The 111471-nt window shown below is 42.1% G+C and overlaps 2 protein-coding genes across 3 annotated transcripts; one reads left to right on the top strand and one right to left on the bottom strand.

The window, feature by feature from the left end:
• The first annotated feature begins 416 nt into the window (after positions 1 to 416).
• Positions 417 to 70398, top strand: PPIL2 (peptidylprolyl isomerase like 2). Of its 2 annotated transcripts, XM_057414851.1 has the most exons (20): positions 417 to 480; positions 572 to 621; positions 1419 to 1464; positions 2376 to 2438; positions 2600 to 2651; positions 16260 to 16311; positions 18519 to 18610; positions 20366 to 20455; positions 28810 to 28885; positions 30274 to 30434; positions 31947 to 32022; positions 33217 to 33323; positions 45804 to 45893; positions 47223 to 47256; positions 55846 to 55963; positions 58605 to 58661; positions 67267 to 67339; positions 67502 to 67564; positions 68032 to 68171; positions 69782 to 70398. In XM_057414851.1, the coding sequence occupies exons 1-20, from the start codon at positions 449 to 451 to the stop codon at positions 69873 to 69875; spliced, it is 1566 nt and encodes a 521-aa protein (XP_057270834.1). In that variant the 5' UTR covers positions 417 to 448; the 3' UTR covers positions 69876 to 70398. The 2 variants fall into 2 exon arrangements, with proteins under 2 accessions (XP_057270834.1, XP_057270835.1); XM_057414852.1 differs by lacking the exons at positions 417 to 480; positions 572 to 621; positions 1419 to 1464; positions 2376 to 2438; positions 2600 to 2651 and adding an exon at positions 12449 to 12505.
• Positions 70399 to 93633: 23235 nt separating this feature from the next.
• Positions 93634 to 109167, bottom strand: LOC130602217 (protein yippee-like 1). The gene is made up of 4 exons (XM_057414854.1): positions 108543 to 109167; positions 97400 to 97443; positions 95886 to 95994; positions 93634 to 94969 (listed from the first exon to the last, which is right to left on the bottom strand). Exons 1-4 carry the CDS (start codon positions 108657 to 108659, stop codon positions 94880 to 94882), a joined length of 360 nt encoding a protein of 119 aa, XP_057270837.1. The 5' UTR covers positions 108660 to 109167; the 3' UTR covers positions 93634 to 94879.
• Positions 109168 to 111471: the final 2304 nt, after the last annotated feature.

Genomic DNA, 111471 nt, shown 5'->3' with positions numbered 1-111471 from the left:
GGTTTATTTTATTTATTAATGGTGTGGATGGGGAAATGGGGAAGGCCACGGGGGGGATCAGCCACTCTCACTACTACTCACTCGCCAAAACTCCCACAGGGCTTTCCCGGCGTCCCTCCCTGGCCCCGGTGAGGGGGAACCCAACGGGCGCTGCCTGTCCTGGGGCACCGGCTCTCCCTCAGGCCGGCAAACGGCCGCACACGCGTTTACGGGGTGCTGCAGCCTCCTGCCTGGGGCCCCGCTCCCTCAGAGCTCCCGCGCTTCCCGCCCCTTCTGGCCGGCCCGGCCCGGCCCGGAACGTCGCTCACCGCCCGTGTTTCCGCGGCGCGGCCTTTCGCCGCCGCACCGACACCGGAAGGGCGCAGCAGCCGCAGCCGTCCGGGCGCAGAGGGGTCTCTGTGGGGAGTGGGCAGTTGCGTCCGCAGGGGCCCCGCGCTGAGCCGCCGCCATGGGGAAGCGGCAGCACCAGAAGGATAAGATGTGAGTGGGGATGGCCTCGGCAGGGCGGGGGGAAGTCCTGGGGCCTCCGGCGTCGTGCGGGTGTCCGTGACTGACCGCGCTGTCTCGGCAGGTACATCACATGCGCGGAGTACACGCAGTTCTACGGCGGCAAGAAAGCAGGTAAAGGCGAGAGGGAGGTGTGGGGGCTGAGGTGACCTCCTCGAGCAGAGCGCAGCGTCCCGGGGTGCGGCGGGGCTGCCCTGGCCCGGCCTTTGCGCCGCTGGGCACCTGAATTTGTGGAGCTCGTCAGCGGGAAAACCGGCAGCAATTCGCGTTATCGCCCGGATGAGCTGTCCCGGCCTTCACCGAGTTCTATGCCCGCTGCTAGAGCAGAGCTTGAGTGTTAACTATCAAACGCAAGCCGGGTGCTGCCAGTCTGACAGAGCTCTGCTCTGATGTGTTGCTATTTGTGTAACTTTACTTGAGAAGTGGCCTTGCGCTCTGCAGGAGAAATCTGGTTTTAGTTACAGTTTTGTAAGGTTTATAGAATCATAGAATGGTTTGGGTTGGAAGGAGCCTTAAAGCGCACCCATTGCCAACCCCCTTCCACAGGCAGGGACACCTTCCACTAGACCAGGTTGCTCAAAGCTCTGTCCAAGTATTATTAATAATGTAAATTTAGTGTATCTGTCCTTGTTATCAGCGAATTGCTACCATACATGTAGCAAAATGTAAATTTCAAGTGTTTATTTTTTACTTTAGAATCACAGTATCAGAGAATGGTTTGGGTTGGAAAGGACCTTAAGATCATCCAGTTCCAACCCCTTGCCATGGGCAGGGACACTTCACACAAGACCATGTTGCCCAAAGCTCTGTCCAGCCTGGCCTTGAACACTGCCAGGGATGGAGCATTTACTATATATTTATTACAATTCTGTTGTGTTGTTTTGTTTTTGTGTTTTTTTTCTCATCAACAGACCTTCCACGAACTAATTTTAGACGTTTGTCATTTGATCACTGCAGGTAAGACAACAAATATACATTACCATTATTAAATGATACTTGTATTTATCAGGCTGGTGACATTGAACTATCACTGAAGACGTGTTCTTCTGAGGTAGTTACTTTCATTGGCTTGTGCTTGCTATGATAGTAATACAGCAAGAAAAAATTTGGTAAGAGCTAAACCAGTGTCTGTACTTTCCATGATTGGTGTCTGCAGAGATTGGAGCTGATGGCTAAAGAATACGGAAGTGATAAAATAATTCAGAACAATTATTAGGTACATTTCAGTCTTTCAAATTTGTGTAACTGTAGCTTGAGTCTCCCTCTCATTTCTCAGAATATGCTCTGTTAGTCGCTTGTCTTTCTGAAGCAGTGATTAGGTAGATTGAAGCAATATTTATGTTAATTTTTTGTGTTTAGAGTTTACTGCTTTAAGTGCTGGAGTGAAAGAGGGAAGTTAGTAGAGGTGGGTTTGAAATCCTCTTGTAAATTGAATAGTTCATCTGCAAACTACTGCTGCTTGGGTAAAAGCTGGCTGCTTTATGGAAGCATCCTTAACAGAGAGTACTGAATATGAACGCTAGTTACTCCCTGGTCCTTTTCAGTGCAAAGACAGCGAGTGTTTCTGCTTGAGCCATCTTTTTTTGCTGGTGGGGCCCAATGTGTCAGCTGGGGAGTATTGCAGCGTCCCGTGGCTCTATGGCTGTGAATGCTGGCTGCTCCACATTACTAAACTGCACCAGTTCCCTTCATGGGTTTGTTGTTAACATGATTTATGTAGAATCAGGTACTGGGTATTGGCAGTCACTCAGTATTTTTATTAGGGTAGGCCTTACTTAAATGTGCAAGTGAATCAGCAAAATGTAGTTTGCTTCTGTCATGATGTCCAGCTGGTTTTGCTAAAAAGAATGTGTACTTTTCTTTCCTAGTTTGTCTCTTCAGCCATTTGAATACCCTGTTTGCACACCAGATGGGACAGTCTTTGACATACTGTAAGTTACTGTCTGTACTTAGCTTTATTTTTGTGTTGCTGAGGTGGTTACAGCTATGCGGTCGTCATTTGGTTTTAGCAAGTTGGCAAAAGTAATCATGCCTATCAACAGAGTTTTCTGCTTGTGCTTGTCACTTAGTATTTTATCCCTTCTCTTTTCAGGAGCATTGTTCCTTGGATAAAGAAGTACGGAACCAATCCAATCACAGGAGAAGTAAGTAACAATGGGTGTATTCACATGATGTCTTTGCTTTCCTTGTGCTCTGTTTCCTGTTTAACATGTCCCTTATGCTCTGTTTCCTATTTAACATGTGGAAGAAACAAAATGCCTTAACGAAAGCAAAAGAAGTTGAACAGGAGTGCTGTTTTGAATCATGGTATCTGTGAGATCGACTTTGCAGAAGTTAATGTAGAGATTTACTAGGGACCTCTTTTTAGCTGGGGAAAGAAAGGGCTTCTGGATTTGCAACCTGATAGCCTCTCCCTGTCATCCTGCTAATGATCTTTGTAGTAGAAAATAATCAGATCATGTGTGTGGAAGAAGGAGGTTTGTAAATAGTATACTATGTGCAGTTCATTTATATAAACTCCCAGAGTATCTTGCCTTTCTTATGGCTGTGGCATAGGTAAAATCTGTATAGATGGAAATAGCTTTCATGTTACTACTAGCGATGCCCAGTCAGCCCAGCTGATCACTGATGGAAAAGACTTTGTCCTGCTGCCTCATATAAGCACTGTTCTAGTCTGTACAGGGCAAGGGGCTGGCAAGCTCACTCCTCCATCTTGGACTAAACTTGCAGTGATGTTTTCTAAACAGAAGAATATTTGACTTCATGCAGATTAAGGAGATTAATAGATGATATTATGAATGGTCAGATTAAGCTACAAAATCTTTTGAATTATGTTGACAGTATGTTTCAGAAAGCCTCTGACCTGCCTCTGTTGTGATAGTTCACTGTGAGACTGGGATTTCATAATATGGTCAGCACCCTAGTGGTTTTTCTCCCTTCTTTTTCTGCATAAATGGTAGTTTTGAAGGGGTACTTTTCTGTAGTAACGTGAAACTATAAAGCACCAGATAAATATGAAGTACTGGAAATATTTCCTTGTTGGAATTAATTTTTTTCTACTGTGTTAAAAGATTGAGTGCATTGTTTGTGAGGGCATAGAGGGAAATTTTAAACGGAAATTGTTGCTTGAGCTACTGAAACTTGCCTTTTCCTTTATTAAGTGCAGTTACTTTCCCGAGCAGTAGGTGGCAGCCATTGCACAGGGTTGTTGGTTTGTTTGCAGACAGCTTTGTGGAATGAGATTACCTCTGAAACATCTTGTGTTTGATTAAAGATTTTCCCAGCAGACAGATTCGAGGAGAAGCTAAATACAGATGCAGCGTTCCAAACTCTAAACGTGAACAGGCTGTCTGAGACTCGGTCTCTTCAGTTACAGCAAGCTGCAGGTGTGTTTATGTGATAGAGAGATGATTGAAGGTCTTTCTTCACACATGAAGAGGCCAGTGTGTTGTTGAGAAGGAATGGATTTACAGCTGTTTGTTTGTTTTCACCAGCTTCTAACCACCTTTCTGCCTTGTGCATTGGTTGGGAGTTTTGGGATTTTGCCAGATCAGTTTTTTTCACTCGGAGCAGCTCCATGACACCTGTTCTCATTTCAGAATGTGAACCGTGATGTGGTTTAAAATTACTTCGGGTAAATGCTAGGCAAGTGTAATGTGCCTAGTGGTCTTGTGTAATTAGAGAAAGGGAGGTTGTGCATAATATAGTTGGTGAACCAAAAGCACTCAAATGAAGTTGGACTTTGGAATGTTAGTTTACCCAGACTTGTGCTTCTGTAGCTGATCTACAGTGCATCTCCAGCTCCCCTCAACATGAGCCCCCTTTCCTCTGTATTGCTCTGTCTGGGGAGTCCTTTCTTCTCTTTTGTTCAGTGGTGGACTTGAACCCTACAGCTCTCTCCTCCACAGGACAAAGGTGTTCCAGACCACTTGGAAGAAAAACTGTATGCTTGCTATCCAGAGCCCTACTGAATCCATCCCTGTGGAGTTATAAGTTGAAGACTGGGGTTGAATGAAGTGTTGTAATTTAGCCTTTTATTTCCCAGAGGCCTAGCTCTGGTTTTTGAAAGGGGAGGATGGTGTTTAGCAAGAAGGGGATGGAGGTGCTGGTATGAGGCGGGGTAGGTAGCAGAGGAAATCAGAGAGGAGCTTGTGCATCTCCAGGCTGTACTGCCCTCTATTTCATGTGTCATTGTGTGTGTACCTTCTGTTACTTGTACAGCTTGTTCATTTTGGAAACCAGGAAATACTTTCTGTAATGAGTTGGTGACTTGCAGAAACTCAAGATTCTGGGTTTGTTTTAAAAGCAATTGAGCCAGATTAGCTTCAGTGCCATGTTTTGTATGGTGATTTGTGAAGTTACTTTGCACAGATTGCTCATTTGTCATTGGTGATGAGGGTTTGCAGAATTTCCTCCGTATTTTTGCTCTCAAGTTAAAAATGAAATCGTTTGTGGCTTGTGCTTCTGTTGCTACAGTTTGCTACAGGCCAAATGTTTCTGAGAAGTCAGGAGGCTATTTGGAAAGTGGTGTTAATGGTGCACTCTTGGTACTCACTAATCCTGCCTAGCTGTCTTATTTCTGAAGTGGACCCCTCAGTGGAGCATTGGAGAGCCTTGCAATCATAAATATATTTACCTTCACAGTGCTCCCAGGGGGTAGGATTGTGCTAATCTTTCATTAATTGTATGTTTGTGAACTGATCTACATGTGACTTCTCTGATGCTACTGAATCCTAAGCTATTGGACCAGTCTTCCTTTCTAAAGACATTTAGCAGTGCCAAGATTAGTTATTCTTTGATATGTTTAAAATATTTTTTTTTCCTTTGCTTTCCTTCTCTATACTTCCTCTTCATTCATGCTTTATTTTTTCTTGCTTTTCTGAACATTCTCCTGAGGTGCAGTATGGACATCACTATCCATATCCATTTAGAAGAAACAAATCACCATTGACCTTTGTCTAGAGTTTTCCATGAGCTATTCCAGAAAACAACTTTAAATTAATTACCTTCCCCTCCCCATCCTTTTTAAGAATGCTTTGGGGTGAAAAATACTTCTGTTACTAGACCAGTAATTTTGGAAGAAACACACATCTTTCACAGCTGAACTACAGCCTGTCAGATGGCATTGGCTCACTTACTTTTATTGTCAGCTTTGTCAGGACACTGCTGTAGCTTATGTTTATGCTAAAATTGCATAAAATAAAGAAGAAAGGCATAGTTAGTTCATTCCTTTTTACTAAGAACAGCACTTTGGCTTCTTGGGCTTGCAGATAATTGTGAGCTTGCCAGAATGTTTCATGTAGCAGTGATATGACAGCCCTGACCAGCATGCCCACACAAGTCAGCCAGCTGGACTCTGAAGTACCTGTTTCCAAGCAGTGAGATTGGTCAGAGTGCGTCTGGTTTGTTGAAATCTGAAATATGAACAGATGATAGATCAGCATGCCTTTTGACAGGAATTTCAAGGAAATTGTGCTTTGTTGCATGGATATGTTGTATGTGGGCTGAGCTATTTTTGCATTGTAATGTGTCTGATGTAAATACCTATTTTTCCACTCTGGTTCAGTGACATTCTACTGCATGTGGGCAGGCCAGATTATTGTGGTTGTACTTCAGCCCCATTCAAGGCTCTTGGCCAAATATCTCTCTTCCCCTGTCTCAGAAGTAGCTATGGTCTTTGTCCCCAGTTCCCCCTTTTCTGTGGGAATTCAATTCTTTCAGACAGTTGAAACTCAGTTCATTTCTGGTGTTTGCTTCTAAGGCTTTGGTCCAAAGTCAATTTAGTGACTGTTTCAAGTGCATCTACTTTTAAATTCTCATAGCAGGGTCACCTATGTGAATTCTTTCTGCACTGCTGACAGCAAACTAAAATCCATGTGTCTGCTGATCCTGCATAACCCAGAGAGGCAATCCCCCCGATAAGGGCCACGTGCAGCTAAGCAGTAGTTGCGTATGTATAGCTTGAAGGGCAAACAGGATTCAGTTGAGTTAATTTAGTTTGGGCTTGATGTATGCCCAAGAGTCAGGTTAGGAGACCTGAAGATGCTGTGTGGTGGATGTATGAGACTAGGAGTCACGTTCCTGGACTGAAAGAGGCAGTGCACAATTGGTGTCATGCCCTGTCTCGTACAAGGTTAAGATCCAGAACTACAGGCCAGAGAGAGTTTCTTATTAAGTGTCATAAGGCACTGACATGGAAAATGAGGACTGACTTTGGAATCAGAAGGCTGAAAATTTCTGACTTTTCCCAGCAGAACATCTGCCCTCTTAGAAGAGACAGCTGTAGCCACAGTCTTGCTTTGTAACAAGACAGACATTTGCTATTGTTCTCCCATACTCTTAAATAAAAATGACTTGGGGTGAGATTATGACTAATATGATCAACTAATTGTGGCAGTACAGGTGCCTCATGCAGTAAGCCTGTCTGATCCATGCTTTGGAAGCACCCAGAGATGCACATCTTGTACCTGCAATGCCTGGCAGCAGTGACAGAGCCTTAGTAGACACCTCCTCCCTCCAGCTTTGCTCACATAGCAATGTGAGCAGTGCCCTTTTATTTGAATCATTTGTTTGAAATAAGATTGGTAGGGTGCTTCTTGCCTGAATGATTACAGGCACTTCCAGAACCAACAATTTCTTACCCTCAAAAGAAAAAACATGCAACCAAGTCTTGTTATTTCAAAACTTTGGAAAGTAATTCTCAAATACATTCCTTAACTATATTTATTAGCTAATTCCTCTTCCAGATGCTGGTGGCTGTTATTCCTTCATTTTATTGTGAAATCATAGTTTCTTTTCAGTTTGATTAACTAGTTTTCAGCCCGTCTCATAGAAAACAGTTGCTGGTCTTGTGGTGAGAGACCCTTGCTAGCCAGGTTAATGGAGAGGATATGGAGAAGGTTACTTTTTTACCACTGGATTTATTAATCCCACTTTAAAAATGAGCAAACAATTTTACAGCACTTACGTTTACATGCACTAAAAAAGCCTTTGGCTGTCTAAATAAGGGAAATCCTGCCTGAAAAGGATGCAGAAATTGGAGCAAAGGTGAAACTTCCTTAAACATAAAAGTGTTTTTACTCTGTATGTATTTTGAAAGCACAGATACAGAAACAGAAAGCACTGATAAATGGTTCTTCACTCAAAAAGTGAACATAATGGGAAAGAGGGCTTAGGTATTTTTTTTCTTCTTTTGCAATATTCTGAATAAAGAAACTACAGCATGTCAGAAGTATGGAAAAATTACTGTAGGAACAGGTGTTAAAGTACAGGTTAGGTTCCAGCCAAGGATTTATAGCTCACTACAAATTGCTCTCCACCTCTATCAAATAATTGTCATAAGGCCCATAAGTTTCATGAATAGATTCCTGTAAGTGGGTTGCATGAGCTTCACACTCTGCTGAGTCAGAGGTGCCAAGATGAAAATCACAAACAAAACTCATCCAGTGCTGACTTGAGTGGAACAGGTCTCTGGCCTGAACAGGGAAGAGGACAGGTTTAAGTTTCATGTGGCCAGTATTAGCTAAATCAGAAGTAACTACGGGTTTTAACTCAGTTCATATGGTCTGTGAGATAATTTACTGCAGATTGCTCCTTTAATCGTGTTATTCCAGGTGTGTTTCTAGATAATGAGCAACAAATAATGGATGTCATCAGACAGGGATCTGTGGTTTGAAGGTGACTTCTTTCATGCAGTAGCTGCTGTTGGAATACATCGTAAGGAAAATGTAATAGCTGTAGATAATGTTCAATGTGAAGCATTTTCAGAGTGCTTGTCTGGACCTTTTTGCAACATGATGGTAATGTTACCTTAGGATTTTGATGGTCTTCTAAAGATGTCATGCTGTGGCAGGAGTCAAGTTTTCCTTGTAACTTGAGTTTCCTTCACTCTTGCTGTTTCCAAAGAGATTGTTCTGACTCTGAGCATTTTCATTCATTGTCTAGATACGCAATGCCTTATGTTATGTATGTTGAGAGGAAAATGCTGTGCTTCCCTCCATAGGTAGGCTGTCTCCACATCAGTTTTCCACACCTAGATTGATGGGATTATCTAATCAAGAACAAAATAGTTTGACCAACTGAGATATGTAGGAAAATTCAGGAGTGAGGCATATCCCTCTTTCATTGTTTTTTTTACCTCAGCATCAGAATACAGTACCTGAAATCCAGGCAGTGTGCTACATTGTCGACTGGAGAAATGGGTGATAATTTAGATGGATCTGTAACTTCAGGTCTCATTTGGTTGTAGCATTAACTGATGTATAAATGAGAATTTTAATTCTTCTCTAGAGAAGGCTTTTCACAAACGTGTCAGAGGTTGGCACATCTTCAGCTTTGAAATTCAAAGTATATTTCCTAATTTGTCTGATGCAACTCAAGTCAACCCTTTGGATATTGCATAGTTTTAAATGTCAATTGCTCCCCTTTTTTCTGTTTTGTTAAACTTACCATATTTTTTTTCTTGTGCATTTGAAGTGAAGGGAGGTTATTTCTTGTTTATTTGTAAAGAGACGTTTAAGTGGGGGGTGGAAATACAGTTTTGTTCTGGGTGAGTAATAGCTTATTACAGAGCAGAGAACAAAGCTTACAGAAATAAAACCAAGGGAAGCTTTGTTGTTGAAAAATGATTCAGACAAATCCAGCTTAGTTGGTTTTCGTGTGTTGCAAAAAGCAGGGTGCAATGATCAGGAACAGAAAACTGAAAGACTCACTGAGGTGTTCAGCTGTCTCGCAGTCTGCTCTGCATACTGCGTGCTCTGTCTTGAACCAGTGTTTGCTTCCTTCCTGCTATGACTGCCGAGAGGTTCTTCCGATGATTTTCATCTGATAGATATCTTCTGTAAATTTTGGGTTTGACCAGCTTAGTCTCGTTTGTGTTTGTGCCAGAATTGTGCTTGTATCTGCTAGTGTTTACAGCTGTGTGTTTGGTACAGAGGAGTTTAATGCTTTCTTGACGTTTTCTTGCTGAGACTTGTATTTTCCTGTCAGATGTTCTTCTTGCCTTTAAGTTCTCTATACCCTAAATGGTCACAGTTGTCCTTCTCCACATCTGTTTAATTTTAATTTGTCTTGTTTGAACAGAGTCAATCATATGTAGTAAATGCTGGTTGAGTTCCTGGTACAGTGATGGGAATATTTTCTAATCTCTTCCTGACAGACTTTGGTATACTTTAATATACTGCACATGATAATGTGAGACAGAAAACAGTTTCAGTGTCTGTGTTGAGACATGAAGGCTGCTTTCAGAATATAGTAATTTGTTGCATTTTCTCTTGATAGCTTGGGTCTTTTCAGAAGTAGGTACTTATAAAGAAGAATTAGCCAGGATGAACAGTGGTTCTTCCTTTTCTCTTTTTCTTTGTTTCCAGTTGAAGGTTGCTACCTGTGTTCCTGTGGCATGTAGCAGTCTTTCAGGCATGGGTGCTTACAGCCATCATTATTAAGCATCTCTCTCCAGGTGCATTTTTGTCTGGGGGCAGCTGCTGAAATGTCTAGAATCCACTTTGAACGAGATGAACTTTTCAATATGCAGCAACTGAACCATGTTGTCTTACCTCATTTGCCTCAGAAATTACTAGACATTTAGTCAACAGTCTAAATGAGTTAATATTTGACTAGTGACCATAAATTTTCAAGGCCCCTGGATAGAAACATGTGAGGACATGATTCATGCCCAAAGGAATGACCAGAAAGTTGTGTGTCATAACTGGAAAGAGTCATAAAACAGAAAGGGTCATGGGGATGGAGGTCCTGGTGAGGCTAATGACTTGGAAGATGACTTCTTTTTTTGTTGGGTTTTCTGAAACTTTCCCACTCTCCTTTGTTACTGATGAACAGATGGATAGACTCCCAAAGTTGTATCTGTATGTTTTACAGTAGTACACTCAGGACCACTAGGAGTTAGCCTTTATCTGTGCTAAAAGGGGGATTTGTTTTTCAGTTCCCTCTATTTTTGGGAAGCAGAGTGAGGACGAGATTTGCTTCTACTTACTGTTCAGGTGCTTTAGCAAAAGGAGATGTTTAAAGCCCTCCAGTGTCATGAGTCACTGGCCAAGCTGCTGTGCCTGCTTTGAACCTTGATGACAGGGGTTGTCTTGGTGATGGGCAATGTTTTATCCAGTAAGGCCGCTCTGGACGCAAGCAGATAAATATGTCTAGCATTATTCCTAATGAGTTATTTCCCTTACAGCAAGAAAGTATTTACATCTAGGTTTTACAGACCGAACAGATGGTCTCTTTTTTTTCCTTTTCTGTGTTTTGGTGGAAGTGTGCACATTGGATGAGGTTTTGTGATTGTGACACTTAAAAAACTAGCAGCTGTGAAATGCTCTAACCTTAAATGAGATCCAGCATGAGGTTTCCCACTGATCCTTACTTGCCTGTTTTTCACTAGAATTGGAGACCAGCTTTTTGATGCTTCTACAAAGCTTTATTTTCCATGAATAATATTGTATTTGGCTGTGGGTCTCTGGATTGATAGACTTCTGACTGCATTAAGGCTGCAGGTTTAATCTTGCACATGAAACTACACATCTTTTTTCTCATGGTAATTTCTGTTAATTTGCTCTTTGATAGAGCAACATTATTGCTAGTATCTGTGAGCCATGTGTGTTATCAAGCATATCTTTATGATTCTCTGGACAAGGCTTTGGTGACCATATGGTGTCAGTTTAATTAAAATTTAAATATGGAAATACAGTGGTCTGGAAGTGGGTAATGAAGGATCTTTTGTGTCCGTTTCCATACCAGTTCAGTAATAGATGAAAGCTGCAGCTGAACAGCAGCTTCATCCAAGAATGTGAATTGAGGACATCATTTTAGCATTTGGTAGGCAGTTGTCCACTTGAGAAATATCTGGCATTTTTTGCTGTTGAACTGAATGTAGAAATGATACCTTGAATCATGAGGTTATTTTGGCCTCATGGATGCTGACCCCAGGTTTTTCATCAAGTATTAAACATGAGGCTGGCTTATTTTGTTAAAACTCCACTGCTGTTTCCAGTCACATTCGCATAATGTGTGGGCTTGCTGAGGATTTCCAGTGCCTTTTATCATCATTAAATCCATTTACAAAATCTGGAATAAGTAACGTTATACATGGAGTTATTCTAATACTATTCATTCAGCTCTTATCCCCATATTTCTTGAAGGCTTTATAGCAGAGAAAATTGTCAGAGGGCTTCTTAAAACATTAAGTTGTGCAAGGAGTAACAGGTTTCACTTTTAAAGGAGCCAAAGAATTTAATACAAAATTAGTTTGCTGCTCTTAAGTTAAATTTAGTACTTGGTAAGCAACATTGTGTTTTAATATTAATATTTGGTTTGGATTTCTTTTCTATTTGAAGTAACTCTGTGTTGCTTGTTCTGGTGAGTGAGAACCTACCAAATGGCCAAGCCAGCACTGGATGATTTGGTCCTCGTGTTGTCAGCCAGTTCAGAGATGGCACATTATTTTTCCCTCATGATAGCTTCGCTGGGTTATTGTGTGTTTCTGCCAGAGGCCATTCAGGACGGTGTCTGATCCCCAAGTGTTGAACATGTTAACACTGACTCAATTACAGTCGATAGAGTGGGAAAGTCTGCATTTACTAAATACAACTCTTGCCACACGTTACCAGCTCTACCCATGTGCGGACAGAATCAAATGAGCCCCTTTTTGATTGCTTTTCAGGCTGCTGCATATCCAACAGGGTCAGAGCTTCATTAACAAGAAGAATGTGCAGCCACAGACCAAAGAAATTCAAAGAGTGTAACTAATTGATGTGTGGGGATTGTAGGTCATATCTTCATGAGGCACACAGTGATGATGCAGAATGATTTAATTCGGAACAACCGGCATGCTTCACCCACGAGCTGCCACAGTGCCCCACTAACCTACACGCTGCAGTAACCTCTACTTTGGGTATCAATACAGGATGCTGCCCTTTGGGATCCCGCAGGAGCTGTCAGCTGACAGATGAGAGCACAAGGCTGTGGGGCTTCGTGCTGCTGCGAGAAAGTAGGTCATGGCCAAAAGTAGCCTTGGCTGCCTTTGTGGAAGTGTGCCTGTGAGAGAGGAGTCAGCTGAGAAAAGAGCTTGCATGGGTTTTGCGTTTGTTTTTTTAGCCCTTCCTTGCTGTGGAGCAGCTGGCACTACGTGCTGTGAAATGCGTCTGCTTTCCAGTATTCTTGCATAAAATATTTTTAGAAGTGAATATGCAGCTCTTATTTCTGCTTAAGGGAAGTGGCAGATGCTTGTGGCCTTTCGATTTCGTTAAGAATTTAGAATTTTAATTAGAGCAAATGTTTTTAATAAACATCTTTTTTGCCCTTGCTTTCTTCACAGGAGATTGCCTTAAACTGGATGGTAGGTGTGTGTTGGGGAAACACAGGTTGGAAATGGTTTTTGAACTTGAGCTGTGTATGCAGTATTTGAGCTCTCATGCTTTATTAATAATAGGACAGACATGAAAACAACTACTTCAACTCATCTTAGGACTCATTTGCTCCTGCTGTCTCCTCCTGTGAAGACCAGTGCCTTTTTGTGGCATAATGGTCATTTCCATGGCAACAAACTGTGTGATGGTGCTGGAAAGCTTTGACTTTTAATGGAGAATAAATAAAAGCAGATTCACCCACACACAAAATAACCCTATTTTCATGTGAAATTAATAACTTGAGAGGGGAAAAAAAAGATAGAGGTTTTCTATATCATATTCTTTCATAGTTTCCTGTGTAATCTGTATGTCTTTTAAAACTGGACCTATTGGAAGTCGCAGCATGCAGGTTGGACTTCCTTCTTTGTCACTGCTCCATGTGCAGTTGCCTGACCACGCATCCTGGTCTCAGGCACAGCTGCCTTTGTAGGCCATAGCAATCCTCTGTAGCAGATCATCACCTGGTTTTGCTGTTCTGGTTCTCCAAAGATTTCCCTTGACAAAACACTAAGTCCCCCTTTTGTCTTGCTGTGCATCAAGACTTGTCAATCAATTTCTCAAAATATTCTTGAGGTGTTGCCCTAATTATGTTTCCCCTGATATTTTCTTATATACAACTTGTTCTGTTTCCATCTCTTTTCATAAATACATTGCGCAAACAACTTCCTTTCTCAGTAGTTGGAAATTCCATCATGATTTGGTATGGGAGTGCTTGGGCACAAAGCTGTTGCCAGCTGAGCCAAAATGCAGAGCTGCTCCAAAGGGCATGAACTGAGACACCAAAGTCACTTCTTGTATACAGACTTGATAGGAGGCCAGTCTGCGGCAATAAAAGTTTATGATGCTCATATACAGCACTTCTTTAAGGATGAAAACTCTACTGAAGACTCCAAGCTCTGTGTGTATTTCAACTCCTATATGAAAATCACTATTTCTTTATTTACTGTTGATACATAAGACTGTATAAATGCTGGTCTTATTTTGGAGCAGATGCCAGCACAAGCAGCTGATGCACCAGGAGTAACTGATGCTGAAAACTAACCTTCTTCCATATTATGGAAAGATGTGACCTGAAACACCATACCATTTCCCTGGGTACAGAGTGCGAGTCTGAGGACTTGGCAGCACTTCTAACAGTACGTCATATGTTGACAGATGAAAGAATGTACTACAGCTTTTGCTGTCTTTAAAGTCTGTACAGCAGTTTAGTCTGTCTTTTCCACTAAATTTCTGTCAAGGTATAAATCTGAATCTTCGATCATGCTAAACTATTTCTTAGGGAACTGCTTCCATTTTTGTTTAAAGATGATTGCTTACATGTTTTGGGGATAAGTCAAGTCTGCCAGGAAGATAATTTAAAGGCCTTCCTTCAAATTATCAATGTTGCCAGTGGTTTTATTTCTAAAGAAGCTTTTTCTGGAACAGAATTTTTGGGCTGTTGCACAACATGCGCACAGATGGAAGCTGCTTTGTGTTAATAGTTGTTTAGGTTGAATAGATCTGTCCAGAATCATATGTTCATTTTGGCAACTCTGCTGTTTCTCTACTACTACCATGACAATTTTGTTCCTTTAGGAAGATAAATAAATGAATAAAGCTCTGCGTTCACATAAGTCATTGCTGAAGCTGCTGTTGCATTTGCTGTCTTTGTACCCCAGCAGTGTGCAGATGTTGGGGTTTGGGGATTGCTTTTTGAGAATCCACTAAAGGAAAAACAGCAGCCCTGATCTTCCATCGCCTAATTAAATATAACCTAAACTGGCCTCTTTTTTTCCCTTCCCATCTTATTCCTATTAGCCCTCATTGCTGCTCCTGCTAATAAATTAGAGAGATGGTTACCTCTGTGGCCACGAATGAGCCTGCCAGATGGCTGAAAACAGTTTGAGAACTGTGTTCCTATAAATGACTGTGTCCAGCTGTCATAACCTGTACTCTCTGATCCAAGAGTATGAGTTTTGATTGGGCAGAAAGAGCCCACTGACTTAGTTTCACATGATTTTGTTATCACTTTTTGTTGTAATGATTGAACTGGCAGTGTCGGCACCGTGGCTGCCAGATCTCCGCTCGTAGCTGTTTATAAAGAGCTGTCTGGGTTATAAAAACCTCCCTGATCTGTTCAGGTGAATGTTTTGAGAAGAGAACCAGTTGTTTCTTTTAAAAGGCCTGTGCTGTGTGTGTTTTTAACAATCAATTTGGCAGTGAAACTGTCCCTGACAGCTGATACAGTCAAAGCATTTGTTGGGGTTTGTTTATGTATCTGAGATCCTGACTCAGCCTTGCGGCTTTCTGGGCTGGATTTTGTCTCTGGGTGCCCCAGTCAAGTGCTATCTGACCATCCTGGTGGGCTGTGCTGGCGGGGTGACATGGTACGCCCTGTCATGCCAGCGAGGTGCCAAAATCCCACACTTACCCTATGAAAGGACTGGCATACGTGGGCTTCCCTGTCATGTTACTGAAGGCTAACCATTGGTTTGGGTGTGCTTGCAGCTTTAATGTCTTGGGGAAGGCTTTGGGGAGGGAACAGCTTGATCATCCAAAAGTGTCTGCCAGCCTGATAGCTCTTCCCTCCCTGTGTCAGCCCTTCCAGCGTTAGGGCACCAGGAGGATGCCATAGACATTCTGAGAAAGCCTGAGAGAGCAGGAGTTAGCTTAGTTTGCAGCATTCTCTCTGGAGTAGGAGAACATTACTCCAACCTCAGCTGCCATCTCAGTTCCTTCTTCTGTGGAATTGCTACCTGGGGATTAAGTGGCCAAAGACCCTTCCTGAGACTCCCTTCATGACCCCAAGCACCTTTCCAGAGAATTTGTGCCTCCATTTCTTTTCATTATTGCTATTTATTCCATGGGCTCTGCTACACTTCTACAGAAGTAAAGGAAAAATTACAGTCATTTCAGAAAAGATAGTGAGATTGATTACCAGAATGGTTTGCTGGTTTTATGACTTTTATCAGAGGTCCCTTCTGAATTGTCACTTCTCAGCAGCAGCAGTGATCTTTCCCTGTTAGCTTTTCATGTGAACTTCCTTTCAGTTTGTGCTAAGACAGCTGTGTGACATCTTGAGCTGGTTCACTCTGTTAGCACTGTACTGTGTCAAACTACAACACTGTAAATAAATGTATCCCAGCTCTCAGGCTCAGTGAGCCTTGTTTTTGTGGGCTGCCTGTGCCTTAAACTCCCAGGGTTCTGATGCTTCAGACAACTTGCAATATCTTATTAATAAATTATCTATCATTAAAATCCTAACACTGATGTTACAGTTTCCTTTTATTTCCATGGCTAGATTTGGTTGTGATTAATTTTTTTAGTGCTGCCTTTTTTTTTTTCCTTTCTTTTTAGAAACTAGATGCCAAATCACTGATAAAGCTGAATTTTGCTAAAAACAGTGAAGGTAAGTGCAGGCATGTTCTGTGGGTTTTTCTTTTTGTTTGCTTGTTTGTTTTTCTCTTCTCAATGAGCACTTCAATAAATCCTGGACTGTCTTACTCATGGTAAAGTTACCTATTTGTGTTCTCTGTCAAGTTCTCATTTGTTTTTTTTTGTAGTAAAGTGGCTGTTTCTTGTGAGTGACATAATTACCTTGAAAGCTCCATTTCTGTTTTTCCTTACATTGGGGAGCTGTAAAGTGTTCAGCATTTTCACCTTACTGTAGCTGCTACTGCAGTAAAGTACTGTTCACTTTAAGGAAAAGTTTCAGAAAAGTCTAAATTTCTATAATATGTTATTTTTTTTCTGCCCTACCTATGGTAATATTTGCTGTTCGCTTGCTTTTGAGCAACTTTTTGTTTATAAAAAGAATTAGACTTAAATGAACATGTGGGATTTTATGAATTGTAGCACAAAAGACAGCAACCTTGAGTTTTATTTCTGCATGGTTAAAGATACAGAATCTGCCATCTGAGAGAGGATGCTAGGAATAAAAGAGTGGAGGTGAGTTAATCTTTTACAAGGCAGATAATGATTTCCTTGAAATGAGAGTTGCAATGTCTTGGTGAGCATAAAATTCTGGAGTGTCTGTCTCCTTATCTTACCAAAGGACTACAGGGTCTTTTCTCTAGCTGATGGTTTTCTTCTGTGTTTTGTATTCCATCTGTCTCAAGGGAAGGGTGTTAAAAAATTGTTGATAGTCACTGTGCCCAAAGTCTTTGAAAGATACTGTGATACTGTGCTGCCCTTAAAGAAGTCCGGTTCCTATGGAGTGGAATGATGCCAGCCACACGGTTTCAGGAGCTGTGTCATTAATTGATCAAGGGAAGATGCAACAAAACAGGAAGAGTAGAATGTTGCATTTCTGTCCATTGTTAATTTTTTCTTTAAATCTTAACATGCAGAATGGTTGCGACATCTGTAGGATCATCTCTGCTCACACCTGTGTAATAAAAAAGGTCTTCAGATATTGCAGTTTCTTCCATTTAATGAACCCCTCCTTAGTTGAGCATCTTCTGTCCAGAACAAGTGTGTGCCTTCAGCAGCTCTGCTTTTGCTAGAACTGAAAGCATGGTGATTTGCTCTCTTTCATGCAGCTGGGGTGAGGCCTTGCATTTTACCAACATGTTTCTGTATCCACCAGTTGGGCCATACCCCGATGCCACTTCCAAAAATCCCTTCCTTAACTTCCTCTTGGATTTCAGCCCCTTGTGTCAATGGTTTTCCTTCAGCTCTGATGACATTAACAGAAACAGTCTTCAGCTTTTACTTACATCCGTGTGCTGGAGGTCGGAGTGCCTCCTCTTGCTGATCAGTTAATGGTAAATACTCTGTAGGTGCTCGCCTCTCCTGTCTGCAGGTGCTCTGAGCAGCCTCTATTCTGGTCTCCCTGCTGGTTTTGATTTTCAGATGGTAATTAAGAAAAAAAGAACCAAATAGACCCAGCATATTGCAAAAGTCTCACCCAAACCCCTGGGTCTAGCAAACTGATCAAGTATTAATAACCTTCTTCTAATTGCTTTCTGCTGAGATGATCCAGACATTTTTCTTTTTCCTCGTACATAGCCTTCCATCAGTTTGCTTGTTGTTGACGTGCTTAATATTTATGCTGACCCTCCTGGGAAAATTCACAGCTTGATTAGAGCAGAAGCTGGGCTCCTTATTGAATAACGTGTTCAGATTTAATGGCATTCTGCTTGCCACATTTGAATACAAAATACTCTCCTCTCCTAAAAGCACAACAGCTGCTGCGAACCTTTTTGTAGGATAGAAGCTAAACTTTTATTCCTGGAAACAACACTGAAAAGAGAGCACTGGGCTCGTTACAAGATACTGGCTATCAGTAGAGCTTTGATTACAACAATAACTATTATATTGCGGTACTTCATAGATATCAAGCCAGTTGGACAAAGTTCTGTGTTGGGAGAATTGAAGGCGGTAGAGTTCAAAACTGCATTTTTATTGCTTGCTTTATAATTCCCTTAATGTTACTTTTTCTATTTAGCATCGAAAAATCAAAGCATGGTTAAAACACCATTGAATGCATACTGAAGTTACACTTTCTATTAAAAGTGGATGTAAATACCCCTCACAGAAATAGCAGAAATTGGCTATTTCAAAACAGCTGCAGGGACTTGATGTAAAATTTAGACTTTTTTTCCCCTCCTTCAGGTAAATATCACTGTCCTGTGCTGTTTACTGTATTCACCAATAACTCTCATATTGTGGCCATCAAGACAACTGGAAATGTGTTTGCCTACGAGGTAGGTTCCCTGTTGCATTTCATTATTAACATTTTAGACTTGATGCATTTCATTCAAGATTACAAAATGCTTTAAAAAGATGGGTAAGTTTCATTCTTGTTTTACAGCTAGGGAGGTGAAAGTGCAAGATGAGCTGACTTCACAAATTGTTGTCCAGCTTTTGCCTTCAATATATGAAGAAGCCTACAGTACGATTTAAAAGACATTTTTAAACCCTTTTCCTAAGTTAATCTGCATGCATGGAATTCTTAGACCAAAATGAGTAGCTTTTATATGCTCCTCAGTTGAATTAATAGACAAATTTTCTGCTGTCTTCTTTCTGATATAGCATCATCACCAAAACAAATTGCCTCATTTCTGTCCATATCAGTGAATAAAAACCAGTATTTTAACTGGAGCTGAGGAAAGTGCCGAGAGAATGCCTTAATGGACACTTCAACTGCATTTTTATTTGTGTTTTGTGAACACTTACGCAAACCCAGGTAGAATTCTAATTGTGACTTGCTTGCATAAGCCTTACTGTAAAAGCAAGATTTAGTTCTTTTCAGTAGCAAATAAATGCTTCAGTTAATGGATACATATCCAGTGTTGAAAGACATCTGAACACTGAAACATCTGCTTTTTGAAATCTGTTGATGAGAAATTCCAGTAGGACTTTCAGGTACTGAGAGAGGAGCAAGCTGAAACCATTGCAATCAAGGAAAATACTGGACTCATCATGGTTTTGAAAATGTGCTCTGCTTGTAGTTGAACTGTCTTTGTTCCAGCTGTGAGAGCAGTCAAGATTAGGTTAAAATAGAAAGTAATTTCTGTTCCTTCTGGGAGCATGATGCTTTGATTGCTGTGGTTAAAAGGCAAAAATGAGTTTAAGAGAAGTCTTTGTTAAATGCTTGTTGATATTGTAAAATTATTGTTCAGTTTGGTACGATTTATAATACCAGGCTTCCTAAACAACCTGTGCCAAGAGAGTCTGTTTCTCATGTAGTGTAGCATTTATCGGTTTGTTATAAGCATAGAATTAATTTATAGACTTTTGGAGAAACTAGAAAAATATTATCACTTTCATCTGAGGAGAACAGAGGACATTTGGGTGAATAACATTCAGGCTTTTTGCAGGCAGACAGTCACAGTCATCTCACTGTATGATGTATTTGTTCATAACAACAAAGCATTTATTCCACTTGGATTGTCACTATGAAATAACATGCCTCTGCTTTGTTGAGCATCATTTAATTTTCTCAGGTGAACAGAAGCATTGCTGCAGGCTGGATGCAGCAGTAAGGGTGGACAGAGTGTGAGGGACTACTGCTGGCCTGGCACATGCGTGTCTCCCCAAGGGGGGCTGACAGAGGAGGAGATACAGAGCCCTTGTTAGAGCTGCCTGTCTTGTGCCGTCTGTAAACACTTAGAAAACTGCAAGCAAGACTTCTTTTATTTTGGCAGTACTATTGTGATGAATTTGGTTACAATGATACTCATAACTATGGAATGTTAAAAGCTGCAAAGTTCTTTTTGAAAAGAAGTAAAACCCAAAGAACAAACCACATGGAACTGTTAAGTTTTGTAGGGGTGAAAAACAAAAGCTTCTCATCTCTTAAAAACACCCAGTGAAAATATTGCAGCCGCCAGTTGAAAATGAAGGGTTAAATTGTATTCTTTATTATTTTTACTTTAAGGTTTTATCACCTATTCACTTGTAATATTTATGCATTAGAATCCAATTTTTAATATCTGTGTCTTTTGCATGGCTGTTAGGCAGTTGAGCAGCTGAACATAAAACCAAAGAGCTACAAGGATCTTTTGACAGATGAGCCCTTCACTAGGCAAGACATTGTGACACTTCAGGTAAACTTTTCTCTCTGTTACATGTCTTACTCTACAGCTTTTCTGCAGAGGATGGAATGTTGCTATGTCCACTGTTACACAGGAATCTAAAGTAATGGAACTGGTAAACATCATCTCTGTGTGTAACTTGGAGATGGTAGAATGGAAACAACTGTATTTTCTTTATTATTCAGATGAGCCATGAAGATGCCATATAACTTAGAGCTTGACAAATCAGTACAGTGACTGTTGTGTACCTTGTACATGGTGTTCAAACTGTAAATTGTAAAAACTTGACAGCTAGCAGTGTCTTGTCTATGCTATCCAAACATGTTTGAGAATGTAAAGTATATAAACTTTTAGGAAGTTCACGTCAAATTAGGACTGGAACTGATTGTCCATCTTACTCTTTTGAAGATGTCTGAAGGAGTCAAAGCTTCAGAATAGTATTTTTTTTATAGAATGTTTCTCTAAATGTAGAGTAAAATCAGCAGCAAAGCAAAGGATTTTCTTAAAAGTGCTTGCTTAGAATGGTTTTCTTCTGAATAGACACTAATGTTGGTCTTTTAATGATTTATCAGAATTAAAACCTAAATTAAAAATGCATTGTAAATTCAAGAGTGTAAAAGATATTTATTTACACATGAATTTTAATACCAAAATATCAAAAACCTTTGCTTAAAAGGAGGCATTTTTAAGCTTGCATGATTTAAAAATAGAGGAAAAAAGATGCAAGGATCATTATTACTGGAGTCATGAGTTAGTACACATCTCATGAACAGCTCATTGCCACTAACCAAGACTAATTCAGTCTAATTTGAATAGAAAAATATTTTCCATTTATGTCTAAATTTAAATAAAATGTCTCCCTCCTTCCCTACTCCCCAGTGCTAAACAGCATGTTTATAAATATTTTTCCTTTATCCCCTTGGGCTTGTGGCTGTTCAAGCTCATGCAACAAAATAAAATGTTTTTAATCCAATGGAAACAGAAATCATCACTTTTTCAGATTGAAAGCTCCAAACAGAATGTTATTTGAATGTAACAGCATGGTTGCTGATGGATTTGGAACAGTAAAAAAAAACCATGAGTGTCTAAAAATGTTTCTGTGCATCAGTATGGAAACCCAAATTATTTTGAATAAATAATTGAAATGTGCTGTCATTTAAAAATACTTTGGTATGTTTTGTAGGTTTGGAGTTTAATGTATGTGTAAAGAGTGTGCTGCTGTTACACACCCAGCTTTGCTTTTTTCATAAAAGCAAACAGATGCTGTAGTCTCTTAAATCTCAGAATGCAATAGCTGGTAATTTACACATACCCAATCTGGATTTTTATCAGTGTTTTTCATCTTCATTCTGTTCTTGATGTGTTGGGTTTCTATCTTGTTTGGAGGAGTATGTCCATTAATAGAAATCAGTAGGTAACGATGGTTGTCCAGTTACTGGTACCGTCATCCTGCCAGCTACATCGAGGTCACAGCCCTACATTACCTGTACCTCTCTTACTTCCTTTTAGGATGGTGTTTGTAATGTGTGAGTAGATTTGTTCTTCTTAAGTAAACAGCTTATTCTGGATTGGTGTTAGCTTCTGTAGTGTACAATCTTGTGGTATACTCTTCTCAAATAGGTTTAGAAATAGCAGAGATATCCCCATCTTGGCATTGGCCTAGAAGAGATTTAGAACGTTGGAATGCTGTTAACCAGCTAAAATTTGACCCTTTACCCAATTAGTTTGTAAATATTTCTTTCAAAGAAGGACTTTCAACAAACAGGCTAAAATGGCTTTGGGGTGTTGTTTGAGAAGTAAAAGCCATTTAATTCACTGCGTAACACCCGCTGCAAACTTGCAGGTATACTTTGATTTTCCCTATTCAAATGCTGTCCTACCCCGACTTGCTTTGTTGAAGCCGGAATGCAGCCTAAAGTGGTAGGACTAGGCTGGGTATTAAAATTGCTTATGTATATGTGGTATAGGAATCTGTTGTTATTTTCTCATGCTATTTTCTTCCTGCAAATTGTTGAAAGACAGACCAGTGTCTCCTCTACAAGATGTGTTGTTGTCAACACTGTAGGCAGCGTGGTGGCTTTACACTGCCAAGCTCTACCACCTGTGGCTTTGTTTCTTAGCCAGAGTTCATGACTGCAATCTGTTGTGTTCCAATTTGTGGCTCTAGAGTTCTACCCTAAATCCTGCTCCTCTTAAAAACCTTTCAGTGCTGTGTTGAAATTTATCACTTTGGTTTTTTTTCCCATTCTTGCGTGTAAATTGAGTACTGTGGTATCTGAGAAAGCTGGAATTGATAGTGAGTTGGTAACAGTGACCCTGCTGTTTGGCAAAAAGGTAGATATAAATGAAGTTGCTGTAAAAAACATTTTTTGCTTTGCAGATAACAGCTAAAAGGACTGTCTGTAATAGCTGTGTTTATCAATAGAAAATAGCATTTCTAGAGGCTGTCATAGGAAGCAGATGGGCTACCTGTGTTTGGTAGTGAAATACCTGATAAATGGAAAATTTGAATAATGTATGTTTACAGATTATTTGTATGATCATTGTTTTCCTTATTGATACATAATGGGCAGTCCCACAGCTGCTAGGGATGTTCTTTTACTGGAATAGCAATTGACCTCAAACTTGACCTCTCTCCTAATGTATATAATTAAAATCAAACAAAAAAAAAAAATCTCTCTTTCCAGATGAGAGAGAACTGCATGAAATTCTTTGTCCTGTCCTTGGTGCTAAACATCGCTCACACATAGACCATAATCCATCCCTGTTATCTTTCTGGTGAGCATCATCTCAGTGGGTTCCTTTGATTTTGGTGATAGTTATTGTGTCCTATTACTAATAAGTTTACTTGTTAAGAAGGACAAATTATTTTGGATTTGGAACTAAAGTGAAATCACAACTTTGGTTGTTAGTAACACTATCTTAGATCTATGATGTACTTCTCTTTTTAGAGGAATCATGGATTCCTTTACAAAATGCTTCCTGCACTTAGGTACACAGAATTTGCTTTTTTCCCTGTTGAAATGCAAATGTCCTGGGGAAGAGCATGGCAGTTTTACATCAACATATGGTGATATTATCCAGCCCCTCAGGGCAGGAGGTAAAGAATATCCTGCTGTGCAAGATACATTACTGAAACTGGAATGCAGTTATTCAGGGAAAAAAATACCATGGATTCTGGTTTAATATCTTGCTGATAAAAGCAGAAATATACGTGACATTATTCCATATGAAACCCTTCTTGGACACCAGCAGTTTTAGTATGACTGTTTTTTTTTAGCCTTGTACCCTCAAATTCAAATTCTCTTTTCACAGCTGTCTGATAGTCCACAAACTCAAGTCAAGCTTTCCATCTTCCACATAATAAGGTTGCATTAGACTACATTTCAGAACTAGGTGATTTTTTTTTTCTGTCCTGTGTTTTACAGATTTTCAGCTAGTTTTCAATCTAAATGTTCAACCTAATTTGAAGTTATCTTCCAAGTAAATTTTGGGGGTTTGTAACTCAGTGTAAGCTCTCAAGGTCTACTGTCACCATTTAATCTTTGTGATTAATCTTTGTGACTCTGGTCAATAGTATAGTAGAAATTATTATTAGTGACCATGTAAATTCTCTGTGTGTTTCAGTTGTATATGTTCCAAATTATTCATGTGTAATGATGTAGAACTTATTAGCAAGCACATAAATAATCTGGATTCCCTCATATAAGAGTGGGTAGGCTGAAGAAAGCACCTGCCGCAGCTCAAGATGCACAGAGAGGAGCAGGGTCAGACAGTGCTTTTCTGGACATGGTGGTGGGCTCTGACAGTGCTGTAGACTTCTTTCCAATTGCAAGCATGAGAAGATCCCGAGGAGGGCAAAGTGAGAATGCTGCAGTACCCTGCTTTCATATCCCATTTGGTAGGAATTGTTCAGAGGAGCTAAGAACAATTGTCCCTTTAGCCCCCCTGTCAACTCCTCATCTTCCACTGTGTCTCTTTTCAAATAGAAACCACAGTGCTCAAATTTGTGAAGATACAGCAGAAATTATTCTTGCTCTGGAAACTCTTTAGAAGCCATTGCTGGGCTATCTGCCGGCAGGGGAGGGGAAATAGTGTGGTTTTGCACAACGGCAGCGCTTGCAGGTAAAGCAGAGGCAGACGTGGTCTGTTCCTCTTCACCAGAAGAACTGTAATAAATCCCCCCAACCCTTGTGCCAGTGGTAAGAGGCACAGGCTCCTGATGGCAGCCTGCTGGGAGCCTTCCCTGATAGACGCATCTTAACAAATGCATCTGCTTTGCACCACAGGAGTGGAGGGGGATTCCTGGGAGAAATAGGCACACACACAAAAAGTCTGGGTAGAATGCAAACAGATTTACTGCCATTAAAGGGGAAAAAAATAGTGTTACATGCTTCCTTATGTTAATTTTATTGTTTCTGTATAACCTAATCAGCCATGGACAAGACATAGGTCCCAACAAGCTGTTAAACACCACTGGCATTTGTGGCAGGAAGCATAATTAATGAACTAAGGAGGTAGCTGAGCTGCGCACTGTTAATTGGTATCTTAGTCCACAGCTATTGCTCCTTTGCTCTTTGCATGATAGGTCAGAGCAGGTTTCCTCTCAGCTGTGGGCAAGGGCTCTTTGAGGGCAAATCCTGCCCCAGTGCATGTGCAGAGTGACTGATAAAGAAGGGACACTCTGGGACATGGTGTCCTGGGTTTAGCAGTAGCAGTCAACGCTATGACACATGGTCAGCACATGAGGGTAACAGTCCTGAAGATAATTAGGGGTGCAGCAGGGCTGACCAAATGCTCAGAGAGGAATCAGACCGCAAAAAATTTACATGGTTTAAAATTATAAACTGTCAAAAAACAGTTTTAACCTGTTTTTTTGGGGGAAGTGTATATGGTGTTTAAGATTAAGGGAGCTTTAAGTGTTTCCTGAAGTAGGTGAAACCAGAAAATTATAGGGAAAAAAAACAAGTGGAATAAAACTTGAGATTAATTGTTTTCAGAGCTCAGCTTTCAGGAGACCATCAGGTATGAGATTTTTTAATAGTCGTGATTGTTAGCAACACTTTGAAGCATGTGTCTGTACTTGTGATTTGCTAAACTAAAGTTTCTGGTTTGTAATCTTAATAAGAAAAACCCTGAGGTTGCTACCCATGGCAATTTGAATACATGTTTTCAAACATCCTAAGATGAACAAAAGTAGGCCAATTTACTCTTCATGGTTCATCTTCGTTTCTGGTTTCTGTGCACTTACACACAATTTATTTCTTTAGGCCTTTAGGCTCCAGGCCTTAATCCTAACAGGATTAGGAACATCCCTGTGAGTCCAGCCTTTTTCTGACCAGGAGAAGCCTTCATTAGAGACCAAGGCTTTGACAGCGTGGGTACGTCTGTCTGCCCATCCCTGCGGTGTCTTGGTCACACTGTCTGATTCTGTGCCTGGCATCTGTTGAGGATGCAATGAGAGGAACTTGGCAGACTCATTATTAGTGTTTAGACAGTTTTCTTCCTGAAGTGATGTGTCTAATGACCATCTGTAAGTGTAAAATTTAAAATGCACCTCTGAAAAAATGTGTATCTTGTGTTTTAGGACTCAGTAACAACAGTAAGCAAATAGTTTGTGTCTCCCATAGCACAGGTTGGCCTGGTCAGATTGTTTCTGTGCTTGGAGTGGTAGAAGCACATGGTGTCTTGTGATTAATTTAGTATCACACTTAGTATGTGTTCTTGTCTAATTCTAATCAAACTTTTAGTATATCATGATGCTGTATTTTAGGTGGAGGAAACAGTATGTCAGCCACTTGTCCTAGGTGTCCTGTGTAAGATGATGCTCAAATTTCAATTTGAGGAACCATTTTTGAGGGAAACTGGCTCTGGAGTAGCACATGGGTTGTCTGCTTTCTCAGTGCATGGTGAGAGGCCTGCTTTGTAGAATCGGGACCGCAAGGGAAAACACTGTACATCAAACCTCTATTGATGTTTCCATTTGAGCTGATGGCTCACCTCAGTGTGATGAAGGACCTTGTGTGGAGGACTTCGTCTCAGTCCTGGGGTTTGGGGTTGTCTCAGGTCTCTCAGGAAGCAGGCGGATGGCTGTGGTCTGCAAGGAGAGGGAGCTGCCCCATGGCCTCTGCTGTCCTTCATACCATGATGGATGCATTGCCTATGTGGCGATTTGGAGAGCCCTGAGAAATCACTTGCAAGGAAAAAGACTGTAAATATTTTTCCTGGAGCTGCTCAGTGCCTGCAATTAGGCTGTTTAAAGCAGGTAAACGTTTGATTGAACTGTGGCTGTGAAACAGCTCGAACTAACCTGATTCATGGTACCCTGCACACAAACCACTTGGTTTCATAAGGTACCGGCAGTTGTGATGTCCTTTTTTTTCTTATTAAACAATCAATAAATCAGAGGAATATAATGAAGGTATTTTCTGGTTCATTTTTACTGCTGTCTTCTGCCCTCCCTATGTCCATGAAAAGTCAATTTCAGGAGACAGTCTTGCCCTTCAGCTTTGCTGTGAATGGCAGATACGTAAATCCATTTGTTGCTATTAATATTAATGCACAGATAATGTTTTTTTCCTTTCCTGGAAAGGGCAGGCAGTCTGACTTCCTTCAGTTTTTGAGGTGGTACTGTTATGTGCAAGGCAGTGATTTTTGTGTGGGCAAGCTGCAGCTCATGATTACTGAAGGGTATTTGAAAGGAGGGCTCCCAAAGGGCTCAGTGTCTTCTGGAAGCATGCTGAGCCCTTTCTCCAGACTTCCTCCATGCATCTTGTTGACTGTCAAAGAACAAGGCTGAGATTATCTCGATTCACGCATACATAACTATACATTTGAGGTAATAATAAATACACCTGAGCACTGGTGTTGGAGGATATAAAAATGATTAAGAAACAGGTCCAAATTTCCTATTCCTTAGTAGTTTTAGCTAAAGATTATCCATTTCTAATGCAAGATGTTAAAGATAAAATATCTGGGGGGTTTTGGACGTCCATGTCTTGATGAAGATCTACTGGAGGGGTATAGTGGGACAAGAAACAATAGAAAATGATTGTATAGTGGTTAGAAAAGGAGAAAACAAAAAGACAGGGGGTCATCATTAAGGCTAAGAATTACACAGCTTGATTTCATAAATGTGTTTGGGTTTACTACCAGCAGTAAACCAAAAAATGCACTCTCTGGTGGAAGCATACAATTTCAGGGATGAATAAAAGGCATAATTAGCTCATTTAATAAGTGATGGAGCTACCAGCTCTGCTTGTATTAGTCATTACTGTTATCAGAGATGGAATTGTCAGGACTTCTTACCAACAGTGGTGATCTGAAAAGCTTTGTTAAATCTATTTGGCATAATACTGTTCATGTCAGTGTCACAGGTTTTCACATAATATATTGCGTTATTTTTTCCTGAAATTGGAACTATTGTATATTATTAAGATATTATTAAGATATTTTGGTATTTTAGATTTGGAATTGTTTTCTGTAAGGTAAAATTTCCAGAAATGATTGAGTGTCTTGAGCTGATGTTTTGACCTTTCTGTGCTGCAGAGGAGGTTGAGGAGAAAAGCTTGAAGTCATTGTAAGAAGAGGATTAAGGACTGTTTAATAATAGTGTAATGTAACCTAGTTTACCAGTGGGCAGTCCTTGTCTCACTCTCTCTAACAAAAGGTCAAAGTTATGTAGAAAGATGCCTAGAGATAAAGACCCACAGTTAATGGACTGTGTGTTTTTGCTGTCTTCCTTGAGAGGTCACTCAATAATACCACTTTTTGTTGCTTTTTAAAATTACTGATTTTTCTTTTTAAATGTAATTTTGTAAGCACAGTTTTTACTAGTAAAAAAAAAAACCAATCAGAACAGTTCTGACTGCAAAGACTTGCTCTAAGATTTATTTGCATTTTGAGATGCATTACAAAAATTCAGAGAGCATGTGCACATCAGGCACACTGTTACAAATAGGAGATAGCTGATGGGAATTTGCACAGATCTTACACCAAACCACAGAATGAAGGAAAGAATCAGGGGATTGCAGCTCCTTGTTCTTTCTTCCCACTAGGATAGGGTGGACGCAGCTTCGTTCTGTTAGTAATTTCAGTAGGCAAAATACGTGTAATACTGTGTATGGGACTAAATTCCAGATCCCTAAGGAACCTTCTGTGAATGGGCTCATGGCTGATGTCAGTTGGGGTTGATTGCTTTATATTTTTTTCATCTTTCTGCGGTTTGGAGAGTGTGGAAGTTATTGTCTCTCTCCTTATTTGTTTGTTATTTATTATGGTGGTTTCTGCCCTTCAGACTAGTCTGTTTTGTGGAATAGGTGCCTACCAAGATGTCTCATATTTGTTTTTTTAATTACTATTTTCAGGATCCAACAAACCTGGATAAGTTCAATGTCTCGAACTTCTTTCATGTTAAGAACAACATAAAAGTAATAGATCCAGGTAAGGATTAATTGAAGTAAGGCTAGCTGAGCCAAATATGCAAATTCTAAAGAAGACATTATGGAATTGACAGTTTCCTGGACGGACATCCCTCAGTGGCTAGTGGTAACTTTGAAAGCTTCTTGGAAACGTGAATAACTTGTCAAAACTGTCCCTTTCACATCAAAAGGTGTTAACAGATTTTGAAGCAAAGACATGATTCTTTGAGAAATCATTAGCTGTCTCTATTGAGTGCTGTGCAAACATGGAAAGTTTTCCATATCCTTAAAGAGTAGGTAGATGAGAGACAAGTGAGGGGGGGGGAATAATTTGCCAAAAGGTCCATTAGCCTTGTACTAGAACCAAGACAAGAAAACCTGCATCTTCTCATACTGTCTGCTAGGCTCTTTATTGAGTGTATCAACAATCTATTTCCCATCCTTCTTCCTGGAGAACAGTGGGCATCTTCCAAGCTGAAGATCAAAACAGATTTTTTTAAAAAGTCCCTGTATTATGTTATTAATAAAAATATAAAATACTTTTTCTTTCTAGATATCTAAGAAATTTGCTTCTCAGTTCTTTTGTGACTTTTTGATAGCTAAATGCTTAGTAATATTTTCTGATATTAAACTGCTGAAGGAAAAAAAATCTCTTCTTTGCCCTTGTGGTTTAGAATTGTTTGTGATGAGGCCTAATTGCTGATTCTAAGCATGGTGTATTTTTCTGGGTCTATTATGCCCATCTTTGGGTTCTTCTAAAACTACTAGTTCTGCAAGCAAGTATCTCTCTTTCCATTTACCTGCTAAAAATAAGTGGGTATTATCTCAGAGGTGGAATATCTGATATACAGCAAATAGCGGGCACAGAAAGAGAGAGAACAAGTGAAACTTGTAAAAATAAAAAAGATTAAAATAATCAAATTCTCCAGGCCAGTCAGCGGCCTCCTCCTCCTCCTGTATCATGGTAAAGATCTAGTCTTGGAATTTTCACATTACAGGCCTGGCCGTTCAGTGAGGAGACAGAAGACAGAAGTTTATATTGTACCCAATTACATCTTGTCTTTATTGTGCTATAAAAATTTTACAAGACTTGTGTGAACTTAGATAATTTCTGGTGGTTTCAAAGAAATTCTGGCAGTAGTTTATTAGAAGTCTTTGGGTTTTTTTCTTGTATTTCATCATACTGGCATTTATTGTGCTGTATTTCAAGTGGTACTGTCATTAGTGTTACACATTGCTGTTTGTTACTGGTACTGCAGGAATAAATGTAGTTACTAGGTCTTTTTATTTAAAAAAATGTAGAAATAATATCAGGAAGATTTTTGTGTAGCTACATACATAATAAACTGAAGGAGAACAGCGTAGAATTTTTCTTTCAACTCTGAATTATTTGACTTTTGTCTTACATAGATGAAGAAAAAGCCAAATTAGATCCATCTTACTATTTGAAAAATACAAATACAGAGACCCGAGAGACTTTATTGGAGCTTTATAAAGAATTCAAAGGTGATGATATTCTAGCAGCTACTATGAAGGCTCCTGAAAAGAAGAAAGTGGATAAGCTGAATGCAGTAAGTAGATTTCATTTGTAGTTTAGCACCGATTGACTTCTTCAGGAATGATAATATGTTTTTCAGCTTAAAGGCCGTATTGCTGTATAAACGAACACTACCCCTGCTTTCTGTTACATGGAAATTTGTCACAGATAAGAATATGAGAATCATATTTGAATTCCTTAGAAATACATTGTATGCGTCAATGCATTTCTCTTTGTTAAATCATTATAAATGATTTTAGAAATGAAGCACACTAAGAAGGAAGAATTTTTATGATGTGGGTATGATGTATATGTTGGCAGAACCTTTTTTCCCAGGTTGTAATCTCTTGCTTTGAATTTGTTTAGCATTGGTTCCTCCAATTATTGGCAGAGAGAACACACCTTAAGGGCAGTGCAAGTGAATTATTTCTGGTGCGGGCAAATACATCAGTCATCCACAGCTGCTTCTCCTTTTATTTCCACTGGAATGCAGGATTTTTCGTGGACTGTTTTAAAGGATGTTCTTCCAGGTGCATGTTGCTGTGTGTTCATGGTTGTCAAGAGAAGCAACTCATCTGCATCTAGATTTCCTACATCAAAGGCTGTTTGAAATTGGCAAGACAGAATATTCTTCTTTAATAATTTTGGGATGCATGTGTATTTGTGCTTTGATTGCACTTACACAGAAATGAATGGCAATGCAGCTTACACTTTTTAATAACGGGGTTTAGTGACAGATATGCAAGTGTATGTGACCAAGGAGTAGGATCACATTTGCTCCATTTTCAGGGCATTATAGCATTATGGGAAAACAAAAGATGTAGGGAGGAAGAAAAGAGGTGAGAAAACAATGAGCTCTACACATGTTGGAGAGTCAGATTGTCAGCTAATGATGTGGATGGGCATAACTAAAAACTTGCATAGGATGCGGTATAACCTTATGGATAGAGCATTAGCCTGACCTGTATTCTTTACCAGCATTGCCCCAGAGCCACTAAACTTACCTGTGGGTTTATTAGATTTTTCTAATTTACTACAAAATCCATGTGTGACATTCACATTTCCTTTCTGCAGGAGAGCTACAAAGCTCAAAATAGTTATTGGGAACAATGGGATAGTGCCTCTGCACGCAGAAGGGCCATGTGTGGGAGAGGGGATGGTTTGCTTTCCTCTGCAGAATCTCTGTGGTTCACTGGGTTTTCCTTCCACTTACTCAGCAACATTGGAGAATTTTACAGATGTCTTGCCAGCAGTACTCCTTTCATATCTCCACCTGTGGACATACAAATACATTCTCATAATAGAATAAGCAATAAGCCCCTTCAGCTCAGTGCATGGAAAGCCTTAACTAGTTTCATCAGAACAAATGTTACAGGCAACAGATGGAGAATTATCGTTTCATTGTTCATTTGCTTCTTTCTGTAGGAACTAGAGCGGAAAGTCTGCCTTCAGAAGAGTAACATTTGTGTGTTTCTAGTGCTTATATAGTATCTTTAATAGATAAGTTTTATGATCTGATGTCTTTTGTGTTTACCTCTGCAAACAGGCTCACTATTCCACTGGAGCAGTAAGTGCTTCCTTCACCTCCACTGCGATGGTGCCTGAAACTACACACGAAGCAGGTACCAGAACTACCTAGATACAAGCTGCTTATTTACTTCCAATTTTAAAGTGTACTCCCTAGCACACATACAGTTATGAGGACTGAAGGAATGCATTGATAATTGGTCAGTGCTGATGCTGTGGAAATGTATTCCCTGAGCAGATATATCTTTACTTTCCACTGAGCTCATTCTGAAAATAATGGAGCAATTATGAATTAGCTTCAGCTTTGAATGGCAGTTACTTACGTTGAACTGAAATTAATGAGGTCTTTTCTATGCCTGGGAACCACTTCAGCAAGTTAGGAATGAAGTGTAGTCTCTCCTTAAATAGCACACAAAATCTTGCCCATCTATTTGGCATAACCTGGTATTGGTTAGAATGACAGCAAATTTTGTGGTAATAACATCTGATTCATTGCATTTCAAAGTTACACAAAAATGCATTTTAGTACAGTAAAGTTTTTTGTTCGTTCTCCAGCGTAAACACAAATGTGTAGAATGTAATAATTTGAATATTGATTAAATAGCTGAGTGTCTGGTATTCCCAGCTGAAGAGAAAGGTCTGGCTTTTGACACTAAAATTCAGAAGTATGTAACACACTTGGGCAAAGACTGAGTACCCTGCTCAAGCTACATTCACCAAGTTCAGTTCCTTTACATGGTGGATTACAGTGATCTGCAGGTGACTTTTGAGTGTTGAAAACATCTGACTAACTGGCCATTTGGACCAAATGGAAGTGGAAATATCCTAGATTGATCCTTTGGTTTGACTTTCCAGTAATGTTTTCCATAACAGCTTCATTTGTTCTCAGAACTGGGTAGGTCCTCAAATGTCAGCAATTTGTGGTTGACAGATGACTACCTGCTTGGCTTCCAAGTTTGACAAGAAACAATTTGGTTTCAAAGTAACGTTGGTGGTTGGTAGACATTACTTGAAAATTATAGTTTGTAATATTGAATGGTTCTGTTACTTTAAAATATAGATTATACTGTTGGCTCTTGAGGAGTTAGTGGTTTTCTGTAATGGAAAGTGTTTTGCACAGAGATTAATGTGAGGTTATCGTAGATGAATTGCAGAGTACATTCCCTGAAGACCCAGTACCCCCGGGGAAGAGGTCAGACAGTAGAGTCTAGCAAGCTGTTTTCTGATGATTTCTAAAGATCAATGAGTAAGCTTCCAGAGAGCTAATTATTGTCTTTGTTTTGATACAGCTGCTATTGATGAAGATGTTGTGAGATACACATACGTGAAGAAGAAGGGCTATGTGCGACTTCACACTAATAAGGGAGACCTAAACTTGGAGCTGCACTGTGATATGGTACTGTGCGCCTGTAAAATGAATCTCTTTAGATAACAGAGTAGGAGCTGGCAATGGAAATGTCAAAAGAAAGGAATAGTTTGTAGCTGTAATAGATACAGATAAATAACTAGGTTTCAGTTGGCTTATAATATAAGTTGCAAATGTATATATATATATTATTTTATATATTATCCTTCTGTATGTGTAAATGTTCTCTGTGAGTAATCTGATACATTTTAGTGGACTGCTTACAGCATGTCAAAGTACATGTTTAGATCTTCAAAGCTCTAATGGTGATCCAAACAGTGACAAGGAAGGTAGAGATAAAAAAGAAGGAAGAGCACAGGGAAGAGAGAATAACCCAAGGTTACACAGCAGGTTACTTGCCAGAACCAGGAAAAGAACCTCAGAAGAAGGAAGAGCACAGGGAAGAGAGAATAACCCAAGGTTACACAGCAGGTTACTTGCCAGAACCAGGAAAAGAACCTCAGTGAAACTGAGAGCAGTCTGTCAGCTGGAGTACTTGTAGTTAAGAACTCAAGAAATGGTTAATTTGCTTCTAAATCTTGAGCTCAAAGAACAAACCTGTATGAAAACCTTAGAGTATGTTTTTTATTTCCTGCTGTTTCAGTTTTTGAGGTTCAAGTTCTCAAATATCTTCCCTTTGCCATTAAGAGGTAGACATTTATTTTAAAAAACAACAGACTACAGCTTTTTATTGTCAGTACAGTCTGATTCTGGAGGAAATCTATGGCTCTTAAAATAATAAATATGGCAAGACGTAGGATAGACAGATGAGTTGTGGCGACACTGATGTCTCTGACGTCACTGCTTGGTCGTGTGCTTGCTTATTTATTTGTGTAACCACAGCTATAAAAGGAAGAAAGTTTTCAGTGTGAAAAGCTCAAACCTTCCGTTGTTTACTGAGATTTTTATTATAGGCCTGAAGGTAGAAGTTTTAGGAAGTTGAAGGATATGAATAGGGATTTAAATGGTAAAACTTCTGCTTGTTCTGACCCTCACAGAATTTAAGGGCAGCGGTGCTGGCTGGGAGCTGGGGTGCCTGGTGTGAAATCCTGAGATGCACTGGGAGAATGCATCCTTTTTTGCCTGGAGGGGGTGGGGGGAAAGGAGTAAACAGGACAAGGCTACTAGCTTTCCTTTCTCTTCCTTTCTGTCACATGAGTAAGAGGCAAGATCTGTGTGCGCATTTCGACCTGATCTGTGGAAACAATATGAGAATCTCCACAGCAGCCTGTCATGCTAGTAATTCTGTCGATCCCTGTCATCCCTACAGGTGTTTTCCATGATCTTAAATAGTAACACTATATAATAAGGCAAAAAGCAGAGGATGTTAGTACAGCAATATTTGGGGGAAGCAGCAGAATGAGCAGATTGCATTGAATCATTTGTTATGCCATATGTTCTCAAACTGGCTCCCAGTTAATGCAGGCTGACTGCAGCTATTCTTATCAGCATGGGGGTTTTGGGCCACATGTGTAATCAGTGTCACTCAGTCCTGAGGACCCAGTCTCAACTGCCCCTTATAAACTTCCTGTATGATGTCCGTTATGTTTCCTTTTTTCCAGATGAATTCCTATTCACCTCCCTTTCACACACACTGCTTCCTCATGCACACACTGGAAGTGTGCACTGTTTTACACAGCCAGACCTGCATGAGCACTAGCCTTTAGCCATCTGTTCATTTCTTTGTGTCGATTAAATCTATGTGAATTAAACAGACCTCTGGCACTGCAGAGAAGAAAAGATATATATTTAGAATAAGTAGGAAAAACTCGCTGCTTTAAGGAGGTTTTCACAACATCCACTTTAGGTCATCATCCTAGGTCTATTAAATCACTTCTTCCGGGAGGCGCCTGTTTTTCTCCCTTTACTATATAAGGAGTTTGTGCTTCTAACTTTGGTTTTCCTGAATCACACTGAGGTTAGGCACATAAGGTAGCTCAGTGCAGACAGAGAAAATATCTTACAAACACGTAACATACATATAGGTCACAGATCAGCACAGTGGATCTATTGAGATTGCAAAGCCAAGCATAGAAAATGGGGAAATGCCAAAATCAAACTTTTCTAGACACATCCAGTTCACCCTGCTTGTGAATATGCATGCTAATAGTCTTAATTAATCATACACTGATTTTTTTTGTTAGCTCTTCTGTCTTATTCAGTGCACAAGCTGAACCAGTTTTGGGAGCTATTTAGAACTGTGTGGTGAAATGGTTTATACATAGGATTTGGTTTTCTTGAAAAAGTGTAAAATGTGGGTCCTTGAATGCAGTCAGGAGGAATTGGACTATATCATATGGCTCACCCAAATTAATGTTGCACAGGCACAACAAGCATTTGATACCTGATTTTTCAGCCTTTGTGATTTTTCACGTAGTTAGCATGGGTAGTACCTTCACTTTTCAGAAAGAAATGGAGAAACAAATTTCAGCCCAAAGCACTGTAGTGATACACATTTAGATCACCAGCAGATTTGGGACCTGTGGATTCAACACATGGATCAGTGCTACTTAAGTGAAGGAGAGAGCCAATAGCATTATTAGGTTGTCATTGCTGTTTGAATTCAGACAAAATACATGTGATTTGGGGAATTCATGCATAGGCTGTCTCAAGCAGTGCAACTGCAGGAGCAAGTATATGATATGTAAGCTGTATTACAGCAGTTCTTAGCTTCCCTTTTTAAAGACTGAACGCTGCCTGCCTGGTTGTTGTCTTGACCTGACCACAGGCTCCTGTTTCTAATTGCTGAGTGATATCCTGTGCTCTGCTTGTTATGGAAGCTGTGGTTGTATTTGTACAGTACTTGCAAATACATGATTGTCATATGCATTAGGAAGATTGAGGATGAAGTTGCTATATAAATGTGATGAATGCCTGTGGACTTGTAACATTCAAATTACATTTTAAAATAGTCTTACAGGTTAGATTTCAGTATACACTTTGAATGGAAGTCTTCTTGCTGAGGACATAACAGCAAGTGACATACTTGCTGTCTTAGAGTGTATGTCTACTGAGTTTTCAATTGTATTGTCATGCCTATGGGCCGTATTTAAGCAAAGTGTTCTTGCTGTTGTCCTCTCAGCAGTCTTCACTGCTTCTGAAGTCTGCCCTGTGTCTCTGTCTTCAGCACCTGACTTGAGCCTCTCCCTCCACAACTCTTCTGACTCCTGTTCTTTCCTTCCCCTGTTTTTTGTGAGCTATCTCGCAGTATGGATTGTTTGGAGTTCGGTCCATATGGACGCGTGGAAAGTTTTGTTTAAAAATAAATCTAGGGATCTTCATATACTTTATGGTGCCAATCAATAAGATTGATAGTGATGAGATTCTTCCTAGCACCAAAAACCTAATCAAAAAGTGTTTTGTATTGATCCAGGGGAGGAAATCAGTGCTGCAGTATGATTGAAGTCATCAGTTACTTGGTGACAGGATTCAGAAGGAGAGCATGAAATAGGGTGAGAATCCAGATATTTTCTGTGCTTGAAATCACTTGTTCAGAGCATCAGAAAACTTCACTTAGGTTGCAGAAAGATGATGTGTGGTTTAAATCATTGACCTGAAAAAAGGCAATAAAAAGACTTTGGAAGATAAGCTGGATGTTTTTCCACCCTTTTGAATTTGTGCCTCAAATGAGCAAAGGTACACTACTGTTCTCTCTTTGCATCATAGCAGTGTGCCTAGTGCTCTTTGCTGCCGTTTGTTTTTCTCCCTATCTTCTTACTCAGATACAGTATGTTCGTCCTGATGGGGACTAATCAGATGGCCATTTGTTAAGGATGTTTTCCAGGAAGCTGAGTTCAGCTGGGCATAAGCAACATTTGTTGTATACGCTAATTGGAAACAAACTTACAAAAATTCTACTTGCCAGAAGTAGTGTTGGCAAGTACAGGAGATTTAACAGCATCCAACAAGTGTTACTCTTTTAGCTCTAGTCTTATGCATCGCCTAACAAGTAAATTATGAAGGAATAACTGATGAAAGGCAGTTAATGTCACTGGATTTCTTGCATTTTATTTACTGTGATTTTTCTAGTCTTCTCAAGTTACTTTAACCAGGATGTTGCTGGGAGTAGTTGTCTATATCTTCTGTGTGTCTTCTGCCATATTGATCGCTATAGCAATGCAATTGTACCTTGTAGATGGTGGAGCAGCCTCCTAAGGCAGGGTGGAGACTTTACCCTGTGCAAAATGTCAGATTGACTTGGATGTGGAAGTAGAAAAGCAGTGTGGTGTAATGGATGGAGTGGAGAACTAGGAGCTGGTAACCCCTGAATTCTGTGCCTTTGCCACAGGTTTGGCTTTTGTAATTTGGTTATGGATTTTCTTTAAATCAGTGGCATCTCAGTTTCTGTTTCACAATGAGCAATAGATACAGGCATAATTTTGAATTCCCAGCCATGTGTCATGGATGCCTGACTGCTGGAGCCTAGGGTGCCTGTTGGAATCAGCAGCCCTGCAGGAAAATAGAGTAGTAGACTCCTGGTCTCTGCACTTGTGAAAGGGAATAAAACTTCCTGCCTTTGCCTCTAGGCTGCTCTGAGGCTTTTTTTAGTGCTTGTATGTTTTTTGTTTGATCCTGCCATGGAAATACATATATATATAAATATATATAAATAAATATACCAGCTCCAGAAGACCCTGTCAAAATGATGAACAGGTGGTTTGGTCACCCTTTTCTCCTTTGTGAGTTCTCTTCGTCCAAGTGGTAGGGATCTGGTGGTTAAACACATGCCAATAGTGGTAATTAAATACTAATCTGTAACTGCCACAGCAGGTTTTGTCAATTTGCCTGTCTCTCTCAGGTTTAATACTTTAAGGTTTATGGGCAAGCTGGCATAACAAAGAAGAATGCGAGATGGATTTCAAAGCTCCATCCAGCACTCCACAAATGCTTTTTGAGGTTTTAGGACCTGGCAAACTTTGCTTAATGATGATATCTTAGCATAACTATCTGAAGAAGCCATTATTTTACTAACACTGCTGTTTTAATCTTTGAGGCCCTCTGACCTGTTAAATATGCCTGTGATCTATAAATGTGTAGTCCAGCCCCTCTTCTTTGAAATCATCTCTCCTTTTGTGTGAGGGACTGTTCTGAAGATCAGAAGCCTGTAAACTTCTTATCCATTTCCAGTGGGAAAGAAGTGATTTGCTGAAAAATTCCTTTGACCTCCTGGCATGACAAGGTTCCTCGGTCTCCCTGAATCTCTTCTTTAGGATTTAAACGTTCATTCTGCTCACTTTCTGTCAGCGTCATTGTGGCACTGTCTGGCAGATACCTCGCTGGTGTTTTACCAGTGTGTGTTCACTCAGTAATACGGTTGTGGGGATGAAATACAGTGGTCTTGGCATGGTTGTAAACGGGTTGTTTCGTATTTTTTTTCATTGAAATAGGTCATTGTAGACAGAGCTGCAACTTCCAACTTTGAAAGTTCTCATCAACAGAAACTAAAACCAGCCTAACAAAATTGCCCTTTTCCAGTAGGGGAACAGCTGGATAAAAATGTTTGTTAGAGAGGATGTTGTTATTTCTCAGTGTGTTTTTTAATTCATAGTGCTACAATGGTAGACAGACCTATTGCTCTTTGTGGTTGGGAATAGAATGGTTCTGCACAGCCGTATTGATTAACAGGTCACTTCTAGGTTGTTCTTAAGTGACTAGAAGATAATACTTTAAATATTTTTAACTTTGGGGGCAGCTAAGCACCACCCAGCCACTTGCTCACTCCCCCCTGGTGGGATGGGGGAGAGAATTGGAAGAGCAGAAATGAGAAGACTCATGAGCTGAATAAGGCAAAAGCTGTTGGAAGTGCTTTGCAGTGTTTTGCAGCAGCAGAGGGGCAGTGGGAATCCCTGATGTCCCCCAGTGCCTGTGCCTGGATAGGACATTCAACATGGGGTTGAGGAAGGTGCTCGGCCGCATCCCTGTGAACTCATCCCTGCACCGTTGGGCTTGCTACCCTTTGCATGATGTCCTGGCAGCCTTTGGTGTTGGATAATCAGTGAGAAGGTGTTTTGTGCATTTGAACCTTTCTACCACCCCAGCCCCCCTGATAAGCTGGATTGGGAGAGAATCAATTGTTCCTGGATTGTGTTGCTTGGTTTTTGACGTTTGATGGTGCAGGCATCCCGTACCAGCTGTGTCTGCCACTTAGTGATCCCGGACCCGAGGATGAGGCGGGTGGTTTGGAGTTACACAGCTGCTGCTCTTCATCTTTCTCTGACATGTTTCTTGTTTGTACTTTGGCTCCTCTGATGAGAGCAGGGTGACCTTGGGAGGCTGACAATTACCAGAGCTTCACTGTCTAGCGTGGTAGCAGTTACAGGTTGCACCTTCTAAAAAGGTGGAATTTATGTGCAGTCAGTTGCAGACTGACGAAATGCCAGGGACCCGCAGTGGGACCTGTGAGACTCCAACTTTTACAGCTATTGGAGGCTGTTCAAGCAATTTAAGTTGCATCCTCATTTAGACTGTACCTACAAGTGCTGTGTCGTGCTTGCCATCCCTGTTCTCATCAGCACCCAGCCCTGCACCACACTGTCTGACAGGCTCCTCAACCCTTATGTGACTGACAAATTTGAGGCTGGGGAGAGGATTGTTTTCATTTCTAACACTGCAGTAAATAAAAGTTAGAGGAAAAGTGGTGACTTTGGCTAGGAATGATGACTTTGCCTCTGGAGAGCTAGTAGTTAACACTGACAAATTAGATGAGTGAATTAGATGCCTTGTTTAACTTGAGTAGCGCTCAGCTAAACTGATTGATTGTACTTTCAGAAAAGTGAAAAATAAAACTGGAGTGTGTCATTTTTTTGTTGGCATCTTGTCGAAGCTGAGCATCTTGCTTAGACTTTGAAAAAGTTTTTGGTACCATCATTAATGTCAGTACTGTGGAAGAAATGTCTTTGAAAAGTGAAATTCTGCTGGAATCTTTGCTAAATAGCTAATTAAAGTATAGTGGGTTTCTGTATAATAAGATTGCCGTAATTCTGCTCTTTGTACTAAGCAAACTTTGAGGCTTTGCGGTAGCAAAACAGGCAAACGTTACCATCAAGTCAGCAGTCTATTACCTGAGGCACAGTTTGCTTGTTCTGGTTCTTTTTAATATCGGTTAGAGTCTGGCCAACTGCTTTACCCCCCAGTGCCCTGATGCTTTCATCTCTCCCAGTGCTCACTCACAGGAACTGTGCTCTTCTGGTTGTAGATTGTAAATTGACCTGAACGTGTTTGCTCACTGCATGACCAGATTGAGAATGGTGTCCCTTACATGAACTATGTCTTGTTTGAACTGAACTACCATAGGCAGCTGTTGTTTGCAACCATAACCTGTCACCAGCTCAACCTCTCTCTCACATTGGGGAACTGTTAGCAGGGAAGTGGAGCTGGCAGGGGGTGATGTTCGGGTCTATAGTAAACACTTCTCCTGCAGGAAATGTCATGGGCTTCCTGCAGTGAAACTCTCCCTGTGCTTTTGCAGTGGGCTTTGTGGATTTTCTTGTCCCTCTTGCTCTGAAACAAATGGAGCGTGCTCCTAGGCCATTGGTGCAGAGTGAAATAGAGTCACTTAAATTGCCTTCCAGTCCAGTATTATGCATTGAAACACACAGGATACACTTATATGTCAAATTTCTTTCCATGACTTAGTGAAGGAAACAGACATTTGCACCTGGTAGATGATGATTCCAGAAACTGTTCCATTACAATAGTCTCTGAGTAAGCACTAAGTAAAGCCAAGCTTCTGTTAGGGTGAGTTCTTTCCTGTGGGATGGATAGGCTATGAGGATTGCAGATTGAAAGGGATAAGTTTAAACCTTATCAAATCACCTCTTTATGTTCTCAAGCATTAGAAGACTTGCTAGAATGAACAATTACAGGAGTGAAAATGCTCTATGTAAAAAAGAAAAAAGTACATAAATGGACTAAAGCAAAACAAAATCCCCCTTGCATTTTAAAGGAGAGCTGTGTTAAAAAAACTGCAGGCTTCGTTTGAAGCTTTAGAAATTTCCATCACTAGTTCATGCCTCTTAGTAGCAGGATTCTGGCATTTGTGTGATAAGATGAAGGCTGTGTAATGTAATTTTAATTTGTGAGGAATGAGCTTTTCATTATTTCAGATTATTTCTGCTTTGAAACATGGGGTTAATGAGCGTATATCAAGGCTCTGTAGTTTAGTGCAGCTACTACAGTTCATCCAATTTAGAGAGACAAAAAGAAATAAAAGGGAAGTGGAATTAGCACAGGGAAATTATACAGATGTGCGAATGACAGCTTCTGAATGCTTAGTGTGAAATTTCTCTTCAAGGTTCATGCACAACCTCAAGGGATAGAGCATTTTGAAATGATTAGCTCTTCACATAGTAAACCCTTCTTCCTTGCAGTCATGGCAACGAGTCAGAACTTCTTCTTTTCCCATCTCCTGTACCTTGGCAACAGGAGTGCTGCAGGTTTTTAATCTATTTCTGGTTGGCTCTTCAACTGCCCAATACAAATTCTGAGTTAAGGTAACTTTTACAAATATAATGACCTATTTTAACACGAGAAAGGAGAGCTGCAAACAGAAATCTTGTGACCTGGCTTGGTTAGTCTTACCCCTCAGTTCTGGGGATGCAGCAGGAGAGATGAATTTTGCCTGTTTTGGAGCCACATTTGATGGCAAAAAGGAAACTAAAATTGGCACAGTTAATGTGGAAGTTCCACTTGAATGTGGAACAAGATAAAATCTACATATCTCCTACAATTTTACAGTATGGAGTCAGGGATTTTTTTCTGTCTTGCTTTAGTTTTCTGAATTGTATTTTCCTTTCTTGAATGTTTTCCCAGTACCTGTGCAGCAGTCTCTCGACATCTGCAATTAGTCTGGGCCTGATAATTGGTGGAGTGCTGGTGTTTCCATGTAAAATTGTGTACTGAGTGTGTTACCTGAATGGAGACTTAAATATAATTAGAAAACCGTTGGGCTGTTGCCCCATTAAATGTACATTTCTGTGAGCCAAGCAAAGCATTTGTGTCATCTTCTGAGATAAGTGTTCTTCTGGATTCCTCTCAAACCATTTATTAAAATGTTATCACTTGTCTTGGGTGTGAATTTTCAGCAGCTGAAAGACAGTTCTCTGGCATCTACAAACAGGGAGCAGAGTTGGAGCAGAAGACTCATTTCTGGTATAAATAAGGGTTCTTTTTCTTCTTCTTGCTGTTTGTCATTTGGAGAGGTAAATATCTTTAAGTTGAAGGATGTCATACAGAGACACAGTGTTTGTTAACTTACACAGTCCCAACTTGATCAGAGAAAAGAAGGGTTTCTCAGGGCTGTCCTTCCACACTCTTTGGAGAGAAAAGCCTTCCATAACTCTTTAATTTGACTTCCTAGGATGATCACTGCATCCTTATGAGAAGATACTGCAGTGGATTTAAAAAATAACCCCTTTTCTGTCAGTGGCTTTCAGATCAACAGGTTAACAAATTAAGGTGTCATTATTCCCTTGATTTCCTTACATATATGTTTAAACCATAGTCATCAGATTAAAATAATTTAGATGATTTCCTGCTTATTGTAAAAGGAGTGAAGAGGGAAAAGTCAGCTGCTGCTGTTGTGGTCAATTTGAATAAAAACCAGCCAGGAGTGAAAAGGCAGCCTGGAGCCCATTGTCAATAATAAGGCAACAAGAAACCAGTGTTGCCTCCTGCACTTCTGCATTTCCAGGTGCCTTCACCATCCCTTTCTCCTTCAGAAATGGTGTGAGGCAAATGGTGTGGAGTCTGCTTTCTGAAGAAGTAGACAGTTTTGCATTCCAAAACTGCAAGTCTGACATCTTCTACAAGATCTTACACTTAAATAACAGGTTTGTTTATGTATGTTTCTCATCAGTCTTTGTAGTTGGAACAAAGACTTCAAAGACTGGCCTTGTTTGTATGGTCAGTGCAGAACGTAGCTTCATTACAGTGGTTCTACGCCTTCCCTATAAACCTCAAAGTTTTTTATCCTGCTTTGGGCAGTATACTGCTTTAAAAAGTCCCTGAAATACGCTTGGCAGTGTGAGACAAGTGGCAAGGACATTAACTTCTTTGAATAAATCAGATAATCTGAGCCAGATATTCTAGATCAACTGCATGACTGAAACTGGGGTTTGTTACTGATTGAATCAAACCTTTTCATTTGTGTCTACTAAAAGCACCATGAAAGGTAATGGTAATGTTGCTAAGGAACTGTTTACCTGCCAAACGTATCTGTATGATGCATGAGGTGACCATGGGAACCAATTTGGTGGCAATTATTTAAAGAAAACCTTATAGTGAAATGCTTATTGCATGTATGCTAAATATTTCTGCAGTTACATTTGAAAAGCTTGTCTGGGGGAAAAGGCATAATAATGCATTCAGAGAGAAGGGTGAGCATAGATCCTGCATAAAAAATACATTACCAGAGTCAGGTTTTTTGATGTATATTTTACAAATCCTTGTTTTGAAAATAAATAGGAAATCTGTATTGGGTTGTCAACTTTGTGCCAGATTGGAGTGTGTGTGTGTGTATTTCCAGGGGACTCGGTCTTTTGCCTGACTTCATTTTGCTTAATTAATTACAGGTTGCTGTATCCCCCCAGAGAACTTATTAACTGTGTCTTTCTCTCCAAGGAGTTCTTGGTTCTCATGAGATAAAGTGCCTCTGGCTAAAAGCTGCTGATTCCATTTCTGATTCATAAAGAAATTTTTTAAGCTTATTTTTATCCTTACTGACACATTCCATGAGTGATAACTAATAGCACTAGGTTAGGATCAAGGCTGTTATGATACTGTCTTATAAAGGAAGCATATGCTGCACAAATGATTCTTCAGGGGTTGAATTTTACTTGGAAGGTTATGTACAAAGATTATTTTCAAGCATATATGGCAGATTCCAGGAAAAAAATTCAAATTTGATGTGAACATTGAAACTATGGGAAAACCTCCTATTGTTTGAAAGAACTTTTGTGGAGTATGTTTACTTACAAGTTGCTTTTAGGATGCTACCGAAATACATTTCCCACTAGTATTCTACCATAAATCCATTATGCTACCATTACCATTTTAAAGCAGTAATTAAGTATATAGGAAATCTGACATAATAGCTGGTGTAAGATTGTTTATTTTTCCAGTTATGGCCTAGCTGACAACTGCCATCTGTGTCTGTAGAGCAAATAAGAAGGAATCATTATAAAGAATTTATAGTGGCAGGTAGTTTGTTTGGATAATAAGAGACATCTCAGTGTAAATAAAAGAGGGCTGAGAATGACTGTGTTTCGCATGAGAAAATTGAAGGTCTTTAGGGTTCTGGGTGAACACTTACATGGCTCTGCTTTTAAAAGGATTGAGATTATTTCATCCTTAAATGACTGTAATTGGGCTTGCTGTTTATTTTTGCTTCTAAGACACTACAGGTTGCATGGCTCAGACTCACTCCGTCTCTCTGCAGCCCTCAGACCAAGAATGATGTCATACCAGTGCAGAGTGAATCGGTGTCTTACAGAAGGAGGCTTCTTGTGCATGCTCATTTACAGACACTGCGACTCATGCCGATGCTTTACTTGCAAGCACATACCACAATAAGGATATTTTCAAGGCCTGTGACAACTCAGATTAGTTAGAAGTATTGTTTTGCAAAACAAATGTATTTATGCACGTAATTCACACTGGAGCTGGAAAACGTGTCCAAGTGTAGAAAACAGGCTTTTTCCATACTTGCATTTGTACATCTGAAGGTATTTTAGAATCGCAGAGAAGAGAATCCAGACAATTACAGTGGAAGGATTAGTAGGTAGACAGTTAAGTTTTTCAAAAGGCACTGTTTGAATGCCATGGCCCATAAATTCAAATAAATAGCTTTAATTTGTACTGTAAAACCAAATCAGAAGTTGTCAATATATTTAGCACCTCTGCTAAACAAGTTGTCTTTTTTATTTTTCCTATGGTCCAGTGGCTTCTGGGATCAGTCCCATTTTCAGTTTCAGGTGATAAAGAGGACCAAATGCTTCTTCTCTCCCAGGTAGCTTCACTGTGTTCACTTTGAAGTAATGGAGCAGACAAGTCAGGTTCTTTCTTACTCTGGGAAATTTAACATTTTTCAGTGCTGTAAGCCCCCCTTTGGAACAGGATTGTGATACACTGCTGGAACTGAGTTACTTGAAAGTCTCTGAGCTTACCTGCTTTTACCATCACTATGTCCACTGGGAGCTCATGTTATCTGAGCTAGTGTTCAGTGCTGCTTTGTGCTAGTTGGAAGGTCTGGGTTTAATTTATTTAACACAGTGCATGTCTCTCCTTTATACTGTATACTGTATGCTTTAAAAGAACATATATTTTATTTTTTTTCTGTAGACAGACTCATTCCTCTTCAAGTCCTGTGTGGCTGTTTCTTCGTAAGGCACAAATTAGAAGCGATTCTTGTAGACAGTGTAATGACCCATTTGATTGCTAAAGGCTTAATTCAGACTTCTGTTTGTCTTTCAGACACCCCGGACCTGTGAAAACTTTATCAAATTGTGCAAGAAGAACTATTATGATGGAACAGTTTTTCACAGATCAATTCGTAATTTTGTGGTGAGTATTGAACAGATCCTGTGTAATGTACAGTATGTGATGCCCTCCGCTATTTATTTAGTTTAATTCATTTTTAGTTTCTTCCATGCATGACTGTTTGCAATAGATATATGTTAAATATACCATCAGAATTAGGATTGTCCTAACTTACTAGATTTTTACTTACTAATCTTACTAACAACTGTCTCTGACTAATATTGTCACTTGGAGCATCACTGCATTTAGTAGTGCTTTGCTGGCATTCCAGACAAAGCCTTTGAGAGTCATTGCTTTGGCAAAGCTCTTGTTATCTTCCCCAAGCTGTGGGTGGGTGGTTAATGAACAGAAGGGGGGAGAGAGAGAGAGAGGGAGGGAAATGCTAATTTGGATAAGTAATACTGTGGCCTGTTGAAATCCCATTCAGGTGAAACTTTAGAAAGCAGCTGAATGTCTGATTCAGGTTGTGGTACTAGGATACTGTCAGATTATCCTTTGCTGAGTGTGCTCCAGGACAGGGTGCCCAGGCTTTCTTTGTGAAGGAGTGAAAGAGCACCTAGTGAACCAGAAAGTTGACTTTGGTATTTAAAGATCTTTACTTACATAGGTGCAGTCCAGGCAGCTTAAGATATTGTAGCTGTCCATCTAACTTTCTTTCAGAAGAATTAACAACCTGATCCTGAAGGCAGAGCACACCTTTGGCAGCACTGTATATCTCAGTTCATAGTTAAACTTGCAATTAAAACTGTGCTTGTATGACTGTGAAACTAGTCATGTCACACTGCCTCTACTGGGAGAGAATACAGACTATTATTTCTGTAGATCCTGCATGTATATACAGTGATTAATTTTGTTGCTGCAAGATTGGTTTCACATGAGGATTTTCCCTACTGCAGATAGTGAGGGGGATACAGGGAAGTACAGATTCAGATGCAGAAAATATTCCATATTCTTTCATTTCTTGCCTTTGCATCACAGGGAGGATTGGTAATAAAATATAAAGCCTTTTCAGTTCCAAAAGCAATACATCATCAGTTAAAAAGCAGGTTATGACTCAGCACGTAATAGAAAGGATGATCTGGTTAACCCATTTGAGGCTGTTTATTTTCCCTATTTAGCCACAAGAGACTTATTATTTTTATAAAATTGTCATTTTGCTCTTGGATAAGTAATGTAGGAGATGACAGCCAGCTGATAAAAGAGGCTCCAAACAAGTAGTAGTGGTTTCCTTATTGCTAACTTGTCAACAATATAGAAGGAAGAAAATCCAACAGAATTGGCTCTTAAGGCTTATATGCAATGTCTTTCACACAAATATATATGTAAGCTATTGATTTAATTTTAATTCTGCAGATCCAAGGAGGTGATCCGACTGGAACAGGAACAGGTAAGGTTGAGTTTGAATCAAGTAAGCTGTTTTCACTTCATGAGCTGTGTTGTTACTTTTATTTCCAAACACCTAAAATTCTCTAAATGATGATATGTGGTACATTGTATTGCTGCTTTAAAGCGGGGGGTTTGTTGGTATGTTTTTACGACCATTTTAACTATGCTTAAAATTTCATCTCGTGTATTCTCAGCCTAAAACTCGGACACTCTTCCACACAGAATTCTTGCTTGGTCTTTACTTCCTTTTTTCTTCCTGAAAATAAATAAATGAAAATTACAATGACTTTACAGCTGGCCTTCCAGGGCAAAGAACAAAGGAGGAAAACATTCATGAAAAGTCGCTTTCAAATTCAGTGTTAATGAAATACTTGAGACCTGCATCGCTATTGGTGAGCGGCCAGATACCATCTGTTCTCCCAGCTAGTTGCCTTGTACAGCCCAAGCTGCTCTTTTTCTAACTTTTAGGGATCACTGTTAGTAAATTCTTCTGCCTGTTCTTTCTGTTTTAGTTGGAGATCTTCATAGCAGGCACATCAGAAATGAGACAAAGCATTGCCCACCAAAATAGTTAGGTCACATAATATCTCTAGTTGCTGCTATAGATTTGCTCATTTTCCACTTGCACCGTTTATCTACCCACTTGTAGATGTCACCAGCCTCCACAGCTCCTTCCCTGGTCCTGTAGGGTTCTGTTAATTTTTATTCTGGTTCATACATGTGTCACTTGCATATGCAAGCACTGTATTGTTCTTCTGTGTGCTCACATGTCATACAAAAAAAGATGTCTTTGTAGTTGTTAAATGCTTTAGCTCTATGTACTTTGTAAATAATGTTGGTTGTGAGTTGTCCAGCAACTTTTCTTCTGTTGCATGTGATACTCAACAGTTGCATACTCTAAGATTTGAGATTAGTTAAAGGTTCTTGTGTTGATGGCAAAAGCCCATGAACAAGATTTGTTACCTTATATACTTGGGCTGTCAAAAGAAATGTGATTTGACTTGGTTATAAGGAAAGTTTTGGTTCAAATCCCAAAAGACATAATTAGTAACATCTTTAAAATGAGAAATTAAACAGGTGTCAGGAGATGGAAGAAATTTAATGGGTTGACTCAAACACCTTTACCCTCATAGGGTGGGATTCAGCTCCTTCTGTGGAATGAAAATTAACTTGCTGGTGTCATTCTTGCCTCTGTGCAAATGGTAGAGGTATTCTAAGACAGCACAATTAATAGTTGGCAGAGGACTGGCATTGAAGATCAAGGCTCAGCTCTACTGGCAAAGCAAATAGGAAGCAAAATGCAACTAAGCCCATAGGAGAAAAAAGCCTCCTATATATATTCTTTTATTTATAAAAGGAGTCTAATGACCTCTAGTCTTTTCTATCTTGTTTTCCTTCCTGTCATTCTTAATTAAATACGAGTATACTGCAGGCAAGATGGCTTGCAAACATCTGTCAAGACTATTAAAGTTCTAATAAAATGGGCAGTGTACATTCAAATAGCTACAAGTGTTGCAGATTTTTAGAGGCTGTTTGCAGTTATTGTAGAGTCCAAGTGATGCAACTGTCTGGTTTCTATTTTTTTAATACATCTTGAGTTTTAGATATCCTTGATCACTTATTGAATATGATAATATCACAAGAAAAAGTAAATGGATGGTCAACTCTCGAGGCACATGCCGTAAGAAGGTGGTCAGACCTGAGGTGCCTGTCTGGTTTTGTGTTCTGCCTGTAGCAGCATAGCCAGAGGAAGGTACAGCTCAGCAGCAGTTTAAGAGCATGGCAAATGCAGTCATGCTCTCCTAGATTCCCATGGTGTAAAAATGTCATTTACTGGTTTGTGCATTATTAATGTGATCACATGTGTGCATTTGGGAAAGCTTTGGAGTAAAGCACTTGGATTCAGTGCTTTGTACTTTTTTATACCTGGGTCTTGTGTGTTACTTGCAGTATAAGTTCCCTTTTTTATTTCATTTGGCAGCTGCAAGGAATTTCTGTATTTCTTTCTTCTTACTGCTTCTTAACGGTAAAAAAAAAAAAATGCATCTTTGAAAGCTAAAAAGTCCATAACATTTAATGGTCTTTAGAGGTTTACTTGGGGAGTAAATAACTGGACTTCATTAATACCAGAGAAGCAAATGAGAGTAGAACAGGGTTTTCTTTCCAGATAATTCCGTTGGCAATAGGGAAGACTGCTTGGAGGTTACTTATTAAACATCAGTATTTTAAACTGCCAGAATTGTTTCTGTTAGAGCCTTTTTTACAAAAGGCTCTAACAGAAAAAAAGAACATCCTTTGTTTTCTCTTCCCCATAGAACCTTCTACTTTAACTGAAATCTTCTAGGTAAGAGGCTTGGGAAGTTTCTTTGTTTAAAACTGAAAAACACCTTTTCCAAACTGGTATGTGGAAGGTGTGTTGAGCCTTCAAATACATCTTTGATTTGCTTTATTTATTTAATTACTCTTCATCAGCTCAGGAACTAGAACTGACTTGCTTAAGAATCTTCCCACCATTTGGTTTCTGTCATCTGACATTCATCCCTGTTCATCAACAGCGCAGGGTTTATGGTTACAACACCCAAATGCTTTGATGATCACCCACTCCATTGCTAACTAAGCCCAGGACTGTTCAGCTTCTGGGTGGATTTGGGCGCATTGAGTACAACCTGACGTATGGTTACATGTCACACATACATAGACTGCAACTGTTCTCTGGGCTCACCTAGATTAAGAGTGCTTGTGTTTTGGAAACCATGCACAGATGTAAGATGCCACACGGGCTGTCAGTGCCTGCCCCTTTCCATGGCTGCTCCGACTGAACAGTCCTGTCTGAAAGCAGCACTGATACTTACTTCTGTTTGTTATTCAGCACCCTGGTGTGTCCTTTTTGAGTCTCTTAGATTGTCGTAAAAGTAACTGTGACCCAGAAGACCTGTGAAGGACAATCGATTGCTGGTACTCAGCAGGAGGAGGGTGGAAATTAGCATTATGGCATCTAGAAGTCGAGATGCCACACGGGGAATAGAGTGAGAAATAGAGTTCTGCCTTTGCTTAGCTTAGCTTAGTTTAGTTTAGTTTAGCTTAGCTTAGCTTAGCTTAGCTTAGCTTAGCTTAGCTTAGCTGGCAGACCTGTGTTGCCAAAGCAGTCAGTTATATACTCCTGTAATGTGGACACTGATTTAGAGGACCAAACTAATTTTCTACAGACTTCAACTTAGTGTTTCATAGGTCTACTGGGAGAAATTTTATATTGCTGCAGCAGCTTATTTCTTTTCTAACAAAATAACCACCCATAGAGGCAGTATTCAGAGCAATAAGCTGAGTCATGGTCATTCTTTGTAATGATTAATTATTTGAAAATGAATTTTAGATTTGTGATGTATCTCTTTTCCTGCTGTTCATAACAACTAAGTGGTTGAACACCGTGAGTAATTCCATCTAACTCATGCTAGTGCAAGTGGAGCAGCTGCTCTGTATTTCAGTATTTCAAATAACAGAAGAAAATTTGCATGTAGGAAAAATAGGTTTAATATCCTAACCCTTTTGTATTACAGTTTCAAAGCAGCACAGCCCATTTTTCAGCTACTCTTACTCACAACCTGATGGAAGGTCTCATGAACCAGCCTGTGTGTGTGCCTCTGTCCATTTATGAATCCAGGAGGGCATAAAAGAAGCATATAATAGCTGTAAAAGTCCAAGATAAAATACCAGTAGTAGCTGGCAACAAGCAGAGCTCCTCTGAACTGTTAATAGCAAAGGACTGTGAACAAACTTGGTCAGTTCTGCAATAAGATTTCCTAACAAGGCAAGTTCCTAAAATGTAACCAGTTTTAGAGCCCTTTTTCTTGCATAACTGAAGCTCAGCAAAAGGACAAGGGCAAGACCTTTTTATTTAGCAATATACTCCTTTTAGATTGCGGCCCCCCTGAAAATCCAGTCTCTGATAAGTGGGGTTAAAAGTACTGTGTCCTCTTATCTGAAAGGAGAGAAGCAGTTACTGGCTGAGCTAAGGCTTTCATATTTGCAAAATGATTCAAGAATCCTACTTGGAAAGCTCTGAAGAAGTGTCAGATGTTATTATGTACCTCGTTGTTCCAAATGACAAGAAGAAAATTACAGAAAGTAAGCCATCATTTTTGTGAATCAGAGCCCTCCCACTTCTTTACCACTGCTTAGCAATTTCTATGCCAGAAAAAGAAAGGATTTATTTAAAATCACAACTGTCATGAATGATGATTCCCAGCCCACACCTGGCTTTTGGAATGCTACATTTCTGAAGCTTTAGGTGCATCTCTCAGCTCTTGCAAGAAAGTTGTACAATTTCTGTAATTTTACCCAAAAAATTTTCTTTCTGGAAAAAAAATGCCTTTAGTAAGAACAAAGGCTAGCAAAGAGTAAGAGGGTTCAGTTCAAAGGACAATTTGAAAATGTGCAGGTTTTCTCTGTCGTCACTAATGTTCTTATTGCTTCAAATGTCAGTTTAGATGTATTCACCTTTCCACTATCAGCACAGGATGCAGATACAAGACTGAATAACTAGCAGTGCTTCAGTTACAACCTAAATGTGTCTTGCTACTCTGGATAGCCATGGAAATGATGAATGCAGTCTTAATTTTTCCTATGAGCTGTGTGGTCTGTTTGGTTTCATCTCTGTGTAACAATTAGGTAAACATCTCTTTAACCTAAGAGAACTTTTCTCTGTTATTAAAAATGTGGGGAAGTGGCTCCCAGCTGCCTTCAGCTTTCAGTCCTGGGTATCCGGGTTAGCATGTGGTTTTTATTTTACAGAACTGTGCAAAAACTCTTTCTGGCTCTTGAAGGCTTTGACATTGTGCAGGTTAAATGCTGCTAGAAGGCCAGTATATTTCCTTGGCCAGTCCCAAGTTTCCAGCCTTGTACCAACAGGAGAACCCCATGTGCAGGGTTGTAAATGCTGCTCCATTTCCCAGTCCCAGCACCAGCTCAGCCAGTGGCATGACTGCTGCCATGTGAACTCCTCTGATTTTTAGCACAGAAGTCCCCAGAATTTTTTTCTGGTGCTTTTTGTAATAGGATCTCAGAAACATTTGCAAGTCCAGTAGGCACACAGCTCCTCTTTGACAGAAGATAATCTTATCAGGGAGTAAGCTGAGAGGAAGGTGAAGTGACAGGCAGTGCTGCCCGCTGTGAATCTAACACCCAGAGTCAATTCTTGTTTTCCATGGGCTGTTCTTGTAGGCTAGTACTTCAGTGTTGGGGTGAGGTTTTTACATCATCATGACTCCATATATAGTCAGCAGTATTTGTGTGCTCTCTGAGGAGGATTTGGGGAATATAAGGAGGAGCATCCTCTCTTTATGGCATATGCCAGGAGCGTAACATGAGAGGGCTAGAGCTAGACAGTGTGACGGTCCCACCTCCTCTGCCTGTCTGCATCCGTTCTGCTTTCAGAAAATGAGGAAGATGGCACAGCCACACCTCCCAGCCATGTTGAGAATAAACACAGTAAAATCTGCTGGATACTTCAAAATGCCACATAATGATTAGAGAGTTATTTTCCCAAGTTTACATTGAGCTCAGTCGAGAGTAAAAAGTAAGAATCTAAAATCCCTGTTCCAGACCCCCCTGGCTGAGCATTAGGCGCAGTGCTGCCATGGCAGTAGACTAATGAGGGATTTGTACTTAATCTTCAGAGAGAAAGTGAATCTGGGTTTCAATAATTAAAAAAATACATACATTTAACACACCATCTTCTGGCTTGCTCTGTCTGGCCCTACTTCAAGCAGATACAGCCTGGAACAGTTCCAGAGGTTAGCAGGAGTTTGACAAACAGCATCTTCAGGCTATTTTCCATTTAATGAGAATGCTTAATACAGTGTTGGGTTTTTTTTGTTTCAAAAAAGAGAAGAAACCCCAATCTGTTCCTGTCCTGCTGACTGCAGCATCACCACTGCCCCTTGCCAGTCCGTGCTGCCAGGCCTCCACAGACACTTCAGCTATGTCCTTTATAGGACGTCTGCCCTTTTAGGCAAATGCTGCACAGGCCATTCCCTGTTCGTGCTGCAGCTCCCAGGCAGACAGAATTAGCCTTGGAAACAGCTGTATGGCAGGCAGAGGGGGAAGCAGGGGCTGGATTTCATGCTGTAACTATCTTCTAAAATACTAGCACTTATTTCCAGAGAACTGGAATGAACCAAAGTTATGACATTAATTCTGACCTGCAGTGAAATGAAATCATATAAAAAGAAATATTCCAAAACTTAAAGATCATGGCTCATTCCTCCTGTCTGCAAGCTCTTGGGTCTGGTTGCTTATTGTGCCAGAAAGGAAGATTCTTTCTGTCATTCACAGTTTTTCTCTTTCCTTTTGAATTATTTTTTCTGAGCAGTGAAGGCTTCAGGGCTCATTCTACTCTCCTTCAGCAGCTTGACAATCACTGTAATTCCAGCATCAGCTGGAAACATATGAAGGGTGTAACGGACTCAAGGGTTTGGCCACTTGCTGCCTTGTACCATCTCAATGGGCTGTGTTCATGCTTGCTTATCATCTGAAAATTTCAGACAGCAAAAACTGCTCTAGGTTAGAACTTAGAGCAAGTGCATCTGCTTTACAAATGATTAGGGAGCTCCTTCAAGAGATCCTTTGGAGCAAAAATATGGTTTTTCTCCAAGGGAAGTCCAAATGAAGTTGGTTACTCAGGTGCAGAGCCCCAGCTGAAATGCAGGCCCTGAAGCAATGGCCCTGCAGCAGCGTGGTGGTGTGGGCAGGGAGTGAGAAGGTGAAAACTGTAAAAGGCAAAGAGGGAAAGAGAAACAGTGCACAGGGCATGGTGCTGTTGGTGGGCACTGGGTCTGCAGGCTTTGCAGGTGTGTTTCTGGTTTCAGGCAGCACCTGTTGGCATGGAGCCTCCCTATATTCCAAGTGTAGTTTGTTTATTTACTAACATACAGGAACTTTGTTCTTCTGAATAAGGCAGGTAACTACAGCACTGCACAGGTAAGCTCTCTTAGCAAAAAGCAACACGCAGGGAGATTCATTAGCAAAGCAAATTACTGGCTTCTTCTAGTAAGACTTTTTTTAGTAGATTGAGCACTTGGCTAGAATAGCTGAGGTTTGGATCCATCTTCAAGACAGTAGAACTGGCTGCAGCTGCACCATATCCCTTTCACCCACTACTGGAAGAGATTGGCATATGAGATCAAGCTGATGTAATTTAGCTGATCTTAAAATATTCAATAGCCAGAGACTGCTGAAGTAATCACTCCTCCAATACTCCTGATTACAGAAAATCCCTGCAGGGATTGTCCCCTTTTGCTGCCTCTTGACAAATTGCAGAGGAGGCAACACTCAACTCTATTAATAGGTCTCTTGAACAGGATTAATTGGGTTTTAAATGGGTGGGTTTCTTCCAAAATTTCTCACTTGCTTAGTTCCCCTTGCAAGTACAGCCATCCACCTTTGTCTTACCATCTGAAACTCTCATTTCATGCACTTGTGTGATTTTCCTCATGAGGTTTTCAGCAGGAGCCTGTTTCATTCTTCAGGTTTATTTGCTACTTGCCTGTGCAGCCACATCACTAGATTGCTTTTCTGTATTACATGTGCAAATAACCGTTGAGCGCTACTGATCCCTTACTGGCCTTCTGCTTTGCAAGTGATACACTTACTGTAGAGGATTCTTGAGCCAGTTCTGCAGATGGACCAGTCTTGCAGCCTGTTTGGATGGTTTTGTTTGGTTTATTTTTAATACTATCCTAAGGTGAAATATTTTTTCATGGTTTGTCAAACAAGATTATGGATTAGACTGTAAAACTATGTGACTCATCTCACCCTTCTTTTTTCTCATCAAGAATGATCCTAGAGGAAAGTGCAAATGAAAATGCCAGGTCTGTCATAAATAATGTAAAAATTACAGCCAGGAGGAGAGGTCTCCCAGACCCTCTTTCTATGCAGACATGGAAGAGAAATCAATTTTGGAGGGCTGGGTCTATGGCTTGTGCAAAGTTTTATCATCCTTTTGACTTTATTGCCTTTAAATGCTTTCAGCATCCATATATCTAGTCCAAATATCTCATTTTTACCTTTTATTTTGGAGGAATGTAAATTATCATTCTTCACTCACACAACTATATTTGGACTTATAGTTCCTATTCTTAGTTGATTCTATCAATGTATTTAATCTCTGTAATACTTTCTTTCCAGAAGCAGTGCTATATCCAGAGTGCAGTTAAACTAGTAATTCTTTGCTCAGTGTTCTTTCAGGAAGCCACTTTTTAAAGAAATAATGTCTTAAAAAAGAGAAACAATAGTGTGCCAGCAGTAAAAAATTAAATACTTGGCAGTTTTTCAGCACACAATATATAATGCTGTTGATAAGCAGTCAGGTCTGTTGCAGTTGATAGTGTGGAAGAAGAGAATTGTGTTGCCAGTTAAAAACATCGGATTTCAAGGGCATGCTCAAATACTAGCCTAGTGATAGGGATGAAGAAAGAATGTATCATACATGGGATTCCAAGTACCACAAACGTTAAATTTAATGTCTGTTCCTGTTACAATATGTAGTGGAAAACTAATGAGAACAAACATTTCTTCTGTCATTTTTTTTGTTAAGGAGGAGAATCTTACTGGGGAAAACCTTTCAAAGATGAATTTAAGCCCAACTTGTCCCACACGGGGCGTGGTGTTCTTAGTATGGCAAATTCAGGACCCAACACGAACAAATCACAGTTGTAAGTAGTCACTTGCTTGTTGTGTTTTATTGTTTCCCTCTAGACATTGTGTCTTACTCTGTTAAGAAAACAAATGACATTTTACAAGCTACTCTTTAAAGTTCAGTCAAGTGAAATATTTTGTCGAGTGCTGCATATTGAAGTCACAGTAGCTGGAGCTGCTGGTACCCAATGTAAGAGCAAAGAGAAGCACAGCAGGAAGACCTGCATCATTAATTTGTCTTTTCTGATGTTATCATTTGAAGGTTTTGTTCATTTTTGTCAGTGTCCCCCCAGTGTTGTCCCTGTAAGATCATTGCACCTCTTCACTCTGTTTAAATTTAGCCCCATACTGAGCTTCCTGAAAGCTTAATGAAATGAAACATATACTCTATGGAAATGTTGCTTCTTTTTACTCACATGATTTTAAACAAATGGGGAACGTTCTGCACTGCTGAACTGTGTAGAACCCAGACATGGCAGTGTGCAGAATCTGGGATTAAGAATGAAGTGTTTTTCAATGTACAAAAGCAGAATGAGGACTATAGTGAGGGGGAAATGAATGAAGCAGGAAGAACAACAAATGAAATTTCAAGATACTGAAGCAGTCATAGCCTTCTTTAAGCATAACATTAATACAGGTGTTTGCCTGAAGTCTTTTGAAAATGTTCTGTGTCACTTTGAGCCAAATATTTATTGGTTGCTCTCTAAGTACTGCAATACAAAAGAAATTATACTTTTGTTGTGAGCCCCAGGAAAGACAGTGTATGTGCGCGTACAGTACCGTGTGTTGGGACTAGGGAGGAAGGAAGGGAGGGGGTTCTTGGTGTTGGTCTTTATGATGCTAAGAATTATTATGGCTTGTAAACTATGCAGTAGTGTGGTTAGCTTTAATTAACTGCAAGTGCTTGTCTCAGGGCCTTTAATAGGCTTACTCACATACTTAAGGCTAAGCAAATGTTGGGCAGCATGCAGGATTGAGTTGCTGTGGAGCTTATTTTGGATTTGAATGTTATTGCCAGAACTCAGGTGCTAAATTAGGGGAGAGTGGAGGCTTCTTTTTTTTTCAAAGGGGGATTCTAGAAACAGAAGTTAAAGAGACAGTTCATGAGCGATGTGCCATACTGAGTCACATCATCTGCTCCTGTAAATGTAATCATATGTTTCCCTAAAATTTGCAAAGAAATATGAAATTCCTTTATATGTGAAGTCCTTGAGAGGCTCCAGCTGCCCATATTTATAAAGCTTCCTAGGCCATGTTTAGACACTTCTGGCAACTGGTGTGCACTTAGGAACTGGGTGAATAGCTTTCACAGTAGGTGATGGGCAACTGCAGTGCAGAGTGAGCCAGGTCCCCTGTGTAGGGTGGTGCTCAAATAAGGTTCAGGAATTCTCCTCCAGGATCATCCTGAGTTATGTTAATTCCATTGTCCTTAATTTTATTTGACTGTAGTGAGGGATGAGAAGCATTCTCTCTATTTGCTACCACTCAGATGTTTTTTATTACAACACTACATAACGGATCACTTAATAATCTTTAAGTACTGCCTATCTGGGGATAAAGTGGTGCAAAGAACCCATGCAAAAGGCTCAGTTGTAATGTTTGCCCTGCGTAGGAGTTGGCATTCTGCATAGCATCTCAAAGCTTTCCTAGGGCAAGGTATGTCTAAATAGATTTTCTGGCAGATTGCAGCCCCTCCTATTTGCAATCCTATAACTTCCTGAGGCAGTTGCTTATATGGAAAAGTGCTTTTGGAATGCTTATATATTTTTAGCTGTCTCTAATGTAGTGAAACAGATGGAGACAGGGAGGAGAGCCAGCACTGCATGTCCAGCCAAGATGGGCCATCATAGTCTGCAGACCACAGTGTGGAAACCTCTGTCTCATATGCTTGTAGTCCATGTCTTCCAAAGAAGCATTAAGCTTTAGAGAAAAGTTTTAGAGTCAAAGTTGCTTTGGATTGGGTATTTTAGTTCCCACATTTTAAGTGTAAAAATACAAACCCCAAAATTAAAAGTCCAATGAATTAAAAATGATTAAAAATCCAAGTTTCACAGGTTTTCATTATTTTTGACTCTTGGAAATATTCTTCTGCTGTGTTTGTGTCCAAAGCACACACAAATTTGCAGTGATCAAAGAAGTGGATCACCGACGGGCCAATGTAATGGAAGAGAAATGCAAAAAGTAAATATCCTGAAAGATAAAAGTTTACACTGGCAGGGACTCTTGTGTTATACAACTGTATTCACTGGATAGAAGCTTCCAATCACGCACAAGAAATGTACTTCTCAAGCAGGATGCACGTCTCCTTGTCCTGCATGAGCTTCCCAGGACCTGTCTGGCCAAGAAGGCAAATGCTCAGCTTAATTTTGGAGCTTGTGCAAGTCACCATGCCTGGAGTACTGTTTAGAGATGTTAGTAAGGTGTAAAAATGAGAAGTCAAAACTCCAGAATCCAAGACAATACCCACAAAACAGAGAAGTCAAAGGATGTTTGGCCAGCGGGCCTCCTGTCAAGGAGTCAGAAGGGGAGAGGGGCTTGTCTTGTCTCAGAGAGCTTTTGCATATGGAAAAGAACATTTTCATGTTTTTAAGCATTACTGGCTGTTGTTGAGTGTCAATGTGATAATATGCTAACAGTTATGTCTTTCATTCCTTCCAGCTTCATCACATTCCGCTCTTGTGTGTATCTGGACAAGAAACATACAGTTTTTGGAAGGTAAGTGAAGGGTATTATGAGCAGCAGTATAGCAGACACGCGCTCATGTATGTCTGAAACCTTAAGAAAAGAATCTAGTGACCCTTGCAACTGAACTGAAGCATACTCATATCTCACAATCCAGTTCTGCTGGTCATGAGTAGATGGCCAACATTGCATCAGTGCCAGTCATTAGACTGCCTTTTTTCCTCCTTCTATCACTGTAAGTTGCCTTACTTCCCTTCTGTGGGTGGCCCTCAAGGGAGTCACGAACAAAGTAATCATCATCCTGTAACCAACCGTGTTAATATCTGTGCATGCTAATTCCTGGGACATAAGAGATTACCTCTTCAACACTGCTTTCATCCTCTTATGAGCTATAAACCAGGAAATTAGTCATGACCGGGCTGCTGTTCATCATGCCATAGAACATAGAGCTTCCACATAGGTTAAGTCTTTTGGCCCTTTTTATTTTATTCTGTTCTTCTGGGGTTTTTTATTCCTGACAGTTATCATCAGTATAAAATCTGCATGTTTGTGTGCATGTGTGTGTATATGCATACAGCTTTATGTGTGTAGATATATAAAGATACTACCAATGCCAAGACAGCAAGGGAACTTCATTCTTTGTAAAAAGAAGTCTCTTCTAAAAGTCTTTTCCAGTCAAGCCCTCACATGATAAAGATCAAGGTATTTATTACAGAGGAGATCACAAAAGCTTTATGTTACAGTTTGTTCTTTGCTTCCTCTGCTGCTGGTACATGGTATTTACCAAGTCATGCATAGCTGTTCTAACAAATGCCTCCGTGCAAATGGCAGGAAGGAGAATTGTACTAGCCTGTTTCATTGGTAGTTCCCAGGGATTTTACAATCTTTTTAAAGTGAAGATTTCATAATTCTTTTCATAGTTTTACCTGTTTGAAAGGCAGCAGTTGAAAATAAATACATGTGCTGTTTACTTTGATTGGATGCCATACAATTGCATTGTACAGTGAAAGTGATATATTTAATCCATCTTCTCTGTCTTAGAGTTCTTGAGGCAGAAACTGGCTTAGTTTTAAACAATTACTTTAGTGCTGTTAGTTCCAATACTTATTCTGCAATAATTGTACCCTATGAAATACAGTTCTTTTTTTTTTCTTAGGTCTGTCCTAGAAAAATTTAGAGTTCCCTATCATTTGATGAAAGCAGATAAATAAAGCAAATTCTAATACCGAAGGCTGAGAGCAAGTACATTCTTGGAGGGGTTACATACTTCACTTAAGCTACAAATTGAGTCCTCCTTGCAAAAATCCTATTAAATTCCATATGGTAATGCTGTTAACCTGAGCTTGCCACCTCATCAAATAGTATTTGGGTTAGGACAGCTCAGCTGAAAATGTGACTGTTCTTCATTCCTGGATGCAGCCTGGCTTCAGTGAGCAGGCATCCTGGTTAGTCCTTCAGTATCTTTGCATTCCCTAATGTGCTCCAGTTTTATCATAATTCACCAGGAAAGAATAAGAGGAGCTCAGCTTCCTGTGGTGCAGGGGGTGGGCTCCCAAAAGCCATGCATAACATCTCAAGTACCTTACGAGCTCAAATGATGTTTCACAATGTGCATTGCCCTTTAGAGAGGTATTACTTCAGTCCAAGTAAATGTGGTTACGTGTATATAGCAGAGATTTATGCAGTTTTAGCAAAGACTGTCTTAATCTTTTTAATTAAAGGACAGTTAATTTAATTGTCCTTGCTACTACAGGAATCTGAACTTAGTTGCTGGAGTAAAGAAGTGGTGCTGCTTTCTCAGCACTGCAAATATTCGTCGCTGAAATACAAAGGAAAATCTTCATAAAAATGTTGATGTAGAATCATATTTGGCTTCCTGCATGAACACTGAGTGACATCTTTGTATGAACACAGCCAAGGTGAATTTTACTCTGGATTCTCTTGCATGTAAATTCAAAGAATGTAAAAAATGAAGATGCGGGGCTAGATGCATTCCAGTCACTATATTAATCTAAAAATTGAATATTTGAATAAGTGAATTTACCTACAAATTTAATATAAAAGGCTGCTGTGTGCAGCTCTTAAGATCTGTATCCTGTCATCGGAATCCTTCAGCTCTTTTTACCTGTGTTTGTTTTTAAAAGCCGTAAAAGCTAAAAGATTACAGATATTGTATCTGTAGTGGAACTCCATCTCTAGTTTGCTATTTTAGATCCTGGGTGTTTCCAGGATTTGGTGACTGTATCTGATCTTAGACTGTATAACACAATAATATCTGGGAAGCATATCTAGGAATAATATCTAGGCTTAAGAATACAATGAACCCATGAAATCTTAGTTCTTTATTTCCATGAATGTTAAATTGGATTGTCTCAATTGAATGCTTACTGGCCTGTTGTGAGTTTCATATATAGATTTGAGGATTACTTATTTCACTTAATATAAAAACCTAAATACTCCGGTCTCAACTGTACCCTCAGCTATTTCTGTGGAGTTCTGGTTCATGTTAGTGAGTGTCGCATCCATATCTTTGAGAGCAGATTTTGACCTGTTTGTAATTTGTGTAGAACTTTTCAGCAGGCTTTCCGTGCTTTAGAGAACAAAAAAGAGTGAAAGAGCAGCCATTCCCCACCCCTTTCTTTTTTTTTGTCCTGTGTGGGATGGCACATTGAAAAGTTCCTTCTCTGGAGCTGCATCTTATTCATGTCCCCACTGGTTTGCAACACAATTTTTGCATAGCAGCAGCTATTAATGTTGGATGTTTGGCTGTTAAGCATGTTTGGAAAACACACCAGCTGCAGGCAGTGGGACTATGAAAAGTGGCACGTGTCTGGCTTGATGAACTGGAATTTTCAAGTCTCGGGAGAAGAGACTGGAGGACAGGGAAGGCATCTTGTCATGATGGTGCTGCCCACCATGGCAGTAATGAGGACAGATGCTACTGAAAATAAAAGAGGTAATTTGGCATATATGGGGAGCAAAACCAAAGGCAATGAGAGAAGAACGCGTTCCCTTGGAGGTGTGTTGCAGGCAGCACAGACTTCCTGCTCCAGCAGAGCTGCCTAGATTAAATTAGTATTTACCATTTCTCCTAATTACCATTTCTCCTAACTTAGAGAATGCTGTAATTAATGTGAAAACTAACTGGTGGCTTTTCTTGGCTTCTAGCTTGCTGGTAGAAGGTTTAATTTAGAAACTCAAATGATGTAAACCTACCAACATACATTTGCTCTGCACAGAGTGGATGAGAAGCATTTGCAGGGGACTGCTGCTGTCGTGGGCTGTGTGCGTGGGCTCTCCTTCTTTACCCATGTTATAACTGGGAGTTCAACTGTTGTGTGAGCTGCATGGGGATGTTACAGCCCAAACACCAGTATCAGCTCACATTCCAGTCTGGTGTGCTGTATGAGATTTAGATGCAAGCACATCTCATCCATGTTGTAATTATATTTTCTGTTACTCCAATGTTCTCATCCACAGCTCCTTGGATGAGAGACCTAGTACATTTGCCCTTTGTAAGCAGAAATAGAAACATAATCTCTGCCCCAGAGCATGTGTAAGTGCAAAATAGACTGCATATAGATGGAGGAAAGTTGCAACAGTGACCCCTTTCAGCCTGCTTTCCACTGACAGTTTGCACTTCAGAAGAACCACAGAAAAAGAAAGCCCCAGGAAAAATAAATTAACGGCTTTGTGGATGTTTTGGGAGAGCCTGTTCCAGAGCTAAAGGGACACATGAAAAAGTGTATGTTTAAAATAATAGTGGAAGGTAATTGAGCTATGCTGATCAACAGGAAGAGAGAAATGCTGTCTCAATTTTGGGTGAGATTTAGGACAAGCAGAGCATGGTGGGCTTGAAAGTGAGGGCAGATTGCAAGTATGTGATGTGATAAAAAGAAAGGCAATAGAGGAAGTGGAGAGAAAAGTAGCAAAGCTGGAAATTATCTGTGCAGCAGTTCTGTTTATTAGAGAATCACTTGTGTTTGTCAAGAACTGAGAAAAGGATGTGGCATCTGATACAGGAGATGAGTATATGGAGGACAGTTTTCTCCTTTGTACATGGCTGCATGTATCTGCTGACGCAGATAACTTTTAAGCATCTCTTGAGGTTTCTGCCGCTCATTCTTCAATTCTCTTGTTCCTGGAAATAATGAGCAAGGTAGTTTGGGAAACCACGGACCTGGTCACATTGGAGGCACTTGTTCAGTAGCTGATATCAAGCTCAGTTTTGTCTTTTCTTCCCTCCTGCCCTTGCCAGATGCTTCTGTGGAAGAGTTTTCTTTCATTGGATAATTATCACTCTGTATTAAGTATTCCTTAACATGTTTATTGCTTTCTACAGTGCAATGAGAGTAACTCTTGTCCTCTAAAGTAATCAGCTATATAAAACAAGTATCAGACATTATTCAGATACCCAGGTACAGTTAAATAATGCACAGTATCTGTTTCCACTTGTATCATTCACTGTATGATTTGAATCCATGAACCCCAGTGGCTTCTAAGCGGGGAAATTCATGTTCCTGTTGCTCTTCTGCAACTCATCTGAAGAACGGAGAAATTGTGTGACAGCAGAAAGGCAGATTCTGTTGTTGAATCAGTGCGGGGAGCCTGACCTAATTTTGCACTGCAGAGTCTTCTCCCCAGACACCAGAGAAGAGTGAAGAGCAAGGTGGGAAAATAAACCAGGGCTCCCTGTGGAAGCCTTGGCTGTGGTGTCCTGTAGCACAGGAGGACCGGGTGGTTGGAGGTGCACCAGGGCTGCCATTGTTTCCAGAGCAGTTGTGTGATCTCTGAAGAGGAACCTGTGCCAACACAGAGAAGTCCTTACTGTTCATCCGTTCATCTGTTGAGTCTAGCTTCAAAATGCTTTTCTCCAAGTTGTTTTAATTTTTCAGTGCCCATCATTGCTGTGTCTCCGCTGCTAGATTAAGCCCTTATGAGAGATTGAGATGTTTTGGCTGCATCCTTGTTGCAAGTTCAGATTGCTCGATCCTTTTCAGATGAGGTGTGTACATTTTGTCCTGAGTGTACATGTTTGGACATGCCTATATTGTTCCCTCTGTGTGTGTATATAAATGTATGCACTCCTTTTTATAAAAATAACCTTGAGGGCAGAATGTGTTTACAAAACAACAATGTTTCTTTCTGGCTTCTGTTTCTAGTTTAAAGCCTTTTTCAAAAATAAAAAATCCAGACATTGTTCTTGTATCATCTTCTGACCAGGAAACGCTATCATCTTGGACCACTGCCATCCCCAGCATTGCATAAGGCTTAATTCCTATAATTCTTCTAAACAAAACTATCAGAAATAGGAAGTCCATTTGTGAATGTCTGCAAGACTGCAAGGGAGCTGCAGTTTTCTTTGGGAGCAGCAGTAACTAATGTACAGCCAGACTTATATTGGCATATTGCAGATAGGTAGCGCTTTCTCCAGATATTTCACTTACACTTCATGCGAAGACATTGGCAGTGGTTATGAAGCAGGGTTACTGTTTGCATAAAGGAGTCTTAACAGGAAGTAAGATTTTAAATAACGTCTCTAAATTTGAAACGCAAAGGTTTCCAGTGCTAACTTTGCTCAGTTTTTAAGAGCAGAATTGCACAAGTAAGGGCACATTTTTGTTTCATTACCCTGCTAACAGAAAAAGCCTAAATGTTACCTTGTCGTCCATGCTTAAATGTAATGCAACATTTGTCAAGCTCCTCTAAAAATACAACCAACTGTCTCAGGGATGCTGAGCTAAATATATAGTTGAGATCATCATTTCTCTGTTCAGCATCTATTGGAAGCACACAACAAACCCTCGGTTTCACTTGTTCTAATGTAAATGGTGTCTTTAAGGTATCATCTTTGTTGGCGATCATCTGAACATCTGTTTAAACCTCACTTAGTCAATTTAGGATAAAGCATGTGTGGCACCTTATGAAAGGAACAGAGCCAAGAAACAGTGGGAAAAAGGTTAAGCTTGTTTCTGCCCTTCTCTCTTCTCTTTCCCACTGCACTCCCAACTTAGCACAAGTGATGTTGTGTGGGAAAGGCTAACGCCGTGTGAACTGTTGCTGTCTGGGTAATGCATTTAGCACATGTGAAGCATGTAAAGGAATATATATTAGCCTAAATTTCTGGAGTTTGCATTTTGTTTCAATGAAAATGATGTACAGAGTTCTTTATGCTGAGACTCCTATTTATTCATAGGACATATTTTATCTCTTTTTTGCTCAAAGTTAGTGAATATTACAGTAATATTAAGTAGTGGCACTCTCTTTAGAAGGTTTTTTAGATGCTTTAATGTACTGACCTGATGGTCTTTTCTTCATATAACTTGTCTGGGCTTTTTTCTTGGCCAGATGTCCATTACCTTTTCTTCTTATAGCCAGAATGTGTTGTAGGACAGGCAAAGAATCCCCAAAACTACTCCAGCGTGTTGGTTTCCTCATTGTGAGGAGCAATTGCTGTAACAGATGCCAGTGCATGGGCTTAGACACATTGTATCTCATCAAACTGATTTTAGTGCTGCAATATAACATCATGAGGTTGGACAATAACAACATGTAATGTTTCAAGAGCTTGCAGATACCTTGTATCTCTACTTAGATAAATCAGAGGACAGCTTGCAAAATCCTTTACAGCTTGAGACCTTAAGTTGGGATATTCCTGGTCTTTTTTCATCTAGCCATGAGTGCTGTGCTCAGCGTGTAGTTCAGCTTTTACTGGACAGGTGATGTTTGCAATCAGATCTTGTCCTTTTGGGGGTTTATTTTTACTGATGAAACATCAGCTTCAGCTGGGCCTGATCCTTGACAAAGCTTCCAAGTGCTCCCAAGACAGAAGTGAATACTAAGTTATTTCCAGTTCCTCTGGCCAGAGCTCTCTGAGCTGGTGGTTTGCATTTAAATTAATTTTTGGGTTTTATTGGTATTGCAGCAGAGTCTGAAACCATAAACCTGTATTGAGAACTCACTCTGCTGACAATGTAATTTGCATAGAGATACTCTCTGCAAAATGTTATAGAATGCAGGGGTATAAAAGAAAGTAATTTTCCATTTGAGAGACAAGAAGCTAAGAAGAAAAGAGAATGACACACTCTGCAGGCCTGACACCTCTGTCTTCTTCCCCCTTAGCCCTTTATAATCATGTCAAAATAGACTATTTAGGTCATTTACTGATAACCTGTGAATACCATGTCTGTCACAGCCTTTTAAAATGTACAAGTTGCAAAGTATTCCCAATAAGGTTTAATTAGCATAATGACTGAAGGTTTTGAGGATCACCAAAATGCATTAGGGTCTAGCTATGTGCTCCTTAAAATGGTGTCTCCTGCCCTTGATGCTAACTCCTGGTCCCAAACTCCTCTGGCTCCAGGAGCAGGTTTTGAGAATTATGGCTGCTTCTCGTTGTCCTACAGCCGTTAATATGGGCTGTATTTTTGGTTTCTGGCCATGTGGCTTGGCTCTATTAAAACAGATGTTGTCCAGCTACAGACTGCTTTTCTAAGGGGCCTGGATTGCTCGGCATCAACGGCCTGTCTTTGTCTTTATTTACTGCTCTTCTAAGTATAGCTGTTTTCAAATTTAATTGTGGATGATGATGTAGATAAAAGTGTTAAATACCCTGGGACCAGGATCTGATCCCAGCAGGACCCCTCTGGAAACATACTGACTCAGTGGTTCCTATCCAGAATTAGATTTTGACACCTGTCAGCACATTTGTTTGTTTAATGTGTGCTGGGTTAACTTCTTATCAGTCAACGTATCTGCCGCCTTCCAGCAGTCTGTTCCATGGACACTGTTATCCCTGTTAACCACAAAGATAGAAGGTTGTTTGACAGACTGTTTTCCACAGAACCTTGTTGATTGCCATTTCTTATTTCCTTTCTTTCTTAATCATGTCCTGTCTCTGCTATTCCATTATTTTGCTGGGATAGATGACAGGCTTATAATAATCTGGGTCACTGCATTTATCCTCTCCAAATATCCTTTTCTGGAACTTCCCCATTGTTCCACACTTTTTAAAAAATGAACATTAAACAGGCCAGAAACTCTTCAGCTTTTCTTAAACATTTCCAAGCAAGTATTTCATATGTTGACTTGAGGCCAAGGATCTAGTGTCCTCCTAAACAAAAACTGCACTGAGAAAAGTCCCGATGTTATCCTGTGGCTGTGACTTGATGTGCTGTTGCCTTCCCAGAGCCCTCATGAACTCATGGTCATGGTGTGCTTTAGAGCAGTCCTGTGCTTTCTCTGGTAGTGGTGTTCTTACAGCCAGCTCTGTCACTGCTCCCCAGTAGTGGCAGTTACAGTTCCCTTTCCTGCTAGTGACATTCTTCAGTCTGATACACAATTCAAAAACAAAAGAAACCTAAAAAGTAAAACTCAGAAGTTAATGAAAACATTTGCTTTCTTGAGCGAGTCTGTTGGTTTGTTTTTCAAAGCTCATGGGAGTAACAGATCTATGGATGTAGCATTAGCAAATGAACCCATTTTGAAACGGGTATATGTCTTGCAAAGATGGCCACGTGTGGTCACTTGTCCTCTATGTGGCTGCCAGGTTTTTGGACTAATCTGCTCGGGTAGTGGATGTATTAGATGTATTTTGAGTGTGTTGTGACAGCTGGAAACTATGTTCTTCCCCTTTCAGGGTGGTTGGTGGCTTTGAGACTCTGACTGCTATGGAGAACGTGGAAAGTGACCCCAAAACAGACCGTCCCAAGGTACATGTGAAGCGCCAGGGGCTGTGCAGGAGGGAGCAAACATATATGGCCTTGTGTGGCAGTGCAGTTCACCCCACTGGTCCTTCCCTGAAAATCAGACTTGGGGGAGATGGTGTAACTTAATCAGCAGACTGAATTGCTCTTCTTCTCTTCTGCTCCCAGGAGGAAATACGAATTCAGACAACAACCGTTTTTGTTGATCCATATGAAGAAGCAGATGCCCAGGTGAGGATAGTCAGTTAGTTTGTTTTCTGGAAAGGACAAAGCTCTTCTTTAGAGAACTTTGTAACTAAATGCCTTTTCTTTGAACATGTGCAGCCCCCTAGCCCCTATGATTGCAAGCTAAGATTAATCAGCTGCCATTCAGCATTGTCTTGTGTGCCAGATTATTGCCACTCTTTCAGTGGAGAGGAAGTGGCACAGCTCTCAGTCCATCATGCTTCCAGTGGTTTCCTTTCCAAATGTCCCCACTAGCTATTGGTAGCTGCAGGTGAGAAGAGAGGAGTCTTGTTATAATGGCTGCAGACAGCCTTTTTGTAGTAGCCCTTGAAGTCTGTCTCCAAAGCCTGCCTTGTAATCATAGTGGTGCTGATTGCTGGTTTAGAGTGCTTTAAAGCTTCAAAGAACTGTAGGCATTTTCTCCTTATGCTGGACTAGCTTATTCAACAGATTGAACTCTTTGTTTCCCACAGGTTGCTGCTGAAAGAGAGAAGGTGCAGCTAGAAGAAGCAGCAGCCAAAGCAAAAGCTGAAGTGGTCCCACCAAAGAAAGAGGTCCAGACTCCTAAAACTTACCGGCAGGGGATTGGAAAATACATTAACATGGCTGCAGCGTGAGTGCCCTGCCCATCTAATCTTTGTTGAGTGTTTTAATTGCCTTTCCTGCTGGACACTGACCTTGTCCAGTGCCATTGCTTAGATACTTGGTTTGTACCAGCAGGCTTTGCAAAGACACTTTCATGCAGTCCTAGCATTCAAGAGTTCCCTGCTGACCCTCTTCAAGATTACAAGTTAATTTTAGCACTTGAATATGACCAGGTTGGTCTTTAACAGCATTTGTTGACTTCAGAACTGTAGATATATTTCCACAATTCAGAAGTCCTTGAGGAACTGTAGTGTGTCACTTCCTACACCATCTTTTACTCTCTTCCTCTTCTGCAGTTATTCATGAAGGCCACGGTCCCACAGATGTTTCTCTTTTAGCAGCTCCTTCCCTGCACAAAGTAGTTGCCTTAAACCTATATCAGCCTGCTGATCTGGTTCCCTGTTCAGCTGCACAAACAGTTGTACCAGCACAACTGAAGTGGTCGGAAAGGGGAGCAGGTTCCCAGGCTTGCTGTGGGAGCACAGGACATCTGGCAGGTAGCTCCAGGGTACCTGGCTGGTTGTACAGGCTTGTCCTAAAGCATCCTCTCCCAGACACCCTTTGTACACCCTTTGGGATTGGCAGCATCACTTGCTTTCCTAAGGAAAATGCAGAATCTGCCTGAGCAGCACCTTAGCATGAGTTTTGGAACAGTTAAAATGAATGCCTTCCACTTGTTTTTAGCAGACTTCTCTAAAAGCATTTGGAACATGCTGTTGTCTATCTGCTGCATGAAGGTGTGCATGTATGCATGCACAGACCTGGACAACTATTTAATCAGCTTATGTGTGCTTCTGTGATCTACAGGCATTTGCATGACTGTGAGAACAAAAATATGTTAGCCCATGTGGGGTCAGTAAAATGTTTCAGTTACAAAATCCTGCTTTTTCCTTCAAATGTTCAGCTTAAAACTGCTGCTATTCTGCACTGTATTTACAGAGCAGAGTTTGCAGCCATGTGGAAAGGACCAAGTTCTATAGAAAGGAGTTTTCATTCCTAGTCCTTCACTCATTGCAGCCTGTCTTGAGAGCCTGGTCCATAGCAGCCCTTTGGCAGGTTCAGGGTTTTTGGTTCTCCCTGTTGGCCACTGATACCTGACAATAAAACCACAGTATGTGAGCTGGCTCCATAGTGTTTCCATGGGTTTGCAGACTCTGCTTGAGACAGGCTGGGGATAGCAGCAGCAACTGCAAGAAGCTGTGCTCAAGAAACAGGAAAGGGTCTGAAAAGCTTGTCCAGCTGCTTTACACCTAATTCCCCATAAATCCTTCTGCTGCCATAAATGCAGGTGAGAAGGTGGGGTGAGAACTTGTGGCTCACATTTTCGTTGTGGCTGTGCTAAAAAAGTACAGCTGTTAAATCTTCAGCTCTGGCCTGGAGAACTTGGGTTTTGAACACGTTCCTGGAGGTGTTCTAAGCCTGACCCAAACCATCCCCATGGGTCTTTCACTCCTCTCTGATTGATAAGGGGTGAGCTGGCTCCAGTATAGCTGATGCTGGGAGAGCAAAGGCATCCAGCTGCCCCAGTCCCACTGAACACTAAATAGTCCTTGAAAGTTGTTTTCATTTTGGCTCCAGGAAGCGCAGCATGGAAGATGACGGCCCCTCAACCAGCACAGCTGTGAAGAAAGAGAAGAAGAGCACAGGCTTCGGGGACTTCAGCTCCTGGTAGCAGCGTGGGGAGCCTAGCACTGGAGCAGCACAGCAGAAAAAGAAAAGGCGGCTTCCCACATGTCCCCAAAGAGCCCGAAAGACAGTCTGTCCTGGGGAGGGAAGGCACCAGGCTGCACTTCCACTGGGGAAGAAAACTGTTGCTTTGTTAAGGCTGGTTAATGTGGCTTTGTTTTCTAGGGAGCGGCATTCCCCCCACTGCATCTTCCTCGAAGGCCTTTTTGTTGTTGTTTTGCTAAGCGGGGAGCAGGCAGCCCAGCTCTGCAGGGGATTAGCTGGAGCCTTTCTCTGCCTGGCTGGCAGCAGACCAGGCAGAGCCCAGCCTCACAGGACACTACTTCAGTGAACAGCAACGTTGGTGAAAGAACTCCTTTTACAGGTAATCATTTCCAGACGAGCCAAGTGTGCCAAAGGAAGGGATGAATTAATGTGCTGGGGAAGTGCCTGTGCTGCTATAATGCTCTGCAGAGGGGAGGAGAGGGCTCCAGCCTTTCCTGCCCTTCCCTTCCAGCTGCCTTTTGCCAGTTTTGCCTCTTGCTCTTGGCAGGGCTGCCAGGATCCTGGCTGGGCTGACTGCTGTCAGTCTGCATAGGGCCTCGCTCACTCCAAAATGAGCTCTGTCTGTACCCGTTGAAGATTCTGACAGCCTGGGAAGCAGCGAATCTAGGTGGGGAGCCTGGGGTAGCTGCACCACTTGTTTCACCCAGTAGCTGGCCTTCCCTGAGCCGCTGTGCTGCCAGAGGGGCCAGGATGCGCAGTTCAGACCTGCACTTGGGTCCCAGAAACTACAGCCTGGAGAAACTGAGCAGGAATAGAAACATTTTCTTTACTCTTTTATGTTTTTTTCAACCATCCCTGGAGCCTACTCCTTTCAGGGGAGCACACACCATAGTCTGCCCTGACATCAGTCTTCCCAGCATTAGGGAAAACCATATAAAACAGCTGGCAGGCAGATATTTCCATTGCATACCCACAAATTATTAGGAAGCTTAATAAAGGCCTTATGGGGTAGAGATATATCAGCCTGTGAGTTTTAATCCAAAAACTTACGTGTGTAACTATCACTTAGATGTGGCAGGCTAGACCCTGAACATTACTTTTCAGTTCATCTTAGGTGTTTTCAGCTGACAGAAATACCCTCCCTACCTCTCTGTGTGGCTGAGGAGATAGTTTTGTAATCACCTTTGTAACAAGACATTTCTATCGGTGGATTCCTGTTTTAGGAGAAGACTCCATTTATATGAAATTGCTGTAAAAACTTTTGGTAAGATGTTTTGCATTAAATGCTTTTATTTTCTTTTGAGTGCTTGCCTTTGACTGTTCAGCTGTCATTTCCAAGATCATGGCATTGCAGAGCTGGTTGTCGTACAAGGAAGTGATTCATTCCTACTTTTTAAGATGCTCATGAGGAGCTCTGGGATCTTTGCGGATATGATTACATCTTTGTTAAATCATAGGAAGTTCAAACTAATTTGAAAGAATAATAGGGGGAGTTGTTTTGTAAGATTTTTGCAGCGTGTAAGTTTGAAATAACATGTGTTTGATTCCTGGAACAGGGATATGGTGGTACTTTCCTCAAGCTTGAGTTTCTTGTGTCTTATTGAAACCTCTTGCTTATCCTGGGCTGGCCTTTTCCTCGTAAATTGTTATTGATCCTTTCTACCTAGCTTGTACTTCAGCACATTTTTGAGTCATTAAGTTCACAGTACTGCTAGAGCTGGAATAGGCAGTTTAATGACATCCCTAAGAGTAAAATGCTTTTTTGTACTAGATTAAAATGGAGATTATTATGAAAGAATGGAGCTTTTAATTACAAGGAAGGCAACAGAGGTGTGGCAAGGACTCCTGTTTCAGCAAGAGTCCTTGTTACAGATTGATACAAGGGACGGTTTCCTTTCACAGCAGCAGGCTGCAGAGATAACTACCCACTTTCCCTTTCTACTCCAGCTTTTTAGCAGCACTCGCTGCAGTCCATGAAGGACCACTGCGAGCACAGTGCAGAAGGGACTGCTGCCTTTCCAGGCACTGCCTTTGCACTGCCTGCTTCATTATGATTTCCCACTAGAACATTGCACACAAAAGAAAGAACAGTTTCCTGGTTTCTAGGAAGGGCTGAGCATAACCCTTTAGCCCTTTTACTTTTGTTCTAAGCAGGGATGAAGCTTGTCAGCCTCGGTTCACTGCACAGCCTGAATCCACTTCTCTGCCTGGCCTGCTGGTGCTCCTGCTGTTGTTGGTCTTTCCAGGCTGGGAGACACTGGCTGTGGCCTGTCCCCAGGGTGCTGCAATGGGGTGAGGAGGTTGAGTGGTTTGGCCAAGGCTGTGTGGTGAGTCAGCACCCGGGCTGGGGTTGTTTGAGCCTTGCAGGACAGCAAGTATCATGGCTCTGCTCAGGCAGGCAGGCACCACAGCAAACTTCAGTTCTGCATTCCCACCTCTGTGCCCCCTCCTGCACCTGCAGTTTTGCAAACTTGGATAATTTTTTGTAACTTCAGCTTTTCTTCCGGTGGTTGGAATCCGCAGACGGTGTGACACAGGCTCTTCTGTGACAGATGGGGGAAGATGTTGAGCTGTATTGATGGGGGCACAGGGTGGGTCCACAGAGAGCAGGGCAGTGTGGTGATCCCTCATTTATACAAAACCTGGCTCTTTGCAGGGTGACTTGCAGAGCTTGCACTACCAGAGCCAGGAAAGGGGAGGAAGGGAGCTTTGCTGAAACCTTTTCTGCCCTTTTTATTGCTTGGTTCTCCAGCAAGGACAGCGTGCTAAGGGAGTACCCAAGCCCGCTGCTGCAGTGGGCAGAGGGACAGGCAGGAATTGTGCAGCCTTCCTACAGAAACTCGCTCCTGGGAACTGCTGTGCTATTTGTAAGCACATTTTTACATTCTTTGGCTTTGACACATTTCCAGTAAATGTGCTTAGAGCGAAAAAGTAGGATTTTAACCAGAGACTGAAGTAGCTTTTGTCTGACCTCGTCTAGAATAACACCAGCACTCTTTGCATTGCTTCATACCTGAGTCACTTTGCTGAAAGGCAGAGGCACTGGGTAACCACTGAATTCATTGTTTCCTGAGATCTGGCACTGGAGCAGCAAACACCACAAGCACAGAACACCCTTGAGAAGGCCGTGACGTGCAGTGGGGCTGGCAGCCGTGACTGCTCCTTTCCGCAGAGCCACAGAAGGACATGGGGCTGCAGGAGACACAGCTTTTCACCTCTGCTTCTCCTGGCATGAAGTCAGCCTGGCCCCCTGAGGACCATAGCATTGTCTGTGTGGGAAACAGCACTGATTGAATAGATGTCAAGCTGAATAGCTGCAACTCTGCTTCCATGTAAAAAGCCCAAAACATTGTTCAGTTCAATTTTGCCTGCTCTCCACTGGTTTGAATTGCTACAGCCTTGGAGGCAAGAGCTCATACAAGGCTCGTACAAGATACTTTGCTTCAGCATCACATGGTACATGATAGTGGTACCCATCTTGTGTGGGGCTGTGAATTGTGAGGACTCAAACTATGTTTCAAAGTTTCCTGGCTCCCTTCAGGACAGGGATCCGGCAATGAGCGTTCCCCAGATCCCACCCTTTGCTGTTAGGGCACGGGGTTCAATGGGGAGGAGTGGAGAAATGTGTGCAGAATTCAGCTCACTTCTCATCTGTGCTAAATTTACTCTAATTTACTTCTTACTGTGGATTAAAAACCACACTAATCCGCTCGGCCTGTGGTGGAGCCACAGCTATGGCCATGGCCACTGGTGGGAGCAGTTGGCAAATAAACGCAGTGCTCAGATGCTGGGTTATAGGTACCAAATAGTGCTGGGATCCCCCCGCCACCCCTTGCCAGCGGTGTTTGGAAGGAACAGAATGCCGGAAGCCTCGTGCCAGGAAGCGGCTTTTATAAGCAAGGGAGGGGGTTTGCCAAACACCCCCCAAGTTTCAACACTGTTTGCTCTGGGGAAGGCAAACAAACTAAATCAGACTGCACAGGAAGGAGGCGGGCGGCTGCGGGCCCCGGCCGGCAGCACGTTGACACCGCGCGGCGCGGCCGGGGAATTCTCGCTTCCTCTCTTTCTTTGGAGTGTTGTTATCACAGCCATAGCGGAGGGTGTCACCACCCTGTGCTGGGGCTGTGGGGAAGGGGCTGCAGCCCAGGCTGTGCTCGGAGCTCGGGAGCACAGCCCCTCCGCTCTGTGATAGTCACCTCCGCAGCAGTGACATCCAACCCTGACCTGGGTGTCCCCATCCCTGACACACACAAGGACCAGGACCCCCTCTGCAGTGCAAGGCTGTGACCAGGCTGTGGTGCAGGGGGGACAGTGAGGTGGCATCGCACCCTTCTGCCCTGCCATGCAGTGTCCCCCTGTCCATCCCACATAAGGCTTTAGCTCACTGACCTGGCACAAACACCCAGGAGCAGGTTTGCTTCTTGGGCCTTAAACCCTGCAGCAGAAAACACCTCTAAGAAACCAGAATCCCGGGGTGGTTTGGAGAGGAGAGAGGCTCCTGGTGATGTCAGCCCTGCTGGTGTGAAAGCCACCATGGCAGCTCTGGTCCCTTTCCTGCCTCCTGCACATCCCATGGGCAGCCCAGGCAGGTTTGGGAGGATCCAGATGTGGCCAAGCACAGTGCATGTGTCCCTTGCTGGATACCTCTACAGGGAGGCAGCAGTAGCTGGTGAGCTGTGGTGCTGTGTTGAGGCCAGCGGGCACAGCACGGCAGCTCCCAGCCGAGAGCGTGTGTGCAAAGTATGGATTGGGATTTTTAAACAAGCAGCACGGTGTGAGCAGGGTGTGGGGCACCTCATGGCCCCGGGAGGGACATCTCCACTGAAGGGACCTGTGGCTGCTCTGGACAAACACTGAGGTGGCTCTGCAAAGCAGCTCAGTCCTGCCTGGGGCTGGTGGCAGCAGGACCACGGGGAAGAGCTGAGCCCGGGGCACCCTGCAGGGAAGCCGCAGTGAGCCTGGAGGCCTGGCACTGCTTTGCTGCAAAGCCTGAGCCCTCGAGCTCATCCCTCGCTCAGGGCAGCGCTGCCGGGCTGGCGCAGGGCACGGTGCTGCTGCGCGGTGGGGGCAGCGCGGCCAGGCCGGCACTGACTCACCCCGAGCTGAGCTCAGGCGCTGCAGCCCGGTGACTTCATCCGCTGGAAATAGCAGCCGGGGAGGAGCGGTCCCTGCCACCGCCGTACCCGTGCGCACACTCAGGACTCGCTGCTGCCCGCGTACAGCCCCAGCCACCGGAGCCGGTGCAGCCCCAAGGCAGCAGCAGCCCTCTGGTCTTGCTCCCAGCCCAGCCACGTGTGGGAGCTGCTCGGCATGGGATGGGATGGGATGGGATGGGATGGGATGGGATGGGATGGGTCCCTGTGCCTGCATGGGGCCAACAGCATCTGCCAGCCCAGTGCTGCCAGCCCTGCAAGGGACAGTCAGGGTGCTGCTGCAGGAGTCAGTGACATCAAAGGGTTTCAAGGCCAGAGATGACCATTTTATCTACCCCCACCAGCACAAACAGTGCCATTTGCACTAAAGCCAGTAATGTTTTTTTTTTTGGCTAAAATGTGTCTTGCAGAGTGGCACCAGGCTCTCAGCAAAGAGGGAAAATTAATCCTGCAGTTCCCTGGCAGCAAAGTGAAGCCCTCGCAGCAGCCTGCAGTGACTGCAGCAGGTCACAGAACCCCTCTGCCTGCTCCCTGCCTGCGCAGGGTTACCGTGGGTGCCCAGAGCTGGGCTTTGTACAGGCACAGCACTGCCAGGGAGCTCCCAGCCATCCCCAAACAGCCCAACCATGGCCCTACCACCAAGGCCAGGGGTGTTTGAGTTCCCACGGGGTCTCCACCCTGATCTTTCCCAAGGGATCAGCGCAGGGACAGGGCTTGTGGAGTCAGGGCCAGGGTGAAGGGCTGACATGGGAACAAGGCGGGTGTCCTGCAGGCACCAGTCCATGTGTCTAGCACAGGGCTGTGCTGCCTGCCTCACATCCCATGGGACATGCAGGAGGGTGCATACAGGAATGATGGGTGCCCATCTATCTGTTGCTTGGGGTGGGAGCAAGAGCTTTGCAGTCTTGGGGCTGCTGCAATGCCAGAGCTTTGCTCCTGCCAGACACTGTTTAAAGGTCAGAGGGGCTGAGGCAGGGCAGCTTGGTGCTCACTGTCCCTCGTCCCTCATGAACTTGTTCGGCCAGATTTGCTTTCAAAACAGGGAAAGAAACCCAGCCAGCTCTCCCAGGCCCCTCTGCTCCCTCCACTGGGGCCTTTCCCATGTTGCTGGCCCAAGGGGTTGCATCTCTGTAGGGTTTTCCTCTATACAGGGCTCCAGGCTGATTGTTTTGGTGTCTTCCAGAGTGCAGGGGCACCCTGCCTTGCTGACCATGGGGGGCTGTGCAGGATGTGCTCGCTGCAGCAGCCCTTCACTGGCCACTGCAGGACAGGCAGGTGGGAGCTGCTGCTGCCAGTGCGATGCCTTAACCGTGGTGAGAAAAAGCCCTCCCAAGCCCCACGTTCCCTGGCTGAGCCATGCCTGTGGGGAAGCTTTGGGGATTAAAGCATCTCTCCGGGCAGGTTGGGTCCCTGATCGGGTTGTGAAGGGCAGAGCAGGTGCAGAGGGCTCCGGGGGGAGCTGGGATGGATCGATCTGCCCAAGGGTGGTTGAAGTGGTGGGGATTGGGATTGTACCCATGGGGCTGTGCACAGGGCAGCTTCCCAGGCCCCTCTGTGGTTCCTGACGTCAGGAAGGGGCCAATTTTTCCCTTTTACACAGAAAGAAAGGCTGCTCTGCGGGCACAGCAGGCTGCGTGTGACAGCTCATAACCTAATGGCTTTTAGAAAACAGCCACAGCCTGTTCTAAACGCTGGTCGAGGTCTCCTCTACCCTTCCCCCCCCCCCCCAAAAGCCTCCTGAGCTCTCACTTTGCTGATATTAGATACTTACTCTAATCTTTGGCCTTCATTTATTAATGGCCAATTTTATCTATTTGCTTTTGTGCCAACATTGTCCTTTAGCTTGAATAGCATTTTTCCCTCCCTAATGCTTGCTTCCCGCTGCTATTTATAGGCAGCAATTGTATCCCCCTGCAGCCGCTGTTTTGCTTGGCCACACACACTGCGTGCCTCCAGCCTCCTCCTAACGGCCCCGTCACCCTCCTGCCTCCCCCAGTGTCCCTCCCTTGAGCACAGGGGCTTCAGGTGGGCACCCCCTTGTCTTGCGAAGCCAGTTGGGAGGCCGGGATGCGTTGGGTCGGGATGCTTAGGGTCAGGAAGCCGGAGCAGAGCCACAAACCTCCAGAGAGCAAAGGCAGGGGATGCTCCAGGCTCCCATTTGACTTTCCCATCCCTCTTACCCATTGCTTTGGGGTGAGGGTGAGCGCCCGGCAGCGTGGCCCACCAAGGCAGCGCAGGGAGCAGTGTGATTTCTATCTGCGCTTTCATCCCGGGATGAAAGGGATGACAGAAAACATTTGTTTTTATGATAAAAGCAATTGACCCGGGAGGAATCTGCCTTGCCAGGGCGGCCTGCAGCAAATTGAGGAGATAAGGCACTGACACGCAGCAAGAGCCAAGAGCTTCCAAGAGCAGCTGCGGAGCAAATCCCTCCCCACGTGGAAGAAAACCCGCTTTAGGCTTCCATGGGTGCTCCCGAGCCCGGACAATGCAGCCGGTGACAATTAGAGTGGGGTTTGCTAAGGCTGGGAAGAGCTGGTGAGCAGGACACTTTATTTCTTTAATGAACGGCCAGATTTTTTATTACAGACATCTTCGGCACAGATCTCAGCCGAGCTTTTAATGGATGGGTTCCTCGCCAGCGGCAATTGTAAATTGATTGCAGCAGAAATGGCAAGTGAAGACAAATATAGTGCAGGCTGCCTGCAGGGAGAGCGCACGGGGGAAACTTTGGATGCTATTTTTGGTGCTTTGTCTCCACCAGTTACAGTATTTCTGATCTTTGTTTCTGCTTAAAAACACGTTTGGGGTTGGGATTGGGTTTGTTTGGTTTAGGAGAATTCCCTTCTCTGGAGAAAGGGTCGGGGTCCGTGTCCATGCAGAGCTTGTGAGTGCCATGGCACTGGTTGGCAGTATCAAGGTGCATTGGTGATACTGCCTCCATCCCCTCTGCTGGGACCAGAACCAGACCCATCTCTCTCCCAGGCACTGTGCAGGGGACAACATGGAGCCAAACCCTGATTTCATCCCAGTCCACAGGGAGTACAGGAAGAATGGGAACTCTCCCACACTGCCAAGCCATTGCTGCACCACAGGGGCCGGCAGTGACAGCCCCAGCCCTGTGACGAGCTCCACTGCTCAGCACCAATGCACTGGGTTTTGCTCAGTCTCAGCCAGCACCAGGAGCTGCAGCAGCCAAATGCTCCCAAAACACAATGGGACCCAGCTGGGTGCTGTGGGTGAAGCACTTCGCTTGGAGGGGAGCAGCTCTGGGCAGCAAAACCATTAAATCCAGGCATGATAGAGGGTGCGAATGCTGGAGCCCAACTGCAGGGAGACAGGAGGGAAGCACTGGAAGCAACTCAGGTTACTTGTCGGAGTGGAAAAACTCTCTGAGTTACTGCTGTGCTCATGGAGCCATGGCAGGGTGACACTGGGGTGATGTTAAAGGCTTGATGGCACTAATGCCCTCAACTTCTTGGCCCTGGGGGACAACTGGGGATGCGGTGGCAGATTGAAACACATCCCTAGGATGCTCAGCCCCCTGTGCAGAGGCGTCTCGCTGACACATGTGTCTGTGGGTGTGAGAGACGAGGTTGCAGTTATAAATAAAGGAGCAGAAACACTAATAAAAGTGACAAGCAATAACAGGAAAAATCTGGGTTTAAGCAGAGAATAATGAAGAAAAGCAGCTCATGGGAGGGCAGAGCCTTGGTCCTGCACTGCTGTGTCCACCTGGCATCCCAGGATGTTTACAGCAGCAGCTCAGGGGGGGAGCCATCACCTTCTCTTGAGGATCTGGCAGCGGTTTGGACTTTGGGACAGGGTTTGTGTTTGCCTCATCAGGAAGCTTGGTACAAGAAGCCCCAGATGCTATTCTGCTGCTGTTCAGACCTCCATGTTTTGTGCCTTTGATTTTCACACAAAAAAAAAAAACACAAAAACTATTTCCCATGTTTGCATCTGAATAACACAAAAGGGCCCCTCCACCAGCGTGCTGGAAAGTGCTGGAGTTACAATAAAGACAACAAAAGTGGGTAAAAGAAATTGCTCATCAGCAGCTCCCTGAGCCCTTTAGCAGAGAGGACCTGTAGCCCTTTCATACCTGGCCACGTGTTGCACCTGATACTGCATGACCAGCACAGCACAAGGTTTGCCCCCAACAGCTCAGCATTGTCCTCCCCAAGCTGGAGCGGGCTGGGGCTGCTGAGCTTCCTATGGAAGGGAAAAAGAAGTAAAAGAACCCAACAAAACCTTTTGTGATGATTTTATGGCAAACGTAAACATCCACTTCTGGTGCCTCCACTGTCAGTGGGGCAGCTCCAGCCAGTGCCTGTCCTGTCCCGCCGGGCACCCCAGGAGAAGGGGCTTGGTGCTGTGCTGGTCACATGCCCTCTGCTTGGTGTTTCCCAATGGGGAAGGTTTTTGGCTGGCCTTGCCCTGGCTGATATGAACAGAGGTACCAGGAGGGAGCACAGCAGCGTGGGAGCCATCCAAGGTGCAACACGTATGTACTAGGTGCAACACGTGTCTGCCCCACACCAGTGCTGGCATCTCTATGGGACAAGGCTTCAGGTGACCCCGTGGTTCAGCAGCCAAACTCCGTTTCCTGGGGCTGCAAAGGCCATGGGGCAGCTCAGCCCCCCCAGAAGGTGGTTTCGCAAGAGAAAGCAGCTCGTGGAGGAGGCTCCTATGGCTGGGATCAAAGTCCCTGGCACCTGCCCAGTTTCCCACTTTGCAGCTGTTGCAGCTGGGTTTGTGGGCCAGCGGCAGGGGGGGAGGCCAGGGCTCAGAGGGGGGTGAAGGCTCGGCTGTCCCAGCACTAGGATGCCGTGATAAGCCCCCTCACCACTGGGCATCCCAGGCAGCACAGAAATGGGGATCAAGCCCTGTGACCATGCTGGGGAGCCAGAGCTGGCAGGGAAAGGCACTGGCAGTGAATGGGGCTCCCAGGCTTCAATGGTCAGAGGGTGGCAGCTTTTCTTTGCTCAAGGAAAAGGTCTTCATGTCTGGGACCTGCAGGCATCCTGGCTTGTGGTTGCGCAGCTGGGTGCTGGCCCCTCACTGCCACAGTCTGGGCAATGCCAGCCTCACCCTGCACAATAATCCTGCTTTCTCCATCCCCCCCCGGCCCTGGGCTGTCTCTTGATCCCCATCCTTCCCGGGTCCTCAGCTGAATAAGTTCATTTTTCACTGTGCTTTTTACCTTGCAGAGCTCTGCAAGGAGGCAGGCAGAGACACAAGGAAGAAGTTAACTAACTTTAGCAGCTCTGATTAGTTAAGAGCATGTATTTACACAGGGAATAACCTGGAGGGTCACATTTTAAGGCACTGATCTATTTTTCCTCCATCAGGAAAGCAGTGCTTATCCACGCCAGGTCTGTGGGGACACTGGGCCACCCAACCCTGTTCTATGATTGAGGCTATGTTGGCCACCACCCCACATTGCCCTGCCCCAGCCCCAGCCCCGCACCCAGTGCCAAGGCTGAAACCAGTTACCACAAACCAACCCCACCTTGTCAGGGCTGAGTCAGACTTCCCCAGCTCCTCCTCTGCCTTTTCCCAGGTCCGGTTTTGCAGGGGCACAGTTGCTGTCCCTCCACCCCAACACCCTCATCCCACGGGACCAGAAAGGCTGGGAACCATCGTCTTATTTCCAGAATTTATGTATTCCTGGAAAATTCCCTTCCTGAAGCATTGGCCTGGGGGCCCTGTCTGTCTGTATTGGCTTTGCATTTCATCTGGCTCTAGTTCCATAAACAGATATTAAGGGGGGGGTGTGTGTGTGTCTCAGCCCCACTCAGCAAAGGGCTGAGTGTCACCCACTGTCCCCATCACCATGCAGGGCTGAGGGAGCACACCTCATTCACTCCATCGCTCCTCCCTGTCTGTGTTGCTGCTGGACGCTGTCAGCAGACATTGGGCTGGCAAGAAACCAGTCTGGCACTTGTCACAGAAAAAAAAAGGGTTGAAAACTGACGGTTTTGGGTCTGGGAGCAGTTCCTGCTGTGTTGTTATTGGCACCTTCTGGTATAAGGAGAAACCCCACAATTAAGAATAGATGTAAAGAGCAGCGTGGTGCTGCTCTCCGCCCAGCGAGCTGCGGGGAATAAATAACTGGGGTTTTGCAAGCGCTTGGCAGGGCCGGGGCAGTCCGCTGGGAGCCGGAGCGCTCAGGTCAGGGCTGCGCTGCCCAGGCGTGGTCCCAGCCCGCCCTGGGGACGGAGCGGGGAACGGGGCCAAGAGCGGCTCCGGGAGGTGCCTGGAGTCAGGAGCGCGATTACAGCCGCGGGGTCAGCAGGGCCCTCCCGCGCCCCGGGAGGCGCCTGAAGCCTTTCCAGAGAGGAAACCGCCCGGCTCAGCTCCGCTGTGCCCAGCAAAGGGCCCTTCTGGCAGGGGCAGAGGGGCTGAGTCCCGGCAGGAGATGGTGGATGCTTGGGCAGTGCTCAGTCTGTCGGTACAAGACGTCATTGCTCCTCCGCACGGAAATGAAGGGTCTTGGCTCCTGCCCTGCGGCAGGGTGCTCCCAGACACATGGCACAGCCCTGGGTAAGGGGTCTTAGAGATGGACCCCACCTGCTCCCAGCCTCCTGCCCGGAGATGTGCAGAGGCAAGATGGACATCTCTGCCATGTGTGACCTCCGCATGAAAGCACAGGCAGCAGTTTGTAGCGCGCCTGTCTTGAAAGAACAGAGAAGGATCAGAAGACGTTAAAGGGCCAGTTCAGCAAAGCGCCGGGGGGTACTGCAGCAATTAATCCATAACAAAACAAGTTACACGGTGCTGGACCTTCTCTTTCAGCCTCTGTGTCTTGTTCCAAGGGTGAGGGCTTGCAGGCACCCCAGTGTCAGGGCTGTTCACTCTGTCGAGGAATCAGTGCCAGCCCGAGCTCCATTCAGCACGGGGCCGCCTCCGCCACCTCCGAGCCCTGCCACGCTTTCATCTTCCATTAAAATCAAGCCCGTAGCGCCACAAGGCCGAAGGGAGCAACAGCGAAGCCAAACCAGGCACCACCCGGAGCTCACACCCAGGGGACACTATCCAGGGCCGTGCAGAGCCGTGGCAGGGATGAGCGATGGGAGCGGTGCCCGGGAAGCCCGGCTGGGCCAGCCCAGGAGCAGATGACACTGACCCTTCATGAGAAGGCTGGCGATGATCACACAGCCTGGCTGCGGCTCTCACCGCCTGCGCACACTAAAACAGGGGCCGTACAGCACGGCTCGGGGGAGATAAGCCTGGTTTTCAGAGCTGACACGCACCGGAACCAGAGAAGTTCCCATGCAGCCCTTCACACTGGCAGTGCTGCTCAAAGCCAGCCAGATGCAGGCACGGCATCCTCACAGGATCTGGGGCTCCAGTGGCTGGACCCAGCTCAAACACCCGGTTTGCCCACTCGTGCACACGGGCTTCTCCCTCAGTGCTGCTTCAGAGGCTGCTTTGCCTCCACAGCTCAATGGAAAAAGCAAAGGTTAAAAAACACCCCCCGCCCTCCGGCACAGCTGCGGGCGCTTTGTAATGCAAACCTCAGGCAATGGTCACTGCCGTGTTGATTTAACAAGCCTGCGGGCTGGGGCTCTGCTTGCCAGGCTGGCCGCTGCATTTCTAGGAAACCAAGGGATGAGCCAGGTAATTCTGCTGTGAGTTTGTAGCCCGATGTGCTCCGACACTGCCCAGTGAACAAGGAGAACGAGCACCGGCCCTCTCTGTTTTGTGCTGGACAGGGAGCAAAAGCCCTCGATCGGGAAAAGCTGCTGCTGCCAAGGTGAGAAGTGAGACATCCACACCCAGAGCCTCGAGTTGCAAACTGCCTGTGCTGGCAGCATCGAGGACTGCAGGGTCTTCTCAGGACAGGGGTGTGCAGCTGACTGAGGTGGGGGCTCTCCTTTCGGCCGAGCTATGCAGGGCTCCAGCCAGCAAGACCATGATATGAGGCAAGAGGATGATGCCAGTCCCACACCTGCCCAAAAGAGCCCAGCGTTAACCTTTGGACAACATTATTTTACCCTTCAGCCCATTCTACATGCGGTCCAGGCTTTGGGACAGGACAGGGAACAGATTGCTGTTGGGAGACGGGGCATGGAGCCAGCCAGATGCAAAGGGGAGACCATGGGGAAGCAACAGGGGCTCTGGGCTTCATGGAGCGTGGGAGATCTCCCGAGCACTGACGTTAATAATGGGAAGGGGGGGGGGGAAGGCACAGCAAATGAGGCTAAAATATATGGACAAACGTCAACAGTGTGATGGGAAAGGCAGACCTGTGCGGTGCTGGCGGGGCACAGAGGCTGTGCAGTCTGCACTGACAGATGGGGCTGCCCTGGACCCCTCGGCCCCTGGGAGCTCTTTACCGGAGAGGAAAGCGCTGCCGCCGCAGCAGCCCCGCACATGCGCACAGAGGCCCGGGCAGGCAAACAGCAAGCTCAGTAAAACCCCAAGTTCAAGACCTTGGAGCCTCTCAGGAGGAACGTGCTAAATAAAGAAACAAAACACGCTGTGTTCATCGCCTGCCCCATGACTGCGCTGCACGCGGGCTGCTGCAGCACAGCGCACGGCTGCGCTCAGAGCGGGAGGCTGGGAGGCTGGCCCTCAGCCCAGCAACGTTAGCAGGGAAGGGACACTCAAACACTTCAGTTCATTTCCCAAGTTATATTGAGCTTTTTCCCTTCCTGGGTTTGGTGTTAGGAAGCTGTCCTGGGGCAGCACGCTGCCTCTCGCCACCATAGTCTCAGTGCATGGTGCCTTTAAACCTATCGGGTCCTGTAAGCCTGGTACTGGGGCTGGTTCTGCTTAAATGGCACTGCAGAGCAGGATGTGCAAGCGGGATGACAAACCCTGGGCACAGAAAGCACTGCCCACCACACTGAGATTCCCACCGACTCCCCATCCCACTGCAGCGTTTTCCAGCTGGGCAGGGACACTGGGCTGCCTGGCACAGCCCCACAGACCAGAAACCACCAAAGCAAATCTTCAGATGGGGCTCAGCTGCAGCAGCCCCCCCCACAGGCAGCCGAGACAGCGCTGAGCACCGGGACAGTCCCCTGTCAGAGTACCCCCACCATCACTGCGGCATCCAGCTGAGCCCCTTCGGGAGCCTGCATCTCTTCAACCAGAGCCTCAAAGTCTAACTGTCACCCTGGGAGTCAGGGACCCTCGTAAAGCTCCTGTAGCAGAAGGAGATTTAACAGCCCATTGCCTCACTAATACCACCTGCTTGTGTACAGCTGTGCACGAGGATGCTGGCTCGCTTTGGGAGTGATGAGTTTACATTTATATGGCATTTTTTGCCAGCAGGATCCCCATTAATGCTGCAAATATCGCATACTTGTGTGCAAGCTACACACATCAGTCACATCACCCCACCTCTGCAACACACTGGGTCCTTCAAGACAGAACCGCCCAGGGAAAGGTGGGCAAGAGGGAGATGCAATTACTCTGGTTGGAATTAAGCCAAGGTACAGGGGCAAAACCTGCTCTCGTGTGCAATTGCTCGGAAAGCTTTGGCTGTCACACGTGTGCAGGACATTTCTATCCAATTTGAATGCAATCAGGCAGGACCAGCAGTTGCGTCTGTCTCCAGAGCAGAGGCAGCATTTCAGTCCTCACAAAATACCGGATTAGGAGCTGGTGTTGCGCTCTGTTTCCATGAAGATGAGCCTTTGGTGATGTACAGCGCTCACAGGTAACGGGCTGCCAGGTCATGGCATCAAGCACTATCTAAGGTCAGTCTCACAAAGCATCTGCAGCTATTTCTGCCTAGGCAAGTGTCACCATCAGTCCCCTGACCTAGTAAATGCTGTAACTAAGAGGGGTTTCTAATAAAGACCTGGGGATCGCAGCATGTTACAGTAGGGACAGCTTTGCTGGATTAGAAACCTGATTAACGGCCTTGGGGGAGATTAGGAATTGCTATTTTGAGAGGGGGTTTTCATAGCAGGCTCTGTAATCACCAGCCCGAGCAGGACGGTGTTATCCTGCGCTGAGCAGGGGAGCCAGGCAAGGCAGTAACGTCGCTCTCTGCTAATGGACGTGTTTCTGTTCTGTGCAGTGCTGGTTGCTGGCTGACCACAGCAATTACACGGGGGACTCGTATTTACATGTCTCAACTCCGCAATACTGAGCAAACAAGGGAAGACAATCATTAACCTGGGGAGCTGTTAACCTTCGGTGTGAGTTTTGGCTGGTGCAGGAGAGGTCTGCCGGAGCAAAGTCTCTGTTTTAGTAAACACCGAAAGGATGACGTGAGAAACCTTTCATTTCTGTGTCTTGTGGGCAGGTGATTAAAGGGCATTAATTTGTGTCTCCAGCCTCTATGCTGCAAGAAACTTTCCATTATAGAAGACAGGGGAAAGGGGAAAAAATTGCTGCCAAAGCAAAATCCATCAGCTTTGTCAGCCTGGGAGCAGGAGGAGCAGAGGCAGTAAAGTACCTCTTCACTGGAGGGCTATGGGGCTGTACTTCATACGTGCTCATTTTCTCTTCATTATCATGCCAGAGAAACAGCATTCGGGCCTCAGACAGAAAAGCAGTGATAAGTGAGTAGCAAAGAGCAGCACCTTGTCCTCTGCCCTTAAGGTTCGAGGCCTGGCCACGTTGGCTCCCCAGCACTGGGGTGCACGTCCAGGGTGGAAACACGGCAGATCCCTCTGATACACAGTGAATCAAACACCATGGAATATCAGTCTGGTGCCTGACCAAGACATGGGAATGCTGACGCTGGGGTAGGGCATTCTGGACGGGAAAGAAGAGGAACAAAAGCAAAACGCTGCAGACTTTGGACTGTTATGAGTGTCATAAAAAAGTGGGGAATTGAGGAAGGAGGAAGATAAAAGAGGAAGAAAGGGAAGGAAGATAATTCAAGCAGACAAGCAGGAGCAGATTTACAGTCTTACCAATTATAGCAGGTAACGAAGTGGAGCGTGCCATCCAGAGCAATAGTGCTTATTGGACCATCAGCGGGAAACCGATGATGAAGTCAGGCCTATAAGGAGATTATGGCCAGAAGCAGCCTCTTGCCCCACAGAGCAGCTGTTAGGAAAGCTGTGGGCTTGCAGCTGAGCCTGGCTTCGGGCAGTGCCCTGCCCACCTCAGCATGGGCAGTGTCGAGCTGGGCAGCTTTTGGGGACCCAAAAATCTCCTCTTTCCCCTCAGATTTGACCTGTGCTCTCCCTGCAGGGCAAACTTCCCTTTGACAGTCGGCTCTTCTGGATGCGGCAGAGCCACACTCCCAGCACTGCAGAGGCAGGTGCCCACCCTCCTGTCCTAGGGCCCTACACACCTTTCAAAGCACGGCTTTAAGGCACTTAGCACTGGCCTCTCAGGCTGGTTTCGCAGCGCACAGCAGCTCCCATCAACAGGTCGAGGGTTCACGCCGCAATGGTACCAGCAGGTTTGCCCTGCACATGGCAGGGAATGTGTTTGTATTTGTTTAGGAAAGTCCCCCCCAGCCTCAAAGCACGTGTTTAACATCTGCAACCCGGCTCCCACGTGTAGCAATGCCCCTGGGCCCAAGCTTGTCTTGCCCTTGGCAGCCCTGCTCCTTGTCACGAGATCCCTGACTTCTAGTGGGCTTTTAGGAGAGTTTTAGGGAAAGGTTTGCTTGCTCAGAGTGCCTGCAGCCGGAGCTGGGTTTTCTTCACCTGTAGTGTTGTGCCTTTGTAAGAGCGGTTTTATACGGCTGGGTACGGAAGCATTTTAAATCACCTTCCCTGCAAAACGAAGCTTGGTTTTGTTTCCCAAGGGACAAGGAATTCCATTCAGATTCACAGCTCAAACACAGCTGATCCTTAGCACCGCTCAAAGCCTCGGAAGAATTAAAACCTTAACCACACTCAGTAACAGACCTTCCCTGTTCCCAAACTGACACAAGGAGCTTGCAGCCTCAGCACAGAGGGACTGAAGGTGCCTGTGCAGGTGAGATCTTGCTTCCAGGGACAAAGAAACTTGAAGGAATCCAATGTGGGATCATAAATGGCTGTAGCCAAACTCGAAGATGCTATTGGCTGTAATCTTGAATGACCCCAACAGTCTGCCTTAGGCAATAAGGGACAAGACTACCAGCTTTGACATGCGTATGTAGTGCATATATGTGCACATTAGAAAGCTTGGCAAAATCAGTAACAATCAGGCTGCCGTTTAATTCACTTAAGTTTCAATTGCACAGCACTTGAAACACTTTGTTTTCGGATGCCCATACACCATTGCTGCCCCCGCATCAACTCCAGGTCCCAAACTGGAGGCTTTTGCTCATAAATGATTTTGTAAAAGTGCCTTAACTTTCATCAGGTGTAGAATAAAGCACTGATCATTGCTAATCACGTCATAAAGGTGTTCTGAACGCTAAATACCATTCACAACCCTTCTTGCAGGTAACGGGTGAGCCATGATGCTCCATGCTGTGATGAAATTTGCATACATGTGTATATTTTACTGTCAGGATGCAAACTCCATTTTGAAGAAAGGGCTGGTTTGGTCCTGCCGTTGCCTTTGCTTGAACTAAAACCCTCTAAAGTCTATTTGGGCAAGAAGGAAAATTAAGTTACATTATTTATTACTAGAATACAGAAACCAGATGATGCAAAATCTGCCCATTATTTCATTACATACTGACAAACCTGCATTGTCTGCTTTCTAGAGTGATCTTTACTAAGTCAAGTCTTTGGGCAATCGATCAGGTTTATATATAACACAGGCGTAGATTAAACTGTTACCAGGATCACAAAGCACCTCAGATCCTCAGCTCTGCAGTTAGCCATCCCAGCCTGAATCTTATTCAGCAATACTATAGAAATGAATGAGTCAAACGCTCGGGTTATTTCAGCCTTTACTAGAGGAGAAGCAGTTAATGCTCATCAGTTACATGGCTCAGCAGAGCTGCTTCACAGCCAAGGAATGACTTTGTCCAGCCCCAGTTAATCCACAGCTGCTTTGCTTGTCAGAGGTGCAAGTGCCAGCAGCAGCACAGGCTGGACCCGCCTGGGGAAAAGCCAAGGGGAGGGTGCAGAGGAAGAGACAAGAATGGAAAGGAAACCTCATGTGGGCATAGCAACCGAACTGGAGCCCTTTCCAGAGGTTAAACCAGGCTTTAGCTGTGACTGTTTTCCTGTTTAGGCTGACTGGACTTTGTACATAGAGACCTGCTGCTGTCCCACCACAGCTTAACCTTGCAGCTACAGTCTCATCCATGGGAAGAGCTGGAGACCAAGGCCACTGCCCAGTTATTTAAGAGGGGCAAAAAGACATTTAATAGAAAGTTCACAACTTTTACATGAGGCACCTGCCCATCTCTGCCCATCTGGAAGTCAGGGATCCTGCAGGCATGCTTCAGCCGGTAAAACACAGCAGTGGGTTCGCATTCCAAAGTTATTCTGGTAACCCAGTTACTGACGGTGCTTTTACAGTCCCTTTGCTCCACCAAAATGTAATGGGATATTACTGTGAACATCTCGAATGTGAAAGATACTTCTGTGTTATTTGAATCTTTTTTTACTTTGATTATAACCATGTCAAAAATTAGGTTATTCAATGAATAGCACACATCCCTCATAAAACACAGGTTTTATCCTTACGGGTTTTTTTTGGTCAGATCAGGAAAGATCCTTTTTTCATGCTGTATGGCAATAATGCCAATAAAAGGAAGGAAAAAAAGGAGTCTATCTGAGACGGTAGCTTATAAGCACATGAATAAAAGAAAGAGGAGCAGGCTAGCTTCCATTTTTCTTTCAGATGGAAATATTATGTTTGATCTCATATGTAGAGCATCCCTCTTCCTTTATGAGATGAAATGATGGATTATTGAAGAGACACTGAATCAGCTCGCACTGAATGACTTCATTCTCAGCCTCAGGCAGCCCAAAGAGGTCACATGTGATGCACTGTTACCAAGGTTCAGTAATTGCTGAACATTCAACTAAACCAAATAAAAACTCTCCCAGAATCCTACATAAATCCTTGCTACCAATCCCTTACTTCACTCAAGGTGCTCAAAGCAAGCAACTGATGGTTTTTATCTGGATTCCATGTACCCTACTGGTTTATCATGCTTAAAATAATGACGATGACATCAGTTAGCCTACCTTGGAGTTATGAGAATTTCCAGGAAAATCTGATGAACACTTTGGTGTTACTGAGCACTCACCTACACCTTGTCCTGTCAGGCACGTCTGATGGGAAGCATTCCTTGAAAATTATTTATTTTGCATGGTTTAGTGTGATTAAGGATAATCCTACACCTGTTCTTATACAGAACAGCAAACTACATCACTGCAGTAGTCCCTTGCTACGATTTTAAGAACCGTTAAAAGGATATTTTTACTCTTACTAGAAACAGAACTTTTATGTGGGATTTGTTTAAACTGAGGTATTGGCTGAAGACTTTCAAATTAGCATGAACCTTTCATAATGAAGTCCCAGTCAACCCTTGTTTTTGTAATTACAGCCATTAATACCAACACGACCAGATTAATCTTCATTGCTTTGCTTGACCTAACAATTTCTTAAACATCAATGAGCGCCATAGATGGCAATTTCAAACTGAAAAGTACTTGGGGGTTAGCGGGAGCCAGGTTAAACATGAGCAGGGTGTCCCCTCACTATAAAGGAGCAAACCACATGTTGGGGCTACAGTAGGAAAGTAACCAGCTTATCACAGACATCATCTCCCTCATAATTAATCATCCCTTCTTACCCAAACCTCCTGTCCTGCACACATGTTCCACTGGAGAATGTGAGGCACTGTCGTGCTTGCTGCTACAGACAGCTGATGATACACTGGCATTGATGCACAACCTTTGGGGTTCAGTTCCTATCTGAACGTTGGTGGGAGCCCTCCCCAGTTACACACACAACACTCTGTACCTCCTGCAAATACACAGGTGGAATAAATCTGAGTCAATACAAAGCCTGCTGTGACCTGGGCTCTTGGAGGGAGACCACCAGTTTTCATCACATCTTTGTTACTGACCCACAGTGGAGACGTGCAAGAAGACCATTAATGTGATTACAGGAACTAAGAAGTTCCTCCCAGCCAAAGCAGAAATAACAGGTTGAGTGCCTGTGATCAGAGCTCTTCTGCTCTATAGATGACCAAGTTAAAACAACAGAAAGCACAGCCACACTTGCTTCAATTTCTCTGACGGTTAGGTTTGGGGTGTGCTCAGTGTGTTTTTGAAAGCACTTCACACAGGTTCCATGACTGGCTCAGAATAGGCAAAAGGTCTAAAAGCAGCAACACCACTTTCTATATTTTGGAAAGATTAGTGAAAGGAAAAAACCCAAACATTTAGTGGCAGTCTTAAAACCACACAAATCATATTCAACCCATATTCAGATGTTTTTAAGAGCAACTAAGAGCACTGCTTTATTCTCTGGCCTTGTCAGATAATAAAGCATGAGAATTCAATCAGCAAGAAAGGATAGTACAAAACCCAACAACTCAACAAAACAACTGAAAGCTTTTATTGTGATACCTCAAGTAGATACAATATAGTGAAACAACAAATGATGTACAGTATTGCTAGGACAAAACAGCAACACAGCCATGTCACCTGTAAAAGAAAGCATTGTAAAGAGTTTAAGAAACAATGAGGCACAACTCAACTGCCACTTACGACTCATGCTTTAGGCCTTGAACCATCTGTAACAGTCTTTTAAAACAAACCTCTGAAGCATCTGTTCCTTCTGCAGTAAGTTTTTATACTTACAGTTTTTATACTACTGGTTGGCTTAACATGAGTCTCAATGAAATACAAGGAAGTGTCCAAAAAGTTTAACAATAATTTGACAGCTTCTTCCACTCATCGCCATTACCAAAGAATGGAGATGTCTGAAATTTGGTCTGTGAGACTGTAGGGCACTACTGTTGCAACCTGACTGCTGAGATGAGCGTGCAGAAAAACTCTACAAGCATTACTCAGAGGGAAGCATAAATCCACCGAAAATGAATGCACATAAATCCACACAGCATTCATGAACTCTTGCACTAACTTGATACACCAATAAGAAATATGGATGACCATTTGGTTATGGGAGCAGCGATGACCATGTCAGAACCTCAGAGATTTTAATTCAAAGGAATTTCATAAACTGCATTCCCCATGGGTTGCAAAAGGCTGCAAGCATGCAAGGTGTACCACCCAGACTGGCCATCATACTAGGACCTGCATGTGGGAAATTCAGATGGAATTACCACAAACTTCAATTAATACAGTTTTTCACTGTAGAGCTTACAATGAACAGGGGAAATTCATATTCTGGCCCTTTTCACTGGCAGATAAAATTGGGATTACTAGACCACTAAAAGCACACAGCAAGAGTGGTTAGGTTGATGGGTCAGCAATCCCTTGCCAAATTCTGCAGCTTATTTCACAGCAAGTTTGCAACTTAACAGAATCCTTATAGATGGCAGCATTGCCTTTTAGTCATCAAAAAGGTTCTTACGAGTGACCAGCCAAAGAGTAACTCTAGTGTTTGGAGGCAGACTCAGGCCTGGAACACTGTTGTTACAGCCTTTAGTTTGGACCTCAACAGAGAACGTGTGGTCAGATTGCTAGAATCACATCAAATGATAATTAACTACTTTAGGACAGGCGTGTCTTTAGAGGTTCAGAGGAAAAAACAAAACCAAACCAACTTTCAATACATGTACATTTTTGCTAGCAAATTCCTATGCATCCCAATGAACATTTCTTCTAAGCCAGCTCATAGTCAGTTCATTTGGTCCAAGAAAGAGCCAGCAAGAAACGAAAGGTTCACAAAAGCTTTTTGTTACAGTTTATAAAAAACAAAATACAAAATAAATGTTAAGACCAACAATAAAAATTACCAGTACAAGTAACAAAAGTGCTCAAGTTGGAGGGGAAGTAAACTTGCCCAGAGCAAAACACATACAAACTTTAAATATAATCTTTAATATATTACAAAAATTGGTTAGAGGGAAAATGCTTTAGTAAATTTTTTTTCAAGTAAGTTTATTTTTCTTTCAAATGACTGCTGGAGGGGTTCAGTGACCAGACTGACCCCTTCACATCACCAGCAGCCATTGCTATCTGGATCCTACTTTCACCAAAACCAGTAACAAGAACCCTCTAGATCTTTGTAAGGGAAGAAAATAATCATTGCCACTGCCAAGCAACACAGAAAGAAAATTCACATATTCCCTCAATAGAATGAGTCTCAAGGATTGTTACATGGCAGCATGAAATAGCAATTCTGTACTAGTTCTATTCTTTAGTCCTCCTAAGCATCTACTCTTAAAAGACCAAAAAGAATATTGCTTTGTTTGGTTCTCTTAAAAGCCACAAACATCATACATAGGTCATTAACTCTTTATGCCAGTAGTCTGAAGCTCTATGTGCTAAGCACTTGATGAAGTCCCAACCTTTGGCATCAAAGTTAATTAAGGTTTTGGTGAAAATGTCCAGTTTGAAATATAAACAATGCACTGAAAAAAGAGGTTGAATATCCAAGTAGCATCAGACTGTTACAGACGGCATTAATGTACTAACACGAGACAGCCAAAACCCCAATTCTAGAGAGAATTTTTTTTACATATTTTCTTTAATTTCAACTCTCTACTGAAAAGCAGCCATTACTTTTGTCTTCAGTCCAGTGTACTGCATCAGCAAGTCTGTAGCCAGGAAGTAAGAGAAGCCCAAAGATGCCCAAACTTCAAATAAGCACGCTCACAAGTATCAACATTGCAACTGGACTTTGAAGCCAACACAAACGCTTTGCTTATAGATGTCTTAGTGCCCTCTTTGTTGGCAACATACATTAAAATGGAGGAAAATTCCAGGTCAAAAAGATCAAGAATTCCAGGTCAAAAAGATCAAGAGACGGGCAACACCAAAGCCCATCTTGCATCAATGAGATTGCTTAAAAGGAAACTCGAAGGCTCACGATGTGAACATTAAGTAGTAAGTGCAAGCTACAAAGTCCAGATTGAAAGCAACTGTTATCACCTCAGGTGTTTGCATTGAAACCCAACAGCTTTAACTACTTCTCCAATTCTTACATTTTCAATTCGTAGGTATAGATCACTACAACATCTTGCATGCAGTTTACTCAGCCTGCATCACAGAGAACGCGTATACATGGGCGAACTTTCTTCTCACCCTTCCTCTCCAGAAGGACACTGGAACGCTGGTTTTAAGGATTTATATTGCCCCTACCCATTGGCGTAATTTTTCAGGTATGATGAAATTTCTAAAGTGCAGCAGAGTTCAGAAAGCCTATGAGAGATTCCCAAAAACCTAACAGCAGCAACAGCACCTCTGGCTTATTTTGCAGGTGCCATATTAGAATTGTTATTGAGAGAAAATGATTCTGTATTGCAAGGCTTCCATACTGTTCAGTTAGAGTACTTATGTAGTGTTCAAGGGCTTTTCCCAAACATTTCTTCCTCAATAATGAAAAGGATTAAAATACAAAAACTTTTCAGAGCCTGTTTCATCTGGAAATAAAAGTTAGCAATTTTATGTAGAGCATTTCTTTCATAGTTGCTCAGAATTTGCATGCACAGATACCAACAGTTAACACTGTGCATACACTTTCCAGAAGTTCCTCTCATTAACTCATTCCATTTAAGAAACAGCACAAGAACAAAAGAGAAGGTGAGTTTCATATAATTTATTATAAAAAGGTACTTGGGGATGATTTAGCCAGTAAACCAACAAACCCTTTCCCCACCCCCAAGCTTTAAAAACTATCTGGTTATTTCAGTCTATGAAAAACTGAGTCAAACTTCCCTTCTCTCTCATTACCTCCTTTTCCTACAGGTACTATAGTAATTTTCATGTCATAGGCTCTGGCCATTTCTCACAAAAATAAATATTTTTGTTGCAATGTAGCAGAAGCAGAGTACTTAAACAAGTTTCCTCAATATCAACCTCTTTGTCCAGTGCATTAGGACTATACAGTTACATGGAACCAGCCATAAAACTTTACTGATGCGCAAGTCCCTGTTACTGGCAAAGGTACAGTACCAAAACTTCTTTTTTTCTAATACACCGACTAATTTTTATGCATTTTTTTTCCAAAATAGAAGATGCATTTTTATTTTTTTTTGCCTTTTTAATCTTGCAAGCTATAGTTTTATAAATTTCTTATCCAGCAAACTCCTTAGGGAATATGTTGGTCTTAAATGAACATATTCTGTAGCATTATTGATTTAAAATCCTTCTAAGGTATTTTGTTAAGATACCAAACCTGTAGCATAACCTTTCCTTGAACTTGAGATCTGCTAACTTCAGTCAGTGCAACTGAAATAGTTTTCTTAAGTGAGCACTGTACCTTTAACCAATTCACCTACAAGATGTACATAGGTTGTGGTACACTCAAATTTAAAAAAGAAATCAATAACTACAATACTGCATCCTCTTCACTGCCAAACACATCAGAAATTGCTACATATAAAAAAGCACCCCATCCCATACATTCTTTCAGACTGCTCAGATATAGAACTTCTACAGGACTGGAGTGTACGTGTTTAGGCAAGAAGCATGCACAGCAGAAGGTAGCATTAAAGGCATAGGTCAGAGATAGATGCTAACCAGTAAAATCTGCTTTCAATTAGTGAACTGTTTCTCTAGTTTGAGAGAGTTTAGAAAAAAGTCATCCAAAATGTTCCAAAACAACTGTTCACACAATAATACACTTACAAAAAGAGGGAACTTACACAAGGAGAAAAGGCAAACATGGCCTGAAATAGCCACTTACACTACACTACTCATTTGTGAGGTTTCAGAGTTCAGTGATACTCTCAGGGCCAATCTAGCCAAGCTCTTCCTTTACTTTGCGTTAGTCTTTGTAAAGCATGTTCCACAGAATATTGTCCAAACAGAAGGAAAAAAGTTATGATTCACTCCCAGCCATTGTCTTTTATCATGTGGGCAAGTTCAATGATAAATTTTCCTTCTTTGTATTTCTGACTGCTCTCAAAAGCATGTTCCTGCAAAGGAGAAAAATCAAGACACTAAATTAAGCTGGGGAAATAAAGTATTTTAAACATCAAACTTGCATTAAAAATACAAACCAGGAGATATTCCAGTTAACATCCCATACTGGTTAAAGCGAATCCAGGGCAGGAGGGAAGAAACAAACGATGAAGAGGGTTAAGAAGGAAATAGGAGTAAACTTTTCATAAGCAGAATCAGCAAATCCACTGCACAACAGATCTTATTTTAGAACTTCCCTTTTTTGTCAAGTGAAGGTTAGACTGTGGCATGCTATGTGAATTTCCTTATTCCCAGAAGCAAGGAAAAGAAGGAACGGGAACTTTTCAAAAGCTCTCCTCTATATTCATCAGAGGGAATGCATTAGGACAGCTTCTTTCTGTAAGATCTGAAACTGTACTGAATCAATGAAAATCCTACATACAACACCCAGAAACTAACATTTTCAAACTTGCAACAGCTGCAAGTGTTGCAGGTAACTGTGCAAGCGCACAGATAACTTGTCAAACAACAGAATTAAGTGCACATTCATTGTAAGCAGTGTAAACATGCTCAGTACCATTTACTGTAAAATATTTTTTTGCTATATGAGCCAACTTTTGCAACCCTAAAAATGAAAGACTCACTTTGACAATTTCTTCTACCTGGTTTAGTGTATGTGGTTGGTAATCTTGCAAAAAGATATTAGTATTAGATAACTGTAATAGCACCTATAGCTCATACTTGTTTCGCGATCCAGAATAACATTATCTACTACAGCATTCCAGTAATGTAAGGAAGCAAAACTGTAGTACAGTCTTGATACATACAAAAGCACTGGAGCTAACTCACCTAACTATCAGTATAGGTGCTACTCAAGTATCTGCGCTTCAACATACAAACATTTATTAAAGACTTAAGTATATTGCTTACGTATTTCCATCCAAGAGTGGTTTTACAGTTTTCACAATAGATATCTGCTACAGCATGTAAACCTGTCAGAAGAACTCTCTCCTCTGCTGGACCACAGCCCACGTTTACCCTGAAAAAACCCAGAGAAATTACATATTACATTAACTGGATGAGTGTTTCTTTTCTTCCCTGTAATCCACCTTTTATTTTTCTTTTTATGCTATTTTTTTTGTCTCTGCAGAAAAGTGCCTAACTTATTCAGTGCTGTAGAAGTAACTTCCTGCGTTACACTGAGACGAAGAACAGGAGCTATAAAGGGTTTTGGTTTGAGCTTTTCAAGTGGCTAGTCTAAACAGCCAACTGTGATGCCCACTTACTCTCATCAACAAAGACAGGCTAAATAGTTAACTTTAAAAGAACAGAACACTAAGCAGTAACTGGACACCTCTACAGTTCCAGGCTTTTCTTCAAAACCAATCTGAGACCTTTATAATGGGAGCCTGTACCAGTAAATCAGCACTGGTACAGCTGAATTTAGAACCAACTCCAAAATAGCAGCAAGGAAAAAGCCTCATAAATATTTCTTTGCTACAGATCAGCAGAGTAAGCCACGATGAACAAACAGCAGTATCAAAACAAAACATCCCATGAAGTACTGCATCAAGCTAGTTTTGTAATGACTAAGAGTCTATGCAGAAAACATGAGGCAAGACTAAACCAAGTTTTTAGACAGTGTTACACAAGAGGAAAATGTTGCCATTTTTGCTATTGTATTACCAGATTCTTCCTACTACAATTATACTAGAAGTCCGAAGTCACCATTTAACAACTACATATAAAAAGAATTTCGAGGATCTGCAATCAAATCCTTTGCAGTTACAGCTCCATTATCCCAGTCTAAAATAGACTAAGACACTTAACTGCATTTCTTTCTCCAAAAAGCTGAAACACATTAAACTGCTGAAAAATAAAGACAAAAATGCAATTCTGCATATTAGAAGCTTAAAATAAATCCATTAGCAAATTCAGAGAGCTTTATATCATGGGTAGGACGTGCCTAAAATTGCAAATATTAGGCATGATAAGATCACAGAGACCTTTAGCTCTAGCACATTTACAATATTCAAGGTCATATAAGATGCCCCAAGTTCACTGAAACACTAAACTGTAAGTGTATTTATCACACTGGAAAATTCTTCTTTAGACTTCAGCAGAGTTGTCTAAAGCAAATTTAGTCACACAATGCAATCTGACATCTGGAATATCTCAGAACAAGTCAGTTACCATTACGTACATGGAATGAATTCCATATTAACACCTTCCTCTAAATTTTCAGCTATTAGCAGAATTGCTTAAAATATAAGATAAACTAGTATGTGCAAAGGGATACTTACAAATCAGCTCAGAAGCTCTGCAATAACTATTGCTGGTAAAGCCAATGTTAAAAAGAAGAGGGCAAAGTGCAGCTACATCCACTTGTGAAGCATACAAATAAAACCACACTCTGTAGGCAGCGTACACAACAACATACTTACACAGAATTGAAGAGGTAGGCTCGTCCCTGGCTTCCCTGGAAGGACTGCATAAAAGAAGAAAAATGCACTCGTTAATAAACACAAAAGCCCCCACCAAACAAAAAACAGTTCCAGAGGGTTGTGTTAGTAAGCGTATCCATATAATACAGATATAAACTATTTCAGATGAATGAGTTTATACCAATTCTTTAGAGGAATGCCTGGTCAGCAAAGTTTTCATCCACATCAGATTTTTAGCAACTATTTTGAGTCTCAAAATAAGACACTGATAACGCAAACAAAACATACTTTTTCCCTACCCTTCTGCAAAATACCAATTCTCATTTTCCTAGCCATCCTTTAGGCTAATTAAAATAATCTGCTTTTAACTCAAAAGGAATTATTCCCAAAAGATGATTTATTTCAGTTTTATTGCATCATTTGATGTTAGACCAGGGAAATTCTGCACCAAGCATAAAACCAGCATACGGTATTCGGGAAATGCATCTGATCAGTTTATAAGCTTGGCTTTAATTTAATAAAACAATTATCATCAAATGCACCAACACAGCCATATGCTTTCAAATCTCTCCCATTCCCGATAGATTGTGGACAAAACATGACGGTTAGACCCTCCTGGCTGGATCTAAATCAATGTTTTAGTTCAGAGCAGTAGCGCAGTTTTGAAGTAAAACCCCTGGATCAACCACACGTACTGGGGCTTGGTTTTGCTTGCAGAGCAGTTTCAGTGCCTGTGAACTACATCTCTGCTCCTTCTGTACAGAACTAAACCAGAAGCTCTTCTACTGTGCACTCTACAAATGCTAATGAAGACACAAAGGCCTGAACCTCTGATCAGACAGCCTTGAGCTACAAACATCCTGGCAGAACTTGTGAGCAGACCAGATCCAGCCATAGGTAAAACATTCAAAACATATGTAAGAACATCACTCCTTTTATCTGTTTATATGTTTCTTCTGTATTTAAATTACTTGATAATTTAGACAGAGTCATTATTTCCCATTCAAACAGGATCACACTGAAATGGAGTTTACTTTTTTCCTCTTCCATACTGAATTCCATTTAAAAAGAAATCCCAAAACTGCCTTAAAGTACTTTTTTTCCAGAATTTCCCTAACCTACTTTCAAAAGAAAATTAATTACTCGTGCTGAAGAGAAAGTACAATTGTTTTTAAGAATCCTTGCAGTTCTAGTATTGAAGATCAGAGACCAACTCTTCAGAAACCTACATAGATCAACCTGGAAGGTTTTGTTAGGAAAATCTCACTCTGAGTATTTTTGAATGGTTTTAGTAACATTAGGCTTGAAGTACAGGCAGAAGGACCTTCCTCCAATGGATGCTTCTTGACATGTATTTAGCTACACAATTAAGAAGTCACTTGACACCAAATAGGTACTTTGATAGCCTAATGATCAGCAACACAGTAACTGTTCTATCTTAACTACTTGGAATAGTTTGGAAAAATAAAATTGTAAAAGGTAAATATATATCAAGGAACAGTTTTCATCATCATTAACCAGATTATATACTGCAACAAAGAATGCTAGAAGAAATCCATGACTTTAGACTACTCTAAGTAGCAATGCTGGCACCTGTAGGCATGTAGATGTGGCACTTTGAGACATAGTTTAGTGGTGGACTCAGCAGCACTAGGTTAACAGTTGGACTCAAACATCTTACAGGCCTTTTCAACCTAAATGATTGTATGACTCTATCTATAGCAAAGACAAAAGAAAAGGTACACTTTCCATTAGCTGGAAGTCTTATTTTTCACAAGGCAAGGAAAAAAAGATAGGCTATGCAGTACAGTGAAAGCTAAAACTTCAGGTAGGACTGACCCTGAAAGGGGAGATTCAGTTCAGTACAGTCTGAACTGCTCTGCCAGAAAGTAATCCTTACACCTTCCTTTAAAACAAACAAAAACCCCAGTTCAGCTCTCCTGAGATACTTCAACATGCATCACAAAACTGGCAGAATGGTACAAAACCTAGTATGTAGGTTCTATACAAGCACTGCTCTCTAAATTAGAACCTCACAATCAGTAACGAAGCAGAGAATGCTTATTGCAGATGAAAATAAAGACTATTAATGTATATACTCTCAAAACCTGTCCATTACTGAATGAGTAACCAGCCTGAGTCAATACACAATAATTTAGAGACAACTACAGCTGTGCAACCCCAAAATTTAAGAAAAAAAGCAAACGCTTTAATGATTCTCTTACTCTTTTATAAGCAAACTTAAAACCAGAACTTTATTGTTCCATGCACCCAAAATTAAGAAAAAGAACTTTCAAAGCCACGATGACATTATTTTTTGTTAAGCTACTGTAAAAATTGTTAAAAGTTGCAGTAATTTCTCCTTGCTTTAAATATTCTACGTTCTGAATTAGAATTCACGAATCCTTTTTCAAACTGATCAAGAACTACTGTCTCCTGTTAAATTTATCATGCTAATTTCTACATTTACATGTAACTACACATGCCAATCACATACAAATTAACGTGGAGGGTGTTCTTGTCTGGTTCTACGCAATAACTTGTAAGCTCTGTATATGCCATACTTGAAGTTCCCAGCTAGCTGGGAGGAAAAAAAAGAACCAAAAAAGCCTCCAGAACAAATCAGCAGTCACAAGACCTACTGAGCTATGATATGCAATTATTTCTGCCAAGTTTATGTTTAGTCTTGACTTAACATCACCTAATAAAAGCTCTCCTTTGACCCTGCATTTCTCAAAATTAAGCAGAGGGCAGCAGCAGGATGCCAGAAATAGCAGAAAAAGCAGCTCTTCCCCTCTCTTGTTTCATAAGCTGAAAAACAGTTCTAGCCAAATGAAATACAAAGCACAGGTTGGAAAGTATTGCTTGTTTTCTTTTATCCTGATATATTTTTAAAGATTACTTTTCTTGCACTTCTTGCTTTTTTGCCCTCAATATACTGTACTCTCCTCGTAGGGTTTTCCCCCTCAGAAATGGTCATATTTATTACCTTCAAATTTTCAGGATATCAAGGTAGAGTGGAGGGAGAACCTTCTCCTAGGACAGGGGTACAAACATCCCACTGTGAAAACCTCCTCCACTCCCACCTTCTCTAGCTTCCTGTTAGAGTTTGGCTGATACTATCTTTCTTACCTACATACATGTTGAGAAGCTAAATATCGTATTTACATGCCATAGAACAACTGTTTCTTTGCCCAGCTGCGAAGAGCTAGTTCCTCCATGTTTACATCACTTACAGACAGCTGAAGAGCAACCTGCAGCAACTTGCATTACTGTGTTTGGGAATACAGAACAAGGGTCTAGGCAGTTCAACCACATCATCAGTGTGTCACTAAGCATTTAATACCTGCAATTCACCCATGGGAACTCTTATACACAGGCTGCAGTAAAGATACAAAATTTTAAATTCCTATGGCTTTTTCCTTATGAATTTCTTAACTCCTCAGAGTCTGGCAGTCAGTTTCTTACTCACATGAATAGCTTTGTTCTCCAAAACCTGTATATAGATATACATCTGTCACATATGCATTCTCTTGACCATAGAATATTGATTAACACATGAAGGTTCCACCTAATAACAGGTGTAAGAAAGATTTAATATCAGAGCTTTACTTCCTGATGCATCCCATTACTAGAAATTAAAAGAAGACAACTCATTTCAGCACCCTGCTTGCTAAGCTTGTAGCTTGGTTATAAACAAAGTATTTTGCATAACCAGAAAAAAGGAATACTGAACAAACATTTGTTTTTACCAGCACTAAGTTTCTCACACTGCACTGTGCGATTCAGTTATACTGATATGAATTTTAAGAGACTGTCAGATTAAATGTCTTGCGTGTCAACTCCTCAAAGGAAATGGAGTCTTTTAAATGGCAGTGTCAAGGACTAACAGGCATAACTGTTCAAACCAGTCTCCAGACAAACTGCTTCTCTGAAGAATAAACATCACCTATGCAAATGCAAGCTTTTACTTTGCAAGGTGTGTTCAGCACTTCCAAGATTGTTAGCACTACATATAAATCACACTTAAACCAGAACATTCTATTAAAACTGAGTCTTAAATGTGTCTTACCCAGTAGAGAGCTATTAGAAAATAGTGGCAAGTGTGACCTCCAAATGTCATCGATAATGGCTCACATCAACCAGGACTTTAACATAGAAACTGGGCAATTTATCAGCTCAATATCTGCAGTTATAACAAACTTGCTTTAAGTCTGCTTTTTCACGGTCCACAATTAATATTGCGTTGATGCATGAATTAACTTTTCCCCTAAAAAATCCACATCTTTGTCCATTCATCCACAAGAAGATCTACAAGATCCGTAACTTTTTGTTTTAGTACAGTTTGAAGTATCTAGACTGTCTGATTGCATAAGCAAAACTGTTCAACTGTGCTAAGGTCAACTGCAAGAACAGTTTGGTATTAGGATCTTTTCAAGTCAGATGACAGACCTCTGTCATCAATACATTCTGTAGTAAAGAAACCTTACAAATGTTTCACTCAGACCCTAGTACATACCTGCAAAATTAGATATGATCTATGCTTCTAAACTAAACCCATCATTACCTCTAACACCAGGATTAGCTTTTTACCCAGGAAAAAATGAAGTTATCTGTTAAGCAGAACACGTATTTACTGCCCCATGGCATACCTAAGGGCACGAGTTGGGGGAGAGAAGCTATTAAAAAGCTTATACAATTAATTATTCCCCACAGATGGGATTAGATTGCATGGCTAGAAATCATGCTCCATTAAAAACACCCAGAGAAACTGCCATCTTAGCATATATTAAAAGTACGGCAGGCATTATTATAAGCAAGTCAGAATGGCATTAACAGTATGAGTATGTTATAAGTAGCTTGGAAACTACTCATAACACAGAAAGACAACTTTAAAGACTGGAAATGAGAGAAGTCCATGGCCCATTTTTTTTTGTTTCATTTTCCTGAGTTTCCTTTCACATTCACCCGACTTCACTCTACAGGCTAAGATGGATCAACCTGGATTAGTATTCTGAACAAATATGCAATTCAAACAAATGCTACTGAGTAATTCCAAAGACAGTATTCTTAGGGGCAGTGTTCTAAAGACAATCCAGAAACACAAGCTGCTCCATATGATATTTGACTCAGATCCAGCTCCTTAATACCGTACACAACTACAGGCAATGCTGTTGATCATATTCATCGTGTTAAAAAAAAAGTCAGCATAGATTTTCATTCTGATTTTTCATTACTGGTTTTAGTAAAGCCAGTTATAAAGTTCAATAGGCAGAAACAAAGTTAAAAAAAATCCACCCCAGAAACTGCATGTCTGCAGATTCGGCAAATGATATTTCACAAAAAGGCAACTTTGTCAGGCAGGACAAGCCGAGTTGTACAGCATCTTGAACGTATTTCAGACATGATTATGCCAAAACACGAGTAGAACACTTCCCTTGTGCACTTTCCAGCTCCTTTAAACCTTCCAATCTATTCTTAGCTGTTTTTCAAAGATTGCTTCACTTCCAAAAACTGGATTTATTTTCCCCCAATACAAAAAAAAAAAAAAAAACCCAAACCACAACCCAAGAAACTAGAAGCCTCTTCAGAAAAAAAAAGTATCACCAGAGTGTTTATGAAATGAGGCCCATTCTCAACTTTTTCAGCAGGAAACAAAAATGGCCTTCAAGCATACAACAGTTCCAACTATCCTTCCAAGTACTCCTTATATCATAAGCAAAGGGGGATTACCAAATTGAATCAAGCTAAGGACAGCATATTTACTTAAAGACAATAAATCTTTAAAAAGTTCATCTTGAATTCATCTGTTAAACAGCGGATGACATAACCACAGATTGCTAAGCAAGGCTAAAAATGCTTTGGCATCTATTTAAGCTGAAGACTTTTCCTTCTCATCAATAATATAACAGCAGACATACAGAATGCCTCGGAGAACTAAATTTAATCACCAAGATTGTTCTTTTACACATAAGGTGCAAGGATTTCCCAGTGAAGTCAATGACAGTTATGTGTATATATATATATACCTTTATGCAGAACTTGTTCTTGCAAATATTGACACATCTAGTCTTGTCTGTGACTTCATTTGCCTGTTTCCCCTCTGGTCAGATATGCTTTACAATGAATGAGACAGAAGAAAGTGACAGTATTTATACAAGCATCTGCACAAAGTAATCCAGATTTTCTTCCATCCCGAGCATTAAGGCACAACGTAAGACAATTCAACAGTCTTTCAAGCTGGTCAACCTTGAGTAATAAAGCATTATCCTTTGCAATATATCCACTAGGTTCCAAGATCTCCAATAAGTATTTGTATTTCTTTGTCATTTGTTGGACTGTACCTGAATGCCTAAATTACTCGAACTTCGTGGGCACAAGCCATTTGCAAGTGCTTTGGAACTTTCATTCCTGAAGCAGTATTTGCCTCCTGTAAAATTAACTGCTGTTAATAATCACTGCACATTTTCTACCATTTACAAGCAAATCAGAAGAAAGCTCTTTCAGTTAAGCCTTTCAAAACAGTTACCTCAGAATCACTTAAAGAACAGCACATATATTTTGTACATGACACAAGAGTGGCAACCTCCCCTGGACTTCAAAGTGTGTTATAGAAGTTTCCCCTCAAAACTTAATTATGTCCATTTTTTAAATTGTTGGGATTTTTGGAATTATTATTACCATAAAATGTTTGGTAGCTTTTTATCTGTTATTTGAACATTTTAAATCCAACAAGTGCCTCCTATGGCATCAAATTTTGCCTTATTCTTTATTAAGACCTGTGGCTGCTTGCTGACAGAGGTTACTCCTGTGCCTGCAGTCACAGTAGGATATACATTTGCTTCTTTAAAGAAAGAAGTAAGCTGCACATTCTTCCCCTGTGCTTTTGAGCATAGAATCACAGAATCACAGAATAGTTAGTGTTAGAAAGGACCTTAAGATCATCCAGTTCCAACCCCCCTGCCATAGGCAGGGACACCTCACACTAAACCATCTCACCCAAGGCTCTGTCCAACCTGGCCTTGAACGCTGCCAGGGATGGAGCATTCACAACCTCCCTGGGCAACCCATTCCAGTGTCGTGAAGGCTGGCATACTCCTAATAGCTGGGTTTGGGGTTTTTATCATGTTTAACCTTCACTTCGAAGTCTTGTCCAAAGAAACAGAAAATCCAGCATTTGCAGACTTGTTAACAGTGCAGATCAGTAGCGTTCAAGACACAACACTGCTTCGAAACTGCACTCATTTCAATTAAGTCATCTAGAGCTTGTCAGATTTATTATGCGCCCTTCGAATCTGTGTCTTCTCCAAGAAGACTGGAGTTATAAATTATTATGGCAACTGCTCATATATGTATGCATTCATTCAGCTGTAGAGACTAACGTTTGTCAACATCTACGCTGCTGATTACAGCCTAGTTTGGAACTCCTATGTACTCAATCAGCCTTCTTCCCATTCCTCCCCTTTCCCCAAGTTCCCTCCTTGCTGCAGAAAACACAAGGTTACAGAGTGAAAGCAGCTGGAAGCATACTCTCTATTTACTAACACCCAACTTGATTTGAATACTAGGCAACACGTTGAGTCATTTCAGAGTTGCACAGAAAACTAAAGCTACTAATGATGAACTCATTTGTGCAGGTAATGTTTTTATACCATCTTATTAGTCTGCATTCTTATTTCTAAGCCACTGCCAAGGCTCCTGGTTGCCATTTTCTCACCAGCAAGGACACAAGGGGGGAGTGGAGGATACAGAGCTTTGTGATCAATTCTAAAGAAAGAAAGATCCTGCTGCTCAAACAGAGCAGAAATAAAATGAAAAGGTGATTCGTGTACGCCATCATTCCTGTCAGACAACTGGCATCAACAGTTCTCAAAAACTGAAGAACTGCAACTCTGAAGTATTGTATTCTGGGGAACAGAATCAAAGGGATGATTGACAAATACACAGCACTCTTTGCTTTTCCAAGTGAGACCAACATTTAAGAGAAACACCACTTACTTTGTAGAATAGCTCATCTTTTCATCTTGAACTTTGAAACATTATAGTGTCAAGTATAACGAACGCTTATGCCTCAAAGCACATTAGAAAACTAGTTGTAGCTGCTTTAAATTAAGAGCATACTATGTATTTTGGCTCTTTTTCCCTGACCATACAGTAGAATGGACAATCACTACATACCCAGGAAATGCAGGGTGCGGGTACAATGACACCCAGACAAAGTGGTTACAGCTAGGCAGCTAATATTGTTTGTCTTTATATGCTGAAGATTATCTGGGGGACTACAGTTCTGGAATGAGATTGTACAGTAATCACTTGGAAAAAAGCAAAGCAACCCGTAATCAGGGCTTCTATTAGCTTTTAATTATGCCCTCAACGTAAGGTGGGAGGGGGGAATGAGGTAGGGCAGTCCAATGCTCTGCTCCATCAATAAATCCAAACCAGCCCAGAAACAGCACTGTTCTTCATTAACTTCAGGTTGTACAGAACCAGCCTGCTACACTTCAGGTTATTTTAAGTATTTTTGCAGTGGCTTGGTAGTTACAGTTACTAGGATTCTAGATATTGTTGGTGTAAATGAAAAACTCATTATCCTAAGTTAATTGCACATAATGTGCATTTGTGATAGCACTTTCACAGAAATTCAGAAACAGGATTCATATTAAAGGATTAACTGTACCTTAGAATTGTTTTCAGTTCTGTCTACAGACAACTGTCCAGTATATTTCTTCAATTTTTACTTTCCAGGTCAACCTGTGTTTTCATGTGCAGCAATCAAATCTTATCTCCTCCCACCACTCCCCAGGAAAGCACTACTGATTTTTAATGATCCAAGTGTATCTTATTATTGCTTTGCAGTTGTTTCCATCAGAAGAACTTCTCCACTCTTAGAATATATAGAAGTTAAGCTTAAAGGAGGGTGAGTTTTTTAAAGCTATGCTCCAAATACAATAGATGAAAATGTTCTTTTTATTTCAAAAACACAAAATAAGATACACCTCATGTTTAAGTGTGTATCTAACCACACAGATTGAGACAATAAAGCAAGAAATCTTAAGTTGACAGAACATGGATCAGCTATCAAATAAGCAAATAGTAACCTGAGCGTTCAGAAACTTTTAAGATATCTGAAAAACAATTATGCAATTCAGAAATGAAGCAGAATCCATACCTAACATCCTTCCCAATACCATCAGAAATAACTTAGGAGTAACTATTTCTATTTATTAGATAAATTTAGCTCTCCCTGTTTGCAATTGAGAATTTGATTTTTTTTGTTTGAAATTTATGAAACAAATATGAACATGCAATCTGCTTAAGAACATATTAAAAATATTCTGCTAAAACTCCCAAGATTTTGGAGAGCAACTAGCTCATGTGGTAGCTGTGGCAATTAAGCAGACACGCAAAAAACTTTAGTCCACCAGAAGAAGAGCTTCCTATGAAGTATGTGCTCTTGGATAAAGTTTTCTCAGTGAATTTATACATCTCAAGAGACACAGCTAGCAAAGTTTCTTTCTTTTTGTAGGCATTTATAATCTGAAGCTCAGGAAATATTAGCCCCCCCTGCCAGTTTCTGGCCCAGAACATGTAGGAATAAAGCTATGATTCCTTGCAATTTAGAATCCCATGTTTCAAAAATAACCCTTATACTCAAATTTTGAGATCAACAAGGAAACATATGAAATTCAAATACAAGCAAAACAAAAAAGGGAGGTGTAGAATGGATATTAGGAAAAAATTTCTTCACTAAGATGGTGATCAGGTATTGGAACAGGCTGCCCAGGGAACTGGTGAGATCACCATTCCTGAAAGTGCTTAAAAAACATGTTTTAGTGGTGGACTTGGCAGTCCTGGGGTAGAGGTCAGCCTTGATCTTAAAGGTCTTTTCCAACCTAATTGATTTTGTGAAAACAAGGCCTCCCTTTTTTTTTTCTTCACATCATTTTATACATGTAGCTAGACCATTGCTTCACATTTGATGTCACATAGGCAGTTCCATGCCTCAATGCATGTACTACATTGAGGGAAAGAATTGTTTAGGGGAAGAGACTAAAGGCAGAACAGAAGCAAGCAAGCAGTAAGCAACATGGGCAAGAACTGTCACCAATTTTACTATTTGAATCAAAAAGTTGTCTTGAGACCTAAACAAAGATTAGTAACAAGGAAAAGTGCACAGGGAAGACACATTATTTCCATATAACCTTGTAAGGGATATGCAAACAGATGTACTTTCTCCTCGCCCAAGGAAAACCACAAACCAGGAGTAGCAGCATTCTCAAACCCCATCATCTCTTCAGCACCCAAGAAGTAGCATCACCTTAGTGTTGCTGAACACACAAACAGGCAGGAGCAACAGTTAATGGGTTTGCCATTAAAATTTTATTTCACAAAACAGTAATGTAGAAAGCACCCTCTTAGAAAGAGGTTTAGAAAAGCAACTGAAGTGTTTTCTCCAATACACCATTAAGAGCAAATTCATCAGGAGCTTATCTGAAGCAAAGAATGAACCAGTCTGTCAAGTACTTATCCCAAACTTCAAGCTTCCCTACATATTTCATACATCACAAATCTTGGTTTCTTCCAGGAACAGGTAAGAAGGACAGGCCTAGCCTGTTTCAAGGACCCACCCATCCTCTAAGCTTAAGCTTAGACAGTCCAACTATTCTAAACAGCTCTGCCTAATCATGTTCCTTAGGAACTGGTACACAACAGAAGTAAGTGTGTTTACAGATTCCATAACAGAAATGCAACATCCTGAAACAGCCAGTTTTGTGACCTTCAGTCAGAGTCAAAAATAATCTTTATCTGGCATAACCATAACCAGAGTAATTTCTCTACCCAAAGATCCATCTTTTCTTCTTAGCAGCCTTTTCAGATATGACAGCTCACAAGTAGTACCTACCTGACAGTACACAGAGCTTGTCAGTATGGGGAACACATCAGAACAGCCTTTATGTCAAACTGAAAGTTTCCAGAATATACCCAGACCTCTGTATGCAGCATATATGACCCAAGAGTGAATCAAGGGAAGATACTTTGACGTATGTGTCAATTTGCATCCCTTATCTACTGGGAGCAGCAATACAGCGATAACTATTTTGGTTAACAAATAATTCATGAGGTCTCTAAACAAGCCACTTGCCTTGGAGATCAACTCATCATGATTGGCTAGATGGGCTCTGCAGTGGATACAGCTGTAGGTTCGGTGACAGTTTGGCAGGTAAGCCTGGAACGTTTTTGATTTTGTCATTTTTACCATCTCTGCTGGTGGCTCCTCACTCAGCTCAGGGCTGGCACTTGAAGAATTACAACTTTGCTGAACTCGCTGACAAAAGAAACACTGGAATATGCAAGCAAAAGCCGTTGTTGTTCTGGAGTGTGTGTGGCACTTTCCACACAAATGACAGAAGAGAAACAGTCACAACCTGCAAGTGAAAAGAGCAGAACAATTAGCAGCTTAAAACAAGGCCAGTATAAACTCGTTATTCAACAACTCTAGACATAAAGCAAAGTGTCATCTAGAGCAAATGCCAGGCTGCACTACAGGCCCCTTTTTTCTATGAAGCTGCACAATTCAAGTTCCATTCAATATGGCAACAACCAGTTCTGTTCCACCATGGCTTCTACATCACATTTGTAATGAAGGAGGAGATTCAAACAGTTCACAAAACACAAGCACATTCTATAATCTACCAGAAAGATTCAAGATACCCATGAAGAAAATTACAGCAAAAAGGCAGGGGATTAGAGAAAGCTAATTGTTTTTAAAGTTCAAGTGGTCAGTTCCAATGTTTCCATTCTAAGGAATCTTAGAACACACTTGCCATGCCTGACATTAAACATACAATACATATTTGCACTTTGGCTTTCAGCAAAAGTCTTGCTGTATCACACCTGGCTTTAAGTCAAATACCAAGATGCTGCCGCCCTAGTCAAGGATCCATGTCTCCTCCTCTTTCAAGCTCAGCAGAGTTATGCCTTTAGCCAAAGACCTTTTTGAGTAGTATCCTGATTAAAGCTAATAAGATACTTCCCCATTCTACCAGAATAGTCTTGATGGGTGCTATAAAAATCATGGTCAGTTCTACACAGAGAATAGCCAACTGCATTCTTAATCCTCAGAGAGTGCCTTTAAGAGTTATTACATGCACAGAGAAGGCCAGACCTTCTGGCCAGGCTGGAAAGGCAAGCCTTCAAGAGTCTGCCTGAAAATTACAGAACCTAAATCTTTATAACAGCATCTATTGATTTGTCAAAGGCCATCAGTCACCAGGCTATATGCACCAAGCTAATGAACAACCCAAACATGAACAGTGCACAGTCACTTATGTCACTGGCTATCAGGTGACTGGCAGAGTAGGTCAATAGCACAAATACAGAAATGAGAGCCAATACAGAGTTTACAGTATCTTGATCCAGCTATTAGAACAGGCATGCAAAACATTTATCACAGTTGTAAACTGTACATAGGGCAGCAGTTAACCACTCTTCCAGCAGTAGGATACTTGTAATACAAATAGAGCAGATAATGAAAGCCACATAAATTAAAGATTGTTTATAGGAAGCAGTCACGGTGCTTCAGAAGACAACTTGAGAAAGTAATCTGTACAGCAGACCTAGCACAAGAAACAGCCACAGCAAGATTTTAACACCAAACCCTTTAATCTTAACCTTGACAGCAGCAGAAGAGAGTCAAGAACTACTGGAAGACTTGCCAAAACAAAAATCCTTACATACGAAGTTGCACAGGCAGAGATAAGCTACAAACAAGACAAGCAGCATAACATGCAATGCAAAAAAAATAAAGCAACAATGGGAACACTTTGCCATCCAAAGAATTTATCTACACATCAGAACGACTGGACTTTTGTCAGTCACTAAAAAGCAGAAAAGATTTGATAAGGAATATCATTGTTTGAAATACTAACCCAGTTAGCATGAAGAGCAGAACTTAATTATTAATAGAGCAATTTAAACAAGCACTGTATACCTATTGTCCTAAGATAATTATGGCTACAAAGGGAATAATGATTACAGTGGGGGGGAACCCAACAAACAAAAAAACCCAACCAACCAATCAGCTTGCATTTGTAGAGCAGCTAGATATGAAGCTGTATTTATTAGAGACAACAGATTATAGGAGAAAGACAACCTAAGAAATACAGTCCTGAAAGTTAAACACGAGGCTCCCTCTAAATCCCCTGCTTGAGCTCCTATGTCAAAAGGATACAGATCCTATTTAATGTCACAGAAATGGGAAATAAAAAACAAACCACCCAACTCAACAAACAGGGCTTCAGAATGAAAGGCACCACCATCAAACATATTGTGACTCTGGATTAGACCCTTTCAATCAGTAACTAAAACACAAGTTCAAAGCTTGCAGAAGTTCAGCAAATTGAACATAAGAGGAAAACATTTTTCTTCAAGACATTCCTAGAAGCTCTTTTTAATTCATGCTTGTAAATGCAACCTGGACTTTCTCAGTCTATATACTGAGCTCTTCAACTGCAGGAATAAAGTAATTCCAATGCTCTTTTGAAAAACTGTGTTTGATACTGCTCTCTTCAACAAGAAGGCAGTCTTAAGTGTTTGATACACAGCCCTAGGAGAACTTGTTGCTTTGCGACACTGAAGGCAAGATTCAAAGTTTAAACCATTTCTTAGCTTACTCTAGTAATGGTGAATAAACCCAGTCTGACTTCACCGATAGCTGTGAGCAGCAGCAGGTTCTAGGGCTGCTGTTCAGTACTCCGTGGAAAGCATTATAAAAACCTGAAGCAACTATTCCTTTCCTATTCTTAGAGGACACCACAATCTGTGCTTTGGTCATGCACACGACAGCTAGGTTTTTACTGAAGATGCAAGGTATTCGAAAGAAACTGCAAGTCTAAGTGCATACAGCCTCCTGCCATTTACACACAAAGAGAGCGAGCAGGCTGCTGTCATTTCCGAATCGCTGTCAAGACCCTGTTTCTCGTGGCCGGTCTGTCCCTATTAGCCCAGAACCTCTGCATTCGCCACAGACTCAGAGCTGGAGCCCCTTCACCTGCCCCGCAGGCAGCGGCCCT

Source organism: Pezoporus wallicus, unplaced genomic scaffold (assembly GCF_028554395.1).
Source record: "Pezoporus wallicus isolate ANWC-B61680 ecotype Strahan unplaced genomic scaffold, APGP_CSIRO_Pwel_v1 contig_8047, whole genome shotgun sequence".
NCBI lineage: Eukaryota > Metazoa > Chordata > Aves > Psittaciformes > Psittacidae > Pezoporus > Pezoporus wallicus.
This window is presented reverse-complemented; position numbering and strand designations above follow the sequence as displayed.

Bases quoted from the DNA above. Each gene is read 5' to 3' on its own strand.
- PPIL2 (XM_057414851.1), top strand. From the start codon at position 449: ATGGGGAAGCGGCAGCACCAGAAGGATAAGAT. The intron at 481-571 runs GTGAGTGGGGAT...CTGTCTCGGCAG, and splicing joins CAGCACCAGAAGGATAAGAT to GTACATCACATGCGCGGAGT. The intron at 32,023-33,216 runs GTACCAGAACTA...GTTTTGATACAG, and splicing joins TGAAACTACACACGAAGCAG to CTGCTATTGATGAAGATGTT.
- LOC130602217 (XM_057414854.1), bottom strand. From the start codon at position 108,659: ATGGTAAAAATGACAAAATCAAAAACGTTCCAGGCTTACCTGCCAAAC. The intron at 97,444-108,542 runs GCAAGTGGCTTG...TCTTTTATGCAG, and splicing joins ATGATGAGTTGATCTCCAAG to TCCTTCCAGGGAAGCCAGGG. The intron at 94,970-95,885 runs GTAAGCAATATA...TCTCCTTTGCAG, and splicing joins CCACTCTTGGATGGAAATAC to GAACATGCTTTTGAGAGCAG.